Source organism: Embiotoca jacksoni, unplaced genomic scaffold, assembly GCF_022577435.1.
Source record: "Embiotoca jacksoni isolate LCO1_2020_lvr unplaced genomic scaffold, fEmbJac1.0.p SCAF_56, whole genome shotgun sequence".
Taxonomy (NCBI): domain Eukaryota; kingdom Metazoa; phylum Chordata; class Actinopteri; family Embiotocidae; genus Embiotoca; species Embiotoca jacksoni.
In genome coordinates, this window is record NW_027185410.1 from 1,475,388 (window position 1) to 1,592,651 (window position 117,264).

Below are 117,264 nucleotides of genomic sequence, written 5' to 3' on the forward strand. Positions count from 1 at the left end.
CATCCTCTGAGACAGAGACTGTAACCTCTGAAGTCTGTTATACAGTCACTGCCTCGTCCAATCAGTTCCTCAGCAGACTTCGATCATCATCGTCAGGGAAACCCTTCAAAAACGTCTTTTGTGACTTTTTAAAATGCTGTATGTCTTCCACATCATTAACTACTGAATGTACAGAATATGCAGATTTTTAAGTAAAAAATAAATACAAATGTGAATAAACTAAAATTAATTCCTGCATTGTCAACTGTTTGTGGTTTTATATTTGTGTTTGCATGCTGTATGTGTTTACAGCGAGAGATTAAAGGGAGATTACATCATCTTTATTTCATATTTTGACAGAATATGGCTTTTTACATCATAACATTAACCGGAGGTCAAAACATGGGTATTATGAAGGAAGCATTTTCAATCTTTGAAAAACACAGTTGATCATTTATATTCAAAATAATAACACTATACATGAAAATGAATCTGTGTCTCTTTAGCAGCTTATTGTACTTGTCTACACTGTTTTCCTGTTCGGTGAGGGAAGTTTCTGTTAGTTGACTATATTTCCTATTTTATTTTGGGTTTCCCACCTTCTCTCGTTTCTGATGTCTTGACTTCCTGTGCTCATGTGTGATGATCTCCCTCTGCCTTGATTGTTTCCACCTGTGTCCAATTGTCTTCCTGCACTTCAGATGTTGTCGTATTTACGGTGTACACCAGAGGAGTCCGTATGATCGGCGCCACGACGTCAGAACTCTCAACATGTTCGAGAAGTCTCGAGTTCTCGAGTCGTGACGTGTTTGCTGACGTTTACAGAAAGGTCTGAGGTCATGAAAGTTCATGTTTGGTTGGACGTTAAGATATGTTGCATTTTCAGTCATGTAGAGTTTGTCTTCATAACTTAGATAACAGCCTACGTCTGAGGAAAATGTTGATCGTCTTTTCCCTCTGTGCCTTCGTATTTCCTGCATTATCTTACCCCCCCTGTCAGCATGCAACATTTTTAGCCTCTGTGGCTTCTACACACCGTCCACGTTGCCGTTGCCTAGCAACTGTGTTATTACGACTTAATGCTGTACATTTGTGTGGCACACAAAAGTTTGAGAAAATCTATGATGAAATGTGAACTAAAGCCTTAAACTCCACTTCAGTTTCTTTAAATATGAATTTAATTGTGAGCTCTGTTAAACTTACAAGTACCTGGTAAGAGCAGAAGAAGCAGTTTCCTTGCTTACGATTATTACGTATTTATTGCATTCGTAAGCAATAGCAAATCAAATAGGCAAATATTTTGGGAATAGTCGAATGGCATGTGGCAGATAATCTGACGCTACTTTCTTCTTCCTGAGTGTTATCTCATGACAATCATGACTGAGCCTGTTCAGGTCATTCCACTTTCTCTGGCAAAGAACCAGGGTGTTAACTTTCAGAGGACAGCTTTGCATAATGTGTGTGGCTGCTTAGCTTGAAAGGGACTGTAAGATTTTGATTTCTTGCATATTTGGTTCAATATGTTGCCTCCGCCAAGCTCCCCCACTGCCCCTCCTTCCCCCAAAACAAATGAAATCAGTGGACAAATCTGTCAATGGCACTTAGTCAAGCATCTTTCCTGAGCTCGGGATCATTTTACAAAAGGCATTTTCTCCCGTCTTTCGTTTTTTCCCTCCGGAATGCTGTCTTAAAAGAGCCGGTTTCTGCTTTCGCCTTCATTTGTTCTCCGGCAGGACTGAGTCAAACCGAGGAGACCTAATAATGGCTGTGATATACCTCTGTCTTACTTTACCAAACACGGGGTGCTATCGCTGTACATATCACTGGTAGCGTTACACGATAAAACAATGCCATCCCTCTGTGGGCCAGCAAACCCTCAGACAGTCGGAACAATAGCAGCTTTGTCACTAGTTTGTACGGCTCTGTGTGCTTTCTAAAAATATCCAAATGCCTCTTCCTCTCCTTTTCAATATGGCACCTCAATACTCTCCCACCTCCAATCGAACATGAACATTTATTCCTCATCATGTATTTGTGCAACAGATATTAGATTCATCAAGTTTTTTGGTCGTGTAATAGGAGAAGGGGAGGTCCTTTATCCAGGCCACATCATAATAACACGCTCGGCCAGTCTTTCTGTTGGTGTAAGAACAGCTCTCTAAACCAAATGTGATGAACACGTAATAGTTTGTGTATTTTGGATATTTTTTGACATTTTAAAATTGTATAAAACAGAGGTCTCAAAAAAAAAATTCCACTGAGAGCTACTTGACAAAATTAAAGTCGCCCCCGGACACTAACATTTCGTCACATAGTCGAGCTCCACCAAACCAGCTGAATAAGCTTGTTTTATGTGAACAATAGCAAATTGATACTGAACACACACATACTCAACCAGCAGCTGGTGAGCTTCTGGTTGGAGAGCCCTGGTATAAAATGACCAAAGGGCTTCATATAGTGATGAACCCACAGAAAAAAAAATCATCATCAACCTCGACTCAAACTTTGAATTCGTGGTTTTGGTTTTACAGCTCTTTTGGCCGGCGCCATCTTGCTAGTTCGGAGCAGTTTGGAGCAGGAAGTTTAGGGGCGGCACGGTGGTGCAGTGGTTAGCATTGTCACCTCACAGCAAAAAGGTTCCGGGTTCGAATCCGGTCCTGGGCCTTTCTGTGCGGAGTTTGCATGTTCTCCCTGTGCTTGCGTGGGTTCTCTCCGGGTTCTCCGGCTTCCTCCCATCATCCAAAAACATGCACCTCAGGTCAGGTTACCTGGCGCCGCGCTAGTGGCAGCCTGCTGCAGCAGCTCCCCCCTGAGAGACCCCCTGCTGTAGCAAAGAAATTTCCCCTCGGGGATTAATAAAGTGAAATAATAAAAAAAAATAAAAAGTGACCATATTTGGACGAGCTGGGGGAGGAGCCAGAGGTGGATCTGACCGATCTGATTGGAAACCTGACGATACTATGTCCCGTCCACCGATAGCTGTAAGCTGACTGCACCACAGGCCTGTCAATCAAACAGACACGCCCCCAAAAACAGGTGTTCTTGAATCTTCTTTTCTAATGAATGAGGGATTATTTTCAGATGGACCTCCAGAAAACTAATAAGAAGGAGTGACTTTAGCTAACAACACCTAGATAACGGATGGACACATTTTATTCACTTTGGATTTGATGAGAGAAGTTGAATGGGAGTCTATGGAGCCGGAGGCTTTTTGGAGCCGACCTCTAGTGGCACTTGATGGTATTGCAGTTCTGCATCGGCCTCATTTTTCAGACCTGGAAGCTACAAACACTCTTATATCTAGTCTGTGGTTCCCTCCAAATAGCCGACTCTTCTTCTGCCACTCCATCTGAGCCGTAAGTCGATTTCTGCTCAGCTGCTCTGGTCCTCATGAACAGTTGGTGCGCTGGTCCACTTTAATAATAACACACTGACATTTAAAGGAAACACTTAACAGATCATATCAGAATGAGAGATGATGCGATGCTTTACGTGACGCATTTAGTGCTCACTCATTTTAAAAGGACAATCTTCAATGGGACTCACCTTCATGCTGTGACTGATGAAGCTGTGGCCGGATAGAGTTAATGTTTTGACTGCAGGCTGCTGCTGTCCTTCAGTGTTATGGATATGTCTAATGTTAATATTGTATTTGAAGCTGTGGCTCTTCTATAATGTATGGCACAGTTAAGTTCATTAAGAACCAATGTGCCTCAGCTGAAGCCGTGAGAGCCAAAGTGCCGCCATGGCTACAGCCCCAGTGATGGCTGTGCCAGCCCAAGACTGCAGTCATAATCAAAGCTACAGTCTGTCTCAGCAGCGGTCCGTGAGAGAGCTGCTGATGTAACAGGTAATGCAAAACTGAGTTAAGTACCTGATACGGAATGAAACCAACAACATCCTGCAGTTTGTGCTGCTTTCTTTCTGGAGAGACGTAGAGATCTCAGAGTTCATTTAAGTTTACTTTCACTAATTACATAACCATGCCTATTGAGCTGTGCTACATCAGCACACCTGCAGTAATGCCCGGTTAGACTACAAATTCAGTGAGTTGATTCACTCAGACGCCGGCAGCAGCTGAGCAGAGAGCGACATGTAGCTCTGAAGAAATGGAAGAAGAAAAGTATTTGGAGGTGGTGATGTAGCGCAGAACATTTTGTGATGGGACACAAAATATACCATGAGGGATCACAAGAAGTCCTCAAACAAAGTCAGAACACTTGAGGTTTATCACTAACACTGTTTTACTTTTGGAATCACTTTATAAAACACCTGTTACTTTGAACCGATCCACAATACTGCGAAGAAAATGATTTGAGATCACTTCATTTCAGACACGCTCAGGTCTGCATGTTATTGTTGCAAGATGAATGAAACATGTTCGTCCTCCAGGAAATGAGAAGCATTCCAAGAGCTGCTATTGGCTTGTTTCCACCGCTCTCTCTCAAGGGACTCTTTATGTTATCGCTCGGTCCAGGAGACAAGCAGCTATCAGGGGTCAGCTGTGTGACGTTCGGACGCCTTGTGCCGAACTCGGAGAAAACAAAGAACCTCTTTCTGATGGCCTTCACCCCCCTGTTACCGTAACCAGCTGTTAGCTGCACCATTTTATCAAGACTTCATTTTGTGCTGAAAGCATTTCACCTGATGCGGAGGCCGCTACAACAGAACAGGATGACTGAGAAGCCGATGCAGAAATTCCCACACGGCGTACCTCAAACCTCTCGCCGTCCCACGCCTCTAAAATCACATACTTTAACTCTGCCTTTATTTTATTAACACTCAACTCAAAAACAATTTAAGGTACTCCACACACACTGTTGAGGGTAAAACCCACGTACGAATGTAAAACATGTGTCTGTGGGTTTTTTTGCACTGATGCTCGTCTCTCGCTTTCTGAATAGTGTTTAATGGATAATGTAGAATTACGCCATTGATCAAAAAAAAGAAAAAAAAAACCTAACTGGTTTGTAAAGTGTATTTGAGCCCTGAAGAAATCTCAGGTGTCGAGTGCAAGTTGCTGACTGTTGGAACAAGTCTGTGAAACAGTATAACTAGGAAGGATCTGGATCTCACAAATGTACAAATGGCTTTTATAACAATTCATATGAAAAAATAAATAGATTAAAAAGGTCTTGGTGACACACATTACACTAAGCATTTTTTCTGTTATACCTTTCGATGGTTTTGGTTTCATTTGCTAATGTTCTGAGATATTTCTGCCGCCGCACACTTTGTACATGCTTTGAAAAAGGCCCATGATAAATCTACACGTTATTTGATATTTTCAAAACAGTACAATCAGAATGTTACTTCATCTAAAAGTAGTCCGGCCTCTGGATATCTTCAGCTGTCTGTAACAAATACAAATGCAAAGTCCAGATATTTTTATCCATATAGCATGATTGGGCTGCTGGGTGCAATTTGGGTGAAGCAACAATTTAATATGATGTCTAATTATTACTTTACATAAGCACATTTTTATCTCATTGACAGCCTCCATAACTGTCACACGTGGAAATCATGCAGAGGTAAAATACACTCATCCTGTGGGCCGAGGTAACTGAACTGAGATTGCTTCTGATATATGAATAAATGACACACCGTTACAGAAAGGTCACAAGCAGCCATTACCCACACACAGTGAGCAATTATGAAAATTCCTGCCTCCAAATCCACTGCTGTGTTTTATCTTTTACCACACGCACGTCTTTAATTTGATCATTTTTGTCTCTTGTGTTCATCATTTTCCAGTCCAAATATTTTCCCCACATGAACACTGGCTCTTGGTGCATATCATTCTACAGATTTTTATATCTGTTTCCTTTAAGTTTTTCAAGGTCCGCTCAGATTCACATTGAAAGTGGGTGGGATTTATTTTACTCTCTAGTTCTGTTAATAATAATGTTGTAACTACTTATAATTTTGCCAGAGTTGTGTCCAAGCTGTCTGTCAAGCATCAGGTCTCCAGTGCACGTCACCCGCAGCACATCAGCATGCAATGGAGAGATTTCATTCAACTGTAAAATCTATTAGATAATAAATAAAACAAATTCAGAGCAATATGAGGGTCTGCCACTGCAGCTGTTTGTCATCGATGAAACCACACGGGAGTCTATTGAGTTTGGTCCAGGCAGAGGTAGACAGCAATGCTTATGGTAACGGTGCTTTTCTTTTAAAGGAGGACAATCATGGTATTGTTTGTCCTGTTGGAAGGAAAGCCCTGGCTCTGTTTTTGGATGAGCAGCATTTTGAGGTTGATGTTGGCTCGAGCCCTCCTCCACTTCAGGTGTATTCACAACCACAATCCTCTCGTGTTTCTGTCCAGTATGCGTCACAAGCGGCATCTTATGCATTTGTCAGTGTTGATGTGGGGTTTTAACAATGAGATCCACCACAACAAAGGAACAGATCATGTTGTGGCTGATGTGTTGTCTCATGTAGGGTCTTAGGTATCAAACATTTCTTGGTGGGAAGAAATGACTGGTCTTAGGTGGATGGTACCTCGACATTCTGTAATATTTGTCGTGAAAAATTTTTTGTTCTATGTTTTTCCAAGTATGCTCAATTGCAGGTGGCTGCCAGTGATTGGACTAATTGATGGCGCCTACTTTAAAAAGATGCCTCCCTGACGTTGGTTGTTCTGCCTCTTGTCCTGACTCCCAACCTGACCGAGTGTCAAGTAACAAACCAAATATCGGAGCAAAGTGTGAGATAGACATGCCAGTCCACTACAAAACAAAACGTTAAATAGCCATGCTTTGCGCTGCCTAGTATGTTTGTTTTTTTAAAGAGTGAAACTTGCATGCACTTAAATGTCATGTGATGCGGGATCATGTGACCAAGGTCCCACAACAGAGGCAACAAAAGACATTTTTTGGCCTTATTAGGAGGAAGGAGGGGCCCCTTGGTGGCGTTAGTCACAGACTGTAATGCAGGACAATGAGGTTCAAATCCAGGACGTGACAATGTTTTTGTCAAGTTGTTTTTTGTTTCCTAACACCAACTATGTTTTCTTTCCCTAACCCCAACCATGTGCTTACTTAGTAACCCCAACCACGTGTGGTAGCTATAAGTTTCATTTTCCTGTAAATCACATGGCTCTACACATGCAGTAGGTTTCATTTTCGCCCACTAAAGCAAAATGTGTAACTTTCACGCCTAGCGAGTAGAAAGCGTGTCTATTTCACGTTTTGCTGTGATGGCGGGTTGAAGTAACAGTGCCAATCTGCTGTGAGGCAATGAGATGTAGCTGAAGGGTTGAGGCCTTTTAGTTGCCCTGTTTTCTCTTGTTTAATTTTTGGTTCCAACCAGCTTCTCATTGCGAGATGCAGAGAAAGTAAATGGATGACATCTGCAGTGTGGTTCCCAAAGTGGACGAGGATATAGGATGTGCGGGTGCTTTGCTGGTTAAACTGCTGCATATTCAGAATATAAGGCAACACTTATATCTCCATGGCTTCCACAGCGTTCTACGGTGACATTTGGTTTGCACTTAATGGGACCGTCATTTGCTTTTCAATAGGACGAGGACCCAAATAACACCTCCAGGCTCTGTAAGAGCTCTTTGACCAGGAAGAAAAGTGATCAGAAGACCTGGCCATAACAATCACCCCATTTGAAATGAGGTTATCAGAGCAAAACATCGCTACTTTGAAGTATCTTAAATATATTATGTAATTTGTTTCCACTTTTTGCCTCTACATAAATCCTTTAACTTCATTTGATGAATCTCAATTTCTGCTGAGGGTCTGAATAACTACAGCAGGGTTGCTGATGAACACTTGCATAATTCCCCTCAATTGATCCATTTTCTAGTTTCTAGTTTGATAATAAAAACTTCTATAAACAAGTGACTACGGTGTCCTCCAATGGTCCTCTCAGTCCCCAGATCTGAAACCAATGAAACAAATTTGGGATGTAGAAGTTATATGATTAAATAATGTCAATATTAAATCATATCAAGAACATTAAAAGAATGTTTCCAATATCTTGTGAAATTAATGCCATAAAGAACTGATGCTGGTTTGAGAACAAAGCAATGTCATACTCAGTAATAATATGATATTCCTAATTTAGTGCTTGGTGAGTGAACATTTCAAAAAGGATCCTATTCTGATTTATTTTTTATTTACTGGTCTTCAGATTTCAGATAGTCTTCAAATTCCTTTTCCTACAGTTTTGTAAAGATGCACCATTGATATAATTATGAGTCATGGAGGTGAATACTTCTGTAGTTGGTTGTAGTCCAACCTATGGCCCCAACACTTCATTGACAAACAAGTATTTTTGATTCCTGTGTACCTGACAAAGACCCAGTTTGGACTTGGATAACTGTCTTACAAGACTTTTGGGAGATTTGGGGCAAAATATGTCAACAAATACTTAATTGACTAACAACCAATATTTTAATGTGTAGAAGAAAATTGAATGAAATTTCAGGGATCTCAATTTACAGGTGTGCATTCAGCAGAAAGCTACACTACGCTTCTGAAGCAGAAGGAGTTCTGTTACCATCCAGTATGTTTTGGAGTTGGTTTGAAATTGGATTTTTTTTTTTTAAACATTTGATGCTTCGGTATTCAAAATATTTACCCTGTAAGATTTAAAAGATAACAAGATCATGCAAGTTTGAAAGATTACAACAGCATGCAAGCCATTTCGTCAGGCTCTAAATTATACATTTGTGTCCAAATGCACCATGTGTGGACCTACTGGCAGGTACGAGTGTGGTTTAGATTAGACGACAGCAGTGCAATCAATAGTTTGATTGGTTGGCGTTAGCTCGTGATAGCGGTGCTAGACAGATGGTTCGTCAAATCACCTGCCACTGTCTTCCCTTTTTCGATGGATCGAACCTTCGGGTGTATGACCACCTTTCCTGCTCCGACTCCGCTTGGCCTGGCGACAGAAGAGTGGAGGTTTGTCAGTGGGAAGAGATCCGCCTGGGATACCTGGTTCAGAGAGTCTACATTGGTGGCCGGATCAAGTGGAGTTTGTGCTCACCGTTGCCATCTTTGCACATGGCAGAACGCCAAAAGTGACATCATTACTGCTGGCATGCAATGCGCTTTAGTGTTGCTTTGTTCTGGTTCAGTTTTCCCTTCCCTTTCCCTCCTTTTGCAACGTTCTTAACCCGGTGCTCATGGTGTGGCTGGTGCACATGCAAAACGGACCAGCTGGAAACGCCAATCCCAGAGCAGGTCTGTTCTAGAGGCATCTTTAGGATCCATCAGTGCAGCACATAGGGATATTTCAGAAAGGCACCAAACCCCTGGGGAGCAAACATTGGAAAAGATGTGATGTTCTGTAACTTGTTGGACGTGGCCTCTTCCATTGGTTTCCATTAGTGTAGATTGTATTTTTCTCAGCAGCATCACCTATCGTATGTAAGGAGGAGGACTGCTACAAGTCAAGCACGCATCAAGACCAAGTATAAAAGATTACGGTTCCAATGCATTGCGCATAAAGCTGTTCGCTTCCCGTTTTCCTGAGTCGAGACAGTTTTTTTTAAATTGTATTTACTGTTGCGATGAAGACGAAGGCTCAAGGAAGTTGTAACTTTAACGCACAAAACGGGTCGGACATCATTTGAACCCAAACCATTACCTTCTCTCATCCTAGCCAAGTGGGTTTTGTGCCTGAACCTAACAGAGGGCACTGATTTAGGAAGCAGTCCTGGTGGATAGTATTCAAGGACAACAAACAAACCTATTTGGACGAGTGGGTTGAAGGACTGAAGGCTATTTTTACCTGATTCACACAACAACAAAAACAGTGAATTGAGGGCATGTTATCCAAAACTTTTGTAATGTCTAGTAGTAACGAAGCCAGTAGGCAGTAGCTACCACTAGTGTCATCTTACACTTTCAGTCCTGATATTTTTGTCAAGGAACTTTGAATAGCACATTGGTATGCAGTTCTCTTGTCCTATTCCGAATGCAATCAATAGCAACGCTGAAGTACACGACATTCACGCAGAAATGCGGAAGATGTTTTGTTCAGACGTCACGGATGCATTTCCAGTGTACTAAGTGGTTTTATAAATAGACACAAGAACCTTCTGACAAACAAAACATTCTGAATGACTCATATGCATGAAAGAAGACAGTTTCAATACAGTTTGGAAGAAGTTGTTAATCCTCTCTGTTCCAGTTAAACCTATTTAAACTCTGCCTGAAAATGTATTGAACAACAGCCTGTTTTAAAAGGAAAGAAAACTCTAAAATTAGCATGACAGTTTCAAGGGGCAGATGCTCAAGTTTGACTGGGCTTCCTGGTTCCAGTGGGCTTCCTCACCCACATTTACATGGGTCACTTTTTTGTCCTCTTCCATTCTCATCTTTGTTCACATCAAGAGCTCTTGATGTTTTCTTTCCTCCTCTCTTTCAGTAAATACACACTGCTCTTATTGTAGTTGTGATTAGCTGCTTTCATTCATTCCTTAACATGTTTATCTCTCCATCATCAAGAAAGCTCTCGGACTCTTCTGAGTGACTCTGAAGGGTCACATCGCATTGTTGAATTTCGGCAAGCGATTTACCCGAAGAAGGAGCAGGTCGAAAAACATTGCAACATTTGAGCATTTAGGAGTGCATCAGTTGTGGACACACATTGAGAGACTTTTTAAATCATCAAATCCCGTCACCAAGCTTGCAGATAAATAATCATACAACTGGCAACGCGTCCATTTGGGTTGAAGCTAGCCTGACCTTAAATTCACAGCGTGAATGTAAGGGTCTGGCTGCGCTCCATCGGGAATTGTTCACAGTCCTTCCATCCTATTGGTCGTAGACCTCGGGTCAATAAAATCAACCAATCAATCAACCAATCAGCATGCGCCGAAACTGGCCGACCAACGCTGCAGCTACCCGTGGCCCGTGTCCACCGAAGCGTTTTCCCTGAGCGCACATTGTTTTTATAGGTAGCGGTGTGTTTTTTAAAACATCAGCAGCGTGATGAGGCACTGAGCGTTTATTATGCGCTGAACGTTCGGGGTTTGTTTCCAATCACCAACAGTTAAAGAATATTGCCTGGTGCGAACCCGACCCAATTTCCAAAGCGTTTTTTGCTGATCACAGCACAAGTTGTTTCTAATGACGGGCAGCAGCTTGACGAGGTTCTGAGCGTTAATTTGGTGCTGGTGATATTTTCCGATCACCGAGAGTTCACCAAGAGTTGCGATCATCGCTGTCACCAGCCGTCCAATCACAGTGAGGGAGGTTAACCACCGACACTGTTATCACAGAGAAGAAAACTGAAGCTGTGAGTGACAGCTGACGCAGGAAGGCTTGTCTCGGTGACCTCAACCACCAACATTTTTTGAGTTCCTCTTTTTGTCCAAATCAACATTTCTGCCAAATTTCAATACATTCCCTGAGATATCGCATTGATGAGAATTGATCAATGAGGTCACATTGACCTCGACATTTGACCCCCAAAATCGTTTCACTTCATCCTTGTGACCAAGTGAATGAACCTCAAGTGTGCTTTCGATGTTGTGTTGACGAGATTGTGACAGACAGACATAATGCCTCCAGCTCTGGCTGTCACCAATGAAGAGGGATAAAAATCACAGGTCTGTCCACAGAAATCTTTCTGTTGTGATATGGATTATCTATAGCTGGTTGTCAATAACACAGAAAGTAGACAATTTCCTTGAAAAGCACGTGTTACTTTCTTCCCTAATTGTGCAGTCGGAGAGGAAAATGAAACTTCTGCCCGTTAGACAGCCTGATGAAAGCTTCTATATCTAAGCTTCTTTTGTTTAGCGCTGTTTGTGAATGGACTTGCAAATTGCTCTGATCTGAAACCACAAAGCACTCTCTCACTCCTTACGACAGACCGGGTAAGTGGCTGGACCGATGTGAATTGGTGAGAAACAGCCAGGAGTAAGAATCTCTTCCTGACATCAAAGGACTTCTGTCTCACTTCTGTCAGTTCAGGCAGGGAGGGACAACAGAGGGCCGCTAGGCAGACACATATTTCTCTGCAAGCTGAGCCCACCGAGCACTCTGCATTGAATGGATGTTGATGTCAAGACCTACACCAGTGATGAAATCTTGGGTAAATATAGTGCCAAAAAGAAAGCTGAGACACAGCCCACGGTCATCCATCCCTGCACGCAAGTTTTTGTCTCTGCTTTTTATCCAACTTTATATCCCCCCCCCCCCCCTCCACACACACACACACACACACACACACACACACACACACACATACACACACACACACACACACACACACACACACACACACACACACACACACACACTTCAAGCAAGAAAGTTTTGTTAACAAAAACTACGACATGGAAAAATTTTGTTCAATTATGATCCATGAAGAGCCTCAAAAGCGGTTTCACATAAGTTTTGCCATCGTGTAACAAGCGCGTATTGGGCTAATGGTTCATTTATGGCAGTTGATTTTCAATATTTTTTATAACATTTACATTTCCTTTTATTGAGAAAAAATATATTTTGTACATTTTAGAGTTACATCGTCTCACGTTAAACATTTGTATTTGCATCCCAGGTTAAAAACCTCAAGTTATTCTGCAGGTCTGCACCGTATGAGTATCAACTGGTCAACTTTTTAGAGTTTTAGTTTGTCAACTTTTTAGATGTGACCAACTGAATGGAATGATTGATAAACAGAATGACACGACTGATGGAGCATGCAGATCATAAGGGGACAAAATATTTAGGAAAGTGCTCAGTCATAGGGACAACAAAACCTTTGACCTCTGACCTCTAACCTTGAAACCATCAAGTATATAAGTATAGTATGTGAGTTGAGAATAAAAGTAGAATATAATATCCTGGTACCTTGCAACCTGACTCCAAAATGTACTGTACACGATGTACTCTGTATAGCACTGCATATTCATGAGTATTCTACCACAATGTATTATAAATTTGCTTTTTGAGAATATTTGCTTCATCCAACACATCTCACTAAGCATCATAATTTACAGAGATGAAAGTGATTGATTACAAAAAACCCAAAGCCAAAGGATGCGTAATCATCTCTGTATGTTCCTCTGCATCTCCGTCCGGTATCTTCTGCTGTTTTTGCTCATACAGCTGATCAGGAAATAAAGATGCTGAGTGAGAAGGTAGAGAGAAACCAAACACCAGATTAAACGAGTTTCACTAAAGAAATAGATACAAAAAAAACTAAACAGTAACTGAATTTATTTTGTTCTATTATCAAGCTACATTTAAATAAATTACAACTTAAATGTAATTCTAATCAGTTGTAGTCACTGAGAAACAATACGTATGTAATTAAATTGCAGTTATTGTTCAAAATGTGGATGATTTCAAAGGAGTTACATCCGAATGTATTATTATTAACATTTTTCTTTCATCTACATACTTGATTTGTTTTGGTGGTTTTGCTTTAAACTCAATTCAAATCTTAATTCATGTTATGTTGAAGAACATTTGAGGTTTATACAGCCTGTAGTTTAAATTCATATTTATAGGTCCTTTTTCAGCTTTTTTGCTGAGTTTCAAACATTTGTTGGAAAAGTAATAAAAGGTAATCAAATGTAAAGAGTTACAATATCCTCATGAATTAATTAAAAGTACTATGATAAAGTAATTGAAATAGTTACATGACTTATTAGGATTTTAACTGGGTAATAATTGGTAACCTATAACATTTTAAAGATAATGTCCCCACCGATCGTTCCCTGGTATTGTAGAGTTCATGTTTTGTTTTGTTTTTTTGAGAATAAAGCGCGACATCACAGTCAGTCAGAGGTCGTCTCGAATGCTGGTGGACTCACAAAGGACGCAACGCCAGAGGACAGTGCTCATGTCCTCGGTCCTGTCGGTGCTTCTGTTCGGTCTGCTAGAGGAAGTTGTCCCATTGTGTCTCTGATTCAAGTCACTGCATATTTTCTGTTTTAAACCAAGACTATGATCTTCCCTCTGACCTATGACTTTAACTGAGTGAGGGCCTAAATATAAAATAATGCTGCAGTTATTACAGACATTTCCCCCGTCACAATAAAAAATTATACATATCGCGATATAGGTGGTCTGTTGCCGTCCTCAAAGAAAGAAACAAAGATTTTATGAGACAATGAGAACATTTGTTAACTGAGGCAGTGTTGTTCTGCTAAATCAGATATATATATATATATATATATATAGAGAGAGAGAGAGAGTCAACTTTTTCCTACTTAACGTGAAATTTCTCTGGGAGACAGGAAGAATAGGCAATTTATATGGCAGCAAACATGTTAATAAGCTGCTGCCATATAAATTGCCTATTCTTCCTACTCAGGTAATTTCTTCCTATTATTTTATAAACTTTGATCCTGGAGGACTGCAATTTAACACAATTAATGTATTCATGCTTGTGACCTCAGCTCTTTTCTCTCTCAGTTAATAATCTTTTCACTGGCAGCAGTATGGCCTGTGTAACTGGGTAGGCTGTCCCCTTGTCCATACTTTGGTACCATAACAGAATATAAGCTTCTACCGGAGTCTTTTTTCTTATCCTGTATATTTTACAACAAGTGGAGGAGCAGTGATTTCTCATCCAGGTCTGAAAAGAGCCTTTGTTTGGCTGTGAACACCTGGACAGAGTTATCTCATTGGTTCAGACTCTCCCTCCCTCGCTCCCTATTTTCCCTATCTGTACATCTCTTCCTATCTGAAATGCCTCCACACGCCCCTGAAAGCACTCTTTCCCTTACCTTTGCCAGGTACTTATAGTTTTTATTTCAACTTAAATACTTAAAAAAGGTCTAGGAATTTCAGCCTGTCCTTCTGCAAAAACATTTTTAAGGTTCTGCAACAACCAGCAGCCGTATGAAAAAACAACAATCAGGTGTCCCAGAGAGGAAACACAGTTCAGGAGTCTATTTAACGTAAGTTCTCCTCACATTATGTAGGCGTTGGACGCTTCTGTACAACTGTCGGCTTCCTGTTTCCAACCACAAGTTCACCGTGACCATGACAAATGTAACATTAACACACAAAATGGTTCAAGTCATCATTTTATCTCAAACTATTATCTTTCCCAAACCTGCTTTCCAGAAAGGTAATGATGGACAAAGTTGCACGGGATGACGGGTGTAACAGGGATTTTTGATCAGTCACTCCCCGAAAACGTACAATATTTCTGTACTTCTTCTGTTGTTCCCACGATAATTTGTATCCCTGACTCAAAACTGGTTTTCAATTGCTCATTTTACTGTGAATTTTAGAGGTAATAGAAATGGAAATAGCAAATAACATTACTTCCTTCAATCCTTTTCTTTTTTGGGGGAATATGGGACTGACTTAGCTGCTACTTTAGTTGTTTGTATAAATCATTTTAGATCCTTGTTGCAGATGTGCTGTCAGATTGCCACAATTTCTGCAGGTGTTTTCACAATATTCTGTATACGATGGAGCATTTTTTAAATATCAGACATTTTACATTAAAAATGATACATTTTGCAAAGAATTTTTGGGCAGTTTCAAATAAAGACATAAAAACTTTATGAGACAACGAGAACATTTGTTAACAAAGGAAACACAATAATATCAGGAATTTAAGACTACATTTTATTGTTATTGTCATAATTATTATTATAATTATTACCAATATATTTTTAAATTTAGACAATCTCATGTCATATTAACCTCCAGTGATGACACAATATACACATTGTCCTAATTATACACCATATTTCAAATACTTATTCATATCTTATTATATTATAGGTGACACTTGAATATTGTATTTCTGTACAACAGTACATAACTAATGTACTAAACTGTGTTTTCTTCAGTGTACTATGTATTGAAAGCATCAAATTTTCCTTTAATATTCTTTCATTGTTGGTTTGCATCCATTGAGCTTTGCTACATGATCGCTATTCATAGACGTGCATGCACAAAAATATTGTGCATTTAGGGGTCCAAGCACCAACGATGGTGGAACCTTTGTTTTTATTGTTATATTATTGATAAAACTGTCGCTGTTTTTATGTAAAAAAATATGTAACCAACAATAAGTTCTCAACAAAAGGCACAATTCTGCAATTAGCTATCTGAATGTTGATTCTGATTGGCCTTGAAGCCTGCTGGTGGTTGGAGACTTGGCCTTCATTATAAGGTGTGCGGTGCCAGTTAGTCTGAGCAGCCAAGCTCGGAAAAAGAGGTCACCTGGCTCCACTTTCCCACGACAGGATGCTACCATCATCTAAAGACCGGAATATTCAGTATATACAGGAGAAACTCCGGCACATTTAGTTATCATGTTAAGTATCCCAATTTCATGACAACTTGAGATCCGTCTACATGAGCAGGATGTGCAAAGATCAGCTTCTGGGAAAGTGAAGTTCGATTCTTCAGAACACCAACTTCTGTTTTTTTTTGGTGTAGATTTTAAACAGACGTGAGTTAATCTGGTAAAGAGCCAGTATGAGAATGGTTTATTGTTTTATCAAAGTTCGCCTCCCATTCACACAATCACACACACATTCACACACACATTCACACGCACAGTCACACACTCACACACTCACACACACATTCACACTCACACACATTCACACACTCACACACACATTCACACACTCACACACACACACACACACACACACACACACACACACACACACACACACACACACACACACACACACACACACACACACACATTCACACACACATTCATTCACACATTCACACACTCACACACATTCACACACATTCACACACTTACACACACATTCACACACTCACACACATTCACACTCACACATACATTCACACACACTCTCACACACACATTCACACACTCACACACACATTCACACACTCACACATTCATACACACACACACACACACACACACACACACACACACACACACACATTCACACTCACACACACACTCACACATTTGCACACTCACACACACATTCACACTCACACACACATTCACACACACATTCACACACACACACACACACACACATTCACACACTCTCACACATTCACACTCACTCACACACACATTCACACACATTCACACACTCACACACACACTCACACACACATTCATACACTCACACATTCACACACACATATTCACACTCACACACACATTCACACACTGACACACACACACACACACACACACACACACACACACACACACACACACACACACATGGGAGAAACTATGGGGTTCAGTGTCACCTCAGCATGTGGACAGGAGGACTTCTGGACAAATCACAGTCCTCATTTCCTCAAAGATTTGAATAATCTAAATTAAATCGTGTGTATGTAAACATTCACTTTATTATGTATTTAGTTGTTGTTGCAATGCTGCCAATCTGAGTGATATAGGTCAAAATACAGAGAAATGTTAGCAGGCAACGTGTGACCTCGATAAAGTGACTCAGATGTCTCAGTAATAAACCACCATGATATTTGTGTACCCTCAGAATTGAATGTTTGGTTTAGTTTTAAGCAATTTAATGATTTTTATTTGGGGTTTTTTTTTCAGTAAAATTGAATTGAGTATAAGTAAACTTTGTTCTTTACAGGAAATGTGACACATTAAAAAAAAAAAATCTGTTGTGGAAATTTAACCAGGTTCATTTCAAAACAGTCCAAAAAAATAAAAAGAATCCGCTGTTGAAAATAATTTTCAAACATAATCAGAACAAAATCAAACAGAAGTCCATCCTGGTTGACAGACAAAACTGGAGGGATTTTTTTTTTTGCTGTGGTCAGATCCACATATTCTAATAAATGATTCTCTTTTCTGGATGAACAATAAACAAAAGTATTTTTTATTTATGATGTCCTTGCTTCATTTTCACTTGTTAATTCAATAAACTGTCATTCAGTCCAGAACAGGTTTCTGATCATTTGCATCATTTGTCTGGACTTTTGCATTCACCAGCTTTGCATCCTCCCTCCACACACACACACACGCACACACACACACACACACACACACACACACACACACACACACACACACACGCACACACACACACACACACACACACACACACTGCCTCTCTCTCTCCGGCTCGGCCAATCCCTTCGAGTCTCGGTCTCTCATTATGGAGTGTTAGAAAGTTGCTGAAGTGAGAAATGAGCCTGCGAAAGCTCGTTGTCCTAATTAAACTTTGACATAAAGAGTGACAAGAAGCGACGAAGGGGAAACAATAGGCGACTGTGTGTGAGTGCGAGTCCGGAGCAGGCAAGCAGCTTTGTCCCCCAGGAACAAAAGCATGTGTTTGCATGTGTTCAGCTCCATTCAACTTCACCAAGCCCAGGTGCAAAGATGAGGAACATCACAACTCATAACACCTTTTGCACGGTTGATGAGCAGCCTGCAGTCGGTCCAAATGGAAAGACAAAGGCAGATCAAGGGCGCCGTGTTTCCATGTCAATATTGTCCAGCAGTATGAATTCACTCATTATTTTCATTGCACGGACTGAAAGACACGTAAACAATACGTTTTTTAACTTGAGAAGTCTCGCGCGCATCGCTCATGCACGTTTACTGTCATCCCACCAGAATAAAGAATAAACAGATTCAACTGCATTTATTCATGATCGTTACATCCAGCAAGTTGCGTCCTCGAAGCTTTTCTTCCTAAGAGATGGTCACATGAGGCAGCAAGACACTCAACACTCTTCACACCGCGTTAATAAGTGCAGACGACGTGTCGCAGGGTGTTTCTGAGGTGCTGCATGCAAGAACAAGATTCCTCTGAGACAGGGGATGTTGGGGTTTTGGTCGGGGCGGAGTTGGGCTCTCCTTAAACTGCCGTGCGGCGGAGGGAGGAACTCCGCAGTCTCATAAAAGCCCGTGGATGTGAAGACGCAGCAGACGGACTGGCTCTGGACTGTACTGCTGATCTAGAATGGCACAGAACGGAACGACGGAGAACGGAGTGGCAGAAGGAACCCCATCTTTGGCTTTTCCTCAGCCTGTCAAAGCGCCGGCGATCCGGTACACCAAGGTAATATGGAGCCCCTCATGGAAACAGGTTCAGGTTGAGTTTGGAAGTGACTTGACAGTAAAAAGTATTTACTTGAGTTTGTAACTTTGGTGATGGTATGAACAGGTGTCAGGTGTCACTTTGGGCAAAAAAAAAAAAAAGAAAAGAAAAGACATTACAAACCCTTTTTTGATCAATCACAGATCTTCATCGACAACGAGTGGCGCTCCTCCAGCAGAGGAAGGATCTTTCCAACTTTCAACCCGGCGACAGGTGTCAAGATCTGCGATGTTGAAGAGGCAGATACGGTGAGACTCAGTAGACTTTACGTCAGTTTATAATAATAATATGAATTGAATTTAATGTGGGTTGACATACTTTTCTACCACTGAATGATTAAGACCTTATTAGCCTTTATTGCCACACTTCATTTAAATATCCATTTTCGTGTCTGTCAGAATGTCTGTGCTTCACGAAATGAAAAACTTGGATCAAATAGTTGGGAACTTTTTTGCCAAGTATTGTATCCTCAAAATAGCTTTTGACAAACAGAGTTTCCACCTCCCCTCATAACAGCCCCGGGACATTTCTGGTGGGAACCTAAATATTTAAAAAATAAATGTAGGGGAGTTGTAAGGGACAGTTGGAACACTTCTTAGCTTTTCCCCCAATAAATACAGCTTTTTTTTTTTACACTGCAATACCCAATTTGCAATGTTACAAGCTTTAATGTGTCAGCTACTTAGACAATGTATTTAAGTGGTTTTATGAAAAAAATTAGGGGTTGCAAAATCAGTTTAAGTACTGACACTCCAGTGTTACAAGGTAACATGACTAAAATATACATAATTAATCAATCACATACTCAAAAATGAAAGACATTATCTATCATTTACGTTGTAGATACCATTTGACGAAATCATATTTCACTAAGCCTATATTTCTGACCAAATCCCTTGATATTGATATTGCAACAATATTATATGGATGAAAAAATATTGACACAATGAGATTACATGTGTTTCTGCTGACTATTATGATGCAAGTGATTATTATTGATTTAGAATGTAATTCAGTGTGTAAAGGCTTTTAGGTTTTTAATATTTAAATAAGATTAAACTGAGGTATTGGTTGAGGGACAGTTGTATCAGATTAAAAAAAAAGTTAAAGTAACGTTTGCTTGTAGTTTTCTGAGGGAGTTTCACATGTGGCTCATTTTTGGTAAGCAAGGCGACAGTGTATTTGAGTATATGTAAACTCAGTGTGATCACTCCAGCTTGTTCCTGATTAGAGATATTGAAGGTGTCACAACTGTCCCTGGTCTCCTCTACCATCACCACCACTCTTAGTACTTCTGCTAATAAAGGGCCAGTTAAGATTTCCAAACTGTCCGTGAAGCTTTCAGAGGTCAGTCCTGGAGATGAACTGTAGGAGTGTGTAATTGATGCAGCCAGCTTCCTAATTAACTTCTTTATTTTTTTTTTTTTAACAGAGATAGAGTGATTAACGAGTGATCTACGTGTCTGGGCAAGGTTGCACTTTATACTGAGGAATATTTCTGTACAGGAAGATGTGGATAAGGCGGTGGAGGCAGCCAAGGCGGCCCAGCGGAGAGGCTCTCCGTGGCAGAGAATGGACACGTCCAGCCGCGGGAGGCTGATGCACAAACTGGCCGACCTGATGGAGAGGGACCGGCTGCTGCTGGCGGTGGGTCACACTTCGCTTTCATTCTACACGCATGCCAAGTCTGGAGCAGTTTAAAGCTGTGCAGACAGCTGCAGTCACCTTTTCTGAAGTCTCACAGAACAGTAAAGCACACATTTACAACACATATATAAAAGCATTTTTAAAGCCGTGCTTAATTTGTTCTTGAGAAGGTGTTGGAGGATGGACAGTTTCAGAAAGAGTCTACAGATTAAATATTAAATAGATTAGGATTTTTAAAGATGTGCTGCAGTTTAGTTGTTAGGCAAACAAGTTAATCAGAAAGATGGAAAACGGGGAGCAGAAAAAGAGCACAGCATCCTTTAAACACAATATTAGTTTCAAAATTATATATTTGAAAAAAGTTTGGTGATAAGTAAAAAAAACAAACGTTTGTATTGGTCGATATCTTAGTGACAACATCTCACTGTTTGATCATCGTGCTCCACCACAGACTTTTATTAAACATGTTGCCGCGCTAGTGAGAGAAAGATGAGCATCACTGATTTCCAGATTTGAAAAATTATATAATTAGTGAGTATAGTTGTCAAAATGATCTACTCAAAGAAAAAAAGAACAAAACCACAATTCATTGAGTAAGTTTTGCATTCTACATTTTACTTACAGTCTAAACAGCATCATAAGGAAAATGAACACAATGGGCCTTTTCATTATGCAGACAAATCCCTCCTCAATTAAATGTCTTATATTATTAAATTATTATTTATGATGCATTTACTTGCAGTCAGCTTTTTAATTTTCTATGTGGAGATGGCTGTGAGTGTTTACATACTTCTGGGTAGTTTATTGTTCTTAATAGTCATAATTATAAAATGTCATTCTGCCAAGTAACTAATAGCCAACCGATTTCGAGAGTAGCATAGTTATAGTTATAGTTTGGAATGAAATCCCGGTTTCTGTGTCTTTTCACTGTTTAATTGCCAACATGCATGAAGACTTGGTTTTTGTAAATGAACCCTTACACATGGGAGTGAAGTAATAAATCCAGATTGCATGTGACTGCTAATTGTAAACATGCTCTGGAGTTGTAGTGTGTAGGTTATGGCTAATTTCCATGATTTCCCAGCTATGTTTGAAGAAATCAGGACCAGATTGAGCCCATTTAAAGGTGCAGTAAAGTAGTTAGGTGGATTCAGTGTCTGCTAAAGCTGAGCCTCAACATCAACTCCGGCGAAATGGGGTTGATGTTGGAAAGGAGCAGCATACATGGTAAATTATGTCTGACACACTCAAACATAATCAATTACTAACTTCATTTAACGTGCTTGACTTCTTGCCATGCATCAAAACACTGCACTGAACCACTGTGGCCTCGGCTCCACAAAGGAACCACCTCATCACCCATCTCACACTCATGGAATCACCCAAATTAAGTCTGAAATTATCAGGACCAAACAAGTATGACAATTTCTTATATATCTTATATAACAAAGCAATAAAACAGTTAGTAGATGGCCAACAGTGAATTTAAGGGCGTTTTGCACAGTGCAGGAGGCCTTGCAGGTGATAGAGACTATTCACTTCAAGAGGGCGTTTATTAGAGGTTTTGTCTTGTTTTTGTTGTTTTTCCAACATTTTCATTTGTGATGATGACATTGTTTTTTTTCTGAAAGTATTTACTGGAATGTAAATTTTTTGTTAAATTTTTCATATTTTTCTCTTATAATAGATTCTTTCCTGTAAAATGCTGTTTATTTTTGTACCTGTACACACCAAGAATTATTCAGATCAGTCAATATGACAGCGTTCCCACTAGCAAATGGAACTTGTTATAAAAAGTTCATTCTAGACATGCAAAGTCACAGAATTCAATCATTTTTTAAAACAAAGTCAACTATCATGGAATTTAGTTCAAATTGTAACATTTTGCATGGAGTATTTTTCTTTGTAGTTTTCTATATTATGTTATTTAATTAGTTTCCTGAGAGGTTTTATTCCCTTCTGCGCATCAACAATCACTTTATTCAAGGTTTGCTTTTAATGGAGGCAAATTTGCCAGGAAAACAAAAAAATGCAAGATCTTTGGATACAAAATAATGACTTAAAGGATTGGGTGAGTAAACGACAGAAAAGACAGATGCAAAGTTTGTAAAACTGCTATTGAACTATAGAAGAGGGATCCTTTCGCTGCCACGGCAACAGTAAAGAGCGTGCAGGAGACATATATCTATTAATTTTGTTCCCATTTATGAAATATTTCGCTCAGTATATTGTTTAAACAGTTAAAAAAAAAAAAAAAAGTTCAGTATTTACTCTTAACCTGTAAATTTGTAAATACAGCTCGCTAAATGCTGTGAATAAAATAATGTGGCTGGATTTGGTCTGACCAACACTAAGGCGGATTGGTTTTTCCTTCATTATAGGTCATGGGAAATGATTTTAGTCAGTGTGGAGAACCCTGTTCCCTCCACCATGTCCACCAGACAGACACACACCCGGTCAGCCTGCTCCGAGGGCTGACGGACTCGATGTCGGGGTGCACGCTGAGTCTGGTGACACCTGATCATGGCCAAGAAACGTTAACCTCAGCGTTGCCATAGTTTCCCTTTATACTCTCACGGGTACCTGAGATTTCCTCTTTGGTTGGGGCAGAAAATTGAGGGAATAAGTTGCATTTATCTACTTCAGTAGTCTATTACTATTTAAATACAAGACAAGCGATGAGTAACAAGACCACCTGAACTTCAGCCGTATTTAAGTTCTTTATTATGTGACAGCCAAAAAAAGCTACAGAAATAAGGTCTAAGTTGAAATAAATGATAATTATCCTTTAAATTATTCTTTTTTAATGGGGTCTGAGGAATATTTCATTTTTTGTGACACCCGTGCATTATTTACTATTAACATCACATTTTTTTTAGGGTAGATATTAGTTTGCTATGATATTGATTGAATGTACAAAAGAGCTAAAAAAAAAAACAAAGTGTGTTGTCCATTGATGCTAGTTTTTCTGATTCTCCAGACCCTGGAGACTCTGGACACAGGGAAGCCCTTCCTGCAGTCCTTCTTCATCGACCTGGAAGGAAGCATCAAAACTCTTCGTTACTACGCCGGCTGGGCTGACAAGATTCATGGCAAGAGTCTGCCTGTCGGTGAGTGCGTGCGTCATCTTCCTCTTTCACGCCGTAGAGTTGGTGTGTATGTGTATTCAAATATATATCGTCTCTCAGAAAGTACTCAGACCCCATCGCTTTTGTTGTGATGTTATTTTACGACTATAATTGGCATTTTCCAGTCAATCTGTACTCTGTAACCCATAATTTAAAGTGAAGACAAGTTTAGGGGGAAAAAAATGATGTTCCTCATAAAAACTATTAAGACCCTTTTGGTGTGGCAATTGGAAGTGTGGTCAGGTGCCTCCTGTTTGCTTTAATAATCAGTGAGATGTCTCAAAACGTGGTTGGTGTCCATCTTAACAGATCGTCTTAACAGCACTGAGCTGCAGAAGTTATTTGTTTGTTTTGCAGTGATGTTCTGTTGAATCAAAAGTTAGTCACAAGTTCAGATTTTTATTGAACGTGCAATAAACAACGACGGCGGCCCATTACTTTTGTCAATTTCTAATAATTTCAGAGAAAACTGTTTGTTTTAATTTTATATTGTAAGTATACCAACAAATCCATCCATGAATGTAGTTTAGAAGTTCACTCTATGTCAGACCTCCACAATGTAGTAGTAGTCAGGCACAGATCAGGGGAAGGGTGTAAAACCATTTCTAAATCTTTGAGTGTTCCTGGGAGCAATAGTTGTGAAATGGAGGTTTGGAGCCACCTGGACAAGATTTGGCTGTCAGGCCAAACTGAGTTAGCCAAGCAAAAAAAAAAGCCTCGGCCAAGGAGGTGACAGGGGCCCAATGGCTACTCCAACAGAGCTTCAGAAGTCCTCTGCTTAGATCCGAGAACTTCACAGAAGGACGACCGTCGCAGCAGCGCTCCCTCACTCGGACCTTTGTGGTAGAGAGACTAGAAGGAGGTGACTAAAATGAAAAAAAAAAATGAAACTGAACTTTTGAGATAGAACTTACGCCAGTATGTCGGGAGAACACTAGGCGCTGCTCATCACCTGGGTAATACCATCCCTGTGGTAGAAAATGGTGGTGATAGCATCATTTTAAGAGGGTGCTTTGTGTCAGGGACAGGGAGATCGCTCAGAACCATAGTGAACAAAGGCATTCGGCCAAGACAGCACTGGAGTGGCTTCAGAACAAGTTTCTGACTGTCTTTAAATGAGCCATTTAAGACCCCGACACAAACCTCAGAGAACATCTATGGAGACACCTGAAGATGATACTTTAAAGACCGTTCACGTCCAGTCTGAAGGAGATTAACAGAATCTCCCGGAAGAATCGACCAAACTGCCTGAAGCTTGAAGACCTTATGGAGACTTGAAGCTTTAACTCCTGCCTGAAGGGCCTCTACCGATTGTTGAATAAAGGGTCTGAATACTTAGTGAAAGATTTTATTTGTGAATTTTACTAAATTTCTGAAACCATATTTTCACATTGTCATTATGGGGTATTAAGTATAGGCCACCTGTCGGCTTTCTTGTAGGAGCGTCTGCAGTCCTTGGGCTGCTTCCTGGTCTTTAGGGCAGTGGTCAAAAATCCAGACCCTCCCAAAAAGAAAAGATGTTGAATTGTTTTTCCCATTTAGCTGTGGCCCAGTCACTGCTCCACCCCTCATGATGTTGGTAGTCATGACGGCCATCTTTGCTCAAATAGAGTCAGAAAGAGTGGCAGGTGGAAGGGACGCCATCATACTTTTCAATCTGTGGCTCCCATGGTTCAGGATGGGGAGCTGGCTGACTTTAAGGTGTTGCAGGTAATGGTTGAATGGGTGGGGTGGACACTGAGGGAGGTCAGTGTGTGGTTGGTGCTTCTTCTTCTGGACCCCACTGATCAGAGTAGTCAACACCTGCTTGTAGTTGTGAAGTCTTTTTCCCTTTCTTTTTCACACTGCAAACGAGCAAAACCCTGGTTTAATTTGATCTGGACTGAGACTACCTCCTTTGGTTGAACCAAATTTCCATCCTTTGATTCGATTGGTGGTCTGGTGGCACCTTTCACACCTGCTATTATAGATTAGACCAAATGGAAAAGTCCAAAGATCCTGACCAAACAAGGAAGTTGTGAAAGCACGCTGACACAAGAATATAATGCTGTAAAACGAATTAACACATGAGGATAAATAAAGACAATCTGGCAGGGAAACAGGGGAACTGGGGAAGTTTTACAGGGTTAGGTGATGAACAACAGGAACAGGAGAGTAGCAGTGTAAAATGACAATAGAAACAGAATGTCATGATTTGCAAATCATTTAAACCCACATTTAATTGAAAATTGAACAATAACCACATACCAAATGCTGAAACTGAGAAATTTGATTGTTTTATGACAAATATATGTTTGTTTTAAATGTGATACCAGCAACATAACCCTCTCTTTGGCAGATATCCTAGCTTGCAAACAGTTGTGGTCTTTTTTTTCTTGATACAGGATTTTTCACTCACTCTCCCTTACAGACCTTTATTTTCCATGCTCTTTTGTAAGCATATTTGACTGTGCGTACTCCAGACCTTGAAATGCGTGACTAGGTTGCAAGTAAAGTTGTCTTCTGATTACTTTTCCTTGAAGAAACTCTGAACGCATTCTGCAGGTCCTTTGCGGTCATCTGATGACGTTGTCCAAAGGTGCTTTGTCTTTCTGCCCAGCAGATGTGCAGTTTAATCTGAGAGTTTTCTTGGTCTTCAAGATCTTGTTTTGACTTCCACAGTTCCCATTAACTGCCTTTTCTTCCAGCCACAAGTAGAAATAGAATCACGTTTCAGAAACTTTCCCTGCTTTTATTTATTCTGGATCTGACTTCCAGGTCCTAACGAGTCAATTAAACCCTAAAAAGTGAAATAAGAAGTTGAGCTAATGTCATAGCAGTAGCAATAGCAGTGTTATATGTCAATAATTACGTATATCATTTGCTCAATCATACATTTGAAAGCATTATTAATTTATACTCACAAATATATAATTTTCCACATTTTTTGTTGCTGCTGAAACAATATTGCGAACTGTGAGTGTGCATGAGCAAGATAAATTGAAAGAGCACATGACATGTGTTTTCAGTGCCTACTGAGAGACAAGTGATTTTTTTTCTCTTCTCTAGGGCTCTATAACCATAACTAGAAAACATCCTAATTACTACAGAGCAAGTGACTTGACCCGGCTCAGGATTGTCCTCATCCCTGGGTGGTATCTCATCCAGCCTCCTAATACTTCCCCTTCTCGTCAGATTGCGCTCTGCGTCTCGTCTGCAGGACAGAAGATAGACAAAACACGATTGCCTTTTCCTCTTGATTAGATCCCAATAGAGTGGTGACAGATGACGGGCACAGTCGGACAAAAGGAAGAGGAAGAGGCTGAGATGGTAATCAGTGAGGTGCAACAGTCTGTGAGGATTAACAATCAATGCTGGTTGAACGCCCACTAAGTCGGCAGCCGCTCAGCCAGTAATCTCCAGCGTTACACTGGAGCAGTCTCGCTATTAGTCATCGAGAAGAGTTGTTGTTTGATGAAAGCTGCATTGTCGTAGGTGACATACAAATTGGGAATGTGGAGTGGAATTTCCTTCTCAGAAACACGATTTCACGGTAGAGTTGCAGTACAGACTGTTATGTAGTTTCACGGCGTGCAGATCAAGCATTTTTCTGCCTAAGTCATCGTCGATGGATTTGTGTTTCGTTATAGAAACTTCAGTCGTGGCCACACTTAATAACAATAACAGTATCATAACATATGACGATATCAAGGGTTGCTGTATACTGAACACTGTAGGTGAAATTTAACTGCAGTTAGAATGAGCTTAAGGTACAAGGTTCATTAACTCAACACACCAAAATGTTAGTTGTAGTCCTTTTACGCTACTTAAAAATTGTTTATGTGATATATTGATCAACTTCATGCACAAAGACATTGTGCAAAATGTATTTATATATAACTTAACAAGGTAACAGGGTGCTTCATAGAAAAAAACAGCAGATATAACAGCACAGATAAAATAAATAAAAAACAGATAAAGAACAGCAGTTGCATAATGAAGACACAAACTGATGAAGCACATTGATCACAAAACATCAGGGGAAGAAAAAATATTGCTCAAACACATTTTGCGCCAACATGGCGTGGGACGTGGGAGGTCCCTTTGGCGGGCCAGCCTTCCCGAGGAGGGGAAACACTGGGACTTGAATATTTTCTTTAAACAAAGCTGAACACAATCAAAAAAAAACAGCTGTGGTTAAATTTGACCCACTGGTGGTTATAGTGTTAAAGATTCTTTCTCCCAACACTGTTAATAACCTTGACTGAGACAGAGACAAAGGGAAGCTGGGACAAAGGAGACAATAAAACCAACAGTTGTATGTACAACCTGACGTACATTTGGCCAGAACATATCAGTGTGTGTTGGCTTATAATGAGAGGGATTGGAATAGCAGCGCTACAATGCTCCTCACTCTACCTGTCTGAATCTTGTGTTACACACTGACAGCAACCTTTAGTAAGCTTCACTTGAACATGGACTCATCTGGTGACTCCAGGATAAAGGCACCTGGAGATTAGACCTGTTTTAGGGGAGTCTGTGATCAATCGTACGAGAAACCGGAGAAGGTCAGTGGTGCAGACCAGGAGGCCAGGTTTGACCAGTTATTTGCTGAGCCTCTGATAAGTCCATGTATAAGCTGTTAGTAGTTGGTGGAGTGTTCTGATAGAAACTCAAGTTTTTTTTACCTTGTTAACACACATAAGCAGTCAACACCACGGCTAAGCATTCCCACTTCGGACTTCAGTGACAGTCTGACAAGAAATGACTTTCAGAGGGAAAAAAAAGTGCCAAAAGTGGTATACTTTAAAAGATTATTAACGGCTTAATAATACGACCTAAATATTGCACTTGAAGCTAAATAAGTTGAATAACACAAAGGAATCGGGAAACAGTGTTTGGGAAACTTAAACCTGCAGTGCAGAACTTTTGTCCCACATTTCTGCTGGTGAAAATAATTAGTGTCCATGTGTGCTCACGTCGTGGGCTCCGTCGTAATGTTTCCTGGTGCTACTGTTACAGCCAGTGCTTAATTTGTAAATCTGAAGGTCCCAGAACACAAAGAGGGTTCTGTTTTAGTGGGTCAGGAGGAGGGGAAAAAGTCAAGACATAAAAAAATTCACAATACCTTAACTGTGGTGCCTATCTGACAATACCTGGGTGCTATCTGTTGAAATGAAACACAACTAAACCAGACTGTCATCACAAACAAAGTATTAAGTATGAAGTAGTATTAAGTATTTTATCCGGTTCCTACCTGGCATTAACAAATGTCCTGGGTGGTCCGATCACAAGTGGACTGCTCAAAGTGCCTATTTTCACACACCTTGCATTATCATGCTTCCCCACATGATCTCACTTCACCTCTCTACGCAAATAAACAAGCACAGTGCGTTAAAAAAAACAAATGGACACGTGAACATGTAGGCAACAGAACATAATAATGACCTCCATGCGATGACTTATCTCCCAGTGAGAAATTACACTTTAAAAGTGTAATTTGTAAAGTTTAAATCCCACCGTCAGCATTAACAGCTTTTTATTTATTTTATACACTTTATTAATCCCCGAGGGGAAATTTCTTCACTACAGCAGGGGGGCTCTCAGGGGGGAGATGCTGCAGCAGGCTGCCACTAGCGCGGCGCCAGGTAACCTGACCTGAGGTGCATGTTTTTGGATGATGGGAGGAAGCCGGAGAACCCGGAGAGAACCCACGCAAGCACAGGGAGAACATGCAAACTCCACACAGAAAGGGCCAGGACCGGATTCGAACCCGGAACCTTTTTGCTGTGAGGTGACAGTGCTAACCACTGCACCACCGTGCCGCCCCGTACGCTGCAGTTTAGAGGAAACGGTGTTAAATTCAGCTTCAAACTTCATTCCTTTACTCTCCTGCAGTAAAAAGATACACTATCATTAACTCTTGTTTTGCCAAAACTTTCAGTCATTGAAAACCCACAGTTTACAGTTTCTTTCTTAATAGCCAGAAGTTAGACTCCAGTATTTATCCTTCTAAAGTTGGACTGAGGGCAGAGTGGACGCTACAGTGACTCTCGGGGTATAAAATGATATTATGAGACAGAACAGGCGAGAACTAGCTGGTTAGCATGCTAACTTCCGTATTTGTCTCTGACAGAACGTCCAAACTGTCATTCCTTCACTTTCTGTGGATAATTTTAGTTAATCTGTATGTTTTAATTTAAATGCCCCTTTAAGCTTTTTGCTCGTTCACATTTTTGGAGCGTTAGCGACGATGACAGCCGACGCTGAGGGCATTACGTTTTCAGGTTGTCCATCCAGCTGTCTGTTTGTTTCTATCCGTCCAATTATCGTTGGCAAAATATCTCAAGAATGCCTCGATGGAATTTCTTCCAATTTGGCACAAACATTCACTTGGTCCAAAAGATGTACTTTTTAGATTTTTGGGGGACAAGGGTCAAAGGTCAAGGTCACAGTGACCTCACATCCTTCCATTCTCGTGAATGCGATATCACGGGAACACTTTGTGGTCATCTCTTCAAATTTGGCAGTACATTTTATTTACTCGATTTCAACAATGAACTGATTCTATTTGAAACTGGTGACTGTATAGATCTTATGTTAAGCTTCATATTTGAAGCATTGTCTGCTGTCATGACAACAACTTTGCGTTCTACTATAATATGATTTATTGGACATATTCCTTCAAAGTCTTAACTACATATTTTATGAGTCTGGACGGACGTGTCAACTGTAACTTGACTGGTCTGCAGAGGCATCTAACTGCAAGGTGGTGATTCTATTTCAATCTCTTTTCCTAGCTTTTCCTCAAGTTTTGATTTGTTCCATTTGTTAAGCTGTTTTTTTTCATTGTCTTCATGTGTTTGATTGTCTTCGCTTGAAGGAAAAGGACTTTTTAAATCAGACATTATGCTGAATCAAAGCTCACAATTTCACCTTTCAGCTTCATCAGAGGCCAAACAGAAAAACACCCCATAAAACATGTTCAAACATCACTCGTCAGGGATTCTGTGGGATAATTACATCATTCAGTAATCGGGCTGTCGTCTGTGTCACCTGCATTTCTGCCAATCTTTGCTCCACACTTTGTACCATTCGATGGTCAAATCAAACAAATCAGACCAATTAAAAAATACAAAGGCCTTAAGAAAGTGAATCGTGATAAGCGAGGTGGTGACCTATTAAGTCACTATTTCTTTTAAAATGTGGAGTATTTTGGATCCATAAATTAAGAACACATTTACCACATGGACTGAGAAAAACCTTGATTGAGGTCTTCTTTGCATGGTAGACTTTTAACCTGCATTTGTAGATGAACTCTTTTCACAGACGATGGTTTTCAGAAGTGTTCCTGAGCCCATGCAGTGATTTCCACTCCAGAATAGTGTGTTTTTAATGCAGTGCTGCCTGACGGCCCGAAGATCACCACCATCCAATATTGGTTTCCAGCCTTGTCCCTTGTGTTCAGAGATTTCTCCAGATTATCTGAATCTTTTAATGATATTATGAACCGTAGATGATGAAATCCACTAATTCGTTTAAATTTTACGTTGAGGAACATTATTATGAAATGTTTTCACTATTTGCCAACACAGTCTTTCACAGAGTGGTGAAGCTCTCAGCATCTTCACTGCTGAGAGACTCTGCCTCTCTGAGATGCTCTTTTTGTTCGCAGTAGTTACTGACCTGTTCCCATCTAACTTTACATTAGTAGTGAGATGTTCCACCAGCTGTTTTTTGTTTTGTTTTTAGCTTTACACCACTTTTCCAGTCTTTTATTGTCCCTGTCCCAAATTTTTTTGAGACGTGTTGCTGGCATCAAATTTCAAATGAGCATACATTTTTCAGAAAACAAAATTTCTTCGTTTCAACATTGGATTTGTTTTTTTTTTAAGTTTATGTGATTTGAACGTCTTTGCTTCCTTGCACTGTATTTTTATTTACATTTTACACAGCGTCCCAATGTTTTTGGAAACTGGGTTGTAAGAAAATCAAACGTACAATTACAATACAATTGATCAAACTTACTTCACTATTCCTTTTGTTTTACAGATGGAACCTTCTTGTGCTTTACCAAACACGAGCCTGTTGGCGTCTGTGGAGCCATCATTCCAGTGAGTTCAGAGGGGATCTGGTTTGAGTTTCTTAGCAGTAATGTATAACTTCAAAACTGGCCTATTAATTCATAACTAAGCTTGTTGGCAGGTTGGGGTGTCCTGTCAATACTTTTATAGATGTCTAAGTGGAAAATGCTTCTTTGGTTTTGCGTTGCTGTAACAAAGCAGGCATTTTTGAGAAATTGGCTAATTGAAACCACTAAAAAGGGAACTTTCCAGCAAACACTGATCATAAATGTGCAGCGTTAAGGTAACTGCACTCAATTTATAATCACAGTGTGGATGTGAGGGGGAAATGAAGCTGTTAAATGGCCTCATCTTAATCTGTGCTCACCCTAAACAATACCTTCTCTCCACTAAACCCCTTGGGCCATTCTTGCATTAACTCACCATTCCAGTCTTGTGCTGCTTGGATTTACTTTCACACATATGAAATATGTATATTTTTTTTCCTCTTGATAATAACTTATTTAGGGTGGGGCAGCGTTTGGTGTTCACCCTATTGTGTTCCACATGAGTACAATTTCTGCCTCATGACAGAATACAGCTATTCACTTTCTATCTTCTGAGCATAAGCCTAAAACCTCTAATGTTGCTTTGGTAACAGGGAAACAAAACGGCTGTTGTTTGACATGGAAGATTATATCATAAAAATGAAATTTATACTGTAGAACGTAGTGTAATTACTGAAAGTACTGCTGGCATACACACAGCATGAGTCACTGTCAGAGGAAAACAGGAAACATTTCTCCAGACTTGTTATGCCAAGAGCCCTTAATGGTACTGAACGTTTCCAAAAGGTTGTAAAAGTTAACAATGCCTAAACAATAAACATGCAGCACTCACATGTTTTTCTATCTAATTTGGCTTTAAGTGCCCACTTCTTTGTCCACTGGTTTCCAACGTGGAAATGAGCAAGAGGAAAATAAAAAACTTTCTTTTCTTGATTAGATTACTTTCCTTTATCTCCAGTACTAATGATTGAGAGCTCCTTTTATTGTCTTGTATAGTCTGTCCACACCAGCATCTATGTGACAAAATATTTTTTTAGTTTATTGGGAAAGCCAAACTACCGATGGTGTGTGGATTGCCTGGATTATTAACCCCAGGTTGTGCCTCTCACATAGTTATTATTTTAATTGGAGATTGTGGCAGTGAGAGTTAGAGTTGACTCATAAAAATAATCTACTCTTGACATTGAAAACTTCAATAAAAGTGATCGTTCATTAAAAAAACATTTTACTTTCTTTCATCCTCTTTATACACAAAATATACGGTGATTTGGTTGTTTTACAATTACAAAAAGATAACAACAAACAAAATTATAAAGCTATGACAGTTGTTTATCGCTTGGTTAAAGTTTTTAAAAAAATTATATATAAGGAGAATAACGAAGCATATTGCTTTACTTCCACTCGATGCGTTTGTAGTATATTTGTGTTTCAAACCAGTCAAAAATTAAAAAAAAAAAACAGGATAAAAGCTTTTTTGTGATTGTACTCATCAAAATTTGATTTATTAAAACTTGCCATATTATTTGCAGAGTTTTAATTGAGTTTTTTTGTGGTAGATTTGCGGTAAATAAAACAATTTGAGAAAAAAAAACATGATTTTTTTTTTCCCAGGCACGACCTGATAAAGAGAAATATCACTTCCTTTGATAATACGCATGTTGCACTTCACAGGAATATTTGAGTTCTAATCTTTTTTTTTATCTGTGTATTGAACTTGTGACAAACACTTCTTAAAAGTGACGTACTTTTACAAAACAGACAATCTGTGACAGTAATATAGGCTGACATTATTTCAACACTTACTCCTACTGCACGCACAAAAACAAAGTGCAATCTCTTACAACTTAAATTGTTATAAAACTAATTTCAGATAAAGTATTCCTCATTTTCATCAGACCACATTCCCCACAAACCGCTTCCCTTCCCGGTGTTTTTCAGCCGTGCTGATTGAAAATGAGGTATTTTTTGTTAAGAAATAAAATTATTTTTTTAGACTTTTTTTTGTAGACCAACTTGGGCAAAACTAAAATGGCAATGCCAAAATGCTGGACTCCCCAACAGGTGACGTCACCATGGGTTGCCACCTGGCAGCAATTTTTTGACATGGCTGCAGGCACAAAATGAACTGGCATGCTGGGGGGCTTTGAAGCCCCATGGCGGTGATTAAACCCCTAAAACATGTTACCTTGATGTCTTAGAGTGGCTCAGATGATACTCGACTCCACTGCCCTCATTCAGTATGTGTGGATTGATGAATATGCTAATCGTTCCCACCTCTATCTCCACCCGCCCGTCTGCCGCTCGCCTGCAGCTCAAGCTGGCTGCTCGATGAATGGGAAAGTCCCATCTGGCACGGTGACGGTGTTGGTTTCTTCAGTATGTCAGGCATGAAACCCGGGCTGTCTGAATGCATGTTTTTTAAACCGCCAGATCCAAAGTGGTCATGCTCCGCCCTGCCTGCTTACATAAACAACAAACAAAGATCTTAACGGGATTTAAAATGTGGTTTTGTGGAAGTTTGTGGAAACTCCTCACATGGATGGTGCATTCATGATAACTGATGTGCTTAATCTGATCGCTAGGTGTGTTATCGTGGATGAGTATTAACTTTGACCTGTTTTGATTAGTTCAAGCTTTCTAACATGCACTGTGTGACGTCTTCGTAGTGTACTTTAGTTTGTTCTGAGTTGCTTTCTACTTTTCTAGTTCTTGGCATGCGTCTGTGGCCAAATGATTAACAATGTAGGCCTGTGATGGCCGTTTAGATCTGGATGGGGAAAGTGAAACGGCAGCATTTGCACCACAACGAAATATTTTGCACTGATGAAACAGCAGCAGGCTGAAAAAACAGGTGCATCCTCAGGATTTCACAAGGTCATAATTATAAATTAGATTATAGTTTGGAATTATTGGGAGGCATAAGCATTAAAAAAAAAAAATAGTCTCAGGCTGTTCAGCAAAGTAAACCTTTGAAAGTCAACATATTTGGTCAGGAATTTATTTTGAAAGAAAATCTTACTAGTTGGTTTGATGAGAAGCTTTTTGCTATATTATGATATTTACAATAATTATATTATTTAAGATTACAAAAATTAATGGAAACACATTTAACCGTATGTTTGAATATATACTATTCATCAATGGCCAATAATTATTACACTTAAGAAACTCAGAAACCAACTCCCTCGGGTCTGATCACCAGCTGCTTTGGGACGATATGACTGAAGGAGCTAACAGCTAACATGTTTTCTTGTGTCTGTTCCAGTGGAACTTTCCTCTCCTGATGTTCATGTGGAAAATAGCACCGGCCCTGAGTTGTGGAAACACTGTAGTGATTAAACCGGCGGAGCAAACCCCCCTCACGGCCCTCCACGTCGGATCGCTCATCAAAGAGGTTGGTCCTAAATTCAACTTTGATCCAAATGGACAGTTGAGAGAAATTAAGATTTAAAACCTTGGTTTAACAAATTCAGGGCTTATATTTAAATAGAATATCCTGCTACTGATTGCTTAGTATGCTCTGCTTTTAGTATGATTTTGGGAGTTACTGTTCTTTGCATGTGAGGCAATCTGCACCTGAACTCAAAACAAAATGTGGTTAGGAGGCTCCCAAAGGTCCTCGTTCTTCACTAAATACAATCATAATCCCAGTTTAAGAAGTATATATATGGATATGTCATTGTTGAAACAATTACAGACATAAATATGTATATGTAATTGTTTTAAACTTTTTTATATATCCATTGTCTATAAAACTTGTTTTGCAGATAAAACGTTCACATCTGTCTGATCAGATTTACATCTTTTTACTATTTCTTTTCAAATGTTACACAGTGAATTGAAATGTAGCTCTCAAGCAATGTTGACTCTCTTATTTCTAAAGAGCAAATATGATCCAAAATCACATGACTGCAGGATATCAGGAGCAAAATCCGCGTCACTGGTAACGCTACAAAGTCAGATAAATAAAAAGAAAACACATCTTCACCTCCTTTGGCAGATAATGAATTAAATTTACTTTATCAACCATTTAGTTGTATTTTTGTAGTTTGTGTTTGTCTCCAGAAGCATCTAGCTTAACGCTGTTTCTACACAGCAAATGATGTGAAGGCACTAACGTTTAAATACACTGAGAAATGAAAAATTCAGCCGGTAATATCCTTTCCATGAATAATCCATTGTAGAAATGGGATCGCTACAGCCCTGCTCATTTGTTGTTTACAAAAAATAAATATGAATCTATTACAATATTTAGAAATGACGATTGAAACATGATTTAAAACCTATCCTGTTAATATGGTTGCTCTGAGTGATAACGCAGGCTTATATGGGATCAAATGTCTTCTTCTGTTGTTTGTTATTGTGTGATTCCTGTATTTATTAACGTGCTCTCTGCTTGCCATTTGAGGCGGAGTTCCCACCAGGAGTTGTGAACATCGTTCCAGGGTTTGGCTCCACAGCAGGAGCCGCCATCTCCAGCCACAAGGACATCGACAAGGTGGCCTTCACGGGCTCCACAGAGGTGAACGAGTGTGTGACGATGTTCCTCTACTGCATAATCATCATTTTGATAAATGAATGAAATCCAGCAGTCATTTCACCTTGTGTTCCCAGACCCAGATTCACCGCATGAATTTATGGGTGTGGTCACAGAGAGAATCGTTTCCAGGTGTTGCATCTTACTGAGCGTTGACCTCGGGTTAAATGTAAAACTATTGGAGAAGCCGTTAACCAATCGGCTTTGACCACCACATGTGCTGAAACTCTACCGCTGCTGCAAAAAATACATCTAGAAAAAAAAATCTTCAATATCATCGCGCTTAGCCACGCCCACTGGTCACTGATTGGGCTTGAGTTCAGGGTGGCCGAGCAAACATTAATACGAAGTGTTTCAGGACGAAGCAATTTCTTTGTTTCAGATGGGAGATTATGGTAAATTCTAGAGCTGCAGCAATGTAGGTGCTTCTATGGTAAGAAAATACAGAGTACAATATAGAAGACAATGAAGTAAAAACAGGGTTGGTGCTATGTGATAATACTATTTATTTAAAGTCGGTTGTATTGGTAGATTATAATTTAAACAAGCCAGGAGATGAAACAATGATTAAAAACATATCATGTAGTTAGACTGCATTGAACAAGTTCTTTAAAAAAAAAAAAAAAAAATGCAGTTAAAATAAGAAAACACTTTTATAATAGATGTAAATTGTTGGGCAAAGTCCTGTCACAAGAATACCATTTTAAGAAGAAACTTGATTATTGTTAATAATCAGGTTATTCCTGGGTGATTTTTTTTTTTTTAAATCTGGAGAAATGTTTCCAATACAAATACTGTAATAATGTATTCTCAGAGATTTCATCATCATTGTTCTATTGTTTTGAAACAAAAAGACTTAAGAAATATTGCCAAATTCGAACTCTCATTTGTTTTATTACTCTTCAAATGAAAGACCTTTTTTTTGTTCTTTTTTGTTCTTACACATGATGCATTAAGGTATGACTCCTATTTGCGTGCAGGTTGGCCAGTTGATCAAAGAAGCAGCAGCTAAAAGTAATCTGAAGAGAGTGATGTTGGAGTTGGGAGGCAAGAACCCCTGCATCGTGTTTGCTGACTGTGACTGTAAGTAAATATGCTCTTCATCTCCTTCTCTTATTTTTTTAATAAGGAATTGCAACATCGAAATGTCGGCTCTGGATTATTTCAGAAAGAAATCTGGAGTCGCAAAATGGACTGTTGTATGATTACGTGACACTTCAGCAGCGTAAGTGTCAGCAGTGGTGGGAAATTACTCTTGAGATGTAATAGATTAAAAACCAGCAGTTTAAAATATAATAAGCAATGTGACTTTATGAAATGATTTCATCAAAGTAATTAATTAATTACATTTCATTACGTTTTGATTAGTTTTCCAACAAATGCTTTCATCTGATTAATAGAGCTGAAAGGTCCTAGAAAATAAAATTAAACCAGGAAGTGTAAACTTCACAACAATACTCAATACTGAACCTTTATTACAATTCAATATCACTTAAATTAACATTGCAAAGTTTTAATTTGAATGTGCTTTGATTTGATTGGCAGACAAGAGGCAGCGCAAATCCAATTAAGACAACCGATAAATAAAAAAAGGCTCAAAGGCTGCACAGACGTAGACTGAAGGCGTTCCTTCGTGTCCAAAAGATGCAAAGCAACAGAATGAATATATTATATTCTACATATACTATTTTTACTGAAAATAATATATTCATATGTAACCCTTTTATAATCACCAACATTTTGAATAGTAACTGTACTTTAATTACATTTTATGGTAACCTGCGCAACTTACCTCTGAGTATCTTTGCTGTCATCTCACAACTATCTGAGAGGCTGAAAACCTCAATCAGGCAAGAGTGGGACAACATTTTACTTTCAAAACTCCAGCAACTGGTCTCTGTTTTTTTATTGCTCTTTTCAACTGTGTGTGTGTGTGTGTGTGTGTGTGTGTGTGTGTGTGTGTGTGTGTGTGTGTGTGTGTGTGTGTGTGTGTGTGTGTGTGTGCGTGTGCGCGTGTCTACAGTGCAGATGGCTGTGGAGGAAACCCAGAAAGGAGCTTTTTACAACCAGGGTCAGTGCTGCACGGCTGCATCACGTGTCTTTGTGGAAGAGTCCATTCATGAAGAGTTTGTGCGTCGCAGCGTAGAACAAGCCGAGAGGATCGTGATCGGAGACCCGCTGGATCCCCGAACATCACACGGGCCGCAGGTACCAACAGACTCTACATCAGAGATTACACATACATCAGAACTTTGAATGACAATTCAAAACAAACAAGTTATGAAGACCTAAGTTGATTAAGCACAACTGTTGCTTATTTACACGTCAAGCAAATCAGTGATTTGGAGTCAACTGTTTTGCTCAACATTGGTCTCTATGAACTGGACTCGTTATAAACTATCTGACTCTTTTGCAGCTTACTCGTGCAGTATGAGTGCCAGAAGACAGAGTAGCTGTTCTTTAAAGGGACAATATGATTAGATTTTTAGTTTAAAACATACAAAAATTAAACAAAAGAATTTAGTTTTTATAACTAGTCCAAGTGTTTTCTGAGGTCGGCATGCTAACCAGCAGGCCACGGCCCGGCTCGTCTCATGATGCCACTCTGCACTACCAGGTGTGTGGGAGAGTGAGTCAGCGTATGATTGTGATATTTTTATAAACAGCACAATCGTCTCAGTCCAACATTAGAGGAAGAGGAAGCAGCGTATTCTCACCTCTTGTTATGATGAATGGAACAGAAAACACAACAGTGGCTGAAACTCTCTGCAAAATAGAAGCAAAGCAGGCGTTAACATCGGCGTTGCTTTCCACCGACGGGCAGCGGTCTGGGCGAGGAAGTAAACAGCTGATAATGCTGCGGTTGTGTAGTGAGAGCGTATAAAGGTAACGGATTGTACCAGGCTGAATCTCTTTCCTGGCACACCTCCATGTGACATTTATAACAGTGTTAATGTGTCAAGTTAGCCGTTTGTTGATTTGTGGCTCAGGCCAGTTAGAATATTAGAATAGCCGTATGTGACGAGCACAATTATCGGGCTACTGACCTTGTTTGGACTCTTAAAAACAGATCTTTAGTGCAACAACACAAACCGTACAAAAAGCTTTCTAAATACTGTCAATATACGGTTTTGTTGTGGCTGTTTTCTTCTGACTATGGTTTTGCTAAAAGTGGAGATAAACAAAGCTATAACATAGACTGAACTGCTTTTATTATTATTATTATTATTATTATTATTATTATTATTATTATTATTATTATTAAATCTGGGCCCCTATTTGGTCCAAACAGTCTTCACTTTACAATCAACAGTTATGGAAAAAGGAAACTACTAACTAACAGCAAGGCAGAAATATGTCAAATCGACCAAACTGCTGAAAATGAGTGCTGTTGATCCAGATTCGGTAATTCAGCTTAATTCATCTTCACTCACTATCCCATAATTTGCAAATCTATTAAAAATCTAAAGTCTCCCTTTGATGAAGGTCTCAGTCTGTGTATGATATATTTTGGTAGGACAACAAACAAGTGAATTTCCATGAACTTGGGTTGTTTTAACAGAACTGAACTCTCATTTCTTTGTCTTCTGGTCTCACCTGATGTTTCCTCCAGATCGACCAGCAGCAGTTTGACAAAATCATGGATCTGATCGCGAGCGGGAAAAAGGAGGGAGCCCAGCTGGAGTGTGGCGGAGAAGCTGTGGGCGAGAAGAGCCTCTTCATTCAACCCACCGTCTTCTCCGGGGTCAAAGACCACATGCGCATCGCCAAGGAAGAGGTTAGCAACCGCTTTTTACTCCATTACGAATGAGCAATGCGGCGGTGATCGTGTCAGTGTGCGTCAACTAAAGCCTGCCACCTGGTGGAGAAGTACTGAAATTACAGAGATCGGCTGCCCAGCCAACAACTGGTGAGGAGATGAAAACACAGGTCACAGTTCAAACCTGTTTCTGACAACCAAATTAAAAAGTACGAAACTCACAAACTATACAAACGGATATTTATAAGCTCTCTTCATTTTGATTTGATTTGAGTATTGTAGGTAGCTCCCGCGGAGCAACACTTTGACTGGTCAGCCGGCACCATGACTTCAGATAAAAAAAAGTGACGGATATTCACATGTATCTTTCCCGTTGCAGATTTTCGGTCCAGTCTTGTGTATATTCAGCTTTAAGAGCCAGCAGGAGGCCGTCGAGAGAGCGAACGACTCCCAGTATGGCCTCGTATCTGCAGTCTTTACAACAAGCATGGACAGAGCTCTGTCTGTGTCCGCGGCCTTAGAGACTGGCACTGTCTGGTAAGTCCTTGACCACAGAGGGGAACCTTTGACTGGCTATTTGATTTCCATATTCAATATTAGGTGATCCAAAAATGTCAAACAAACATCACTGGAGAAAATTCAGGCACTGATTGATCAACCTTTTTTCCCCAGCAGCTGTTGAGTGGGCATCTTTCATGTGAACACCAAAGAGCCATGATGAAAAGTCTTGTTTCGTGTGTAAACGGATTGTAGTGACAAGCAAGAGAGGTGTTAAAAATGTTAAATGATGTGCGAGGGTGGATCGATAAGTACCGAGACTGCTCCTGTCGCACGCTCACAATGCGCAGCAGCGCCACGTGCACGTCGTATATGTTGTGAGAGGCTGCCACATGTTGTTATGTATATTGGACAGTTTATCTAATACAAGAATCACAACATTTTATAGTTCTTTACTCACATACCAAACCTTACAGACATTAGCACAAACAACAGGCCGAGCTAAAGAACAGTTATTACTGTGTACAGATGAAATGAAAACATACGGAGGTGTTGGGATTGTCAGGTGTATTTTATGTCTTAGTCCGAATGGGCAGTTCATCTAATCGTGTGCTGATGTCGGCAAAAACCTGTCAGAATTTAGAGGAAATTCATGATTTGTTGTGCAATATTTCTGGGTTTTAATGCATTTTCCTGAATTATTTAAATTGAGTGTTCAGGTGGTGTCTAATGCAACGACATGAGACTGATGTTTGCTTCTTATACTCAAAACTGAACTGTAGACAATTGTTCTTTTCTAAAGATTCCAGCCAGCCTTCATTTTCCTGTTTTGTTTATTTAGAAGAAAAAGTTTGTATATGATTAATTAACAAATGAAACGCTGACAACAAACCGCTGAGCCTTCACTCTCTCGCTCTCTGTGTTCAGGATAAACTGCTATAATGCCCTTCATGCTCAAACTCCCTTCGGAGGGTACAAGATGTCCGGCAACGGACGAGAGCTGTAAGACACCATCGCTGCTTCTTCTATTTCATATTCGTCCACAATACATGTTCGGCGTGCGTTCTCTGACCTCTGTGTGTCGTCTCTGCCCCCCTCAGTGGAGAATACGCCCTGGCTGAGTACTCCGAGGTGAAAACGGTGACCATCAAACTGAGTGAAACCGTGTGAGAAGAGCCGTCACATCAGACATCGCAGTTCATCTCCAACCACCACACTCCCAACGTCATCTCGAGGATTACACCGATTCATCCGACCAAATCAGTCATCGTCTGTTTCCCTTTTCTGTGACATACTGAAGGTAACGATAGGATTTTTACAGCTTCGTGAATGTCACTATAAAAAAACTGGTGATGTTCTGTTTTAAAGGTTTCTATTTTCCAAAGAATATCTCAATAATTTATTCTGAAGTTCCCTGGAAGTCAGTACGTATTGTGATACTTTTGGGGAAACTAGAGACGATGTCGCATCGTTACGTCACTAACTAACCTGCTGAGCACAGCAGAAAGGTTTTCTACAGCCGAGCGTGCGATTCGACATTCACGAAGAATCGAGTTTCCAGTCATAAATTAATAGTTAATGAATATTTTTGGGGTTTAAATGGAGCAGTTCTTTTCAAGAAATTCCAATTTTAACAGTTATTACTCACAAACTAGAGACAATTTTGCTTCCTTGTCGTGGATATGATTCAATTATGTGTCACTTGTTCGATACCTAGGTGTTGAATGTAGAGGATAAAAGTTACTCTCTTCTTTCTCTGGCTGTCCGCCGACCTCTGGTTCATAAAGTTGAACCTCTCTCGGTGGATTTGGTCAGATGTTCCCCAAAAAGCTCACGCTGTCTGTTTTTGCTGTTCGTTCTCATTCTATTTCACTGATGTAGTGTCCGGTTGTCATGGAGATCCTTTTGACCTGCTGCACCTCTCTCTCTTTAATCCACTCTGACTTGATTACATTTTCTGAAAAGCATTTTCCTGACTCGACATTGTGACACGTAATCCAAATATTCAACCTTGAAGCTCGACTGAAATGGTTCCTTCAGACCTACAGCTCAACTTTAAAAAACTTCCAACGGGACAGTTTGAGTGTCTCCGTCTTCCAGGACGTCCTCAGTCTTTACGGGTCTCCAGGCAGAACTCGTTGGCTCCGTCTTTTTTACTCCACAGGAAAAGTACTGGAAGTAAATGTGGGATTGTTTTCTCAAAAGTTGTTTAAAATACTCCGGTAGCTATGACGTTACATTTTTGACCTGTCTGTTCCAGTCCTTAAATATATTTGATAAATATAGTAATTAATCATGAGTGATTGGTTAATATAATTTTTTTTAATGAATTCCATTAATTAGTTGGGACATGGGGCAATATGGGGAGGTCTAAGAGAAAAGAAAAATACTGTTAACTTATGTCGTTGCCGAGTAGCTGATGTATGCAGATACACTTTTTATTTCTAAGCTTGTGTGGTCTCTGCTGAGGAGAACATTCCTTCTCATCCCAGATAGGGTAATATTTACCTCACCAGTAATATTTTAGTACTTTTAATAGAAACACTGTTATCACTGCATGGATAGTGGCTCTTTATTTTTTATTTTCAACCAAGTTTTGAATGGGAAACAAGTCTATCTCTGCATTTTCTCACATTACTTTTGTACTTAAATAGAAATTTTGAATAAAGGAAATCAAATACACTTTTTGTTTTTTCAGTCTTTGTATCAGATCTATAAGAATATTCAGTCTTTTACACGAGAAGAAGCCTGATGACTGGATTTATAGTGTTTGGGAACACAAAGACACACATAGATTTAGACAAAGAGAAAGGTAAAGAATGTAGACATACAATAATGTGACAGGATATTCATTTATTTTATTTAAATTACTGTTTTGGGATTAAGTAGCTATATAGAACGGACCAATAGCACATTATTAGTATGCAAAGCTAAATTGTCATGACACACTTACATCTGATGGCCATTTGTTTCTGCCCCCATATGGAAGTTGTTTAGTGAATGAAAATGTAAATAAATAAAAGAAAACTGTCTTTGTTGAGTTACTGTTGTTGAATAATCAGGTTTTATTTTGGTAAATTTATCCGGATGCACTGCTTTTAATAAAATACGTGTATTAGCGTTGTTTTGAAAGTGATGATAGGAAGTGCTGTTCTGCTGGACTTGCGCCCGAATTGGATCAGCCGGAAGGACGCAGGCTCGAAACTGTACGCCGCTGTGATTGGTTGTAAAGTTTAACGCTGCTGTGATCGGTCGTTTGACTGTCAGTCAACTGGTCCCTAACCCTATCACTGATCTCAATCCTTATTTTAACCCTAACCCCACCTCACGACGTTAACAACCAATCACAGACAGGGCGTCCCTCCCGCCGATCCAAAATAGCACCAGTCTTTTGGAAAGTTTGCATCGCGGAATCAGGAAGTCCAGTGAAACGTTCGCGTCGGACAGTTTTCTATGTCTGTCTCTGCTCAGGAGCTGTAAAAGAAAGCCTGCCGTGATGCTCCGCGGACCTCACAGTCATGCGGTGAGCCGAGGTAAATAACTCTTGTGTTTATGTCTGATTTTACAACTGTGAGCTCGAGATTTGCTTTAATACGTCTTGTATGGCATGCTGTGGAAAATAAACCCAATCTGTCTTTAAAAGTCTGCCTATTTAAGAAAAAAAAATATATTTAGCATAATTGCACATGTCTTATTTGTACTTACTCCTGGAGGCACTGTTTATTACGTCATAATGATAATCCCGAAAGTTTATAAACAGATTTGTCAGAGGATGCATGGTCACAGCAGCACCATCTCACAATCCAACAAAAGATTAATTTTGTAAATCACTATCATTTGTATGCATTGTTAATAGCCTGAGTGTGTGGAGCCATTTCCAGCTGACATGGCGTGAGAGGCTGCGTACATCATGGCAGGGACGTGCACAGAATCTGGGGTGTCAGAGTGTAAAAACGGGAACCCCCCCCAAACCCACCCTCCTGTCATCCCTCCACGTTGGCTAACAACACCGTTGGCTAAACTTGCAGAATAAAATACACGAAGCTCAATCTGCAGCTAAATCTGTAAAACTCAGCGAGAACACGAGCAGTATTCTGTGCTTGTATGTGACTCGTCTTTCCACATGGATCAGTCGAGCTTGTGCAGCCAACTGTGTCGTCACCCGTCTGCTTGTAAACTGACATTTTAAAGCTTCAAGTTGAGCATTTTTGGCTGCCATTATCTTTGGGTGTTTGAAGCGGTTTGTAGCAGAAAGTGACGATATTTGGACGAGCTGGAAGGGAAATGGTGGATCTGACTGATCTGATTGGGAACCACAGACTGGATATAAAAGTGTTCGTAGCTTCAGCTCTGTAAAATGGTTCTGATCCAGAAGTGTCTTCAGCTGCAATACCACCAGCTGCCACTAGAGGTCGGCTCCAAAAAGCCTCCGGCTCCATAGACTCCCATTCAACTTCTCTCATCAAATCCAAAGTGAATAAAATGTGTCCATCAGTTATCTCGGTGTTGTTAGCTAAAGTCACTCCTTCTTATTAGTTTTCTGGAGGTCCATCTGAAAATAATCCCTCATTCATTAGAAAAGAAGAGTCAAAAAGGGATGGGGGGGCGTGTCTGTCTGATTGACAGGCCTGTGGTGCAGTCAGGTTACAGCTATCGGTGGGCGGGACGTAGTATCGTCAGGTTTCCAATCAGATCAGTCGGATCCACCGGTCACTTCCTGCTCCGAACTAGCAAAGATGGCAACAGACAAAATCCAAACCTGAGGCTTCATAACGGCCATTTACAAACCGATGAGTGACGTCACTGCTGGTTGCCGCTTGTTGGGAACCCAACGAAACTACGTCCCACCCACCCGTAGCGGACAGCTGACTGCATCACAGGCCTGCCAATCAAACAGAAACTCACCCAAAATACCACTGTTTGAGGCCTAATATCTAATTAATAATGGTTATTTTCAAAAGGATTGCCAGAAAGCCAATAAAAAGGACTGACTTAAGCAAATTACTTAAAAGAGTTAATGCATTAAAGCAAAATGCCTGGAATGCTTTTTCATTTTGTCTTTGGATTCTGGAATTAAAACCTTCGCGAGGCCCATTCAAACCCTGCGCTGGTTTTCCTTCAGTGTATTCAACGCTAAGTTTTCTGTCTACTCCTATGGTGTTGACTGTGTGTTAGTTACACAACAGCATGAAGCGCTTCTCTGTGCCTTTGGCATGTACATAACACACAGTGAAGGATGCTTGATAAATCTATGACACATCAGTAGTCTTATCAAGCAAAATGGAGTTAATCCTTTTTCCCATGTTCATATACCATTCTTCCTTCTGAAAGACCCAATTCACAAAAGAAGCTAAAGCTTTTAATGAAGTCATTTGGAGTTTAATAAGAACACAGGGACACCTGTTTTTTTTTCCATGACTGCATCAAGATGAATCTTGAGGTCTTTCTCATTTTGGTTAAGCTTTGGACAATTGCTTTGTTCTCTGATGATATAATGACTAACCATATCAATGGCAGGGCGATATGGGTTGATATCTTATCTCTTGGCTAAAGGGCGATACACAATATCTGTGAGGGCGGAGCAAGCGTCAACCAGCAGTGACTGCACTGTATGCCTGTCAATCAAATGGACACGCCCCCAAAAACACAGCTTTATCAGGCTTATTTTCTAATGAATGAGGGATTATTTTCAGACGGACCTCCAGAAAACTAATAAGAAGGAGTGACTTTAGCTAACAACACCGAGATAACTGATGGACACATTTTATTCACTTTGGATTTGATGAGAGAAGTTGAATGGGAGTCTATGGAGCCGGAGGCTTTTTGGAGCCGACCTCCAGTGGCACTCAGTGGTATTGCAGCTTAAGGCACTTCTGCATCGGAACCATTCTTCTGCATCGGCCTCATTTTTCAGACCTACAAAGCTACGAACACTTTTATATACATATTATGAGCTGGACCAATAAGTTCCGGAACTGCCGTAATCGTTGTGAGGAACTTTTGGCGTTTGATCAAAATCACCACCTGACTTCCACATTCTTCTGTGAGCAGTGGCCCGGGTGCATCTAATATTTTACGCACCTGCAATTTAAGCAGGGAGCACACAGCAAAAGTTGTAATAAATTATAAAAAAAATATGGCGAGTAGGCGTGTTGGTTGAGCGACAAAATCACAGACTGCTGCTCACGCACAACAGAAGCTGTCTCTGAACTTTGTGATCCACCCTTGTTGTCACGCAGTGAATTTGGGTCTGGCAACACCAGCTAGCTCTTCATACCAGTGAGCCTGAAAGTAGTTCTCTTGCTGGTCCAAATAACGGCAATACATGATTTAATTTTAGACATCGGATGGATCTGCAGGATTTGGAAATTAATCTGTTGGATTTTGGAAACTGAGGCAAAAAACTAATTGAAGTTGCTCCTTCTCCAGTAGAATTTAAGTTCTAAGTTCAGACCCTTGGTATAGTGATGCTGAAAATATCAAAAGATTTTCACATTTTTTATGATAACACATTTAAAAGATTGTGCAGCCTTACCATCGACGACAAGGTTCTACAAATAATACATGCTGAGATGCTTTTCTGCTCACCAGAACCCAGTTGGGTAAACTGTAGAGACACGTAAACATAAAAAAAAATCCCAGGAGGTTAGCCGTTTCAGAAATACTTCACCAACAGTCTTATGTTTTAAATAAGTTTGGTACCATTTGTGCTTAACAGCTAAATTGTGTCTGTTTACCTGATAGAAGGATTTTTTTTTTGGTCACCTGAGAGTGAATGCTTGTTCATAATAGCTGCTTTGACTTTTTGCAGGCTAAATCTTCTCTTTGTGGAGGAACTCTGCACAAATAGTGTCCAGCCAAAGCACTGACTCCAGTAGGAATGTCATACTGGTCTGTTGGGTTGCCCCAGGACTCGGGACACCCTCCAAACAACATGGAGCAACCAAGCAGTGAGTAATCTTTCAGCATCTCATCCATCTCTCTTTTGTTGGACTCCTCTGGTCGGTTCAGAGAGAATGTGACTGTGAACTGAAATGTGTGGAACGAGTGCTGTGCCGCTTAAATTTAGCAAAAAAAAGAGAACTGAAACTATTTGGGTCTCAAGAAGCTTCATCTGTTGCTCTTTGACTGTACATGTGAAGCAGCCTTTACTTTTTCGAGCAGGGGTTACGTGGTAGTCGTGCTGTGTGCTAAATGACCACGGAGCCGATCGTACATGATGGGGGATCACAATAGGACGGTGGAATATGGTGAAAGTGAAGTATAGTCAGTCGACTATCTGTTTTTGTTTTGTCCACAGTAATGAGAAAGCTGCTGTGATCTGCTTTGATATTTTGTCTTTTAACTTTCTGTCTACATCAGAAGTGGTATGGACTTTGTTGTTGGATGATTTCCTCTTGGGTTCACCACGTGTCACATATACTTGACCCTTTTTACAGTGTAAAATATTCTTTCAGTAATCTAAGTGCCCAGTCCATTCATGGTGTCAATCAACCAAATAAACTTTTTCCTGTTTAAAGATAAATCTGGAAAAATAATGTCCCATATTATTGTGCCATTTTGTAGATTAGGAGGCTATGTACATCTGTCTGTCTATCTATCTATCTATCTATCTATCTATCTATCTATCTATCTATCTATCTATCTATCTATCTATCTATCTATCTATCTATCTATCTATCTATCTATCTATCTATCTATCTATTTAGTATTTGTCTGGTTACAGCTTCTTCAAGTTCTCACATTTTCATATTTTTCTCTGTATAATTGTGATTATCTTAAACAGTCTAAAACATTTGATGACATCTTCTCGGACTTTATTCATAAAACAAGTCAGCAATAAATTCTCTACTGGACTGTGGAAATTACAGCATATCACAGCGTTGACTGTGGAAGGAAGAGAGAGACGGGAAGCTCAGAGGCTGTGAAACAAAGGAGCATCACCCCCCATCCCCCCCTCTCTCTCTGCCAACCCCACCCCCCACCCCCTCCTCCTGGGGCACTACCTCTCCCTCCTTGCTCCCCTCCTCAGTCTGTAACTGAGGCAGCTCATCCAGGGAGAGCAGCCGGGATACTGGAGGACACACCGCGGCTGAAGCGATAGCTTGAAATGGGAAGTGTGATTTAGATGTGATGGAGGCAGGAGGGAGAGGATTTGCTTCTTCGCTATGAGCAGGTTAGTCGCGGATAGGATCACCGGGGCAGAGAGGGATGCCGACTGGAGCCTCGTTTATATGCCGCGCATGTAGGTCTGACTTAGCCCGAATGCTACTCCTTCGCTGAGCTGTGATTCTACCTACAGGAAAATGACAGAAACTAGATCTTGTCCGCTACCTGCCAAGACTTGCCAAATACTTGCATGCCATAAGTACTTAAAGAAATTAAAAAAAAAGAAATGTTTTAAACTATAATATTGAGTCAATCACAAAATTTAAATAGAGTGAATAAGAGTAGCTTTGTCAGAAATACCAACACATGTTTTGACTTTGTGAAAATCGTAAGGATGAACTTTGAAAACCTTTTAAACAGGAATAAATACTGTTTCTTCACAGAAGCGCTCGGTGTGGACGATCCCTTTATAACTGTGGTGTTTCATAAAAACAGGAAGCCTGCGGTGTGGTTGTCTGTGGGTCTGCAGCATCACTGGGTCATTCAGCACAACATTCCCATTAATATTGGTATTAGATACAATTTACTGTATATCCTACATGTACAAATGAATTGTGTTTGGACAGTGGTTTGGACACCACTGTTTTGATTCTAGTGCATATTCAGATTATTCAGATTCATGCCATTGATCACAGTAATAACACAGGAAACTCTTGTCCAGTAGATTAGTCTGACAACACTTTTTAGTTGTTAGTTGTGTGTGTTCATGAAAGTGACGGCTGATATATAGTTGTTTGCCTCGTATTTGTTTTTGCCACTAGAGTATATTTTAGCCTGTTAGGATTGACTTCTCTCTGCAATGAATGTGAAACTGTTTGTTGTTCAGCGCCGACAGAAAGAAAGTGAAACAGTCAATGAATGTTTTGAGTCGAGGGAATCATAGTGGAGACTCCCCTAAAAGAAGATGCTTCTGACTCAGATTGCATTGAAACCACTAAATGAAATTATATTTGCTCTTTTACACCCCATAATGCTAAAAAAGCAACAAATTACATAAAAGGTTTTGGACTGATGGTTGAAGAAAACCAAACATTTGAAGAAGTCACCCTGGGAATTGTGAAGTTGCCATAACATTTATACACTAACCTATTAATTGGAAAAATAATTGGCAGATGTATTGATTCTGAAAACAATTAGTTAAAGCCATAAGATGTTACTACAAAGCAGGATTTTTGCAGTTTGCGAAGCAACTTCAGGTTTTCAGTAGCTGGTTCACTTACATCGCCATGGTAACATATGCTGCAGAGCTAACGTGCTAAACTCCTCCTCTTTTATGTGAATGCGCTCCTAGCTGGATTGAGAAACCCTGATATGACAGCGAATTATTAACCAGCGTCATGTGACCGTTTAGCGTTTTTAGGGTTTATGGAAAGATATCCTCTATGTTGAACCGGCTTCGTAGCCTCAGGTGAGATACTGAGATCCATCCTGTATAATGGAAGCACTGGTGTGATCTGTTCAATCAGTATTGGTGTAGATATACTGTGAAACTATGCACAGATTTTTACTTCAGGGGAAAAGGAGAGTACTGGTAACATGTTGTTATGCTGTGTCAGCAGAAACCCTAACTTGAGGAAACAAAAGGTATCATAAAAGAGAAAAATGTGGATGCATCTCTGTCTGGTATATTTGTCCTTCACTTCCTCCTGTGTCTTACTTCTGCAATGTAAGCTAAATATTCTCAAGTCCCTGACATTTAGTCTCTTTTAATGTTTATATCTGTGGCAGAAGTCAGGAATATATGTATATGGAATATCATCTAAATCAGATGCATAAGTGAAAAGCGAAGATGTAGTAATGGGGGAGGTGTTAGCTGCCTCTTCATTCTTAAGGTCTTCTTTCAGCTGCTGTTTCTGTCGGGCTGCGATGGGCGAATATTGTGAGATCTGAGGGACTAATGTGGGTCGAATGGTTTCACTCCCTCAGGCTTTCTCAAATAACCTCAGCTGCCCAGTCAGACTCTGTCTTTCTTAATTATTCATTGAAAATCCACCGGGCTGCATAAAGCATGTACACGCAGCACAGACAGCTGAAAGAGGAAATGAATAACAAAGGAATGGTGAAACAAATATCTGCACTGATAAACATGAAACTGAATAACCAGTTTGACTGACTGTGAGGTTCAGCTTCACTAGCAGCATTTATTGTTTTGTTGATGTATAAGCAGAGTCCACCTCATTTACCTGAGAACATACAGCACTTTATGCAAAATCTTCTCCCAAAAGAAAACGTTGTTAAACTGCTGTCCACAGCTGCCAGCGTGAATACTGTGGTTGGTTGTCTCTTTGCATAAAACTAGAGGAAGTGCACTGATGCATGATCCCTTCACAACTTGGAGGAGATCCTCAGCCTGAATGTGCTGTTACACCACAGCCCTCATTAATTCTAGTTTGCATGCTTGTATTTTTTTTAAATCTTCATATTACTGTTTATTTATTTCAATATCATTTCTCAGTCAGAAATCACCACTTAGGCTTCCAAAGGGTCTCAAAAAGCTTTATAATCATTCATAAATAAATTCATACAAATATTTATTTTATTTTGAATTTTTCAAACCATTATGAATATAAGGAAACAAAAGCTGGGGATGTACCAAATAACTGTCCCTGCATGATAGATAGATAGATAGATAAACTGTGTCTCCAGTTTTCATAGTTACTTTGACAGAAAGACTGTATGTGGAAATATATAATACAGGCTGGACTTATCCTTCACAGTCCAGGATGTCTAGTATTTAAAATGTAACTCAAAGGTAGCACAAAAAGCAACTACTCACACTACTTGGTTGCAGCCAAGTTTGTTTGCACTTTTATCAAAATAATCAAAAAATAAACAGTATTTAGACCCCTCTTCACATCTGGCACACTTTATAGTATTAAAAATGTACTTTCAAATGCATAAACATGATCTTTCCCACCAATCTACACTCAATGACCCATAATGAAAAAATTAAAACATGATTTTAGAAATGTATGAAAAATCCAAAACCAAAATCTCTCTTTCACAAAAGTATTCAGACCCTTAATGACATTTTGGCAGCAGGTACAACTTGGAGTTTTCTTGGGTAGGTCTCTGCCATCTTTGTTCACCTGGATTTGGAAAATGTTTCCAATTCACTGGGGTAGATCGTCTTATTCAGATATTGGATGGGAATCATCTGTGAAATGCAGTCTTTGATTCTCTCATAGATGTTTTATTAGGTTGAAGTCTGGACTTTGTCTGGGTGACTCAAAGAGAGTCAGTGACCTTCCCATGAAGCCACTATAAGAATGTCATGGTTTTAGGTTTGGGTCATTGTGGATGTGAAAAGTGAACTGTTGCCCCACTGTGAAACTCTGTTAAACTGGGCTCAGACTACACAAGATTTTAACACAATTTAGTCATCATCGACAAATTTCCAGTGTCAGGCTCTAATATAAACGTCGTGAATTACAAACGGTCTTTGAAGTGTTGCGTAATTGAATTACAGCGATGCAGCTTCTAGGACACTGCACAACACCGCGACGAAATGTCTAGCGTGTCAGAATGTTTTTGTTTTTCACCTGTCCAGTTTGACCGAGGATGACCGAGTGCTCTCTGGCATGCACTTGTTCATCAGATATCTTTGCCCCAACCAGACTGAGCTAGCTGATCAGTTTAGTGTTTCTATGTTCTGTATTTATTCAGTTGGAGACTAGAAATCCTCTCTGTTGCTAGGTGGTTGCTAAGGGTCGGACTACTTCCTGGAGTAGTAAAGATTGCGTACGTTACATAAGAGTCTACTGATGAGACTGATTGTTTTCCAGTTGTTAGTCATACCCCATGTGTTGCCATGGAAACGGAGATCACACCCACAAAAAGTTGTATATTTTGAGAGCAAATTGGCCCTCAATATGTAAACATTTAGATTACATGTTATATTTCGTTGGGAACTTGTTGTATAATTGTAACATTACTTGGGATTTAACATCATTATTGGCACGCTTACGGACCCCAGCGTCAGCGCCTCTCGTGTAACGTTGCCTCAACGGACAAAACATTTGTGTCAAACTTGGACATTAAGTTGTGTGTCGGGTCCGAGGAGTGTTAGTGTGGAGTTCATTTCCAACCATAATGCTGAGGTCAGTAAGGTCAGTAGCGAGAGCATGTTACACCTGCCACCAGCAGTTTCACAGCGTGCACTAATCCAGTTAGCTGCACTGTAGTTTATGTCACCAGAGCTTTCTTTAATAAGATGACCTAGTTCTGGGTGTTCAACTTGCTGCATGCTGCCTGAAGCCTCTCCGTGATCGCATTCTTCCCCCCAAATAGGTTTGAACTCCCATTTGAATGCTCTCTTCCCTCTTTGTGCCGTCAGGCCCGGGGGAGGAAATGGGGGCCAAAGCATCGTTGGTGGAGGTTCCCGGGTCCGGCTCGACGCTGGTCACCTCTCCCACTCTGGAGAACATCCAGGCAGCATATGAAGAGGGACAGGAGGAGGCTGCCAGGGAGCTGATTGAACAAGCCTGCTGTATGGAGTGCAGCGCAGGGATGCCCCGCATCGATGGGGTGAGTTTCAACTGCACTCTGATCAGGCCATGACTGTAAGATTATGGATTATGCATGTGTTATATCTACAGTTACAGCAACATGCTGGTAAGTCTTTATTTTGCTTTATGAAGAAAAAGATTTGACTTTGATTATGTGTTACACTTTTGAGGCTGGATATGAGAGATCTCTACTGAATCTTGTATGACTATTTGTGTATCTGGTAATTAAGATGTTGAAATGTAATTATGTTGGTCTTTTGCCATTAAAATGTAAATGCAAATGTAAACCAAAATCTAAATTCATAACATGAGATTGGAAGCTGCGCTCACCTGATAAAAGGTGTTTAAATCAGGGATTGAATGATGTTTCTCACCAAGTCCAACTAAACATTTTAGTCTGTGAATAAATGAACTTGGTGACAGTCATTATTTAAAGCAGGCTTCTCCACAAAAAATTTCCTCTGAGTTACTTTGACAAAATTAAAGTGTCAGAGAGCTCCTCGTCGCCTTGAACACTGCAACATTGATTCACACAGCTGAGCTGCAACACAAGCAGCTGAATAAGCTTCTTTTATGGGAACAAAAACAAATTGATATGTAACACAAGAGTTCAGGGTTCCCCCACCAGCAGGATGGGATCTGAATAAAAAAAGCACAAAAAACATCTTTCCTCCAACCAATGCTTTTTCTTCTGTAAATTACTAAATAATTTAAAGTCGTCAGGCCTTTAAAAACAGCAGGATGTGAAATTAACCGAGCGATGCTTGCCCCTGTTATGAGAACGACAGGCAGCCACACTTGAACATAAAATGTGCACGTTTGAAGGAAAATAGTGACGACTGAGTGAAACAGATGTAGACTGTCTCCAAGGTTTTTGGGTAAATCGAGCTGCAAAACAGCCGTCTCAAAGCTGCAGGTACAAGCACTTAATGAACCCTTGTTATTAACAAAGGTTGCCCACTATAAGCCAACCAGAAGGAGAAGAAGAAATCAATCAATAATATGCACTTAACAAAATATTCCTTCCTCACTAGTACCACTTAAGTGCCTTTGAGCAACTCCCAACTGCTCTCGTGGAGCTACTAAATGGTCTGCAAATCGAAACGTGTACCAGAAAGCTCTTAGTTTGTAATGTGTAAAACCGTGAGAGTGAAAGAGAGACTTTAAGATGTTAAGGCTTCATGCACCAATATGTTAAAGTTTTTCTGAAGAAAATTCCTCAGAAAAGTCTAAGTCAGATTCATAGTGTACAATCGTTTGCCCGTGGATTCTTATAATGATGAATCCCGTTGTCCTTAAAAATTGGGTACGCGTGTGGCAGTTGCTCCCATTTAGCGTAAGGTGAACTCCCTGCCGGCGGCCATGAAAGGGCCTGAGACTGCAGGGTCGCAGAAACTGAGGGAGAAACATGAAGTCGAGCGAATAGTAAATTATGCCAAATGACGGAGCGCGGCGGTGAAGCTGCAGGAAGTAAACGGCAAAAGCGTTGTCATTTTTAATACTGTAGCTAAGTACTAGATGTAAATAACTAACAAATATATATATTAATAAAGAAAGATGCATGGAATGACGGCTGTATGAGAAGGGCACACAGAATGCAGCCGTTTAACTGCCCTGCGTCCGATCTCAGATGCGGTCCTGGACATCTAATCATAAAATGATTTGGTACAAACATGTCAACACAAAAATGTAAGTAAGTGTTGCTCCTCAGTGTGCTTAGATTTTGTTCTTACCTAAGAACAAATCCCAAATAAGAGAACATTAGTGAATGCCAGAATCTTTGAAAAGAAACTGTAAGTGGGTTTTATGAAGACATTTCTTCTTCATAAGAGTTGGTGAATGAGGCCCATGTTCTTGGTGAAGGACAGGAGATATTGAGAATAAACTTCTTTCAAGTGGATTTGTTCTTTCTTTGGCCAAGATGAGCATAGTTAGAGATTTTCTTTGGTAAAAGGCATTTTTTTTGTATGCATTTCTGCAAAAAAAAAAAAAAAAATTATTTACTAGATTTGCAACTAAAACTAATGAAATGACCTCCAGTGGGTTAATTTCTACCGTCCTTTTCTCCTGTGTTTTGTGATTTGGGCCAGAAACAACATAGCCTTCATATTTCCTCTCTATTTTTGTCCTGCTTCTTGTTTTGGGCGTCTTTAGCTATTGTTTTTTTACGTGATATTTTATTATGTAAAATGTATCTTTACCCTCCAGTAGTGCAGAAGCAAAGTCATTTATGATATAGAGACTCAGAAGTGGATATAAATCCAGTTTTGAAAGCACATGCTACACCGGTTGGGCGTTAACCCCAGAGTCAGCCTTAAAGTCAATCATGGGTGTTAAAGGTTAACGGTGCAGAGCAGCTGAAACTGGACTAATGAGCTCACTCCTCTTGGTTCTGCTTAACAGCCGAGCTGCAGAGTTTTGGATGAGCTGAAGTTTCTCTATTGTTTTCTCTTGGAGGCCAGTAAGAAGTGAATTACAGTAGTCCAGTCAGATGGAAATAAAGGCATGAATCAGCTTTTCAGCACCCGTCTGATTTATAAATAGCCATTGTTTGGTTGTTTATGTTTCTAAGGTGGAAAACTGAGGTTTTCGTCACCTTATTAATATTGTAAAGTCTTGCTGTAATGGCTTTAATGTGTTAAGTGCCATGACCCAGTGCCTCTGTTGTGATTTGGCGCTATATAAATAAAGTTGAATTGAATTGAATTGAATTATTAATATGCGCCTTGAAACTTAGATCTGAGTCTAAGAAAACACTGTGACTTGACGCCTCTGATTTTATCCAAGAGGTTAGCTGCCCCAAATTATTCTACAACATTTCTCTTTTTGTTTTGAGGCCGACTGGGACGATTTCTGTTTTATCTTCGTTTGATTTTAGGGAATTATTGCTTTTGCATTTATTTATTGCCAAAAGACATTTAGACTCCAATGCTGACAGAAAACTTCCTCACCTTGATGTATGGTTTGAACCAGTTTTGTGTCAGATGAAATTCTCAAGACGATTAATATCATGGTCAATTGTTTCAAAAGCTGGTCTTAGGTCTAAAAGGATCAGAAATGAGACCTTAATTTTCATCAGAATTTGGTCGGAGGTCGCTGATTGTTTTAGTAAATGCAGTTTCAGTGCTGTGATGTGCTGTAAAGCCCGACTGAAACTCCTCCAGGCTGTATTTTACTTTGAAGAAGGAGTTTATTTGCACTGAAACTATCTTTTTAAAGTATCCTACTAATAAATGGAAGGTTGGTTATTGGCCTGTAGCTGGTCACCGCATTGACATCAAGATTGGGTTTCTTTAATAAGGGTTTTCCAATCAGCTTGTACATGCAAGTATTTATGCAAACAAACGGCCTCCCATTTCAAAAGAAATAAATCCAGATTGTTATCAAATTTACAAGCAATTTAGTTTTTGTAACGGACACAATGAGGTTTTGTTTTGGAGAAAGCTTTATTTTGGGTCCGGGACATCGTGCCTCAGTGGCGTGTTTTTTCCTGGTGCGCTCGTCTCACCGAGGGTGAACAAAAAATCCTGTTCCTGCTTTTCAGTTACAACTCATCACTCAAACATTGATTACTGATGGCCATTATCAAAAGGGAAACTCATTGATTCAGTGAGAGGACACTGAATCATGTTACATGCTGCCAGTGTGACACACACACACACACACACACACACACACACACACACACACACACACACACGCGAGCCACAGCTGTGAGGGTGAGGTAATGCACATGCCATGCAGGCCTTATACTTTAAAAGCATCTTAATCTCTACAATCAACATGCTTTATGTTGTAGATTTCATTTTAAAAATGAAAACAGGCATTTTCTTTCCCCGGTCTACACACAATAACCCATAATGACAAAGTTAAACCATGTTTTTAGACATGTTTGCAAATGTTTTAAAATTTTAAAATTTAAATTTCTCATTTATAAAAGTATTCCAACCCTTTTAGGTGGCACTCTGGTCTGGTTTATCCTCTTTGCTGTTTTGATTTTCCGGTGAAGGCAGACGCTCCGCCCACCTCTGAGCACGGTTCTGTCGGAGGTTTTTCTTCCAGTGAAAGGGATGGGTTTTTTTTACGTGGGAATTGTTTAATTGTCGGGGTTCTCGCTACACTATTATCAGATTCTGCTGTAAGGACTGAGTGCCCTGAAATAACTTCTTTTTTTTATTATTCGATCTTGAATTGTTTAGAAAGTTAGACACCACAAAGGTCCCACAATCCAAGTCAGCTCAATTTCAGTGCAATCCAATTTTAACCACATAGCACCAAATCACAGCTTAAGTCACCTCACGGCAATTAGGTCGAGACATTATGACATTGTGACAGTGACAGTGAGCAGAAAAAACTCATTTTTTAAGAGGAAATAACCTGTGACGGAAGCAGACCCAGAGTTGGGGGGCATCTGCCTTGACCCGTTGGCATGAGGGGAGAGAAAAAACAGCAGCATAGAGAGACAACAAACAAACATCAATGTCGGCCTCATTAGCAAGTCCTCATTAGGTCCAGTACCAGTTTCTCAGCTAGTTAAAGGTTAGAGGTTTTGGACATTCTAATGCCTCGAAGGAATTTATTCTAATTTGGCAAAAACATTGGCTACGAATGAGGAACCGATCAGCTTTTGAAGGGCAAAGGTCAAGGTCAAGGTCACTGTCACCGCACATTGTCCTATGATATCTGAGTAATGCCGAGAGAGAATGTCTTCCAAATTGGCACAAATGTTCACTTGGCATATACGATGAAGTGATTCGATTTTGGAGGTCAAAGAGAGGAGGTTAAGGTCACTGTGCCCTCACATCGTTCCTATTCTTGTGAACGCAATATCTCAGGAACAGCTTGAGGGACCTTCTTCACATTTGGAGCAAAAATGAATCTGGTGGTAACTACGACCTCACAAAACACTTTTTTGGCCATAATATTTCATGCATTAATTATGACAACATTTCACATAAATATCTAATAGGAAAACAATATTTTGATTCTTTTCTGTCCATCATTCAACACCATAACTGAGGAGTAGAAGGGGAGATTGTGACCATACTTCACACTTATGACGATACTGAATGATACTGAATGATATTGTTTTACATGTTCTATTGCTTTTCATTCTTCTCAAAGAAAAGAATGAAAGTTTATGGGTTTACCCAATTTTTGTGCAATAAGAGGCACAGAGTTCATTCTTGCATCATTAAATATTTTTCTGTTTTCAGGGACTCAATCTTTTTATGTGTAAGCAAAGAAATACTCTTTGTTCCTGACATTCACCGTGATCTGATGGCTTTTGTTGTAATAGTGACTTAAACATGCACTAATCAATCAGCAAATTTTCTTAATGATATTCATCAGGCATTCTCCAGTCTGTCTTAAAAGCTTTTCTTACAGTTGGTTTTTGTCTCATTTATTTACCTGCAGTGCTATTTTGTGACTGATTGAAGCACTATGGGAACATGTTGCATGGTGAATTCAATTTAAATTAAAAATGTCCTACCGTGATGCTCGTTGTTGGTTGCAGTGTAATTCAGAAAGAGTGGCTGCGCTGCTGTTGTTTTTCTTTGTGAAATGCCTCCATCTCAGGCGTCAGCAGAGATGTGGCCTACTTCTGTCTGTACCCGTGTAACGGATTGGACCGTTAACATATTCCAGTTCTCCAGGGCTGTGGGAGATCAAAGGATTCTTCTTGTATCAAAAATACAAGATGCATGCAAAATTGAGCCATCTGCATGCATGCATACATTTACAAAATGCACCGATATTAATACCAGGGTAAAAGAAAACATACAGAAATGTTGCAAAATCAGTCGCTGATGTCTACACAACAAAGATGTGTTTAACTAACTGATTACCTGATGTCTGTTTTGATAAGTATCACTCATTTAAGTAATTTTCCAATTTAAAATACTCCAAAAAACTGCTGGTTACATGTCATCCATTTTGCTTATTGCTGTTTTTAGTTTATTGCGTTTCCCAATGAATTTAGACACTAATATAGTAAAAAATACAGCCGAACAGGAACAACTGTGCTTTAATATGTCAAGTATTATACTTTTTTTTTTGACATGTCCCTTTATCACAAATCATTGATATTGACTGTGCTCCCACCTTGCTCAAAGCTGGTAACAAAAAAGGAGGCCGCACACAGAAATATGCTTTAAAAGTGATATATTTAACTAAAGTTAATTAACATACTAACTGAATGGTGACGTGTGTAAGTAGAAGATTCGTCAGACACGTTTGAAGTGTATAGATGAGTGGCAACATGGTGTGAAGAAATGTTGGCTGGTGCAACAAACCAAAGGAGAGAGGCTTCTTTATACCTTTTAATCACCACCCGAATGGGCTGGTATGAGCAGTCAACCCTCGAAGCTCCACCACCAGCTACCGGGAGTTAGCTGGTGGTGGAGTAGCGGAGCAGACCAGGGCAGGTTGAGCGGGTTGGGTCGTCACAGCTGACCAGGGGAGGCTTACAACCACGAAGCAGTAATTCTGATGTAAGCGCTCTCATTGCGTGTTTTGTTGCAGGTACGTCTCCTGTGTGTCGCCACTCAGCACGGTGACCAACAGAGTGTGTGTTACCTCCTCAAAGAAGCCTGTGTCACGATGCCCCAGGAGCCAACCAACAGCAACCCCGCCATCATGGCAGCGTACTACGGCCACACCAGCCTGGTCAAAGAGCTGCTGGACTCCATACCTGGTAGGAGGAAGAGATCCAGTTCAGTATTCATGATATATGAATTACTGCTGGCCTTTTGCTTAAAACATGCCTTTGCCAACCAAAGGCCAGTTGAAGTTCTACAGCTGTGGAACAATGAGTTAATGAGAATGAATGCTTCTAAAAATTAAAGAAAGGTCACTCAGCCAGTTTTACGTCAAAGTCAGTCTCCTAGTTTTGGTTACCCAACATGTGAAACTGTTGTGATTCTAGAGGAGCTGTGACAAATCTGAAAGTCATAGTGACATTCAAATTCAAGCAAACTCCGCAATATTTGCGGGAATTTTTTTGAATTTTTTTTTTTTTAATTTCTGTGATTTTTCCGCAAAAAATGTAAAAAGTGCATAAAGTAAGTGTTTTCAGACAAAACTCACTTTAATAACACAAATAACTCCTCATTTACAATCAGAAGGCTCTGCTCCTGTTTTCTCATCAACAAATAAAACTCACCCGAGGAAACCGGAACAAGAGGAAAAACTGAAGTGATGGAGTTTGCAGGACATGTGGCCTTCACATTAAAATTTTAGAATGAAATATCAAAGGAAGTGATTACATATTTGCTTTATACTAAAATCATTTTAATCCTACGTCCAGCTGTCAGAGACGTCTCTTTGTTTGTTTCATCCAGCAGGTCTATGTGTTGAATGAACATGAATTAAACAGCATCTAAAGCTCTTATTTTGAAAGGCTGATGTAGTCGTTGTTTCTATATTCCAGTCACAGACGGTCTGTTCTGGAAACATAAGCAGCTTTTTTTGTAACTTTGAGCCCCATTGTTCTCTAAGTTCAATAAGTAAATAAAAAAAGATTAGAATTAAAACATTTCTATGATGTGCAGCATGATTATTATCAGAGGAAGTGATTACATATTTATTCCTTTATCAGGTAGGGCTTAAAAAAAACTAATTTTTCTTTCCCGACTTGCGATTTTACCGCAATTTTACACACACACAAAAAAATTTTGTTTAGAAAATCTGGCACAAAATCAAACATTTTTGATCGCAACAAATACAAAAAAACTCCCCTAAATCCTAGAGTGACTGCTTGATTATTTCCTCAACACTGAAAAACACCATCGCTGATAAAACGATGCTCCTGTGACTGATGTTGGGTGTGTGTCTCCTGTCAGGCCCGTGTCTGCGGAGAGACATGCTGAACTGGATGCTGGCCACATCTTGCCAGCAGGGTCACCTGGATGTGGTTCGTCTGCTGGTTCACGACTACGGTGCCGATGCCAAAGACTGCGCCATCCACAGCGGTGAATTCGCCGTCATCACCGGGCTGCCGTTGTATGCTGCTGCAAAAGAAAGTACGGCGACACACACACACGTGATCACGGACAACATCTTGAGTTTACTGATTCAACAGGTTCTTTCAAAAAGTATCCAACTCCTGCATTTGTGACATTAAAATACTGTTTCCTCATTGTTACCTTCAGAAAGTTATGAATGATGGAGTCATGATGATAACACTGCACTTCAAATGATAACATCTGCTCTGAAATGGTGTGTGTGGTATAAAAATAAAGAAAGGATACATCGTTGTAGTCCACAGGGTTTAATATTACAGAAGTATAGCTGGATTTATAATCCACACAAACTACTGCAGCAGTGCCACTACCGATATCTATAGCATAGATTTTATTTTAAGCTTCAGCATCAGATTTGGCCTGTTTTGCCTCTGTAGCCTGAACAGATGGAGTGAGTCGTGCGTTCTGTGTTTCAGGTAACGAGGAGATCGCTCGTTTCTTGCTGAAAAATGGAGCCGGATTCTCCTCGTACACCCTGGTGGACCATCCGGCCTTCAGCAAACATCTCCTCAGACTCGACCTGCAGGAGACCTCTAGTGCAGACGGAGATACGGTCTGTGTTTCTGAACCAATACATGTGAATCTTTTAATAGGAGAACATCGTTTTTAATCACAATTTACATTTTGTATCGTTTCACTTTTGCCGTTTGGTTTTTGGCTTTTGAGCCCAGCGTGTGAAGAACGGTGCTGGATGACTGACAGCTTACAGAAACAGGAGGTTACATGAAAAGTTACTGTATTATTCATTGTCCTAGATTTTCTGAAACATGTCAGGAGTCTCCATCACCAGTTTCCAGAGTTTGACACCAAATTCGATGAGCCACGTCGATTTTATGTGATTGCAAATTCCCGCCGACCACTGGTCACAGAAACATGAGACTCTGGTGCTGATGTTGATTAAGAGATGCACCATGACATACTTACTCACGAAGGATGTTGCTTCCTGCTGCTCAGTGATCATCACTCTGTTTGTGCAAGAAAACAATATATATGTAAATGCATGAAGAGCAAAAGAGAGAATGGCTAAAGGATGTTTCATCGGCCTTTATGTCTTTTAAGCTTGTTTTAAGTTTGACTAACTGGTTAGTTTCATCTGGTTTATTAAACAGATATAACTGCGTTTCATCTGCATAGTGATAGAAATATATGCGGTGCTACCTGGTAATATTTCCTAACTTGTATATCTTATATATTGCATGTATAATTTTAAAAGTATCAGATCTACCACAGAGCGTTGTGTTATGGCTAAAGCAAACTTACATTTAATGTCTGTCAGTGAATGAAGAATTGACACGATGTCCTTGTGAGCTGACAGGTTTATTACATGCTTTAACAGGTTGCGCCACATAGTTCCAGTTTCACAATGATTATGATTCCAAATATTTCAAAATTTATTGAAATTGTTTTTTACTTGTTCACTTTGACATACAAGTAAAGCTAAATTATTATAATTCATAGTTTTCAATCAGTTTTTATGAGTATAATTGAGTAATTCTACCTTGTTCTCAGCTTTCTTCATGCAATCCTGTCCTCTGTGGTTGTGTGTGTTTGTATGTGTGCAGGACGTTGCTGTGTCTTGGAGTGGTCTGCAGTTACCGTGGTTGGACCTGGACTGGTTCATGGATGTCTCCTCTCGAATCACCCACCTGGATCTGTCCTCCAACAGCCTGACGTCTCTTCCCTCTGTGGTGCCCTGGGGTCTCATTCACCTGAGGACTCTGGATCTCTCTGACAACCAGCTGAAAGAGCTGCCAGAGGCTCTCAACTCCCAGCAGATCATCTGCTCCAGGTACAGCAGGGCGTCTGCTGGTATACAATACATATATCATTTATACAATACAATATATTTGGACCGAATCGATGTCCTCCATCTGAATGTTTTCTGTCTTACCAACTGTCTGATATCTATTAATATCAAATTCAGCTGTGGTTCCATAACATAGTTATGAGAAATGGGAAAAAATAACAGTGCAGTATAACCTCAAATACTGGCCTGAAGTACAATTTTGATATACTTAAATGTTTTAATATATATACATTTTATCTGAAGGATACACATTTAGTTCTGCATAAAGTAAAAAAAAAAATTGTAATAACCTATATACAGATACATTGTAAAAGGCTACTTACATGTTTATGAATTAGTAACACATTTTTTTTTTTATATAATATGATCGTGACAAAGACTCTTTTCTCATTCATAATAACTAGTATTTTACTTGAAGTGTATTTTGGTTATAATTTTTCTATGGTTGTGTAATTGTTTTTATTCAATAAAGTAAAATACTTTAAAAGTTAAAGTTTTGAATGTGGAACTTTTCCTTATAAGACTTTCGATGCATTGTTTTGTTTGATAGTTTTACTCATGTAAATGATGAAAATATGTCTTCTGTTGCTGTCAAACATAAAATCCCAAACCTGACTTATTAGAAGGTGTAATGAAAAAGTCCAGAGACAGTTCCTGTTGAGCACGAATGGAGCACAGCACAGTAATTCAGGTGGAGCAGAGGGAAGCAATAACTGTAACTCAGCACCTGTGTTGATCATGGGTGATGGTTGTAGACGGGCGACGAGGCCCTTAAATTGCTTCAGAAAGGCTGCTGATATGAAGCAAAGAGCCAGCTGAGGTGTTTCGAGAAGTATTCGCATTTCAAGACGGACAGAACGTAACTATCTCAGTCTGAAGAAGGCGATGAGGTCAGGAGAACCACCAGGAGGGTTAACAATCGGTTGTGTGCTCTTTGCTCAAGTTTCAGGTCGATACTGAAATGGCAGGTTTGGCCGTCCCGGTGGTCACGTGAGCACGACAGGAGCCGTCTCTGAACTTTTCTTTCTGTCCCTTGCAGATAATCCTGTAAATACAAAGCTTCCCCCTGCTGTCAGTCATTTGTGTCTCATTTGGCTGAAAGCCTTGATTGGACTTTTTGTGTTAATCAAGCTGAACATGTCTTGAAGGTGATACTGTACTGGACATGGAGATGGAATTGATGAGTGCTTAAGTATTCCCTCATCAAATGCTTTTACTTTGACACTAGTACAGTAATATCTGACTTTATAAGTGCATTACTAAAAGTAACCTCTTGTCTCCTGTAGAGGAAACTGGCAGCTCTCTCCTCTCAACCTCCCTTTTTTCTGTCCTTTTTCTGTCCTTCAGTCTGCAGCAGGTGAATCTCTCTCAGAACCAGCTGAGCGTTTTACCAGCTGGACTTCTCCATCTGAACAACATCCAGAAGCTCTCTGCTGCCAAGAACCAGCTCACAGTCCTGTTTGACATCCCTGCTGGTAGGTTTCTACTCATCTTACTGTATATTTGCCTACAGCAAGATAGTCTTAGCATAGATTGGACATATATTTAAAGAATGCATGAAATAAATTGCTGTCCATTGTATGGTAACCCTGACTTTAGCACCAGTGTGGAGCTCCGCCAGAAAACTACAGCTTTGCAAGCTGTTTCCAATGCAGCAAAACTGGCACTCAATAAAAACATATCCTGAGACACAAGTGGAGTGATTGATTAGCATTTTTAATCACCATGGTTCACGTTGGCCTAGCGGGGTTGAAGGCTCACTGGTTTCTACCAATAAAACACATATATACATTTCTGTGACTTTTGAAATAAAAAAACTCCAAAAGAAAACAGACAAATAATGAGCTCTAGCTACATCATTGCATTTCAAATGCTGCTCCCACATGCGTCAGAGAAACAATTTTTTTTTTTTTTTTTTTTTTTTTACTGAATATGTATGGAAGAATTGCCGGTCCTCTGCATGTTAGTATCCATGACCTGCATGACATGCAACCTGTCTTTAAAAACTCCTACAATCTGGGAAATATCATGAAATAGTTTGTGTTTAGTGGTCACTTGTAAGTTATAAAAGTGAACCGATGAAACGGTGACTACGTAACAGAAGAGCTCCACTCGTCTGTGGAGTGATTATCTTTAGTCATCAGTCTATGAATCTTGGAGTCTGAAATGTAAAAAAAAAATGTCCGCCACATTTTTTCCTACATCCAAAGTGATTTATTCTATTATGTGGACCAACAGTCTGAAACCCAAAGATATTTAGTCTACAATGATATAAAAGAGAAAATGTAGAGTTCACGGCACTAGAGAATGTTTAGAATTATTTCTTGAAAAAAAAAAAAACCTTTCCGTTTGTTCTTGTTAACAACATGATTGGATTCTGATCATTATCCTGATGTGGGTTATTATTAGCCTAACGTTACCAGAAACCAAATAAATGTGGGTTGTTTCCAGGCAACTAATCCTCAGGGTATGTACCTTGGGTTAATTTTGAAACTATTAGAGACTTTAACCAATTGACAGTGATCACCATTTACAAAATGTAGTGTAACAAAATTGTACCAAAGCCACCAACACTTCTACAGGTCTAATTCAGAGTTTGCTTGTGTTGTCGAATTCCCTTATTTCAGACACTAACTGGATCGGTCTCCGTAAGCTGGAGGAGTTGGATGTGTCTGATAACTGTCTGACCAGTATGCCCACAGCAGTTATGCACTGTTTGAAGTCCCTGAGCTTCCTCAATGTAAACAGGAACAAACTGAGCACCTTCCCGGACCCCTGGGCGTGCCCACTGGTAAGAGGCCCAGCTGATCATCAACCACTTTATGTTTTCCTTTTAATTAGAATATAATATTATGGTTGATGTTGTCCAGGTTTGAAACTATAGATATTACTGTGTGAAATTAATTTGATGACATATTTAAATATAATTGTGCAAGAGTATTATTTATTTACCATCTACAGGTTTTGGTTCACTCAATCATTGGTTGTTTTTCAGTGTTTCATCATCAAGCTGTGAAAGAGGCTTTTCCGCCTTTCTACACCACAGATAACAATTTAGGTGGACAATCAATTGTCACACAAAATAATCTGAAAAACTGCATTGTGTTCCAAAAATGTGTACAAGTGTCTTTAATTATGAATGTTTTTCTGGGGAGTCGCAAAATTTTGAGAGACTGATGGTTTTTAGTTTCGGTCTTTTCCTTGGAAGAAAATTGTAAAATAGCACCAGACAGAAGATAGCACGATTGGAAAGTAAATAGCTGAAAGCCTTGATTGGATTTATGGATTGTGCATTATAACAAGAGATGGGCTACATGGAAAACATTGATGCTTGGCAACTATCACAACATTATCTTAATATTGGTGTATACAGTTGTGGATAAAAACTCTTACAGAAAAAAAAGAAAAACCCTCAAATTTCACCAAAACACTTTGGAAACTGACAAAAGTGTGACTGTCCTCCATGATGGTTTATTCAATATCAAATAAAAAAAAATAAAAAAAAGATGAAAATGGCAACGAAAAAAATGATGGGACGTTCTGACAGAAGCATTGTTGCTTATCAATAAGCATTTTCATTCCTGTCTGGCTTTTTAATGTTTTTCTTTCACCTCCTGGGTCGTCTGCCCGCTGTTGCTCAAAAAGCACCGGATGGTGTGATCAGAAACTGACGTACCTCATCCCATCTTCCTGTTGCATCCACGTCCAGAGAGTTTGGCTACAGTCCCATGGACCTTTACCCTTTTAATAATATGCTAACGATGATACCAAACAGCAGAGTGACCACTTCTCTCCTTTTAATAAAGCTGAATTACTGATTACAAGATTGAAGACATTGGTGATACCAATTAGAGACATTAATTGATTTAATTCATCCAGGGCTTTATAAAGATATAAACACAGCCTGGCAACGGAAATCTTAATGTAATATGATTTTTTTTTTTAAAGAAACAGTGGGTAAATTAAAATGGTATTATAATTCATAACACAAATTGAGAATCTTCTGCCTTGTCCGCCACAGAAACAATGCAAAGCTTCTTCCAATGTGATTGAGAATCTTCCAAACACCATCTCCATCTTCTGGAGGACTCAGCTGCAGGAGGTGGACTTCTCTCACAACAGCCTGAAGGAGCTTCCATCATATATCTTTGAACTGGAGGTAAGAGCCACGTATAACAATGTCTGCATCAAGCTGGAGTGAAATTAATAGTCTAAAATGTCTGGATTTAAAAAACAGACCCACATTAGTAGCCAGACACCTCTGTGATGTGTAGAATAACCTCCAGATGGCGCTGCTGCTGAGTGTTTGACTCGTTTCATACACACAGCTACTTCAGTGCATCAGTGCAGAGATGATAAAAAAAAACACTTTGTCTTTTTGTTTTGAATGTGAATACATTTTGAGTTTAAATATTGCTTTTAATTTAAATCATAAAATGTAATATTCAAAATGGACGTTTCATTTGAATTCTATATTTATGTAGTTTTTTAGACAGGTGCTGTCCCGGATAAACATTCCTTATATCAGAACACCTGACAATGTCAGACCACCTGAAAAGTGTATTGTGTCATCCATCTCTGTCAGATCCCTTTTAAATCCTCCCATTGTAGTCACTTTATGTTTGGAAAGATGTTGCTATAGCTACACGCGTGGCTCGTCCACCCGTACTTGAGAATGCAATATCGCAGTCACGCTTCAGGCAATTTCTTCAATTTTGGCACAAATGCAGTTAGCAACGATGAACTGACTAGATTTTGGGGGTCAAAGGTCAAGGTCATTGTAACCTCATGTTGTCGCATTGCTGCAAACCTCTGCAGTGTCGTCAGTGCACCCAGAGGGAGAGCGAGCGAGACTCACCGATGAAAAAAATAACACTCAGAAAAGCTGATTGTTTTTATATTCAATTCATTATGAAGTTTAAAGCGGAGCGTTCCCTTTGTGTTGTCCAGAGTTGATGGTATCATGACGCAGGTATCATGGTGGTGATCCTGCCGAGTTCTGCCTGTTACATACACCGAGCAGGACCACGCTCGGCTGAAGGGAAACTGCCAGACATTGTAACGAGCTGCCTGCTGTTTAAATATGATGTAATTGTCTCTGTTAGTCGCATCAATAATGATAAATCACATGAAGTCTGCAGTTTTGGAACATTTTGAGTCATCAGTGTTTTATTAGACTCAGTAATATCATTTCATTGTTACGATTGATCTGAAATTTACAAGATTTCCTTAAATAATCCTAATATTAAAAATGCGGTCTCTACTTTGGATGCAGCATTTTCGATCAACTGCAGGCTTAACCGTCCCTTAACCATCCCGACTACGTGCCTAACCCTAACTTAAACCTAAACCTAAACCAACCTCAATCTAAACCTAAACCTAAACCAACCTCAACCTAAACCTAAACCAACCTCAACCTAAATCTAAACCTCAACCTAAACCAACCTTAACCTAAATCTAAACCTCAACCTAAATCTAACCTAAACCTAAACTTCAACCTAAACCAACCTAAAACTAAGGCCTTACTAAGAACCTTGTTCTCTCAATGAAGAAATGCTGACACAACAATACTGCACGCTAAAATAGAAAGACTTGTGTACTTGTGTTCCAGATGTTGTACTTGTGTTCCAGATGTTGTTCTTGTGTTCCAGGTGTTGTACTTGTGTTCCAGATGTTGTTCTTGTGTTCCAGATGTTGTACTTGTGTTCCAGATGTTGTTCTTGTGTTCCAGATGTTGTTCTTGTGTTCCAGATGTTGTACTTGTGTTCCAGATGTTGTTCTTGTGTTCCAGATGTTGTTCTTGTGTTCCAGATGTTGTACTTGTGTTCCAGATGTTGTTCTTGTATTCCAGATGTTGTTCTTGTGTACCACCTCTCTCTACTCTGAGTCCATCAGTGTGTTCTCTCTGTCAGTACAGAAACATCAGAACACTACAAGTTCCAGGATGAATCACTCAGAACGCTCCAGAACAAGAAGTGTGAAACTCTGAACACTTTCCACCCTAAACGGTCGCCATCTTGGCTCTGTAGTGGAAGGGGCGGGGCCACCGACGTAGAGGATTTTCAAATTAAAGGCGTGTGAGGAAGCTGCAGCTGTTCCTGAACACAAAGTGTTTCTTTTCCACTGCTGCTGCTGGACAGAAGAATCAGTGTGTTTATTGAGTGTTAAACAGAGGACACAAAAACATGTTGATTTCTGGGTAAAATAATTAAAGCTGCAGATATTTTGGAGGCTGATGTGGTCACATGATGAGGTCATTTCTAGTAGTATGTGATTTGAAACAACACCAGTCTGTGAAAACTCCTGCTATATACCAGTCAGAGACCTGACATGAAGAGCACTATTAGTTAGTGTACTGAGGGAGTACGTCATCTGGAAGCAGAACTCGTCTTACACAGAGACCCTCAAACAGAAGCTGTGTAATTCAGAAAAGTATTAAAATGTCTTCGTCATATTTTGCTGGCTCGACTTTACAGCACTGTAGTCAGATCAGGTCAGGTAGCTGTGCTGTGGCAAACTTTATTCCTTACGATACAGTCAGCCAACCGTCTGCCCGTGAAAGGAAATTGTAAATGTGTGTTATCTAACCTCTCCTCCCCCTCACTCCCCGTCAGGCTCTGGTCTCACTGAGATTGTGTGGGAACGCCATTGCATCACTCCCGGCCCCCAACAAGTGGCAGTGCTCTCAACTCAAGACTCTCGATCTTTCCAGGAACCAGCTGGGCAAGTAGGTCAACGGAACCACACTTCCTTGTGTATACAGGGTCTGCTGTGACTTCACAACACCGTGGAGTTCAATAAAAACACCACGTGCAAAGAAATATGCAGCTTTGAAAGGAGTTGGAGGTGGAAGATGTCCGCCGTGACCAGCGTGGTTTTAGGTTGTCTGTGAATGTGATTTATCCGGAGCACCTTCAGGTGAATCTCATCAGATTTGTACCAAACGTTCACTCAGACTCAAGAATGAACCGATTCGATTTCGAAGGTCAGAGGTCACTGTGATCGCACGTCTGTAGAATTCGTAGCTTCTTTGCAGCAACGTCTATATCTGAAGCATCGTCACATTACTTTTAAATCTAAATTATATGAGTCTGGACAGGTGGACGGATTCATAATATCCAACCAACTTCACTGGTTGGTGAAGGCATCGAAAAGGGAGGTGGTAATTTGAGTTTGTAAAACACTGGGAATCATTTAAATCATTAACTGCATATTCGTCTAATAATTCAATTCTCTCTTGCTTATTGTTTTTTAGAATTTTTTAATGTCAGGAAAATTGTCACATTTATAGATATGACTGAAATGAATCATAATAAGCTAAAACCAACACCCGTCACTCATCTCTCCTTAATGATGTTGGACTTTTTGCCTCCTTTAGAGTAGAGGAGGGGCCCAAATCTCGGAGACTGGCCTTTCTGACAACATGGAACAGGAGGGATCCAGACCAAGGTACGTCTGCTTTACACACATCCATATAATTTGAACCTCGATTGAAACAAATAAAATAAAGTCAATCATTGAAAAGCATTTTTGTGAAAAGCTTGTGATTTTGCTCTGTCTTCGCCATACTTTAAACTTTAAACTAAATATGCAACATGTTTTTAATCCCAAGAAGTAAGATCTTCCTGGGATGAGTTTTGTCTTGATTTTATGCTTTTAACACATTGACTGTCTATTGTAATAGCTTTTTTAATTAAAGACATTTCTCGGTAATGTTGGCCTGTTTCACCGTTGATTCATGTCGACACTAATCACTATTTTCACACTTTTTCCTGGTGTCTTTGATTTTACCACCACTGTAGTTTTTAATCAACTTTGTTGATATCATTTTTTTATACACTCAACTTCATAGACCTTTTTTTTACATTGATGACAGAACTATAACTTTTGAATATAAATACAGTCGAGTGACGCTGCAGAATTTCTCATCCCTTGTCAGTTCCAGGTTTTTGGTGTTACAAATTTGAAATGAAAGTTTTGGTTTTTTTTAAGTTTTCATGCTGCCAAGAAACCACTTCTGTGGAAGTTGCAGCTGACTTGTTATTTTTCTCTGGAAACGCTTGGCACAAACTTGTTCTTAGTTTGCTCTAAACTGAATCTGTGAGTTGCTGTGTGTGTTTCAAGGCGCATGTTGTGACACTCCGCCTTGCTCTGTTTTTTTGCCAGTATGTCCCATTCAGTTTCCCATTCTTCTGCGGGACTCACTGGAAGTGCTTTTCCTGAATGACAACCAGCTGGAGTGTGTTCCCCAGTCAGTGTGTGGTCTGCACAGCCTCACTGAGCTCTACCTCTCCAAGTGAGTACCTCTGACTGCCTGCCAACCTTCAGCTGTGCGTCATCCTCCACAGTTCTCCCTCTGTCGCAGTGATGTCATTGGCATAAACTTTGGTAAATTTATAATCCCCGAAACTGTGTTTCTGTCATTAACAAGTGATGTCTGGGAGGTGCCAGAGCCAATCCTGACCCTTCCCGGGGCCCTGAGCAAAGTTCTGCCAAATTCTCACGGGTCCAATATGACCCATGACAGTTTGGCACAATGTAAACCTTTTGCAAAATGGTAAAACGCAATTCAAGCTAGCTCCCCTGAATGTCGCTTTACACATTTTCAAATAGGAAATACTATTTATTACTATACTGAATACGTGATGCTTACTATTTACTGAGCTGTAACCCTAGACTGTATTTACAAGTGGATACAGCTTTTGGGTCTGACAAGTTAAGCCACTGTGGAAATGCCACCAAGGGCTGCTAGGGGTTGACTCCAAAAAGCCTTCATGGAGTCCCATTATAAATATTTATCGACTTTGTCTTTTATATGACAAAGTCGATAAATATTTATAATATCAGTGTGGTGTCTTGAGCTGAACTCAGCTGATCAGGGTTCTGGTTGTCGTTCTAAAAATAGTTCCATAAACAGTCAGATATTAGGCCTCAAAGAGGGGTCTAGTTGGGGGCATGTCTCCAGATATGGTCAATTCTGATAATGGCTGAAATTAAGTATTCTAGACTTCAAAATGGCCGTCCACAAACCAATGGGTGACGTCACAGGTTGCATCAGGCTGGCTTTCTTTGGGGTGCAGTGCAGCTCCTGTAGTTACAGACTTATTTCACTGTAGGGGAGCTACTGTTTCTGTCTGTGCCCAAGGTTAAATGTAAAACAGCCATTCAGTGTGCTAGAAAATGTCCCTCTCCTAAAAGAGATGCATAAAAAGAGAGCTCCAAACTTAAGCTCATCAATTCCTATCAGGCAACCTTACTTCATTTTTTTTTTTAGCACTTGCGCTGTCTACCGCATACGTCAAGCTCAGTATACCCAATATATTGTATTGAATTTGGATGGATAAAACATAGACATCAGTTCAAAACAATAACGTCATCAGTTTTAAAAAAAATCAGTTGCAAAGGTCATAAGTTCAAAAAACACAAACAATAGAAGAGGCTTGTTTTTTTCTTTAACACTGAAGAAGTCTTTCAAACTTTATTTTGCCATAAAAAGAAAAAACATTAAAAGTAGCTTTGACTATTATGAAAAACAGATAATAAAGTAAGACAACAAAACAAATATTTTTGGGTTGGCCGTGTTTGTTAGTTCACTCCCTGGGGATCACTGCTCGGTATGAGGTCAATTCTCCTGCTCCAGCTATTCGCAGCTGTTCGCTCCAAGAGACGATTTGTGCTGCTCTCACATTCTCCCCACAATAACTTAATTGTTTGGAAGTCATGAATTTTCTTGTTGCTGCCAAAAAACAACTGCAGCAACATATTCAGTATATCTGACTGTTTCTTAAAAGCTGGTCGAGGGACTCTGGTGGCTTCTCTCAATGAAGGCTCATGAGGGATAAATAGTTCAATTTTGCTACCAACTATCCAAATAACTTAGACTCTGCTGCTCTTCGTGTTGATCATTGAGTCGTGTTCTCTTGTTTTGGGAACAGTAATCCCGGAATCCAGGAGCTTCCAACAGAGCTCGGTCAGCTCTGCAATCTGTGGCAGCTTGACATTGAAGACCTTAACATCACCAATGTCCCCAAGGAAATAAGGAAAGAAGGTACAGACCAAATAAAGAAACGTCAGTTGACTATTGAAAATGAAGTTTGGCTCAAAAAATATTGTACTGGGTAATAACTTGATTTCAGCTTCATTTGTTGCTAAATCGTCAGTCTCACTGCTCTTGTCTGTTGACTCAATTCTTACTTTGTGGACTTTACGGGAGTTTAATCTGTTGCACCTGTAACAATACATTTTTTAGATACTGCACACCTGACCATGTCTTGTATTAAATCATAATTTTTAGAATGATTACATTAGTCAGGTACATGTCAAGCATTCTAAAATTTAACTTAAGTACTTATACATAAAATGTCCCTGTAATGTTATGTACTGTATTTGACTTGTCGCAGCAGTGGCACCAATCTGTAGTTTTTTGGTTGCTGACACTGTAATATTTAATTCAGTTTTATTTATATAGCGCCAAATCACAGCACAGGTTATTTCATTGTTCAGTATTTTAGTCCTTACAACAGAACAATTCAACAATTCCCACATAAGCTCGGAGGGAAAAACTCCTCTTTAGGGGAGAAAAACCTCGAACAGAGGGAAGAAAAACTCCCTTTAACAGGAAGAAACCTCCGACAGAACCAGACTCAGAGGTGGGCGGAGCATCTGTTAACAGAACCAGGCTCAGAGGTGGGCGGAGCATCTGCCTCGACTGGTTGGGGTGAGAGGAGAGCAGAGAGAGAAAAGGACAGTATAGAGATCCAAAACATGAAGTGTTGGTTGCAGAGCAGAGACAATCAAATCATAATGTCATATTCTAAAAAAATCACATCTTGACTTGTCTGTGTTTTTTCAGGTCCTGCATCGGTGCTGGCTTTCCTCCGAGCACAGCTCCGGAAAGCAGAGCCCTGTAAACTGTTGAAGATGCTTCTGATTGGTCCACCGAGGCAGGGCAAGACAGCCCTTCTGGAGGCTCTGCAGTCCGGCAAGGCGTCACCCTTCACCCCAGCAGAATGTAGCATCTCTACCTCCACCTGGGAGCTGGACAAACCCGGTAGAGGCAAAAACAACGTGAGAGAAACACATACTGGACATGTACTGTACACACAAACAGACACAGATGGTACATGATCTTCATCATAGAACCATAGAAACTACTTTTGGAAGTGGTTTACAATCCAATAACTTCGTGATGCATCAATCTAATTAGCTTGTTGATTTATGTGGCTGTTCAGTACTGAGACCATTCCCAACTGAAATCACACTTATTCATACCTTTTGGCATGTCAAAGAGACTTTTAGCCATTTCACTGCATTTTGGTCCAGACTGTTTTCTATTCAATCGATTGCCGTGAAGCTTTACGGACATTCATGGTCTCCAGAGGATGGATCATAATGACTATGATCCCTTAACTGCTATGCTGCAACTGCAGGCCTATGGAGCGATAGGAGTGCCATAACAAATAGTAAATCTGCAAAAGAATAAGAAATATATAGATGAATAAATACAAAAATGTGGATATATAAAGACAAATAGCAAATTTTAAAAGAGTATTGCCTTTGCTGTTCCTATATTGCTTTTGCTTTTTCCTTGATTGTCTTTGCTTTTCTTGTATTCCCGTAAGACAATATGGAAAAAGCCAAAGAAAGACGGGAAAAGCAAAGACAAAGCTCTTTTAAACTATGTTATTTGTTTTTACATTTGCAAATGTTTTTATTCATTTTCTTTATATTTCACATTTATTTCATTGTTCTTCCATCCATCATCTAAACCCACTGTATCCTGACCAAGGTCATGGGGGGCGGGAGTCTATCCCAGCTCACTTTTGGTGAAGGTGAGGTAAACCCTGGACGGGTATCTCCTTATTCTTTTACAGAATAACTCTTTATTATTGCATTCCTGTTGCTCCATACAGACACACACAAACACACAATAGATTACTATGAAATTTGGGACGCACTTTTCTCTTGGGATGAATTGTAATCCGCTGATACAATTTGTCCAAAAGTGCAGTTTATCACCAAATATCTGCAAAACAGCCCTGACGAATCTGAGACTACTAAAGATATTTTGTATTTGTTTCAAATATAACACAAAATGTTTCATTGCAAATGATTATATTAGCTTGACAAATTTGATTGAAAAATGTAATTTACACAAATTTCCAAATATTTTAGTGTGTTTTTGGTGTGCCGTCTTTAACAATAATGCCAACGTGCACTCCGGCTGAACACCTGATGATGCACGTTATTCCAAAATGCTTTGACAATGTTCCAAAGAGCTTCCTGTGATGTCAGGAATGTTTAGCACTCTCCGTTTTTTAGTGATCCCCCTAAAAAGGGAGAATAAATGAGGTTTAGGTCAGCTGACCATGGAAGAAAATCCATGACTTTCAACTTCTTTGGTCTTTAAGTAGCTCTTGCAAAACTTTAAGGTCTGTTTGGGGTCATCTCACTTCTGCAGTATGAAATCTTCTCCAGAAAGATGCAAACCAGAAGGTACAGCATGTCTACTTCACCTCGACACAGGTGTCCAACTTATATTACATTACATTTCATTTATCTGACGCTTTTATCCAAAGCCTCTTACAATTAGTACATTTCAACCATGAGGGTACAAATTCAGAACAACAAGAATCAAGAAAATGCAATTTCATCCAGAAAGCCAAACTACAAAGTGCTAAAAGTAAGTGCCATTTTAAGCACTACTAAAGTTCTACTATTCAAGGTAAAGTCTGAAGAGGTGTGTTTTTAGTTTGCGGCGGAATATGTACAGAGTTTCCGCTGTCCTGATGTCGTTGGGGAGCTCATTCCACCATTTAGTAGCCAGGACAGCAAACAGTCGTGATTTTGTAGAGTGTTTAGCTCGCAGCGAGGGAGCAACAAGCTGAGTGGTAGAAGCAGAGCGGAGGGAGCGGGCTGGGATGTAGGGTTGGACCATGTCCTGGATGTAGACTGGACCTGATCTGTTCGCAGCACGGTACACAAGTACCAATGTTTTGAAACGGATGCGGGTGGCTACTGGTAACCAGTGAAGGGAGCAGAGGAGGAAGAGGAGGAGGAGGAGGAGCGGAGTAGTGGAAGTGAATTTAGGAGGTTAAAGACCAATTGAGCTGCTGCATTCTGGACGAGCTGCAGAGGTCGGATGGCACTAACAGGTAGGCCTGCCAGGAGGGAGTTACAATAGTCTAGATGTGAGATGACCAGAACCTGGACCAGAACCTGCGCCACCTTCTGAGTGAGAAGTGGACATATTATCCTGATGTTGTGCAGCATGTATCTACAGCTGTGGTAGGAAAAGCCATGCGAGTGAATGACAGAGCCGAGAGAGTTGGTGTACAGAGAGAAGAGGAGGGGACCCAGGACGGAGCCTTGAGGGACACCAGTAGTGAGAGGACAAGGTTCAGACACAGATCCTCTCCAAGTTACCTGGTACGTGAGGTCGTTGAGGTAGGATGAGAACAGGGAGAGAGCAGAGCCTGAGACACCGAGGTCCTGAAGGAGGAAAGAAGGATCTGGTGTCAAATGCAGCAGAAGGTCTAGAAGGATCAGGACAGAGGACAGAGAGGCTGCTCTGGCAGTGTGAAGCTGCTCAGAGACAGAAGGAGGACCGTCTCTGTTGAGTGGTCTGTTGAAACCAGACTGGTGGTCAAGAAGGTTATTATGGTGGAGATAGGAGGAGAGTTGGTTAAAGATAGCTCGCTCCAGAGTTTTGGAAAGAAAAGGAAGAAGAGAGACGGTCTGTAGTTGTTTACTTCAGACGGGTTGAGGGGGGGTTTCTTCAGGAGAGGGTTCACTCTCTCCTTCAGAGAGTTCAGGAAACAGACCGTTGACAGAGAAGTGTTCATGAGATGGAGAGAAAAGGAAGAAGGTCTGGAGCAATAGACTGGAGAATGTGAGATGGGATGAGGTCAAGGGGACAGGTGGTTGGAGGGGGGGCGGGGGGTTTACCAAGGTAAGAACTTGATTGGGAGACGGGGGGGGGGGTGAAACAGGAAAGCGAAGGGGATGAAGATGAAGTTGTTATGGAAGCTGGGTTTGAAAATGAGGAGCGTATGTCATCTATCTTTTTAGTAAAGTAGTTGACAAAGTGGCTTGGTAGAAGGGTGGAGGGAGGAGGGTGGGTCAAGGAGGTTGGAGAAGATGGAGAATAGCTTTTTGGGATTGGAAAATGAGGATTGAATTCTGGTTAGGTAGAAAGAGCTTTTGGCTGCATAAATTGAGACACAAGAAAGAGGAGAGGAGAGATTGATAAGTGAGCATGTCGTCAGGGTGGTTAGATTTTCTCCATTTCCTTTCTGCTGCTCTCATAGTGGCTCTCTGGGAGCACCGAGTCAGACAACCACAGAGCTGGGGAGGACTGGAGGACATGGAGGAGGACAGAGACAATCAAGAGAGGAAGACAGAGTAGAAAGGAGAGTTTCTGTGGCTGAGTTAGGATGCATGAGTGAGAAAGAGTCAGTTGAAGGGAGGGCAGATCAAACAGAGGAGACCAGAGAGGAGGGAGAGGAGGGAGAGGAGGGAGAGGAGGGAGAGAGGGAGCGAATGTTGTAACGGACAGGTACAGAGTCTGTTGATGTGGTCAGGTTGTCAGTTTGAGAGAGTCAGAGATAAAGAAGTGGTCAGAGACATGAAGTGGAGTTACTGTGAGGTTAGATGTGGAGCAGTTTCTGGTGAAATATAGTCCAGGTGGTTACCGGCTTTGTGATTAGGAGGGGAAGGACTGAGTGAGACAGCAAAGGAGGACAGTAAGAGCAAAAGGTCAGATGACTTCTCTGTCTGGATGTTAAAGTCACCCAGAAGGACATTATATAGAAATGGATGTTGTCTTCAGGTCTGAAAAGTAAAGTCGATGCGGAAGAGCGTTAACATGCAGTATCACTTAGAAACAGTCGGCGCTCCAACAGACTACCATTCAGATAGCCTCAACTACTCACATGAAATACAACTGCAATACGTTTTTTCTACAAGTCATTTGATAAATTCACTCCTTCTGATCAGTATTCTGGTGGTCCATCTAAAAATAATTCCATCATTATTACATATTAGGCCTCAAACAAAGATATGTTTCGGGGCTCCCCCAGTTTGATTGGCATGCCTGGAGTGCAGTTGGGTTTCCGGAGTAGGTGGGTGGGCACAGTGTCCTGGAAGGAAATCTGACCTTTAGTACAAAGGAGTTAACATGGTCACTACTGCAAGTTTGCTTAAATTCAATATCTCATCTAGAAATCGTGCAGAATACAAATGTTCCTTCATTCACGTTACATGTCTTGTGTTTTTAAATGTTTCTAAATCCAGTTTTTTCTGGATAATTTTCAAAACTCAGCAATAGTTTCACAAGGACAACATTGATTGTTACCACTACTTTTCCTGAAAGTGTTCACGACGGTGTCTGTGGATTGGTCGAAATCAGTGTCCATTTCCTTCATAAAGCTGACTCAGCTCTGGCTCTGTCGCTCACAGAGGGACTCGGTGGTGTTCAACGTGTGGGACATCGGCGGTCAAGCCAGCATGTCCACAGTGAACCAGTGCTTCTTCACCGATAAGGCCCTGTACGTGGTGCTGTGGAACCTGGCTCTGGGGGAGGAGGCCGTGGTCAACCTGCAGACATGGCTTCTCAACATCGAGGTGAGTTTGAGCTCAGACACACACACACACACACACACACACATACGCACACACTAACACTCATGCTTCAGCAGACCCGCTAACACTATACCGATGGGTGTGTGTTTATGAACCCAACCAGTTTTCGGTGCTGACCAAAGACATTAAGTCTGTGGAGTTCTCTGTTCTAAAACATTAGTATGTAGATGACCACATGAAGATCGTGTGGTTATCTGACTACAAAAACTAACCACAGACTGATGGATCTCGTCAAATGGAAGTATGTTGATTGGGAAAATGTCGACACTGAAATTCTTCATCGAAGCCTAATTACTAGCTGTAGAACGGCCACGCCTGTATTTATCAAAGTGTATTTGAGGGAGTCAATTTAAGATTGAAACATTCTTCATTTAAAAAATATAAATCACATTTATGTTATAGTTCCATTCATTATCACCATCAGTACGAACACCACTTTTTCTTCTTGTGGTACAAAGCAGGCAGAGCCGGTGCAACACAATACTGAGACATCAGTGTTGCTATTTCTACACATATCATGGTTGGGTTTAGTCAAAATTTTGAACATTAAAACATCTTACATTCAATAGATATGTTACTTTGTGTTGTGGCCTGCAGGCGCGAGCACCGAACTCTGCAGTGGTGGTTGTGGGGACACATCTGGATCTCATCGAGACCAAGTTTCGCACAGAGAGGCTGGCGACACTAAGAGCTTACGTCCTGGCGCTGTGCCGGTCACCGTCAGGAGCGCGAGCTTCCGGCTACCCGGACATCACCTGCAAACACCTGCAGTAAGCGCACCTTTTATATCTGCTTATTTATATATTTACGAGGAGCTGCAGCTCTGTTTGCGAGCGCTTCACCAATCTCACAGAGCAGCTGTCTCAACGATGTGTTCAAGAGTGTGTGTGTGTTCCTGCTTCTCAGTGAAGTGTCCTGTAAGACCCTGGACGGGTTCGACGGTCTGAAGTCGCTCATCTACCACATGGCTCTCTCGATGAAAGACAGCAGCAGCTCCGGCTGTGTCGGTAGACTGCTGGGCAGACTGGTGAGTGAAGGGAAACACTCTCAGTTTGGGCTGTTTGCTGTCGTCGTACAGCAGCACATAAATATACGACTGTTGTTGTTCCTCCAGAATCAAATGTTCACATCGAGCTTCATTAAAAACAAAAGATTCTTGTATTATATTCTATTATATTATCTAGTGCGTTTCAGAATAGTTTCAGAGAAACAACTGATGAAAATCTGAAAACCTGTTTTAGTTACAACCCAAGAGTTGTAATAATCACAACTCATAATTACCAAAATTCAAAATAGTAATTTCAGTTGATTTTACTGTGTAGGATGGATACTGATGCATACGGTGTGTACAGCATTTGTGATATATATTATGCAGGTTTATCATTTCTGGAGAGGTAGTCGTGCTCTCTGTGCCAAAAGGATGCCATGTGCTTTGAAGAATGCACTCACAAAAAAACAACACTTTTATTTTCACTCCCATTTATCACATAAAGGTTCTCAGACGTCGTCCATTCACACAAAATGTTCATTTCTTTATCGTTTTGTTCACAAGTTTGTTTAAATCTGTGGCAGTGAGCACTTCACCTTTGCCAGGATGATCCTTCTACCTGACCAGTGGAGCACATCAAGATGTCACAAACGTTTGAGAGCGTGTGCAGTTAACATGCTGACGGCAGGACGTCACCAGAGCCATTGTACATGAGATAAATGTCCGTTTTTAATAGGAAAAGCGAGCAGATTGTGACCCAGCACAGCGACGGGGTTATTATATCTGCATGGCCATTTGATGAGATATTATTATTATTATTGTTATTATTATTATGATAGCTACTGAGTCCGATTGTCATGCCATTCACCCACCGCCATCACCTCAGTGTTGCAGCATGATAACGCTCGGCCGCATGTCCCAAGGATCTGTACAGAATTCGTGGAAGCTGAAAGAAATCCCAGTTCTTGCATCGCCTGCATGTTTGGGATGCTTCAGACCAGCGTACACAACAACGAGTTCCATTTCCTGCCGATAACGAGCAACTTTACGCAGCCGTAGAAGAGGAGTGGACCGGCATTCTGCAGAACACGGTCACCAACCTGATCCACTCTATGAAAAGGAGATGTGTCGCACTACACATCTCCCCCGCCAGAAAGAAATGCATATCTGTGGCCATATCTGAATTTATTTTTGAAGACAGAACTGCGCATTTTATGGTGACGTTTTATTGTGACCAGTTCAGGGCATCTTCATCAGCATCTAAAGGTGCCACACCTGTCAGGTGGATAGATTTTCTTGGCAAAGGTGAAATGCTCATAAACATGAATTTTAACACATTTGTAAAACACAAATTGAGAAAAATAAACCTTCTCTGTGCTTAAAAGTCTCATAATAAACAGGTGGAAAAACAACAGTGTTGCGTTTATGCTTCTGTTTTATGTTATTCTATTGAACATGTAAATTTGTTCCCCTTGTCTTTCACAAAAGATTCCCAGAAGCTACCTGGCCCTTCAGGAAGCCGTGATAGCGGAGAAGCAGAGGCGAGATAATGACGGAGAGGTCCAGTACCTAACTAACACCCAGCTGGATGCTATCATTGAACAGAACCCAGGAAGTGACATCAGAGACTATGAGGACCTGCAGACTGGTAGTGTGACTTCTTCTGAAAACACCTGCCATGTGAAACTCAAACTACCCACAGGCAGTTTCTTAAAAAACAAAAAGTATGCTTAAAGTATTTATTTGGGAAGTTTCCCGAACATCTGTAGATGGGTGGGTAGAGCGGATGTTCTCCTCTGGGTGTGAAGTAGTAACACAGCAGCTGTTTTTGGTCACATTGTCTCATTTATGCTCCTGTGTTTCATGGAACATCCAACATCACCCATTTGTATTTAAATGTGCTTTTCACACTGCACTTGTACCGAAGCTAAGAAAGCTTTCGAACTCGCAATCCTGAAACGTTCCACAGTGGGCCGACCCGACTTTAACCTCCGACATGCTGGCTCTTTTGCGGAGCAGTTTTTTTTTACGTCGTTCACCTCGTCTGTAATTTCTCACCCAAATTTGACCCACAACTGTGGAAGAGCCCTCGCCTGCCCCCACTGTTCATTTATCCACCGCGTGGCAGAGCCCAACCCTCTCAAACCCGCTGCAATAATCATGTGATGGGATCATAATTGATCTCAAAGATGAGATGCTCGATAGAGTCTCATTTTGGTAAATGTTTGTTGTTTCACTCCTCTCCTCCTGGTTTCATGTGTTTATTTATGTGATGTTGCTACATTTGCATATAAAGCGGCCAAGTGAGATCCAATCAGGAGTGGTCACCGGAGACGCATGACAACGTGGTGTGTCCGCTGTCCAACGGTGACGCCAGGTCTGAACAGGGCACACGGTAGTGTGTGTGTGTGCATTTGAATTCAAATAGGTGGCTGGCTGATTGGTGAGGTGATAGTTACTTCCACATTTTGTTCGGCAAACCAACCTGTTAATGCCAAAAGTGTATCATAATTTGTCCCTCATTTCTCACATCAGCAGCATTGAACCATTAATAGTGAATCAACACGTTCCTCTTCTTTGCTTTCTCTTCACATCCAGCCATCAGTTTCTTGATAGAAACGGGGACCCTGCTGCACTTCCCCGACACCAGCAACGACCTGTGCACCCTCTACTTCCTGTGTCCCGTGTGGCTTTCAGAATGCCTGCAGATGATCATCCACCTCAAGTTCTCTCGCTCCGTCGCCAGGAATGGAGTGATCCGAGCCGAGAACCTTCGGGTGAGACTGAGGATGCTCAAGCTTTCCATGTTATTCTGCACGTTCATGATGATAGTGACTTTTTCTGTGGTGACATCTCTGATGATGTCTGTCGTGCAGATGCTGTTGGTGGGAACGGGGTTCACCCAGCAGACAGAGGCGCAGTATTTCCAGTTTCTGGCCAAGTTTGAGATTGCTCTGCCCGTGGCCAGCGACAGGTAAAACATTTCAAACCCAGAGTAAAGCAGCAGCATGAGTTTTCTTTGCTTGTTTCAAAATAATGCAGATGTCAACTTCCATCCTGCATCCATGTTGTTTAAATAGAAAACAGTGTCATGTAGTTTAAAATAGTACTTGCGCCCATCTGCAGCTTTGATTTGACATCTATGATTTGCTCAGATTATCCACCATTAAACCAGCAGAAGTGGGTTGTGACAACACCTGAGATGGACTTGCACCACGAGCTTGAAACAATTGGTGCAATATAGTCCACCGTCTATGCACAAATTAATATCAATGGTGATTCCCTATCTGCTTTTAATTTTCTTTCTCTATTTTATGACTCGCTCCACAAAGCACACACAATAATATCCTTGCAGAAAGCTCATATCCTAGAACAATGTTTCTTTTTCACACTGCATATCGAGTCCTCCAGTTTTTTGAAACACACAATGTATTCCATTAAAATAAGCAGCACTGGCAACCATATAGCACCTCTGCACATCCGCCTCACAAATGGCCGGAACTGCCATAGCAACCATCCCAAACGTATCAGCAACATCCCAGCAATAGTCTCTCAACAACATAACCTGCTCCTGAACGTGGCCAAGACCAGAGAGATGGTGGTCGACTTCAGGAGGAAGACGACGGCTCCACAACCGCTAAGAGTTCAGGGAGAGGAGGTGGACATGGTTGAGGAGTACAAGTACCTGGTGTGTTCATCGACAACAGACTGAACTGGAAGACCAACATCAACACTGTCTACAAGAAGGGGATGAGTCGACTCTTTTTCTTGAGGAAACTTCGATCCTTCAATGTGTGCAGCGAGATGTTGGAGATGTTCTACCAGTCTGTTGTGGCCAGTGCATTGTACTTCGCTGTGGTCTGCTGGGGGAGCAGCATTGGAGCCGGTGACACCAACAGACTTAACAAACTGGTTAAGAAGGCCGGCTCCATCATCGGCTACAAACTGGACAGTCTGGAAAAGGTGGTGGAGAGGAGGACGCTGAACAAACTATTATCCATATTGGATAATCCTGACCACCCTCTCCACCACCTGCTGCAGGGACAGCGGAGCACTTTCTCCAAAAGACTCCTTCAGCTCCGCTGTCACAAGGACAGATAGAGGAGATCATTCTTGCCCACCGCAATTAGACTGTACAATAACTCACCTCTGGCAAAATCCATCACACAACAATAACACTGTTGTCTGTGTTCTTGGTTGTTTGAATATAATATATATAGATATATACTGTACTGTATATACTGTGCATTTTATATTTTATATTTAATATTTTTACTGCTATTTTATTGCTTTCTATTATTCTATTATTATCTATTGCTTCCTGTATGCTGCTGTAGCGAAAAAATGTCCCCTCGGGGATTAATAAAGTAACTACCTAACCTAACCTAACTGTGTAGCAACCGCCTGGTGATGCCCCAGAAAACACTAGTACACATCACGCAGACCTCCGTAAAACCTAATGACATACTAGCGCCCCCCGCCAACCACATAGGATATAATTCAAGCCCTTAGCACTCAGCATCCATATGGGACATGTTAAACAATTAGCTGTCCCTCACGAGCGAGTAACATAAGTCTTCATGCAATGCAAAAAAATGCTGAGTTAACGTGAAGGCAACCCGCTAACAACAAAATAGTTTCAAAAAGTTTCTTCAAAAATGATGTAATAGTAAACGTGTTCTTCATTTTACCTTTGCTCTCGCTGTAGCTATTTGCTGCCTCACCTTCTCCCCCCGAAGCCAGCCATGGACATCCACGGCTTCCGCCAGCAGACCAACAACACCCTCCAACGCCTTTTCAAGATGAGCTTTGTTCCTGCAGGATTTTGGGAGCGCTTCATCGCCAGGATGCTCATAAGCCTCACTGAGATGGACCTGCAGGTACCGAACCCGCACATTTCCTATCATTCAACCAATTTGACTTCCACATTTTCAGCTTCTTATCATTCACGGCTTTAAATGTTGTGTCTGCGCAGTCATTAGAGCTGAAAACTAAACACACCAGGATCCAGCATAGCAGGAACTCTGTGATCTACAGCTTCGCTGGAAGCCAGCAGAGAAACCGCTGCAGCACCTTCAGAGTCCGACGCAGCCAGACCATCTACTGGAAGGAGGGGCTGCTGGTCACTTTCGATGGAGGTTATCTCAGGTTAGAGGAGAGCGGGTTGTAACTGACGAGACAAATGATGAACAGAGAGGATTTTAAGGCGTGTGTTTATGTCTCTTCAGCGTGGAGTCATCCGACGTCAACTGGAAGAGGAAGAAGAGCGGAGGCATAAAGATCATCTGCCAATCAGAGATGAGGGATTTCTCCGCCATGGCGTTCATCACAGACCACGTCAACTCTCTGATTGAACAGTGGTTCCCGGGTCAGTGAACGACCCCGTTGATGTGGACACAGTAACCAGCTGTCATTCATCAGATATGATTTCAATCTTCTTCTTTTTTTATATATATTATTCTGTGGAGCTGGTTTTCATAATACTGAACTAGATTAACATCTGACTCACTCAACACACGAAGTCAGGTATCATATTATTGTATATTTGAACTAAAATTATTGTTATATATTTAAACTAGTGACCTTCACGTAAGACCACCAAAATCGAATCAGTTCATCCTTCAATCCAAGTGACATCTATTAAAGAAATTCCCTCCCTTAAAACTGAGACTGGCTAAACCATTCGTAGCTGGTGTGCAACATGTCCAATAAACATCGACTCACATCCGTGTTTTCTGTCCTCACTTCCAGCTCTGACAGCCAGTGAGAGCGACGGGAGTCTTCTCATAGAGCAGTACGCCCCCTGTTCTCTCTGTACCTCACTGGGCCAACAGAAGCAGACTGAGCTCCTCGCCAGCGGGTCGGGCCAAACTGAAGAGAGCCGAGGACGTGGAGAGGATGACGGAGGAAGAGGAGAAGCGAGGGTTCATTATTTCAACATGGAGGACTGTGTGCTGGCTGCTGTGGAGAAGGAGCACATCATCTGTCCTCAGCACCCGGATCAGCCGGTTCCCCTCCAGGAGCTGGTCCCCGAACTCTTCATGACCGACTTCCCTACACGGTAAACACACTGAAACTCGTGGGATTATACTGTGTACATACATGAGGCCCTGAAAGTGTTTTGACTTAATATCAGGAAGGAGATCAGGACTGGTTTAATATTAGAGGACGATAGAACTCCTCTCAGGGATCTTTTACACTATGTTTAATCATTTTGATGTACACACATGCAAAACACTCCTACTTGAATTTTACCATTCAAGGTATTTAAGAGGAAGAATCAAGCAGTCTTACTCATCCGCTGTACAGCTCAAGGCTTCACTATCTGATGAACAACACATTAAAGCTCCCAGAGAGTGCTTACTGTAGTCAGACCTGGACCCTCTGCCAATAAAAAAAAAAAAAGTTTTGGTTTAGTACAACAAAGCGGCAACCAGCAGTGACGTCAAGCGTCGGTTTGTGAACGGCCGTTATGAAGCCTCGAGTTCGGAATTTGGCCGTCGCCATCGTTGCTGGTTCGGAGCGGTTTGGAGCAGGAAGTGACCATATTTGGATGAGCTGGGGGAGGAGCCAGCAGTGGATCTGACTCTATTCGATTGGAAACCCGATGATACTCCGCCCCGCCCACCGATAGCTGTAACCTGACTGCACCACAGGCCTGTCAATCAAACAGACACGCCCCCAAAAACAGGTCTTTTTAAATCTTCTTTTCTAATGAATGAGGGATTATTTTCAGATGAACCTCCAGAAAACTAATAAGGAGTGACTTTAGCTAACAACACCGAGATAACTGATGGACACATTTTATTCACTTTGGATTTGATGAGAGAAGTTGAATGGGAGTCTATGGAGCCGAAGGCTTTTTGGAGCCGGAGGCTTTGGGCTTTTTGGAGCCGGAGGCTTTTTGGAGCCGACATGTAGTGGCACTCGGTGGTATTGCAGCTTATGGCACTTCATAAGATGGTATTTTTGGTTATTAAAATAGCAACCAAGTGAATAATTGCTGAGCAGTTTAGTTTGCACTTTAAAACAAGATCTCGCGGGACACTTTTTCTATTGGATATAATTTCTGCTGCTGGTGCAGTTGAGTGGGCGGTCCTTCAGCGTGTCACACTGCTCAGGGAAAAGGGTGTGTTGACGCCGAAGCACGACTTTAGCCTCTCTGAGTCCAACATTAATATCAGTCCCCTATTGGTCTCCCCGTCAGCCGAGGGAGTGGGTGCCTTCAGGTCCACTCTGCTGAGTTTTAGGGTGGGGTTAGCAGGTCACATACGGCCTGTATTGGAATTGTTGATGGTGAAGCTGGACTGCCTGGTGGTGAAGAGCACCATGGGTAGGCAGATACAGAGAGAGACGTTTCTGATTGTGGTGACACAAATGTGCTACAATGTAAGAAATTCCCCCCGATGTCATCTTGCATCGTGGTATGCCAGTTTGGTAGTCGTCGCCCGACCCTGTTTCACGGCCACCCGAAGAGATTGGCCCCGTGGCCCGTGAGTGGCTTCACACTATCAACTATAGAATTCACACTCTTCAAAATGCCAAGGCCTCATCCGCCAGGTCTCTGTATCACTGTGGGCGGAAAGTAGTGGAAGAATGGTGTGCTAAGATAAAGGAAATGACCTTCCAGGGTTAAACTTCTGAAATGTTTTTCTTTCTGCAGGGTTTAATTGACCAGAAAAATGAATTTTCTTTTATTAAGCTGCGCTGCTGTTTCCGCTTGCTACGTTGGTTTTGTTTTCAGATCGGTCAGTCAGCATCTCTCAGTTTGTTGTATCATGAAGGAGGTGCAGTTAATGTGAGTCAGAGTCTCTTTGATTGTTGTTTTGGAGACGGTCTCCTGGCCTGCATTCAAACCATTATAAACATCCAGACTATAAACTGCTGTCTCCGATGGTTCCTTTGCTACGACTAAGCTTGTCGGTGATGTCACGCTTTGTCTGTGCATCCTGCTTGTAGGAACCCTGGGAACCGCGGCGTGACTCTGAAACCTAATCCTGCTTTTATTCCAAAGGTGGTTAATACATGCTCAGTAGTGGACCTGTCAGCTTTTCAGCTCCCACCTTACTGCTCAGTGGAGCAGCTGCGTATTTTGTGCCCAGTTCGTGCTTTGCATGCTTATGTGGAGAGGAAAAGAGCTTTCAGGAAGCGGGAGCAGTTGTTTGTGTCCTGGGCCACAAGAGCAAATCCACCAACAAGAAAGAGATTTCTCGTTGGATACCGGATGCTGTAACTCTGAGCTTCTCCAGCTCAGGCCTTCAGATTCTGGTTGGGTCGCGTGACATCCAAGGAAACATCACTTCTATATAAAGGTTTGGGGCCCCAATATGGACGTGATGACTGCCCGCCATTCAGGGCTGGTGTAATGGTACAAGTGCTACTGTGAATATGCAATGGGGCGTATCCACTCTTGCTACTCAGAGAACCGGGGTTACGGACGTAACATATTTTTTTCTTTTAACAGGAACTGCAGGAATATTGTTCCAGCAGATTTGTGTCCAGACTTTTGGCCATTGAGGAGACCATAATTCACATCAAAAAGTGTCAACTTTCAGACTGGAGGTCTATGGTTCATTGAAGTCAATTTATAGCTTATTTTAATGAAAATGTATCATAACTTGCCAAATTGTGGCCATATGTGGACTCATAGGCAGCTATCCTACATTACCTTGATTGGTTTACATTGTCCCTGCAGCTGAAGCAGAACATTAAAAGCCTGTCAGCAAAAGATGATTAATGGTGGAGGACAGTCTGAAGCGGTTAGAAATGTTCCAGTTAGTCTGTACGGTAGGAAAAAAAAATTTCCAGGTTAATGTTGAGGTTACAATTCTGGACAATCTGAATTTTTTTGTTGTGCATTTGTTGACAGATGTTAAGATATTTAGAGATGTAATCAACAGAATGATTTGTCAAACTTAAGTATTAAAACTGATGTGTCTGAAGTACAGCTCTCAATAGCATTTTGGTGATATTTTTATTTTCTTTGTCTGAAATTTAATTTGTAAGAAACAAATGTGCAAACAAAACATTTTGTTTTTATTTACTGTCCCTTCCCCCCCCCCATTTGTGTGCTGAGCCATAAACTATCACAACATGGATCTTTCTCTGTACTGAACAAAGAAATGAAACTAATATTTCCTCATCAGACTGTGGGTAAAGCAGTAAACAAGCAAGTTGCCCAGGATGCCAGTGCTCCAGGCTGTGGACTCCATGATAAACGAGAGCCTGTGTGTGGGTGTGTGGTGTGTGTGTGTGTGTGTGTGTGTGTGTGTGTGTGTGTGTGTGTGTGTGTGTGTGTGTGTGTGTGTGTGTGTGTGTGTGTGTGTGTGTGTTAGGCTGTTTTTGGAGAAGGACCAGCTGGAGTACTCTGAGGAGAAGAATAACATCCTCGGCCAGGGTGGCAGTGGGACCATCATCTACCGAGCCCGATACAGTGACCAGCCTGTGGCCATCAAACGTTTCCATATTAAGAAGTGTCAACAACAGACAATCAGCAGTGACACGGGTATAGAGGCCTATTCTTTAATATATTTTTTTATTAAAATTGTTTAAAAATCATCAGCTTGATATTTGTACGTTTGGTTTCGTTACCACATGCATCCAAGATTTTTAGACTTGCTAGGAGGAAAAAGCCCCTGAAGCAGTATTAAGATAAACTGTGTTCTGAAAGCTAGCATTACACAACGGGGCGCTACAGCGTGATTTGCACAAAAACATATTTGTGTGACCTGGGAAACAAATTGAGGAGCACAGATTACAAATTACAACCTACCATAATCCTCTGTTCCAAACTAAATCTGATGGCCGAATACAAGATGACTGTGAATGTGGAGCTTAAGGTCTGGGACCTGCTGCATGTGGCGGTCATGAAATGTCTAGATTTTAATTTTGGCCCAAACAACTCTTCACTTGTCTGGACCGTAAACATTCGATTATTGATTGTCCATTATCCAAGGAAAACTCAATCTAGAAAGATACAGAACTGTCCGCCACACAGATACAATGACAGCGTCTGTGTGTGTGTGTGGCGGCCAGTGTGTGTGTGTGTGTGTGTGTGTGTGTGTGTGTGTGTGTGTGTGTGTGTGTGTGTGTGTTAAAACTTGAATTCTCAGGAAGTCGGAAGAACTAAAAAAACTGATGGTCATATCACAAACCTTACATTGTCAGTAACATAAAGGAAATAGTTCCACGTAAAAATTGAAGTGGGAATACAGAGTTGGTAAAAATGCTCCCAGAACCAGTACCATCTGTTTAACCCGGGTCATCCCTCTTGTTCTTCTCTTCTTTGCCTTTAGACACCATGTTGAAACACCTGCAGTCGGCCAACACCTGTCGGAGCTTCTCTGAATTTCGCCAGGAGGCCAGTATGTTGCACTCTCTGCAGCATCCCTGCATTGTCCCTCTGGTGGGCATCAGCATTCACCCGCTCTGCTTCGCCCTGCAGTTAGCCCCCCTGGGTAGCCTCAACACCGTCCTGGAGGAGCAGCTCAAAGGCAAAGGCACGCCGAGACATTTTCATGATGTCATTTCCTTCCTCAAACTTTGGTGTTGAAGCCTGTTTCCCGTGTGAGTGGAAGGTGATGTTGTTTGGTCTCTGCAGGCTCCAGGTACATGCCCCTTGGTCACATGCTCACCTTCAAAGTAGCCTATCAGATTACAACAGGATTGGCGTACCTTCACAGAAAGAGCATCATCTTCTGCGACCTCAAATCCGACAACATCCTGGTGTGGTCTCTGGAGGTGTGTATGTGAATGACCAAGAAGAAATCCATAAGAAAGTTTTTAGTTTTAGTTTGTTGAAAATATTGATATATTTTTGAAAAAGTACATTAACATACAAAACATTTTCAGGAAAGAAAAAAATCCTAAACTTGCTTAATTTGTTTTTCCTGTTTTATCATGTATTTCATTCAAAATATCATAAACATAAAACAAAATCTAATGAGCTGTTTCTGTCATCTGATTCAGCTCGTTCGATCATTGTTGTGTCTTCTTTCAGGTGAAAGATCCCGTTAACATCAAACTGTCTGACTACGGCATTTCCCGACAATCCTTCCACGAGGGGGCGTTGGGGGTGGAGGGCACACCGGGTTACCAGGCTCCTGAGATCCGACCAGGCATCGTGTATGATGGGAAGGTATGGCCCACCTCTTCTTAACCCACACTGATGATGTTTTTTATTTTCATTTTTATGAATATTGCTGCTGATTGTGATTTATAGGGATTGCAGTGAGGTTGGTGAAGTCTGTCGGTTGGTCTTTACATCCAAGATATCTTGACAAGTGCTCGCCAGATTTCCACAACATTAACCACGGACAGTCCTGCCTCACAGCCAAATTAAATAGTGCACTTTATACTAAATACCCCAAAAATTTGAATTATCTTCAAATAGTAGAAATCTTTCATAACACCATGATTGAGATGTCAGTGCGTATCTTGTGAGCACAGCTGTCTGTAGGTCTGCTATAATCTCCCCAGACCCCTCTGAGGTTGTGAAACGTTTCAAAGAGCAGAGGAATATATCTGTGAGCCTCCTCCTCTCCTCTTTTGCCCCTCTACCGCTGACCTCAGCCAGTCAGGCAACCTTCCTCCTCTCCTGGATATTATTTTTTTTACTTTTAATGAGGTTTAACTATTCTCATCAGAAGCATACAAGGCTGGAGAGAGAATAAGTGAGCAGGAAAGGAATTAAAATTATCAAAGAAGCAGCGTAGTGGCTATTAATGCTTTCACAGAGAAGTATCTTTCCATTACGTGCAACCCTTTGGGCCCTAGTCCTCCATCCTGGTCTAACTACTTAAGGTTGATACACTGTAATATCATCTGGCTAAAATAATCTTGATAATTATCATCCAGGTAATTTGATTCCTTGAATGCTTAAGGAGGTCTGATGAGTAAATGCAGCACCAACGCAGAATCTCTCCTCATGCTAGCAACATGCTTTGTGTGGAAAAAAAAGGCAACACAAAAGCTAAAAAAAATAGCATGTGACCGGCTGAGTGCTCATCACGTGGTTGTAGCTGAGATTGCTTATAAATGCTATGCTTTGAATGTGTATAGTAAGTCACATGACTTATCTCTGTGATGATTCCTCATGTCCATGCACGCCATGGAAGCCCTTCACTGCATATACATTCTATAAAACAGTGAGAAAGAGGCGTTATATAAAGTTCAGCTGAGGCTAATAGGAAATGTTTGAGCAGTCTGACTTAGAGATATCAAGTCCAAAAGTTTGGAGCTCACTGGAACAGATCAAGGGAAAGCTACCAAAACCTGATGTGCATAAATTTAACTGAATTTAAACCGATCTTATTAATCCAACCTGTTACAGGACCTGTCTTTGGTGCAGTAAAGTTGTATTTTTTTTTTTACACTATTCAATCAGCAATATTCCGCAGTTTGTGAAATTGTGGAGCAAAGTGAATAAAGCAAAGCTCAGCATGCATGAAAGGAGTTTTGGGATTTTGCAGAGGTCTGTGTGCACAACTTTGGCAACTTAAAGGCACACAAACGTTGTCTTTTTCACTGTCTGTGGAGTTTATAGATGAATGTTGGTGCTGAAATGTGCAGAGAGAAACTAATTAACATAAATACATATTTGTTCATAAAGGAGGGGTATTTGGTGTGACATTAGTTTAGAAAGTAGTTGATTGTTGGTTGGTTTTCCTGAAAGAGAACAATCAGAGCAGGCAGGTATACAAACACCCCAGTGGACGTAACAGGGGGGTTGGAAAATACCAAAGGAAAATATCAACTGCATCGGTTTGCTTTGCGACGGTTTGCGCAGGAAGTAAGAAAAAGTCTTTGGGGTGTTTTGCCTACTAGTTGGAAACCTTCATCGAACTAACTCCACCCTGACCAACAAGTAGCGTCCATTCATCAGAGATATGCTCCACCCTCTGGTTTGCGTCTTTGTGGAGAAGGATTCAAAGAACCCAAACTCTCCTCAGAGCTCTGCAAGACCTACTTGAAGATCAAAGAAGACCAAGAAGTGCAGATTGTTAAGGACCTTCCTGCTCAGTCACCTGACCTTAACCTCATTGAACGGGGGCCAAACATTCCTGACATCACCGGAAGCTCTTTGGAACATTGTTAAATGATTCTGGATTGGTTGTTAGGTTTTTAGGTTTTTCACAAACTTGTAAAGTCCATGCCGGCTCGAGTGCATGCTGTCATTAAAGCAACCAAATACTCAATAATTCAATTTTTTTCTCAAATTGTTAAACTGAGATTATTAGTATCTTCATAATATCTTATAAAATCCACGTTGGGCACATTGCATCATATTCAAAATCATACTGTTTGTAACATTTTTCTGAGTAGTTAAAAAAAGTACTTTAATACATTTTCAGAATTGGTCGCGACTCTTTAAATTAAAGGGTTTGTTTTTTGGTTGTTTTTTTTTATTTTGATATTTTGGCAACAAAACATTGGTAAAAATAGTTTGTCGAGTACAACGAGCTGAGTGCTAAATTTGAAGAAGAAGAAAAAGAATTACACAGGGTGTTGTTTACCAGAGATATGAATTTGAAGGCTAATACTACCAATACATATAATTTTAAGATAAAATCAAAAAGACAAAACAGACTTTATTCATCCCGCCGTAGGGACATTTAGTCATCACAGCAGCTTAAGAATACAGGTAAGAAAGATAAGTACACACAAAAATAAATTATACAATTAAAAATTGAATAGAATTAAAAAGTTTTTTCCCAATTTTGGGGGAAAATTAAAAAAAAAATGAAATAAGGACCAATGTGTAAATACACACATACAAGCTATATACATGAAATAAATAAATAAAACTTTGACCAATACAGTGAGATGTTAGTGTAAATATTTCTGAATAAAGAAAAAACTAATTATCATTGTAGGTAGGTGATAAAAGTATTGTTTTGCTCATTTTAAAGGGAAATTTGAAATGTTAACAGAAAACATGCCAGGTAGGTAGATGTGTAGTTTAACAACTGTGAGAGGATGGAGTCTCAAAAACGGGAGATCAAATATAGAGTAAGACGGTTCTACACTCGTCAAACGGCGGTCAGGAGGACTTCCTTATAAGAATATGCTGCAGTTTTCCATTGCACCTGTGACGCCATAGCATACCACAGACTTCTAGTATATCTGGAGCCACTAACAAGTGATATCACCACAGAAGTAGTTTCATGCTTTTAGGGTTGCAGGACTGTTTACCTCTGCAGTTATTCTGGGAATTCTCCTTGGTGTCTGTGACCTCCAGTCATTATCTGTGTATACCAATTCAGACTGAAATCTCCTCAGGTATTTTGGTCCTAAGATATCGGTTTCATCTTTACAAGCTAAATGAGCAAGAAGGTAATCGGTGTTAGTCACCTTCTCCCCATTCCCCCCCCCCCCCCCCCCCCCCCCCCCCCCCCCCCCCGTTAATAAGTGCAACATGGGGAAATAATGTTTCCCCCTTCAGCTTTCAAAACACTTTTCTGGCATATTTAGCACTGTGACAAGATTTAAGCAGCAGTTGTTCAGACTGCTATCATGCAGTACAAACAGAGGCGTCTGATTCATTCTGCCACACTTCACTAACCCAAACATAGAGCCACAAATAGAACTAGAAAATGCCAGTGTACTTAACCAATCTGCTACATTCAATGCTACAAGCCCCATTTGGGATTATTTGAGGTGAAAGAGCTTCATTTAGGCCCTGGTTTTGGTTCCTCCAGTGAAAACGAAGGTCAGACTTCCTGTCGAAAGTACCTGCAATAGAGCATACCTATATTCCCTGCATACCCTAACCAAGTAGTTTTGATGATGCCTAAATCTAACCAAACCAGGGTCGTGTCACTTTAAAACCAAACCAAGATCTTTTCCTTTACCTGGTTTTTGATGCCCAAACTTTTCACAGGCAACGCAAAATGTGACACTGACCCAGTATCTTCTCTCATCACCAACTGAAGGTGGACATGTTCTCGTACGGTATGGTGCTGTATGAGCTGCTGTCCGGACGGAGGCCGACTCTGGGACATCACCAGCTTCAGATAGCGAAGAAGCTTTCCAAAGGTATCCGGCCGGCGCTGGGCAGTCCAGAGGAGGTTCAGTTCTACAGCCTCCAACGCCTGCTGACTCAGTGCTGGGACACGAAGCCAGAGAAGGTGAGCCTTGTACTGTACTGCACACAGGCCCCGTTCACACCTGCTATTAAAATTGCGTCTTTGGTGATCTAATCACAAGTGGACGGCTCTAAATACTTTGATATGAGAGCAACAAAGACATTGAGATCCCGTCTGCTCAGACCACATTCAGAGGACCACATTGTTCCAGTAGTATTTAGGCCACAATGAAGGACGGCTTCATTTATTTAATTTTTTTATTGCGATTATATTGATGTTTTTGTCACTTGTGAGGCACTTTGCCACTTTGTCAAGAAAAGTGCTGCATAAATAAAGCTATTATTATTATTATATTAATTGTCGACCCGACCCTGTCGTAATTATGGTCGTGGTTTTGGACTTGATGAAAAAAAAGACAAAGAAGCAGATGCAGTGCATGCATGTCATAAAGTTATCACCACACCACACATGTACGCATGTGCTATTTTCACGATTGCTCTCGAGCACTAGTGTGTGTGTGTGTGTGTGTGTGTGTGTGTGTGTGTGTGTGTGTGTGTGTGTGTGTGTGAGTACTTGTATTGCTGTTGGAATATACAGTAAATGTGTTGGTCAAGGAAACTATTGTTTTGGCCTGACATACTTTGAGTCTCCCTGAATGTGGGGTAAAGGTCATGAACTAATTTTCCATGATGAGTGTTGATTGTGCTCACACTGGAGACAACATGTCTGACTCTGTCTGGCAGTGTCAAGTAAAGGACGCAGTCTCACCCTTATCGGAACCAATGTGCTCCTTATAGTTGAGCCCTCGTGAGATTACAGGCAGCCTTATCTCATCTCCATGATTTCCATCACAGTGTTCACACAGTCACATCGGTGAGACTTATTTTCAGGGACAAAAGGCAAATCCCCCAAAATGTAAAACATAAACTTTGTCAGATGAACTCTTGAGTTGGGTTAAAGATACAATCTCAAAGATCTTTGTTTGACAATATGTACGTGCAGCAGTACAGCAGTGTGCGATTTGAAACAACACTACCCTGTCAAAAACATCAAGTACAACACAACTCAGCGTACTAACATGTGAGGATACCTCCACTCATGTCTTGGATCTCTATGCTGTCCTTTTCTCTCTCTGCCGGTCTACCAGTCAGGCAGATGCTCCGCCCACCTCTGAGTCTGGTTCTGTTAACAGATGCTCCGCCCCCTTCTGAGCCTGGTTCTGTTAACAGATGCTCCGCCCACCTCTGAGCCTGGTTCTGTTAACAGATGCTCCGCCCACCTCTGAGTCTGGTTCTGTTAACAGATGCTCCGCCCCCTTCTGAGCCTGGTTCTGTTAACAGATGCTCCGCCCACCTCTGAGCCTGGTTCTGTTAACAGATGCTCCGCCCACCTCTGAGCCTGGTTCTGTTAACAGATGCTCCGCCCACCTCTGAGTCTGGTTCTGTCGGAGGTTTCTTCCTGTTAAAGGGAGTTTTTCCTTCCCTCTATTGGAGGTTTTTCTCCCTTAAAGAGGAGTTTTTCCCTCCCAGCTTATGTGGTAATTGTTGAATTGTTGGGTTTCTCTGTATAATGTTGTAAAGTTCTGCTGTCAGGACATTAATGTGTTAAGTGCCATGAAATAACCTGTGGCGCTATATAAATAAAATTGAATTGAATACCATATGTAAGTGTACTAAGGGAAGTACGTCGCTTGGAACGCAGCCTGTGACTTTAGGTTCAACTTAAGTTTAGGTCAGGACAAGACAAATAGTGGTGACGATGCGGTAAGTCTTCAGGAAATGAAAGTCTGCGTCCTCAGAATTGATTGAAACAGGACTTTGTGTTTGTGTGCAGAGGCCGGTGGCCATGCAGTGTGTGCGGCAGATGCAGGATCCCAGCTTCCCCTGCCTCAGATACGTGCTGTCCTGTGACAGCCACTCGCAGCTCTTCCTGTCGCAGCAGCAGGGGTACGCCGCTGTGTTCTGGGACGGAGACAAAGGAGACAGGTTTGTCTTCAGCTCTTCTCTTTGCTAAAAACCCTTCTTTTCTTTTTTTTTTATTGCAAGGTTTTGTGCCAGTGTCATCCACATTTAATATGATTTGGTTCAGTTTTCTTGATGCATAATTACAGAATAATTAAAAAATCAATGATCTGCATGAAATGCTTCATTAGTGTCATTAATTAAGGTTTTCAGTTTTTTTCACTCCTACAACAGTAAGGATCGACGGACCGTAGATGGATATTGATATTTAGATAGATAATCGTTAATTTTTAATTTCAGTTCAGTTTGTGTACACTTTACAAACACAAAAAATGCAATAATAAAATGTGAGATAAAAATGCAAACAAACACAGAAAAATCTCATTAAAATATGTCAAAACAAAGTATACAAAAAAAGGACTTCGCTATAAATATCAATAACAATACAATGACAATGTAATCAATATTTATAGTTGTGGCAAACGCCATTAAAGGAAGAGCAAAGTGAGGGGATCCTTTTAGCCTACCGTGATTGGAAGGATGGAGCCAGGGACTGAGGTTGGTTGGTTGGGTGGTTGGTTGTTTAGCTGTTTGGTTGGTTGGTTGGTTGGTTGGTTGTTTGTTTGTTTGTTTGTTTGTTTGTTTGTTTGGCTGGTTGGTTAGTTGGTTGGTATTTTGGTTGGTTGGTTGGTTCAGGTGGTTGTTAGTTTGTTTGGAGTGGCCCCCAATTGTTGAAAGTTTGGTGTGAGGATTGCATCTTTTTAAAACCAGTGGACATTTGTTTTGATTTAGTGGTGTTTAGGAGAGCGTTTGAGAAGGTTTCCTACTTAATAATATGCCTATTTGGGAAAGTGCTGGTGCATGGGGTTGGTGTATGAAATAAACAATAAAGAAGACAAAAACACATCCCTGGAGGGAAGCCTGCGGTTATAATTTTGTCAGAAAATGCAGTGCCTGCTCTAAACAGCTAAGAATATCAAGAATCCATGAAAGCAATCCAGCTTCAAAGGAAATTCTGTGGCCAGTATATCTGCTAAAATTCTGGGTTGCATAATGTTAAAAGTAGATAAAAGGTCCACAAATAGGCGCCTGAAATGATACATTCACCATGTTCGCACCTCACAAAAACATACGTCGTGGGGGTCCGGTCACGTGGTCAGGTCAAAGTAAGCGTAAGGCGTGAACACACCCAAGACACATCGAGGACACTTTGAGGCCTCATCTGCTCAGACCACATTTGGAGGTTTTCTGGGACACGTATGACCAAATTCTCTCAGCAGTGGGAGCACGAATGCATCCTGGAAATAGCAATAGGAACAATATCCAATAGAAAGAAATATCTTCCGTGATGCTGCCGAGCGCAGTTGAACTGTACAGAAAGGAGAGATTTAATTTCAAATTGAACTGTTGGCGATAAAGCAGCTGTTTGTTGAATGAAGGCAAAGGCTGTTTCACCAAAGGCTCCCCGGGGTTTTTAATTTACCTTGTCTGCACCTCATTCATTTATCCACCACAGCGCAGAGCCTGATCCTCTCAAACCTGCTGGAAGAATGAAAATACTCTGAACCGACATGATACAACCCGTACCTGTCAGTTCGGGTTGTGAATTACAAACTCAAGTGTCACTCATTACAAATGTGAAATACGTCATAAGCAGGCTAATTAAGGACATATTAAAATGAGGAATGACTGAACAAAGATGTCTCATTTTGTTAAATGCTTGTTGCATCAACTCTTCTCTCATCACGTGTTCATCGTGTTTATTTACTTTTTTATTTGATTTGTACGCATGATAATCTGATGACCCCAGACATTATTATATTAGAGTCTTTATGAGCCGTCACTCATCGCCACCGTTTGCATTAAACTTCTTCAGAAATGTAGCACGTTCAGCATCAAACTTGCTGCCTCCAGCGATGGATGTTTATTCTGTTTCAACCATCATTGTGTGTGCAACCCCGTTTCCCAAAAAACTTGGGATGTGCAAAATGTAAAATAAACATAGAATTGCAAAGCACATAACCCTATATTTGATTTTTTTTTTTTTTTAAATGTTTAAAACACACGTGTTACTGACGTGGCTCCCCGGTGCCGGACGCTCCATTGTCGACTTTGTGCCGCAGTAGGATTCCAGGTTACTTTCTGAAAATGGAAGCAGCTGGTGGTGCAGGTGGTGTTAATCATCACCGCTGACTCCTGCTGGCTTCTTACTGCTGTTAACTCCTTCACTGTGTCAGGACAATATTCACACATCCTCCTCTCTGTCTTTAATCCTTCTACTCACTCTGGTGTAGATGAGCTCTTTTATCATCATTTACCGTTTTGTAAACTGATTGTAAAATTGAACATTGAAGATACTAAAGTATGTCAGTAGACTCGGCCTGAATGTGTGTCACATCCTTTCTGTACACTTTTTTAGAGTAATCCATTTCCTTTTGTAGCGTCGCTACTTTAATACCACTTTATGCCTGTTTTTATTAACATTAAATTAGATTAAATAAGACATTAAACAAAGGGGCAAATTCAGTTTTTACAACAGCACAAAAAACAGGAAAAAGAGGTGATAAACAGTTAAAGAAAAAAAATCCAGTGGAACAACTCTCAAGTTTGTTTGTTTGTTTATTTAGATCCCCATTAGATCCTCTTACTCTTCATAATTTACATGGTGATACACAGATACACTTTATTCAATCATGTAATAGACAAACATAACACATGAATGCATTTTAAATGACACAAAAACGAAGAAAATACAAAGATTGAGCCAACGAGATAAATATCAACAATTAACATAATGAGACGCTGACACACCAGAAATGCTGAAGAGTCACTGAAGTAGTTCATAAGTAGAATAAAAAAGTAAACTATAGATATTATTTTATTGTGTAATGTAATTGCTGTACCTTCAGCTGATGTCGTTTTGGATCTCGGTAAAATGAAATAACCTCCAGCAGCGTGACGAGTCTTAATACTCGCGAGCGTCCACACGAAACCATCATTTTTTGTTTCAAATATGATATTAAGGCGGTTTATTCTAAACCGTACAGGTAGCAGCACTGTCTGACTTCTCCATATGTAAATATACGGATAAGAAGTTGTAAAAAAAATGCTTTGCCTGTTCAGCCATTCATCAAGCATGATGCTCCTGTTTGTACCCGAAATTGTTCCAAAGTATTTTTTCCAAACCTTTTCCAGCATGCCTGACTTTGTGGGTTACATTACTCGCTGATTTGGACAAACTGGTTTCAGCCTGTTACCTGTGTGTCGTGTAGGAATTACAGCGTGGTGAATGTGGAGGAGGGCCAGGTGGCGGTGAAGAGGATGTCCTGTCCAGGCAGCAGGATCAGCTGCCAGATGAAGATCTCTAACTCTCTGTGGATGGCCACCAAGGTACAGCACAACATGGAACAACATTCAGCTCCATTTCCTTTTGCAGCCGAATCACTCCCTGTGTTTTGTGTGTCCGTGTGACAGGAACAGGAAGTGTTCATCTACAGTCTGAAGGACATGTGTCCAATCAGTCAACCCCAGAGACACTTCTCCTGCCCAGCGATCATCACCTGCCTGTTTCCTGTTCCAGCCAGAGATCAGGTGAGATGTTGTTCTGAACTCTGAAAAGAAGATTCAAAAAGACCTGTTTTTGGGGGCGTGTCTGTTTGATTGACAGGCCTGTGGTGCAGTCAGGTTACTGCTATCGGTAGGCGGGACATAGTATCGTCAGGTTTCCGATCAGAACGGGTCAGCGCTGGCTCCTCCCCCAAACAGCCTTTACGAAGCCTCTAGTTCAGATTCTGCCCGTCAACCATCTCCCTAGTTTGGAGCAGGAAGTGACCATATTTGGATGAGCCGGGGGAGGAGCCAACGGTGGATCTGACTGATCTGATTTGAGATCCTTCCACCAGCTGCTGTCACACTTAACAACAAAGTCTGCTGCGAGAACACAGATCTTCATATATTTTTTTTTAAATATCTGGTCTTTTTTATTATTTCTTTTCCACTATTCACTTGCTGTTGTAACACTGCAAACTTCTAATAAAGCCGACAATCATCTCTGTTGTTACTCTTTCATCAACCTACGCAGTCAGAAGTTACAGACCCATGTCAATCACAAGTACACCATCGATGAGACAACATTTAAATGACGGCACTGTGTTTTCTACTACGAGAGGATCATTAAGATGTAAATGAAATATGAACTGTCTGTCTCAGAGCCTGGCCAAGGTGTTTGCTGGGATGTCGGACGGCCTGGTGGCAGTGTACACGCTGGTGGACGACCTTCCTCTGGAGGGGGAGATCTACCTGTGCTCGCACACCTTCAACAAGACAGTGTTCGGTCTGAAGGACGCAGATCCGAGGCAGAAGCCCTACGCGGTGAGGAGCATGGCGCTGGTCAGCAGCGGGTCGCAGGTGAGAGCACGCGATCCGTCAGAAACGTATCCACGACGTCATCAAGTCACTCAGAAGGTCAAACACGCCTCCTGTCCCGTGTGTGTTCATCAGCTGTGGTTCTCCAACGGTCCCGGCGTGCTGGTCGTCGACTGTCTGAGTCTTCAGGCGGTTCAAAGACTGGAGCCCTACAGCCCGCCGTCTTCCATCGTATCCATGGCAACCAGTTTCAGCCTGTGGGGGGAGGAGGCCGTGTGGACTCTGGACAACCACATCAACACCCTGCTGCTGTACCACGCCGCCTCGTACCAGCTCTGTGCCAAGTACTGGTGAGTGGAGGTCAGACGTGGAGTAACACGGGACAACCAACAATGTTTTAGAGATCTTTGTGTGCTTTTTTATTTTTCTAAAGATCAAAAGAACAGTTTCACTAAATGGATGTTGTGTTCATTTGTTGGAAATCTGTGAATCATTTGACTCTTTTGCAATGAATTTAGTTTCCTCTCAAGAGGAAACACCAGGCAGGCTTATCTGGTAGATTACAGATATAATATTATCACTATTGGCACATAGTATGGATGTGAGCTGTTATTTAATATAATCAATACAGAAAAGATGTATCATTTTGAAACTGTATGTGTAGTAAGTAAACCTGACATATCTAATGCTAATTAGATAATTAACACTAACAACAAAAACTAAAACTCACAGTTCCTCTTTTACACGAAGCAGAAGAAAATATGGTCCATTTTTCAGTTGAGACATAATTCATTTTTAGATTTTTGAAATCATGTCATGGTTTCAGCTGCGGAGACGTCAATCCTCTCCGGGACGTCTTTGGTGTACAGCGTCCTGCAGGGATGAGCACCGTGGCAACCCGTGATGTCATCGCCACAGACCACAATGAGAAACAGGAGTGGGCCAACGGAGAAGTGACACTGATCTACAGTCAGGACGCCGGCACACAGATCATCCAGCACTGGGACTCTCTGACAGACTACTGCTCCTTATCGTCCAACGGCTCTGTGGAGCCGCTGGGGTCCAACTGCTCGAGCGCCGAAGACCTCAGCTTGTTGGCCAGTGGCCGCGCAGCGCCTCCGCTTGCAGACCTGGAGGAGACCGGCGGGACTCGGGATTCTGTCAACCCCGAGTCTGACCGGGACGCCGCAGAGACCGCGAAGGCTTCGATGCCTCAACTGCAGGCCTTCACCGTGCTGCTGGTCAACGAAACCCTTTGGATCCCCAGGTACAAGATAAAGCACCAACTCACCCAGTCACCATTCACCAACTCACCAACTCACCCACTCACCCACTCACCATTCACCAACTCACCCACTCACCATTTATCAACTCACCCACTCACCATTCATCAACTCACCATTCACCAACTCACCCACTCACCATTCACCCACTCACCATTCACCAACTCACCCACTCACCATTCACCAACTCATCAACTCACCCACTCACCATTCACCAACTCACCCACTCACCATTCACCATTCACCCACTCACCATTCACCAACTCACCCACTCACCATTCACCAACTCACCCACTCACCATTCACCCACTCACCATTCACCAACTCACCCACTCACCATTCACCAACTCACCCACTCACCAGTCACCAACTCACCCACTCACCATTCACCCACTCACCATTCACCAACTCACCCACTCACCATTCACCCACTCACCATTCACCAACTCACCCACTCACCATTCACCCACTCACCATTCACCTACTCACCAACTCACCCACTCACCCACTCACCATTCATCAACTCACCATTCATCAACTCACCATTCACCAACTCACCAACTCACCCACTCACCATTCACCCACTCACCATTCACCAACTCACCCACTCACCATTCACCAACTCATCAACTCACCCACTCACCATTCACCAACTCACCCACTCACCATTCACCATTCAGCCACTCACCATTCACCAACTCACCCACTCACCATTCACCCACTCACCCACTCACCATTCACCCACTCACCATTCACCAACTCACCCACTCACCATTCACCAACTCACCCACTCACCAGTCACCAACTCACCCACTCACCATTCACCCACTCACCATTCACCAACTCACCCACTCACCATTCACCCACTCACCATTCACCTACTCACCATTCACCCATTCACCAACTCACCCACTCACCATTCACCAACTCACCATTCACCCACTCACCATTCACCAACTCACCCACTCACCATTCACCCACTCACCATTCACCAACTCACCCACTCACCATTCACCAACTCACCCACTCACCATTCACCCACTCACCATTCACCAACTCACCCACTCACCATTCACCCACTCACCATTCACCAACTCACCCACTCACCATTCACCAACTCACCCACTCACCATTCACCCACTCACCATTCACCAACTCACCCACTCACCATTCACCCACTCACAACACACTGGAAAAATAAATCTACATAAATCAGTAAAATATAAAAAAGTCTTCACACCACTTATATGATTTTATAAAATTTTATGGGAAAAAAAATTAATCAAAACCAGTCAACATTGTCGTTAGATTGTCGGAAACATGTTTGTTTCACGGAAACTTGGCCATTTAATCCGTTTGTGTGATTACTTGCTGTTCTGTAAACAATATTGCGATGGGACATGCATTTTAATGACAACGCAGCTTCTTCTTCAAGACAATGTTGGTTAATTAAAGTTATTTCAGCCAACTCGTGGTTTGGATTTAAAAAAATAGACCCTGCAACCTTTTCCAGCATCATCACGCATCGCTCCGATAAGAAGGGAATATGTTTGTGTGTGTTGTTGGTTTGCAGGCGTGGAGGTGACGTGATGGTTATCGAGCTCCAGTCGCATGCTAACCAGCTGAGGGGGCGTGTCATCGCTGTCCTCAGTCCACCTGGATGCTCCTCTTTGGGGTAAGTTCATTATTTCCATTAAAATTGCTGTTAATCAGTGTTCACCAAACATAATGGAGGATTTAAAGGCCTGCTGGTTTGTTTTGTAGCACATGGTTGAATCAGTAAAGTAATAATGATTCAACTTGTTTATTTATTGAGACCAAATTTTGTCTCAACGTTTAAAAAATGGATAAATTCTGTTTGTTTTCCGACTTTCTTCTGTTTATTGACTGTTAAACAAGATGAGATGTATCTCATTTTGTTTATTTTTAATTGTTTGTCCACTGAAGCGATTTTCAGCATTCATCAGTCAACTTTGTTATAACCTTGAAGAACTGGAAAAACCTTTCCAGGCAGTTTGAGGTAGTTTCACCGTGCAGAATACTATAATTTGCATGTTGGTACAATCTATTAAAAACTATTTTACAACATATATTAGTGAATTTGCACCTTCAACTGCTTCAGTTTCCTTCTCTGTGATAACTGTCTGGAACTCGTATTAACGTCTGCAGCCACTCTGAAGGGCGGACCGATCAGCGACCAGTATCGGTGGTTGACCGCTTTTGTCCCGCCCCTCCTTCACTGTGATTGGACGGCTGGTGACAGTGACGAGTGCAGTGCTAATACCGGGGAAAAAAAACGCTGAATAAACGCTCAGCCCCTCGTCAAGGTGCTGGCTGTCATTAAATTCAACTTTAAAAACACGCTGAGCTCAGGAAAAAATACTTCTTTTTTTTTTGCAGCAGCGGCAGAGTGTCGGACAGTTTCGGCGCGAGCTGATTGGTTAAAATGAACCCGAGGTCTCCAGTAGGATGGAACGACTGTAAACGACTCTCTATGGAGGGTGACCAGACTTCATGATATAAGCAGAGCGCCTCGTGAATATAAGGAGTTGTAGGGTTGTTAATTGGCTCGGTTGTGTAGTAGATGCGTTGGCGTGGTGTTCGGTCGGTGCAGCAGGTGTTCGTCACAACGTCTGCAGCTCTCCGGTCACTCCTGCTGAAGACGGAGATACATCAGCAGTGAAATTCTACCCAGCAGCAGCTTGCTGACTCAGAGCTCTGCGGATACAACGAAGCTGCAGTCCGCTGCCTCCTCATCTGCTCCACCTCCACGCAGCTCTTTTCACTGCATTTACACCAAATCTGGAAAAATGTGAGAAAAAATTTTTTCAATCCAAATTCATTTATATTCTAGTTGGACCACATGGGATGAAAAGCAAAAGAAAAGAAATGGGGCGACGTGCGGCAACCGAGGTTGAACCCAAACCGACATAAGCAGGTTTTACGGTCTCTTCCCTCCCGACTAGTACGAAGGCCTTTGGCTTTAAGATCTGTAGCGCCGTGACCCGACTCTAAAATAAAATACACAAGAAAAGAAAAAGTAAGAAACATCTCTGCAATATTTTGAGGCTAGTGAGTGTAAATTAAACAAAGTTTCAGGAGAGAATTAAATTAACTGCATAATTTGTGTGGTAAATAAATGATAGAAATCAGCTTAAGCTCAAAAGATTTTATTGTACAAGTGGCATTAATTTTGGTAAACTACGTAGTAATTGTAAAAATAACAGACATTTGAGAATTAATGGTAATAAGTTACTTATTGGTCTTGATTTCTTCTCCTTAACCCCCCTTATTGTGTATAAACCTTTTTACGATACACCAGTGATGAAGATGTAGCTCCGCCCCTTCTGCTGCTGCAAAGACCACTGATCGGATGTTTCTTCAAGTTTATTTCAAACCTGTTTCCAAAAAAGTTGGGACGCTGCGTAAAGTGTCAATAAAAACAGGATGCAACGATTTGTAGATAACATAAATTAATTGTTTATTGAAAATAGACCAAAAGACACGTTAAAACTGTGAAATTTCATTGTTGTATGAAAAATATAGACTCATTTTGAATTTCATGGCAGCAACAGAAGACGGGAAAAGTTGTGTAAAGCTTAAAAGAAACACCTGGTGAAACATCTCACAACTTATTAGTTTAACTGGCAACAGATCAGTAACATGACTCTGTATAAATATTTGTTGCACAGGTAGATAAATGTCTTCAAACACCCAGTGAGTGTTGAATGAAGCCCGTCAATCAATCAAAGTTCCAAAAAGAACCACGAAGTCGCCGCTGAACTGAACTCTGTTGTCGAGGTGATATGGAAAATGATGTCACAGCGTCAGTGTCCCCATAGTAACGCTGAGGGGCTACATCGACAGTGGAAAACAAAATCCAGTAAAGTAGAGTGTAGTAGAGCCGGTAACATCAGTGGAGACGTAGTTCTAAAGAAAGCTACACGGCGACAGGAATCAGGCCGCAGACATTTTAATGTGTTTAAGTGTCACTTTGAATGCAACGTGGACATTGTGGGGAATTTCTTCGTTTAAAAAGGTTTAGGATTAGTGAAGCTGTCTAACTGTGTAATGAATAACTTCCTTCAGTTAGTGAGAGTTACATGTCTATAACACATCTGAAGTTCTCAGCAGAAAGACAAGTTAAGTTCATGTGAAGTTGTCACACACTATTTCTGGAACAAAGATACATGTGTGTCATAATGCCGAAGTAATTCTCTGAATCTTTGACATCCCGTCGGTAACATGTCCGTCCTTTACATTTTACAGAATCATACATTCACATGTGCAGGCTGCAGTTTGTGGAAGGCACAAAGAACATTTACACGTTTAAATGGTGAATAAAAGTGAACAATTCATTTATAAGCCTACAAAATGATGTAAACCTGTATTTAAATGAAAATAGACCAAAGAAAACATATCAAATGTTGAGAAATAGTCCTGGATATGTGTGTGTGTGTGTGTGTGTGTGTGTGTGTGTGTGTGTGTGTGTGTGTGCATGCTGGACATGTTGCCTATGTGCAGGGATGAATACACTCCTTCTATACCCTTCACCGCTGGGGGCGGAGCCACCACGCAGCTATATATCAGTCCACTGATGCAGCCTCAATAAAGCTCTGCAAAATCCTTCATCGTGTACTTATGGGGCTTCGCTGAGTCTGTAATTATTTCTGTAAAGAGGCCAGCAGCTGGTCCTTTTGGCAGAAAGGACTTCTATGTGAGGGAGGGTGGGGAGTGGAGGGCGGCCTTTTAGCAGCAGGCAATAAAACGGTTACTCTAAAGGGTCCTTAATAAGCAGTTATCCGACATGCTGCACCTGTAACACACGGCTCAGGTAGAGGAGGAGTCCTCGGGCCTGCAGGGCTTCGTTTATATCACAGAGCAGGACCGGGATGCTGACAGGACACTTTCACTGCATCGCAAATCTTTTAGCCTGAAGTCTTGTTTATTTTGCCTCTTTAGCGAATGTATGGGCTCTTTATCTTTTCAGATGAAAACAATGTTTCAGGGCTTCACAGAGTGCAGCTTCACTTGATCTGGAGGTCACGAGGTCGTTAATGGTCCGAAAAATGGTTCTGATCCAGAAGTGTCTTCAGCTGCAATACCAGCGAGTGCCACTAGAGGTCGGCTCCAAAAAGCCTCCGGCTCCATAGACTCCCATTCAACTTCTCTCATCAAATCCAAAGTGAATAAAATGTGTCCATCAGTTATCTCGGTGTTGTTAGCTAAAGTCACTCCTTCTTATTAGTTTTCTGGAGGTCCATCTGAAAATAATCCCTCATTCATTAGAAAAGAAGATTCAAGAAGACCTGTTTTTGGGGGCGTGTCTGTTTGATTGACAGGCCTGTGGTGCAGTCAGGTTACAGCTATCGGTGGGCGGGACGTAGTATCGTCAGGTTTCCAATCAGATCGGTCGGATCCACCGCTGGTTCCGCCCCCAGCTCATCCAAATATGGTTACTTCCTGCTTCAAACCGCTCCAAAGTAGCAAGATGGCGCCGGCCAAATTCCGAACTCGAGGCTTCATAACGTTCACAAACCGACGGGCGACGTCACTGCTGGTCGCTGATTGGTTGTTCTGCATTATACATGCGGTTGAGCTCAGGATACATGGATTAATGCAGAAGCCCTTTTTTCCTCCCAAAATGCATTGCGTCACAGTCCTCATAAATTACAAATTACAGTTTAAAAGTGGATTGATTTGTCTCGAATTCTTTGATTCATTTGACTTTCTTTTTTTTCTTTTTTTAAGAGAGGCAGACATTTTGTAACAGAGGATTTGGTTCTTTACTTTCGGTAAACAGGACCAACAGTACGTTCAGTGTCCGCGGTGGCTTTTTTCGGAGGAATCTCTTCCAAGAACTGCCACCACCTTCGAGGAAGAACTAATTACAGTGCAGAGAGATGTTTGCACCAGTTTTAGCTTCCCTCCTCACACACTGCATCACACTCTGTCTCTCCGATGATCGATGTCTCCCCTCGTATCTCACTCCTTCCCTCTCTCCTGCTCCCAGGATCCTGGAGGAGGCGGCGCTCGTGGCGAAGGACACGGTTGTATGTGGCTTTCATAAGGAAAACATGGAGTGGTGCCTGTGTGTCTGGAGGGGCTGGGGCGGCCGCGAGCTGGAAGTCTTCTACCAGTCCTACGAGGAGCTCGGCCGCCTGGAAACCAAAATGAGGAAAAGAAGGTAGCTGTTGTGCTGCGACGTCGAGGCGCAGAATCGCAGCTCTGTGCGGCGGCGGCCCGAGCCGAAGGGGGGAAACACGCGCCGACAGACGGCCAGTGTTCAAAGCAGGGGCCCTCCGACGCTGACAGGAGGGCAACACGGGGGGAGTGGAGGTGTCCCGGGAGGGATGAGCCTCAACCTGTGCTCAGCCTCCCACCCCCACCCCCCATCCCCTCCACCAGATACCTCATACCAGGACAAAAGTTAAGATCTGGAAGAAAAAAAAACACAGCAGAGAAAAAACAGCCACGAAGATCAAAGATGCCAGAAACGAAACTCGACTTCAGGACTGCGAGTCGTTCTGCCAGTTCAGTATCTCCGGGACTCCGTTCAAGATGCGGTTGAACTCTTTTGAGTCCGACTCCCGCCGCCGCTGCAGTCTGTCCTTTTATTCTTTGTCTCTCTATTTCAATCTTTAACGGTTCCGGTCTGGAGCCGTGCGACGCGCCGAAAAGGAACGAGGATCGGCCGTTTTGGACGAAGTGACCGGCGGTGGTGGACGTTCTCACTCACAACAACATGTTTTCTGAATATTTCAGCCATAAGCTTGTGTGCCTGCGAGCCGCAGCTGCCACTGTTAACCAGAGAGACACTTCACATCTGGGATCCGGTGCGGCATCAGTGCAAACAAACATTCAAACATTCAGCAGGTTCTTACCAATAAAAGAACACTTCTAAGAATAAAAACTTCCACTAGCGTCTGTAAATCGTGTATTTTGGGTTTTTTTTACATCTCTATGAAGTAGAAGTTTTGTTGCTTCGCGGATTCACAGGGAAACGCTGCAGATGATGTGGACGTGATGAGGAAGACGGAGGCGGCTCTCCTTCCTCTTCTTTATTAAAACAAGGTGCAGTGAGGAATCCTCTCAGCTGAAGTTTTGTTTTCGTGGGCTGTAAATAGATGATACGCTTCAAAGCCCTCGGTGCCATGAGCGACTTCAGAATCAGCAGCACTCTGCTGCCTCTAATATGAAGATATTATTATCATTATTATCACACAATCAAAACAGGATTCAAATGGTTTTGTTCCTCTTATGAGGCTTTGACAGTGTTTAATGGGTCTGATGTCGTGTTGTCAAAAAACAACATCAGAACAAAAACAATACGTTTTTTCGTGTTTAAAATTGTCTCTTTTTTTAAACTGATGAAAGAAATGACCCATAAAAAAAACACTACAAATATTAGCGGAACAGATGGTGTTCATGAAAAGGAAAAACACTGAAGCCCAATGAGTCAAAGTCCTCGCGGACACGTCAGCCCTCCTGGCAATGGAGGGAAATGCACATTTTCTCTCTCGAGGTTCAAACATTTCAAGACATTTTTGTTTAAATGGAAAAGTTCAAACGGTAGAATGTGTGAAGCATAAAATACATAACAGATTTTATTGATTCTACTGACGGGTAAAATAAAATATCCTGACGTGAAGACGTCCGTGTGGTGAAGTATTAAAGATCATTTCCATAATTATTGAGACAGATTAATTCACCAGAGCAGCTCTGTTCCAGATGTTGTACTTGTGTTCCAGGTGTTGTACTTGTGTTCCAGGTGTTGTACTTGTGTTCCAGATGTTGTTCTTGTGTTCCAGATGTTGTACTTGTGTTCCAGGTGTTGTACTTGTGTTCCAGATGTTGTATGTTTGTTCCAGATGTTGTTCTTGTGTTCCAGGTGTTGTACTTGTGTTCCAGATGTTGTACTTGTGTTCCAGATGTTGTTCTTGTGTTCCAGATGTTGTACTTGTGTTCCAGATGTTGTCCTTGTGTTCCAGATGTTGTACTTGTGTTCCAGGTGTTGTACTTGTGTTCCAGATGTTGTACTTGTGTTCCAGATGTTGTACTTGTGTTCCAGATGTTGTTCTTGTGTTCCAGATGTTGTACGTTTGTTCCAGATGTTGTTCTTGTGTTCCAGGTGTTGTACTTGTGTTCCAGATGTTGTACTTGTGTTCCAGATGTTGTTCTTGTGTTCCAGATGTTGTACTTGGGTTCCAGATGTTGTCCTTGTGTTCCAGATGTTGTACTTGTGTTCCAGATGTTGTCCTTGTGTTCCAGATGTTGTACTTGTGTTCCAGGTGTTGTACTTGTGTTCCAGGTGTTGTTCTTGTGTTCCAGATGTTGTACTTGTGTTCCAGGTGTTGTACTTGTGTTCCAGATGTTGTACGTTTGTTCCAGATGTTGTTCTTGTGTTACAGATGTTGTACTTGTGTTCCAGATGTTGTTCTTGTGTTCCAGATGTTGTCCTTGTGTTCCAGATGTTGTCCTTGTGTTCCAGATGTTGTACTTGTGTTCCAGGTGTTGTACTTGTGTTCCAGGTGTTGTACTTGTGTTCCAGGTGTTGTACTTGTGTTCCAGATGTTGTTCTTGTGTTCCAGATGTTGTACTTGTGTTCCAGGTGTTGTACTTGTGTTCCAGATGTTGTACTTGTGTTACAGGTGTTGTTCTTGTGTTACAGATGTTGTACTTGTGTTCCAGATGTTGTTCTTGTGTTCCAGATGTTGTTCTTGTGTTCCAGATGTTGTCCTTGTGTTCCAGATGTTGTTCTTGTGTTCCAGATGTTGTTCTTGTGTTCCAGATGTTGTCCTTGTGTTCCAGATGTTGTTCTTGTGTTCCAGATGTTGTACTTGTGTTCCAGATGTTGTACTTGTGTACTACCTCTCTCTACTCTGAGTGTATCAGTGTGTTCTCACTGTCAGTACAGAACTCTGAACACTTTCCACACTAAACGGTCGCCATCTTGGCTCCGTAGAGGAAGGGAGTATTTGTTGTAGTATTCGTTTATAGTGTAGTATTTGTAGAGTATTTGTTGGTGTACTAAAGGAAGTATGTCATCTGGCACACAGAAGAGGACTTTGGGTAAAACGTCTTTAGCTGTGTGGTAACGATGAAAACGAGACGATGCTCAACATGTTTCACTCATTTCATCCTTCTGTTGTCACGTTTCTGATCTTCCACAGCGGCCGGTAAAGAACTGTAAATTGTACATTACGTCCTGAGGCAGAGCTTATTTATTTACTGATAAAGAAAGTGTAGAGTAATAGAAGCTTTGTACATAATCACTGTACAATATGATGCTGAATACAGTTCTTAGGATAATTCGACTTCACGTGTGTCATGAAGACTCGTGGATAATGGGAGCTGTGCCCTGATGAAGCTGCTCCGTTCACACTCTTAGACAGCGAGGGAGGAAGACTGGTGATGATGAAGCCATGGTGACAGACAGGGAGGAGGAAGCTCCTGCTTGTTATGAGCAACATAAGAGGCTGCTTCCTGCTCACAAATGTTGGCAACGCTTTCTGCACGGTGGTTGGAAAGAAACCGGTTTAACACCAATAATGTGTTTTATTTAAAACGGTACGTAGCAGTACTTCAATCCTGAGAGACTTAAAAGAGAAAATCCCGCCGAGATGTTCCGACTCCGTCTTTCCTCCTGAGGATATTCTTCTTCTTGCTCGACTTTCTCCTCCTCTGCAGCTCCTCATGCCGACTTCCACTAATGTCTGGTCCTGATGGCCGAGCTCATACCTGAGAAGAAGCCTGATATTGTCTCAGCTAAAAGTGTGCATCTGTATGGCGACAGGGTCGGTGTGACCGGCAGGATTCTGGTGACCAGCTGCATTTAAAGTGTGTCGCAATAATCAAGTATCTTATTTTGGGGGGTAAATTCTGTTAGCGGTCAGGAAAAAGTTATTTGAGTTGTAGCTGTCGTTTTTTTTCACACTGAATATATTCCAGAATCCTAAAAAGGCTGCAGAGATTTCATCTTGTTTACCTGCAGGCCCTCCTTGTAAACAAGATGACAGGATCGGTGCTTAAACGTTTGCTCAGCAGCAGCCGCAGCAGTCACACTTGCAAACAACATGAATGATGCTCCTGTCGGGGAGGAAGACTCGATCCTCTGTTGCCCTGGTGAGAATAAATCCTGCTCAGTCCTCGTTGCTCTCGGTTAACCTCTGCCCGGTCCAAAATACTCACAGCAGTCTGATGAGCACTCAAGCTCCTCCCACTAGTGAAGCTCCTCCCACTACTAACCTTCATTCTAATGATGGACTTCTTTATTTTTAACATGATTTACATCTGGAGCTTCTCATATGAAGCATTAGTTGGTAGTTTTACGTGCTCAGAGCGTCCGACAGTAGAGGGCAGTAGAGAGGAGGCTGATCCTCTGGTTAACAGGCTGCATTCATGTGCTGCTGCTGTTTTCTCTTTTCCTCTCCAGTTGGATCTCATCCAGAACCTGTTTAGGACCAGTTCTGTTTGTCACAATCACTTGTTTTTGTTTTTTGTAATGGAATTATTTTTTTTTTAATACGAACGTATGTCACCACTATAATTAAAAAGTGTATCAATAACGGTGGCATGTTTTTTTTGAGTAAACGCTTCACACCAGCAGTTTGTAATGCAGCCTTCCTTTTTTTTACATGTTCATAATCCTGGAGTCCAAGATGAAAGTCTTCATAAATTTAACCTGTTAATAAACTGATAAAGCTGCAGCCCCTCCGAGCTCATCCGACATCTGAGAAATGATAACTTCCTGAACAGTACATCAGCTTTCTCACTGTTTTATCTGACAGGATGAGATTCAGGAAGTGACCCAAAAAAAAAAAGATGATGTAAGATTTATTTCTGCCTCTTTATCCAAGCAGTTCATTTCTGCAAACCTTGATAGCATGTCGTCCCTCTTTACCTCCACCACCGCTTTCACACACCGAGACGCATCAGTCAGACTGAGAGTTGTGTGGAAGAAGAGTTTCACAGAGAAAAAAGGGTTTCAGAGTTCAGGGCAGTATTCAGTAAAAAAAAAAAAAAAAAAGAAGAAGCTGCAGCAGCAAAATGTTTCCTGAAACAGCAAGAACACAAATCTAATAAAACCCAGGAAGTAAAAGAAAACAGCTGATGTGTTGGGGGGATGAGGAAAGGAGAAACCCACCGAGCCAATCAGAGATGACACCAAACCTACTGAGTCTGAGCTGGACTGAGCAGATTGGTAGACCAAGTACTGACGTGAATAAATCATTCTCCTCTTTCACAGAGTTTCAGATAAATATGAATATTGTTCAATGTGTCCAACAGTCAACTTGGCTCATCATTTACAAAACATTTCTCAAACTGTTAATAACACAATAAATGTGAGGTGAGGATTCTTCTTCCTTATTTATTAATATATAGGCAGACTGACAGATTTAAAATCCTGCAGACGACGACACAAAGAGGTCAACACTGAACTCGTCTCCTCGCGTCAGTTCAAACTCAGTAAACTCTGTAGGTGTGTTAGTCGGTGGGTCGTGTTGTTCTGCAGTTAACACAAACCTCCGTCTGAGATCAATCATAGTGCGGGTGAAGGGGATTAGAAGGAGGGGGGGCTGACCGGGAGCTTTATGAAATAAACAACACCCACAGCAGGACAAAGCCTCTGTTGTTTGCTACATTTGCTTCTCATTCGGTGTCTCAAGGACATTTGGCTCATTTCAAATATATAAAAAAAAAACGCTGATCACTTCCCAAACCTCCAAAGACTCGTTGACTCACGGCAGCAGACAAACACTCCAAACTCTGATTACAATTCTTCAGCATTTTAAGTGTTTTTTGTTTAATATCAAAAGCTGAATTCTGTTTTTTTGGCCACTTTTAACGTGAATGTTTGATGGTAAATGGAAATCAATGGAAGCAACACATTCCTCAGTGAATGCTGTATTTAACCAGGAAAGCTGAGATTTCTGAGTTTTCCTGCCAGCAGCACCTACACGTACCAGAATGCATTGCTCCGCCAGCATCTGATGCTTTACACCCAGTCCTTTAGTTTCCTTCAGTTCCCTTCAGTTCCCTTTAGTTTCCTTCAGTACCCTTTAGTTTCCTTTAGTTCTGTTTAGTTTCCTTTAGTTCCCTTTAGTTAACTTTAGTTTCCTTTAGTTCCCTTTAGTTTCCTTCAGTACCCTTTAGTTTCCTTTAGTTCCCTTTAGTTAACTTTAGTTTCCTTCAGTTCCCTTTAGTTCCCTTTAATTCCCTTTAGTTTCCTTTAGTTCCCTTTAGTTTCCTTCAGTTCCCTTCAGTTTCCTTTAGTTCTCTTTAGTTCCTTTTAGTTAACTTCAGTTTCCTTTAGTTTCCTTTAGTTTCCTTTAGTTCCCTTTAGTTTCCTTTAGTTCCTTTTAGTTTCCTTTAGTTAACTTTAGTTCCCTTTAGTTTACTTTAGTTCTCTTTAGTTCCTTTTAGTTAACTTCAGTTTCCTTTAGTTTCCTTTAGTTCCCTTTAGTTTCCTTTAGTTCCTTTTAGTTTACTTTAGTTCCCTTTGCTCAGTCTCTCTCCTTGTTGGACCCACTCAACACACAAAAATGTAGTTTTCAGAGATCAGAAGACATAAAGAAGGAGGTTCCTCATCAGGAATCCTTCTTCTTTCTCCTTCAGATCGTCAGTATCATGAAGGAGGTGTCCGTCACACCTCTGTGCAGGTGAGAAGTGAACTTTTAATGTTCAGGAACGAACAACTCGTGTTCTCCTGCTTGATAAGGAGAAAGCAAAATAACTGATTCCTTGCAGCACGAGTTGGTTTCTGTTGGCTTCAGAGAGCGATTTGATTAAAGGCGACACCAGTCAGTTTACTCTCAAAGCTGCCAGATGGTCCCGCGGGCCCAAATCCTCTCGCATGGCTAATGCAGCCGCATTTCATACTCTGGCTTGAATAAATCCGGCTGAATATCCGATGCAGATAACATCCTCTGCACTCAGTTTTGGGTTTTTGCAGCTGGAAACACCTTCTGTTGGTACAAGCGAGTGAGGGGGATTGGGGGGGGGGCCCTCACACAAACCTCCCCAAAATCACATCAGTGGTTTTACCACCACAAACTTATTACGAATGCTCTGATGATTAAATTTAAAAAAGTATTATTTTTTGTTCATGATGACATTGACAGGCTGTTTTCTACCCTCCAGACCGAAGTCACTGGAACTGGAACCTCCGTGTGGTTCCTGACCTCCAGGTTTACAAGTCGAGCCCTGAAGCTCTCCACACTCATCTCTGTGTTTCTATTGTAGACAATTATGAAAGACAACATGTGAAGATGAAATCTTTCTCTGTTCTTCTTGATGTAAAGACTGATACGAGGTGTTATTTCAAACCGGATCAGTTACACTGTTCTGGAAACAGAACATGACACAATATTTATGTCTAAAATTAATAAGTATGTTAGCCCTAATAATGACCTTAAATGACCCTGGACTTTGTCTCAGGTTCAGAGGGTTCACCACATCCAGTTAGTCAGTGATGCAGTAGAAAAACGCTTTTTTTTTAATACCAAAATTCAACTGTTGTCATCAATGATTTTTAATTTGATCACAATGTGATTTTTAATTTGATCATGTGATTTGTCATGTGATCAGAGTGTGATTGGTATCAGGGTTGGAGAAAAACGAGCTGTCTGATCGGAGGTCCTGACTGCAGATCAGCTGGTGGAGCAGGTGACACCACTCATCACCAGGTTACCACTGGTGTGTGTGTGTGTGTGTGTGTGTGTGTGTGTGTGTGTATTGTGACAGACACACACTGGGGTGAGTGTGTATTCTGCAGAATGACAACACCTTTGTTGGTTTTCTGTGCAGGCTTGTCGGAGTTGCTTGCGACACTGGTTGACTGATTGACTGACTGATTCCATGTCTTGCGTAAATTCTTGAGAAACGCTAGCGTGACTTGAGATTTCTTTGTTAACCGTTCAAAGTTCCAGAATCTAGGTAGTTTCCCACCCTGATAATTATATAATAATAATAATAATAATAATAATAATAATAATAATAATGAGAACTGAGCAGAACAATAGAAACAGCTTCACCTTAAACTCAACGCATCATCAATCCTGTAATAAATGCTGTCTTTGTGAAAGTGATTTAGGATTATTGCTGACAGTCATTTATTTCTTTTATACTTTTGCTCCTTCCTGCTAGACAGAACATTTCTAACTGCTTTATTTTCCATCTCAACAGTTACAATAAGTATGAATTGACTTCTCTTTGCAGGTCCTGTTATATTGTTTTATCCTTTTAGTGGTCAACACACCTCACATACGTACAAAACTGCTGACTCAACCAAGGATGTGTTTTGATCATTGGCTGTATATAAAAGTGTTCGCAGCTTCTGGGTCTGAAAAGATAATATGATAATAAGTGCCTTAAGCTGCGATACCAGCGAGTGCCACTAGAGGTCGACTCCAAAAAGCCTCCGGCTCCATAGACTCCCATTCAACTTCTCTCATCAAATCCAAAGTGAATAAAATGTGTCCATCAGTTATCTCGGTGTTGTTAGCTAAAGTCACTCCTTCTTATTAGTTTTCTGGAGGTCCATCTGAAAATAATCCCTCTTTCATTAGAAAAGAAGATTCAAGAAGACCTGTTTTTGGGGGCGTGTCTGTTTGATTGACAGGCCTGTGGTGCAGTCAGGTTATAGCTATCGGTCGGCGGGACGTAGTATCGTCAGGTTTCCAATCAGATCCCTATCTCGCCCAAATAAGGTCCCCGACATCACTGCTGGTT

At 41.1% G+C, this 117,264-nt stretch overlaps 2 protein-coding genes across 2 annotated transcripts; both read left to right on the forward strand.

The window, feature by feature from the left end:
- The first annotated feature begins 18,868 nt into the window (after positions 1 to 18,868).
- Positions 18,869 to 43,380, forward strand: aldh1a3 (aldehyde dehydrogenase 1 family, member A3). Its single transcript, XM_069172881.1, has 13 exons — positions 18,869 to 18,979; positions 19,162 to 19,266; positions 20,525 to 20,665; positions 23,646 to 23,775; positions 31,825 to 31,886; positions 35,169 to 35,297; positions 36,312 to 36,425; positions 37,421 to 37,523; positions 38,464 to 38,648; positions 40,054 to 40,218; positions 40,580 to 40,737; positions 41,626 to 41,700; positions 41,799 to 43,380. The coding sequence occupies exons 1-13, from the start codon at positions 18,881 to 18,883 to the stop codon at positions 41,866 to 41,868; spliced, it is 1,536 nt and encodes a 511-aa protein (XP_069028982.1). The 5' UTR covers positions 18,869 to 18,880; the 3' UTR covers positions 41,869 to 43,380.
- Positions 43,381 to 44,089: 709 nt separating this feature from the next.
- On the forward strand, positions 44,090 to 109,809 carry lrrk1 (leucine-rich repeat kinase 1). The gene is made up of 38 exons (XM_069172884.1): positions 44,090 to 44,231; positions 47,510 to 47,648; positions 53,204 to 53,394; positions 59,901 to 60,072; positions 61,220 to 61,399; positions 61,816 to 61,952; positions 62,962 to 63,188; positions 64,554 to 64,681; positions 65,834 to 65,997; positions 67,228 to 67,365; positions 69,821 to 69,933; positions 70,585 to 70,655; positions 71,373 to 71,502; positions 73,142 to 73,254; positions 74,059 to 74,273; positions 78,666 to 78,830; positions 79,446 to 79,618; positions 79,755 to 79,875; positions 81,325 to 81,484; positions 82,435 to 82,613; positions 82,713 to 82,810; positions 84,545 to 84,716; positions 84,812 to 84,984; positions 85,065 to 85,204; positions 85,588 to 85,897; positions 89,172 to 89,341; positions 90,132 to 90,335; positions 90,437 to 90,576; positions 90,836 to 90,973; positions 94,770 to 94,964; positions 96,756 to 96,907; positions 100,156 to 100,273; positions 100,358 to 100,474; positions 101,093 to 101,290; positions 101,384 to 101,598; positions 102,075 to 102,515; positions 104,105 to 104,206; positions 108,545 to 109,809. Exons 2-38 carry the CDS (start codon positions 47,579 to 47,581, stop codon positions 108,720 to 108,722), a joined length of 6,108 nt encoding a protein of 2,035 aa, XP_069028985.1. The 5' UTR covers positions 44,090 to 44,231; positions 47,510 to 47,578; the 3' UTR covers positions 108,723 to 109,809.
- The last annotated feature ends 7,455 nt before the right edge of the window (positions 109,810 to 117,264 follow it).

Excerpts from the sequence above, each read along its gene's own strand:
- aldh1a3 (XM_069172881.1), top strand. The coding sequence starts at position 18,881 with ATGGCACAGAACGGAACGACGGAGAACGGAGTGGCAGAAGGAACCCCA. Across the intron at positions 23,776-31,824 it reads TGGCAAGAGTCTGCCTGTCG|ATGGAACCTTCTTGTGCTTT; the intron begins GTGAGTGCGTGC and ends TTTGTTTTACAG. Across the intron at positions 37,524-38,463 it reads CGTGTTTGCTGACTGTGACT|TGCAGATGGCTGTGGAGGAA; the intron begins GTAAGTAAATAT and ends GCGTGTCTACAG.
- lrrk1 (XM_069172884.1), top strand. The coding sequence starts at position 47,579 with ATGTCATACTGGTCTGTTGGGTTGCCCCAGGACTCGGGACACCCTCCA. Across the intron at positions 82,811-84,544 it reads CTGCCCGTGGCCAGCGACAG|CTATTTGCTGCCTCACCTTC; the intron begins GTAAAACATTTC and ends CTCTCGCTGTAG. Across the intron at positions 102,516-104,104 it reads GAAACCCTTTGGATCCCCAG|GCGTGGAGGTGACGTGATGG; the intron begins GTACAAGATAAA and ends GTTGGTTTGCAG.